Below are 117,394 nucleotides of genomic sequence, written 5' to 3' on the forward strand. Positions count from 1 at the left end.
TTAAAAGCAGCATAGCATTATAAATGTAGAAAAAAAGGGCATATTTTGGTGGCCAAATTTGAAGTCAAGATAGGGGCCACTAGGGGGCGCTATGTGTTGGGGTCCATTTCAATTTTTGATCACTAGAGGTAGTACTATAATTGTACCAAGTTTCGTGCTTTCTGCAAAAACTGAACGATTCCGGTAAAAATCTGGCCTTAGCCGCTGTACTAACTTTCTTTTGTGCAAATAGGTGCAAGCTGAAGTCCCTCTGATAGCCACCAGAGGCTATCATCCACAACTTTGAAAACAAGTCACCCCTCCAAGTATCCACCCCTCCCCCAATGTTGAGAGGGGCGGGGTGACGAATGAGGCACGCGCTTGGGTTTTCTGGGAGAAGTCATGGACGCGCAATCACAACTGGGCTCACAACTCTGGAGCTGCGGCTGATGTTCGTAGACGCGAGTACTACACTCACGGGGACCTCCGTTGGAATTTGTGTTATGGATACTACTGGTCTCCATAGGAGTCATAGGCTTACGTTTTCAGACTGGGAATACAATCAACGTCAGTTTTTTTGTATTTAAACGTTATCAGATTTTCGGGGGCTGTGCATCCTACAGTCATGGAATGCGTACCATTGTGGGGAAGAAGTGGGGTTTTAAATCTCGCCGTCCACTCTTTGCATCCCCCAATGTTTGTTCGTTAGTTCTCATTAGCTGGCTAAAGTCAGGGCTCTACGGTGACAGAAAAATAATTGTAGGCTACTCTCATTATTTCGAATAGAAGCATAAAAAACATATCAGTTTTGTCGAAGGACTTCTGAAGTGGGCAATTTCTTTTGATCTGAGCGACACCTAATAATACAAGCCTCTTTGCGTGCTAACCAACCAAGCGAAAAAGTCGTCGGCTAGCCAGTGAGAAAGGCATACCTGACCAGGTTGTTTGTAAAAATGGAGGCTGTTATTGAAAAAGAATGCAGTGCACTTGGAGGCCTTTTTCAAACTATTATCGGTGACATGAAGGTAAGGGAACTTCTGTATTGTTTTGTTGTTTTCATTTATTCAACAGGGCTGACATAATAACGTTACCTTGTTTAGTCGTCTGGGTGGATTTTTTGTGGGAGCTCTTAGAGTTAAATTAGCGTTTGTATTGTGTTAACCAGCGAATCTAGAAGGATGTAAGAACCTTTGAAATATGCATAACGTTATCATCATCGTCTAACGTTAAGTCGCGCCTTTCCTGACCTTTTCCTAATGTTGACCTTTAGCTAGATATTGAAGCAAAATCATAACGTTGGTCATCAATTACGCCAAATGAGTTTGTGCCAACGCTAAAACGTGCTGCAAGGTTGTTTGGGTAGCTTGTCAATGGTGTGATTTACCTTAAGTTGCTCAGGTCAAGGCAATGGCATAAGTTACAAAAACCTTCTGGACTTTGTTGCTATTCGATTCGTTTCTGAGAACCAAAAGGTGAACAGTAACAAACAGCTTCCTGCAGTGGTTTACTGTATGTTCCTCTTTCCTTTAGCACACCTGCACTTGCTCTATGTGATGTTGATTTGACCACTAATGTCATGTAGGCCTCTAGGCCTATGCTGAGGGTGATAACATCCATTGCAAACTTCCACTGAGTGTCAGATGTTGGCTGGGTGATGAACATGGGGAACATTGTCTGACCATATCAACTCCAATCTTGAACGCCCTGTATCTAATTGAGTTTGTGTTATAATTGCCCTACAATTACAGGTCCCATGAGTTCGATACATTTTGCCATTTACAGAGATGTGGTGATACGTAGCATTGTATCTTTACCACTACTCTCTTTCAGTGGGGGGAATCACACAATACATCTGTAGAGCTGGCAGAACTAAGCTAGTAGAGATTACTGTACAGTGTACACCATTAAGGAGCCCGGCCCTCTAGGGGTCTGGAACACTGAGGAGCAGACACTATGCAGTAGTCTTGAATGCTGTACAGGGAAAGATAACTCTGTGTAGTGCACACAATGCTTAATTTGTTATTGTATTTTGTAGAGTTCAGCATTTATGGCTGTCCCACTCCAGCAGGAATTATGTTTAATGTCATCTGGAATAACATGGGGGTTACGTGCTGCCCTAGTGTCTCTCTCTCTCTCTCTCTCTCTCTCTCTCTCTCTCTCTCTCTCTCTCTCTCTCTCTACACACACACAGAGACGTCCTTACACATACTCACATTTTCAGTCAGAATACCAACCCCTCTTCTTGACATAGGTATAGAATTGCATGGAGTGACATTCTGAGGACAGTGATGGCAACAAATCAATGCCAGACATCTCAAATGCATTCCTGCACCCCACTTTTATAATGGCTCACTATAGGAGCAGGGTTTTTGGAATGTGAAGTATCTCATTAGCACTAGTTATGAGCCCTCAGGGCAACCCGCAAGGGTCAAAATTTGTTGTTGATAGAAGGAGTGGAACCCCATCCCACCCAGACTCTTACCCTGACCCATATAGGCTAGTGAGACCGTGCGGTATGCCCATTTCCTCTGAAATGTTGAGTGACTGTCTATCTTTCTACAGTCTTAACCGAAAGACAGGTACCTGACATACATTTCGGTGCCCTCTGAGCTTAGCCTAGTTTTATTAAGGCCTATGTGTGTGAGCTAAAGTTAAGGTCAAAGTTGAATGTAGAGCTATTTAGCAGAGCTTCTGAACTTTCAAGATGCTTTGCACACAATATTTTGACATGGCTTTTTTGTTTTGTTTTCTTTTTTTTACAGAGCAGTTATCCAGTCTGGGAGGATTTCATAAGCAAAGCTTCAAAGCTGCAATCCCAGCTAAGGTGAGTCATAATTGCGGAGCCTTTCCGGAGTTGTGATGCAAATAATTATAACTAATGGGACAGACCATAATTCATACAAAATTAGTTCCAAGAATGTTGCAGAAGACAATGAACAGGTCTTGCATGAGTGGTTGTGGTTGTTTTCTCTTTGCTGTAGTGTATCAGTGAATGACACACAGAGACCATTGGTCTGTCTGAAGTTATGGAAGTACTCAGCATAATACAGCAGAAGTGGCTGGATGGTCACCATGGTTCTGTTGATGTGTTAGTTCTGCCCCCATCATCTTAAAACCCATAAATATGTTGCTTAATCCAATCAGAAGTCCAACACTTGAAAATTGTTTCAGTTCGGTGACGCTGTCTGAAAACGTGTAAAGCATTTCCTCGAGTGTCCCCATGTTAGTGTGCTGAAAGGTATGATTACAGAGTGATGAAATGTTTTTTAAACACCACATACAATCCAAGACGTCCTGTCTGGGGGGTTGAAAGCATATTGGTGTCTGATACTCCACTTCTGGAACATTCATTGAGGGTGGAACGGTTACAGGACTGGAAATGGCCGCTCCTAGGCCTCCAAATGAAGCCCCGAAGGCAAAAGCTCTGTAATTTAGTCTGTGCACTCGAACTACAAAGCTCTATAATTACTGTTTTTTAGTCAGCTCTGCTTCTTTTCCTGTGGTGTAACCTCAGCGCTCTGCTCCGACTCTGATCTCTCTGCTTGACATGAGTCAAATCAGGAGATTTGTAAACAAAATATTTTTTTAGGCAGAGGCCTGATGTTCTTTTCCCTCCAACGCAGTGTGACCCCTCCACAAGACTGCGTCCCATGCTGGAGTTCGACACATACCCAATGCCATAGACAAGAATAGAGCCTGACCCTGTTTATGTTCATCCTATGTCAACACTGTGTGTGTGTGTGTGTGTGTGTGTGTGTGTGTGTGTGTGTGTGTGTGTGTGTGTGTGTTTAAAGGGGGGGCGGTGGTGAAAGTTGTTTGAGTAGTTTTAGATCACACATGCTTCTCAGTTCTCACTGGTGTTTTTAAAGCCATTCTATGACCTGATTAGGGATCTTGCAGCTGAAGCCAGGAGCTCTGTCTCCTCCCAAAATAGAAAAGAATTAGGAGATCCTCATTTCCTTTGTCCCAGGGAGGAGAAGGCCTTTTTTTAGAGCGAGGGAGTATTTTTATCACCCTGTGAAGAAAAGGCCCCTCCTGCACTGCGTCCTCTGCCGTGTCGTCCTGCTGCCTCTCTCAGCAGCTGGGCTTGACTGAGGCTCGCATATCCCCAGTCAGATACGTTTACGCTGGACGTTTATACGTTACAAAATATATTTTGTAAGATGAGTGCACCAATGCACCAGCATCTCTGGCTGTAACATCTTTGTAGTCATGGTTAGAGTCCAAGTTTGTGGACGGTGTTGAGCTGTGAAATAGTCAGGGAGGTTTACAACCAGCTCATCTTAATTGTGCCACATCGTGTGGTGGGTAGACTGAAACTGGGCTGCGCTAAATAACTTTTACACTGTCTGGCTCACAACTCGCCCAACGAGAGGCACATGTTGTCCAGTTGTGCGGTTGTCCACATGACGTTAGTGTTTTGATGAGACGGTGGTTGAGTCTGCGCCAGGCCAGCGCTCACGGTCTTGCTCGTGCCCCCCTAAGCGGCAGCCTCTCCCCCCCAACTCGCTCACCCAATCGCTTGCCTCACTCGTGGCAGCCAGTGGAAACACTGAAACACATGATCAGATTTCACAATTGTCTGCCCCCGTCAGACATTCCAAACATTGAGGAGAAATCGCTGTGCTGAGCGAGTGCACTTTTTTCCCCTCTTCTTTTCCTTTTTTTTCCATCAAGGTGTAAGGGTGGGGGAAGGATTTGTCTTGTGATGGAAAGTGAGTTACTTATCAGTTACTGTACACCTTAAAGCCATTATATCAAGTGTTATAGAGGGTATGATTCATCAAAGACAGATAACCTAAGGCAACCAATACTCCAGCACCTGTTTGCCCTGATGCATATTCACCTGTGTTTTTGTTTCTCCCACTATTTTTTGCTGGCGGCTCTGCACCAAAGAACTCCTAAGAAGCAGCCTACCATTAATAAGCCTTCTACTTGAACCTTCACACGGCCTTAGAAGTATTCATCTCGGCTGACAAGTCCTCAAAACATTGTGAACATGCTCTTGGAGGAAAGCTTTTTATTGCCAGTGCTATTAAAGATGGCTGTGGATTTAAACAATGTTCTGGCCATTAAATAGCCTTAGTTGGTGAAATGGCTTTAAATTAAACAAACAAACAAACAAAAGATGGCTGTGGTGAGAGGTAGGTGAACCTAACAGTGACCCCTGTGCTGTTCCTCTGTCTGTCCAGAACCACAGTGGTGGCCACGGCAGCCTTCCTCGATGCCTTCCAGAAGGTTGCTGACCTGGCGACCAGCTCTCGAGGTAAGCAGCATATTTATTGCTTTTTGGTTCTGTGATGATTGTCACCCAATCTCTAAACTGTACTGGGAATGAAGGGGGGCAGCCAATAAAATTCCTCTGAAGGAGTTGTAGTGCTCTCCATCCCCCTGCGTGTGTGTAAATCATTCAACTATGACGTGCACATTTAAGATTGGACATTTTCAAACGTGAAGTATCACACACACACACACGCACGTGCACGTACACACCCTCCCTCCCTCCCTCCCTCCCTTCCTTCCAGGCAGCCTGCCTCATGAGTACCTAAAAATAGGCCAGGCTCAGAAAGACATGGGCATTCATCAAGCACGCCAGCGGAGGAAATGGGAAGGGTAGAGGGTCCTTTAGTGCTCACATCCTGTGTGTGTGTGTGTGTGTGTGTGTGTGTGTGTGTGTGTGTGTGTGTGAGAGAGAGAGAGAGACTGTGAGAGAGAGAGACACACACACATAGCGTCACTCACAAGTGTGTGTGTGCGCCTGTTTATTTGTGATTGACTCTACAGTGCTGGAATATTTTGCTGACTCACTTGCAGGGTCTCATGCAAGTAGCTGGCAGTGATGGTGCAGATGGCTGTGACTGTCTCTCTCTGTCTGTCTCTCTCTCTCGCACACACACACACACACACACACACACACACACACACACACACACACACATAAACAGTGTCCCCACTGAGCCAGAGTTTCACTAGAACCTTTCTACTAGAATTCTATATGTTGTTTTTCACATAGCCTCATAGTGCTACTTCATTGCACACACTGTGGCCATGAAACCCCACTGAAACACAAGATCACCTTTAGGAGCACCATAATCAAATAATATGGCCAAAAAACAGTACATCAGTTGACTAGCGAGCTTCCATCAGTCCCTGTCGGCATCCATGGTCCTGAGAGTACTTTGGGTGGAGTTTGACCGGCCAGAACCCTTTGGCAAGTCATCTGTCTAGTTTTAGACTTTCTGTCTCCTAAAATAGCACTGAAACGGAGCTTAACTGAGCTTTGGGTTTAATCACGCACATTTATACATTACAAAATATATTTCGTAAGATGACTACACCAACGCTCCAGCATCTGTGGCGTAATGTCATAGTTCTAGTTTGTTGGGGCCCCTCACCGATGGCTTGTGTGTTTGACGTGTTTTAACATGTTTATCTGGTTTAGCAGAAAACAGGGCAGTGACTGTACTCCCAGAGTTTCTTTCTCTTTTTTTTGCGCAGTCCTTCTGTCAGCGTTTGTTTTTCATTGAGCTCGTGGTGAAGGGTGGTGTCTATATTTGTGTGGTTTTGTTTTGTTTTTATGCTGCTGTTATGCATCAGCAGGTCAGGTACACGTACCTGTCAAAAGATGATGAGTGACGTTGTCAACGGCAAGTGGTAAACAATGAAATGGCTTCTCAAATAAATCAAAATAATAGCAGCACCAACAGCTACATACTATTAGACTGTTTTCTAAAACTGATAGTTCCGGTCCTTGATGTGATTGGCTGAATCGTGTTCGATGCCGTTGTAAAATGCAGCATAAACATACACCTTGACCGCGTTTCGTTGTATATTACTGCGCTACCATAACTTGATACAAAAATTAAAGTAGCTACGTTTCAACGTTGCTTGGCAACCATTCAGATAGAGGAAATATATTTCTTGGCGGAAGAGGGAATCGGTTCTATTTCTAGTTGCTGTGCCTTTACTTTATGAAACTGCCAGGTATTTATGGTAACAGTTTTAGAAAAGCAATAAGCCACTCTCTGGGCTTATTGCTTAATTCTTCCCTAGTCTTCTTTTCATTGTTGTTTTTTGATTCCAGAGTAGTGTTTTGTGTTAAAAGAAGTTTTTAAGCCTCTTGCAATACTTGAACATTGGCCTACTGCACAGATCATTGTTGCTTAAGAAATGTTTACTTCCATTTTTAATATGAACACAAATGAAAATGATATGTGTTTGTTGCCCGGCTCTGGTGTTCGTGACTCACAGGCCCAGGGACTTCTAGCCTCCTTTTTCCTCTAACAACGGTCTGTTATCTTTCCTCTTTTTGACTTTATGAGAATCTTTTCCGTGTGCTCTCATGTGAACTGTGTGATGGGAGAGTGAGGAGGACAACATACATCATTGCCTTGTGTCTGGAGATGCAGGCTCACCCTTCAGTTAGGGTCTTCCTCACAGCTGGGCCGAAAGCCTAGATCTTTGCAACGAGTTTGAGTTTGTTTGGTGGAATTGAATAAGCGTTATTGCTTCTACCCAAGAATGGGAGCCAAGGGAATATGTCATAAATTCTAAAGCACCTCAAATTTGTGTTAACAACTGACAGAAATGTAAGGCTATCCAATCAAATTCAGTTGAGTGCCAAGACCTCTTTGTTTGTGCAGCTTAACATTGCCTGTTGATAGCTGCCAAAAGTGCTCTCTAATCAGGAAAAAAGACTCTCCAGTCTCCATAGCTATCCCCTACAGGCCACACAACATACAGTATACAACAGCATAACAATGTAACACACTCGTGCCATATGGTAGTAACCAGTGGCTGTCTTCCTGTGTAGTTCATGATTTTCCATCGAGATAGAAGTCTTAATCTGATGACTCCCTGTTTGCCAACAAGGGGTCTGATAGCTGTAATGGTAAACATGTGTTTGTGATTTTGAGGAGAAGTGTGCGTGTGTGCGTGTGTGCGTGTGTGCGTGCGTGCGTGCGTGCGTGCGTGCGTGTGTGTGCAGTTTGTGTATCATTGACTGCCTACTCTGCTGAGTTGAGCTGAAAGGTGCCTGTTTACTGCTTAGAGTTAGCTCATTCTGGCTTAGTGTCAATTCCTATCAAGTAGGTTGTTTATCCGTCTCCTCAAATGGCCAAACCTCATTTGTGTGTTTACATGATGTGTACACCCAAAGGTTTGTGGCCCGTCAGATTAATATTTAATGTCTGTAGCTATTTGAAATGTGGCAGTGCAATTAGGAAGCGGTGGCTCTTTGATGGGGCCATATTTCTTGGGAGTAAGGTCCAACCCAGAAATTCAAGTATTGCACTAGCCTATTTGAATATAAACTTTTTTGACCAATCAAGGTCACTTTTACAACCCAGACTATACCCCACCCTTTGCTTATTGTGTGTGTGTGCGTGTGTTTGTGTGTATGTAGGCACGAGCCCTTATGGAGGTTACCCTTTGGTCTTAATCATGTAGCACAGCTGCAAAGCTCCTCAGGCTGGTCTGGTGGCCTCTCGTGTGTGTGTGTGTGTGTGTGTGTGTGGTGTGTGTGTGTGTGTCCGCCTCCCCCCATGCAGCAGTGTGATGGAGCAGAGGGATCACAGGGTAGCAGACCCCTGCAGAGTGGTGTGGAGGAGATGGCTTCAACAGCAGACAAGACACACACACACACACACACACACACACACACACACACACACACACACAGGCCCACATGCAGACGCAAGCACTCCCAGGCAAAGCTAAATCACTGTACTCTACAGCGTTTAGCCCTCCTCATAACTTTTCCTCCCGCTCCTGTCAACCGTTTGGGGGTCGTGTACACGTCACACGTTTGGAGCTGGCGCTGACGTCGGCGATGACGCCACAGCGGTGTCCACCCTGCACTCACTCATCTGCTCGCGGCGGTCTGTCTTGTCAACTTCTGGGGCGTTGACAGTCGCCATAGAAACTGCCCGTCTCGTATGAGGCAACTGCAGACAGGAAGCGGAGCTCGTTCTGCAGGTTTTGACTGATTACCCCCACGGTACAGCTGTGCCGCGCCATCTCCGCCACGAGCGCCAGAGTTAGGAGGTTATTAGAGCAGGATTATAATAAGCCCTACAGCTGTGGCATCCGTTGGCATGTGCCGACGGCACCCTGCTGTCTGCCCGAGGGGCGGGAGGAGGAGGAGGAGGAAGAGGAGGAGGAAGAGGGGTGGGAGAGGGCAGAATTGCAGCCGACATGCCCACCCACTGGCCTGATTATAGTAGTAGTAGTAAATGTAACGACTCATTTGTGTACACACATATAAAAAAGGTGCCACTTAGAATACATAAAGGATTTTTAAAGCTTAGGGCGCCTATGGTGCTGTTAGTCATAAGTGCTTCACTTCTTTTAACTGCAAAGCATAAGGTACTGTAGAGTTGGTGTGGATGATGAAATGGAAAGAAGGCGAACATATGCTGGATTTGCATGTGACGCAACGTCCTAGTGTTTGCGCACACAAGTCGATATGTAAATATTGAGTGAAGTGTACAAACAACAGCTGTGTACTTTTCCACTTTTTGACCATTGACGTTGCAGAAGGGGAAGTAAAACATACTTTCCACTTGGATTTTTAGAAAGAAAAAAGAAATCCAAATGTCTGCTAGAGTGGCAACACTGAACTTTTCTGCTATTAATGAGAAAATGAAAAAATAAACAAACTATGAAAAGCCCTACCCTGTCCAGTAATTTAAACAGCCCCTGATGCACAAATAAAAGTTATAACAAACATGTTCCTTATCTTTCCCAGGTTACTTTTATAACCTGCCATAGTAGCAGTAATCATACTGCTCTCCGAATCAGGTGTCAATGGCCTCTTTTCAGGATCCGCTTTCTATTGGAAGGAATTTCCCTCGCCACAGGAGTGTGTCTTGTCACCGATCAGACGTCTTGTCACCTACTGAAACCAGACAGTTGTCTAAGATTTGATGATTGAAATGATTGATATAGTTTTTCACCCAGTCACGTGGACTGAGTTCATGCGGACTCAGACGTGCAAACTGTGTCGTGCGTGTAATGGCTGAGTGGACGCGAGACATGAGTGTGACTTTCCATCTCGTGTTCTCTAGACAGTGGTTTCCCCACAGCTTGGGTAGAGTCAGAGTGTAGCCCGAGTCTTTGATTTTGTTATTCAAATGAGATGCTGGACGTGCAAATTGACTGGAATCTTTGCACTTAAGGCCTAGTCCACACGTACCAAACCGATCTTTTTTTCCTCCGTCTTCCCTGGAACCGTATCAAGAATATTTGCGTCCAAACGGATCCATCTCAACACGACTCAACACGTTACTTCATACCCCAGGCCTATAGGTGGCACTGTGTCTTTACAGAAATTCACCAAAACTTGCGCTTTAAAACAGACAGAATAGGGTAACGCTAAAATGGCTAGTGCAAGGAAACCAGAATTGTTTGTGTGGACTGATGGTGAACTGTCAACTGTAAAACTAATAAACTTTATTTTACGGTTTGTGAAGGGTGCAGTCCCGTCTTTTATTTGGCTAACGCAGGTAGGCCTACTAATCACCTTTACTTCCTTTGGTTGTAGGACAGTGATTCTCATTAGTTTTGGCTATCACCGCAACTACCTCTTTTTTTTTTTATATATATGTCCTATATTTCTATTTTGATACATACATGTTCTATATTTCAGTCTTGCACTTTAATTTAATGTTTATTGTCTATGGCTATGTCTATAGTATGTCTATGTCTGTATTTAAAGCATGTCTATGTCTGCATGGGAAAGTAAGAAACGAAATTTCAATTCTTTGTATGACCAGTGCATGTAAAGAAATTGACAATAAAAGCCGACTTGACTTGAATTAGGCTACTAAACGCAAGGCTTACCCAAGTTCTAGGCTATTCTGTCGCCACATTTATAATATTGCTATAAACTTTGGTCAATTTCTGTAAAGAAACAGTGCCACCTATAGGCCTGGCGTATGAAGTAACGTGTTGAGTCGTGTTGAGATGGATCCGTTTGGACGAAAATATTCTTGATGCGGTTTCAGGGAAGACGGAGGAAAAAAAGATCGGTTTCGTACGTGTGGACTAACCCTCAAACAGGCTACGGTTTCAGATTTCTCCACTCTGGGACCAGGTTTCAGAAAAGTGCGGTTTCGGGCAGTGCGTTTACAGGATTCGTTTGGACGCTCGGCCAAGACGAAGCAAAACCTCTGCGTTTAACCTAAAAAGCGTCTCCGTGTGGACAGGCCCTAAGATGACCTCTCCTGCATGTCAAACTCCTGCTGTGCAAACTTTGCACCCTGTAAGTGAATACCCTTGACACCTTGAATTAACAACAAACACACTCTAAGCGTCCTATAGTTGGAATGCTGTATACATTTTTTGCGGGGTTTTTTGTGTGTTGAGATTCCAAGTAAAAAGAAAATACACTGGAAAGGTTATTTTTTGTCCACATTAAACATCTGTGAAGTGTGTCTGTTTTCAAGTTCAATATGGGGATAAGAGATTGTGAAAGATAATGTGTCGTAATGTTTACTCTGTCTGACTAAGGGTTGTGTTTGTTTATCTTAGCCTGAGGCTCGGAATACACTTCTCATGTCTGGCTCATCAGAGTAGTGAGTCTAATGCTGTTGTTATAATGGCATGTTGTTATGCTCAACCTATCATGACAGGATACAATTTGCTCTTTGAATCTGTTATCATAGTTCCACTGGTTTTCAATCATGCTAAAAAAAATGTTCCAACTTTATCAGAGTTTGTTGAGACATGTTACTTCTATCAGTTTGATCTTGAAGGTGGGTGTTTTCAATGAGATTCTTTCCAATAACTGACTGGTGAGCATTGTAGTCCACTCATTTGTTGAGGGTGCCTGTGTTATGTGTCTACGTGTGTGCAGGTTTGTTTAGGTACACTGTGTTGTGCAAATCAGGCCTACACGCCTTTATGCAGATCTACCCTTTTTATGTAGCAGCGCAAGACTACCATCTTATTTTGTTTACTTCCCCTTTATCAGTGTTTGTCCAGAGTCTCTGGGCAAGTCTTTTCCCATCGCTCTCCCATGTCTCTGACTGGTCCTTTTATCAGAGTGCTTTTCAGGTCTCTTCACTGGAAACCCCATGACTTGTTTACCGCAAGGCCATTAATTATTAAATCAGATTTGGCTGATTTGATCACAGAGTTAGGGCTTGTCTCAGGCATCGCTCTTTTCTAAATCCCAGTCTGAATCACGCTGTGTGTGTGTGTGTGTGTGTGTGTGTGTGAGCGAGAGAGACCTGCTCCATACTATGCTTCTCAAGTGGTCACTTCGCATGTGATGTGACATGTACACAAATGTGCTCTCTCATGAAAGCAACACGCAACAGACAAATGCTTAATTTGGTCGTGCAACTCTCTTAGCAGAAGCAGTCATGTGCTGGTAAAGAAGCCCTCATGCTTTTTTTTTGTTTTGTTTTAGAAGCCTGGTTCATTTTTCCCATAGATACCAATGGTGCTCAGATCATATTTTCCTTGAATGGATAATGGTTCCCTGTGGCTTGCTGAATGGGCCTGTGTGCATGTCTGTCTAAATGCTCTGACTTTATTATGGGTCTTTTGTGAGCCAGGCGAGGGGGCCTTCTTAGGGTCCTGCATAGGCTACTACTGTAGAACCCCCAACAGTGGAGGCCTTTGTGAAGGTCCCTTGACTTTCTCCAACACGAGGCCATGCACCCCTGTTTCAGGCCAGCGGATGGTGTCCATCTGCCCTGCTGGTTAATGAGCGAAGATGAAGTCATGCAGCGCTCTCTGAGAGGAAGCTCAGTCGTGGGATCCTACGGTCGGTCTCCGGGCTCAAACTGGCGCGATCGCCTGGACGAGGCGCGGCCTCTGCCCACTCTGGCTCCAGCTTCGGCTCCAGATCTCTCTGGAATCTTGGCACTGAGCAGTGCGGGCTCATTTTAGGAATGGAGTAGCCTGACATACCAGTGTCAGCCATTAGCAGTGATGAAGCGTGCGTGTGTGTGTGTGTGTGTGTGTGACTGAATTTAAAGCACTAAAAGGCATCAACTGATCACAGCAATGCTTGAAAGGGATTAACTTCACATCCTTTCATTTGGCCCATTTAGCTATTGGTTTCCTTCTTTTTGCCCTCTTTGATTTATGCCCTTGAAATCCGGAACCATGTCCACTTCTGTGAGTAATCTGAATGAGTCTCTTGAGACTGAGGGAGTAGAGGGCCTGAGGTTTCCCTCTGATTATCTAGGGTCAAGACTAATCCACATGTTGGGGAAAAGCTATTGCATCCCAATTCTGTCTAGCTGTCATCCTGTGTGAGGATATGGGCCAGATTTAAGATTTGGGTCAAGTCGACTTTATACTAATCAGCCGACTACATCTTGAGTGAAACAACACAAAAATTAGTTAGTAGAGGTGGTGTATGGCCTTGAGGCTGGTTTATATGCTAAATCAGATTGCTCATTTTTATGATGTGTGATTTTATTTTATTTTTTATATATATATGGTTTCTCACCAAAGGTTTCGACAAGGGATTTTTTTTCTTTTCACACACATGACATGAACATGAACTGGAGTGACACTTTTAAAGGTTAAAGGTCACCAGACAGAAGTGCTTAGTCTCACCCCAGTACTTAAAAGAAGACCGCAACCCAATTAAGACTGTCAAGTCTCTATAGTCAAACATTTGAGTTCATCAAGGACACTACAAGCTAACTGAAACATTTCCACTCCCCTTATAAAATCAGCCCTGGTCGTACAAACTCATTCATTTGTGAGATTAGAGATGTAGAATTATAAGATTTATGTCTTATTGCAGATTTGTTGGATTTAAGGTCTTGTTGACATCTCCGGATGCCAGTTTGTCATTGAGTGCCGGTAATTCGGCATAATCCAGATGTGTTATGTTTCTCCCTAAAACAGAATTATCACATAGTCTACTGACATGCCTCTGGTGTGTTATATCCCTGGGTTCACTGGCTCTAAACAAGAAACGGGTTCTAACTGAATAAATGCCAGAGGTTCGCTGACTGATATCATCAGGTCAGGTTCATCTAATAAAGATGGCTGAAATCAGTGTGGCTTTTCAGTCAAGGTCTACTCATCTTCCTAGTTCATTGCACTGAAAGGACCTATCCCTTGGCTCTGTGTCTTGGCCCCTTTAATGTATGACCAGTTTAGGAGGAGGCCCAGAAATACATCTCCAAAATTAAACATAATGCCAGAGTGTCATTTTTAGTAGTTGAACAAAAATATTCCTCAGAGTTTGACCATTCCCAAGGTTTTAGGTACTTGTGGCAGCATGTTATTTCAAACACTTTTGTCTCAAAGCTGCTACTAGGTTCCATGTTTCTGTTGGCGTTGAGTGTATGGGTGTATATCTGCAGTAGTACGCCCTAGTTGCATGGAGTGGAGCGTAAAAAGCCATGCTGGCCCTGGCCTTAGTTTGGACTCTTGTGCTCCTCCTCCTGTTACTCTGGCATCATTTATTCATGTTTTTAATGAGCTGAAGTTGTGGGAGCTGAAAACAATGTCATAACGAGAGGCTAACGAATGGGAGCTGTGACACATTTGTGGCAAATTGTCCACTGAGGGAAGTTTGTCACACACACACTGTCCACTGGGGTGACGGTGGATGATGCGTGCTGTTCTCACTCTGTGGGTGACCGTGGGTGGCCTAAAGGCACTCTGCCCCTACTGACACAAGGACCCCCCCCCCCTTCCCTAATTGGGCTGGGGAACAGTGGAGCTGGCATGTTGGAGAGTGTTTCTCACTGGCTTTAATTAATGGTAATGAATCATTAGAGAATGGCTTGGGTGGCCTTGTCTTGCCAGGCAGGCCAAAACGTGTAGCTGACTACGTAGCTGAGCCCTATTGAAAAGTGCCATTCAGAGTTTTCTGTGAATCAGCCACCTTGTTTTGGCCCCAGCAGAACTGGCCTCACACCGATGTGTCAAATACACTGCATGAGAAGGCATGTGCCCAAGTTGTTTTTTAGGGTCAACATGATTGATAACCGAAACCATCTGTCATGGCCTGACTCTTAGTGTTTTAGTGTTGTTTTATGGTTTTATTGGAGTAGAAGCACACACACACACACACACACACAAGTTTCATGATTACTTTCATCTAGCAATCATCATCCTCTGGTTTTAACGAAGCTGTGCCTACATAAAAGCACTGAATTTATGTGGCTTTTACTTATTCAACCCTGTATTATTGTGAACTGGTCGATATTTTTGGGTGCTAAAATGCAACAAACAAATGAGAAAGTAGCTTTAATGGTGTTTTGCTGTGGGACCAATCTGTATGTGTCCGTATGGTATGTGTACAGATCTCTATCTTGTTAACGCTTGAAGGGGTTTGCATTGTCTCTCTTTGTGACTTGACCATTCAAGCGAAAAGGAAGACGTGCTCATTGGCTGTGTATATCACAGCAGTGGACATTTGAAACCTCTTCATTCAGATAACAAAAGGCAGGAAGCAAGAGTTAGATAGCACGCTGGCCAGAGACTCCTGGCCCTCTGAACTATGACCAGCTTGTTATGATCTCGACTTTATATAAATTCTGCAAAAAGTCCCTATGTGTCTGAATGACCCTAATGTGGCCGTGCCAAGGACCAGTACAGGGAACACTAAAAATCCAATCTCTCATTTAAAAACTAGAAGCTTTGCATTTGTTGCACTTTGCTCACAAAATGGGCAAAAACAGACAGACAAGTATTTTGCAGGTGAAGAAGCTCAAAAGACATCTTGTCTAAAGACTGAAGCTTGGACTAAAGACGAACCTTAAAGTTTAAAGGTCAACAAGCGAGAGAAAAGAAGCGTCCTCTTGGGGGGACTTAAGTCTTGAGCAGACCCGTATGAAGTCCATCTGCTCTGAGTTTGTTGTGCTCGTGTCCTGGACTACAGGGGCAGCGAGCGTCACGGTGTTTTCAGGCACGAAACAAATGCAGCTCAGGTGCGGAGAGGCCAGCCGTGGTCAACCAGAGCCAGCAGGCCCTGCCTACGCTGCTGAGGGCTTTTAAAGGGAGTGTGTGTGTGGAAGCGGTAGCTGCTCTCTGAAGCACTGAAGGGGGTTCAGGGTCTCAAGGCCCAGGGGCATTAGCTCCTGGCTAAAGATCTGCTGCTGAGTTGTGTGTGCGTGCGTGCGTGAGTGTGTGTGTGTGCGAACTGCCCAGCAGCCTCTGGCTCTGTTCCTGTAATTAGCAACAAAATGGGCGGCTGGCTGCTGTTGCGCACAAGGGCCTTCTCTGGGGGTAGAGCCTGTGGAGATGGAGAACATCTGTGCTGAGGGGGGGGGGGGGTTGTGATCTGCAGAACTGAACTCAGCCCATCTGAAATGACACGGCCAGGTGCTCTTTCAAGTTGGGCTTATCTGGCTCCGAAACCCGGCAGATTTGTTCAATTGGGCGTCCAGCGGTCTCATTAAGGAAGAATTCCAGTAGATGGTTTTTGTGTTGCAGTCACTGTGCTGTTATCGTAAAAGATAAGTTGTTGTGACATTGTTGGGTCTACTGTTTTGGAATACTGATGTACCATAATAGAAGCAGTGATTGCCAACTGAAATTTCAGGAAAACCGTAATTGTGATCAGTTGAAGTAAATTTTCCTTTGCGTACCTACCTTAAGATCACTAGACTTTGATGGTATCCTGAAGGTATGGAAAAAGGATTGCGGTATAATAAAGTTTGCTACATTTGTTTTCTTTCTTAACGGCATTATGTAGTGCAATGTTGTTCAACAATACTGAGGAGCTTTCCAATATGGGAATTTGAGTAGTGGTTATTAGAATATTACTAGTCACTGTGACATGTACAAGTTCGCTTTGGACAAAAGCGTCTGCCAAATCCCATACCATAACCAAACCACTGTACTCTGTGTGTGTGTGTGTGTGTGTGTGTGTGTGTGTGTGTGTGTGTGTGCGCGTGTGTGGGCGTGTGTGTACTCTTTGTTTCTGCCGCCATCAGAAGCTCTGAGATAAGAACAAGTCTGTCCCTTGGTAAGAGACACTGGCCCACGCCTCATTGCTTCCATGTGCGCAAGTCATTTTCAGTTTGCACTCTGAAACGGCATTTGTGATGGTAGCTGATAGACGTGACCAGAGATCGTTATCCGTCCCGAGACAGAACGCTCTCCTGATGAATGGCATTAGTGTGGATTTGACACACGGGCGTTTGCCTAAACCCGCCGTAATCCTCCACGCAATTAAAACAGGAAAGCTGCTTTATTTATAGGGAGCTCCCCCCCCCCCCCCCTCCCAGAGCGGTCAGCCATTGAGGGAAGTGCGGAGACAGGAGTGTAAGTGTGAGCGTGCAGTGTAGTGTTTCTGCCACTGTGCACTCACACATGACAGGCCAGCGGCGGCAGTGGTGGTGGTAGCGGGCGGCTCCTGAAAAGCAGTATTTATCTCTGAGGACCGGCGCGCCCAGAAGTCACAAACAACAAGTGAAATGTCAGGAGAGCAGCAGCGGCAGCGCTCCACTCCGCTCCTCTCCGGCTGGAACAGTCCCGGGTCTGTGTGTATTGTGCTGGCCGGCCGAGGAGCGGAAACAAAAGTAAGACTATCTGAGGCCCTCTGTGGGAGGGAGGGAGACTGTATGAAGGGAGCCGGCCTGAATAGACGGACTGTGGGCTCGTGTAGAAAGAATACAACGCACTGATTGACCCAAGACGGAAAGCATTCATGAGGTTTGCCCCCCCCCCCCTTTCTTTTTTACATCATTTAATATTTTAGGTTTTTAGTTTGGGGAAAAGCATAAAAGAGAAACTCTTTTGAATCTTTGAATCTTCTTTGGAAGTGAAATCATGTTAACTTGTTTTTCCACAACCAAGTTGTCGGCTAATTGGGGCCAAACCTTCGTGTGTGTGTGTGTGTGTGTGTGTGTGTGTGTGTGTGTGTGTGTGTGTGTGAGAGAGATGTTAAGCACTTCTCCAGTCACGTGAAGGTGTCTGCTGTAGGTCAGCGGCATGCCATGCAGAGTGAAGTCGCTTTTCCAGACGTGTTGACTCCAACATGTTTGTCCATCTCACACACACACACACTCCTGGCCTGTCTGGAAACTTGGGCTGGAGCGCAGTGGAACATCCAACAGACACAGCTGCTCTCCCGTCTCTTCTCCTCCTCTCTCCAGCCAGTGTGAACTCAAACTCAGGCCTCTCTCCATCTCCCTCTGTCTGACAGGCATCACTCACGTGTGTTCATTATGTCCAGCTTCTGTGCCTCATCTGTGTAAGATGAGCCTCAGCTGCCTTAAGAGCCGTTTAAGCAGCGGAAGTGATTTTGAATAGGCGCTGTTCATCTGCATCTGCTGCTTATTCTGCACGTCTGAGGCAGAAAACAGTCTTAAGAAATATGCCATCAGAGCAAAGAGAAGAGAGGATGTTTTATGTGGGGCAGACTTAAGAGACTGCCCTTATTGAAAGAAAAAAAGGATTCACTGCAGACATTTTTTGTGTTTAATGATGTGTTGTGTCTATATTTTAGTTTTCTACACCTTTTTGAATGTAATTAAATATCACCTTATTGCTCTGTGTGGTATTAATACTGTCTGGTTGTGTTTGGTGTTGCAGGGAGCATCAGAGACATTGGCCCTGTGTGGTATTAATACTGTCTGGCTGTGTTTGTGTGTGTGTGTGTTTCAGGGAGCACCAGGGACATCGGCTCGGCCCTGACCAGGATGTGTATGAGGCACAGAAGCATCGAGGCCAGACTGCGGCAGTTGTCAATGTAACATATTCACATCCCACCAACACCTCTCTTAATACTCTGTCGCCTCAATACCAATGTGTAAATGGATAATGTTCCTGATAAACAAGAGCCTGGAGGTCTACAAATCCCCCTCCCCTTCAAAATGCAGCAGTGAGCACAGAGGACGAAGCTGAATTTTTTTTTTTTTTTTTTGGGGCAACTGGTCGCAGCACCCGTACCACACTTGAGTCCAGGTCATTTTCTGATCCCACCCCATCGCTTCCTGTCACTCTCCACTGTCCTGTCACATTAAAGGCATAAAAAGACCCCCCTAAAAAACTGTACCCCGCTCTGATATCTGACTTAGGGCTCGATGGGAGTGGAACTTAAAGCAAGGACTCAGGTCTCAGACGGTCAGGAGGCCCTGCTGGTTTTTCCGCCTCTTCTCGGCGGCCTTCGAGCCACCCTTACACACACAGCTCACAGGCGTGTAATTTGAGAACGGTACTTTGGAGGGAGCTCACCCTGCGTCTCCGCTGCCGTTACTGTAAATCAGAGACTTGTGGTCGAGCTGTTGGAGAATGGAGAGAGAGAGGGAGTGGGAGACAGAGGGAGGGAGGGAGGGATGGAGGGAGAGAGAGCAGGAAAATCAGAGACTAAAATAAAAGTCTGCAGACGGAGTTGCTATTTTCGCTTCATTCCTGCATTGGAGTCACACAGTGCCATGGGACAGACAGATAGGCTGACGGGTAGGCAGACGGGCAGACGGGTGGGCAGGCAGGTGGGCAGGCAGGCGGGCAGACAGACTGGTGGACAGACAGACAGGCGGGCGGGCAGACAGACTGGTGGACAGACAGACAGGCGGGCGGGCGGGCAGACAGGCGGGCGGGCAGACAGACTGGCAGACAGGCAGGCGGGCAGACAGGCAGGCAGGCAGACTGGTGGACAGGCAGGCGGGCAGGCGGGCACAGGCTTGCGCACTGGTAACATCACTACAGTGATGCAGTGGCCAATCAGTCAGACATTCAACTGCTCCATCTCAGGATACATTTGAGCTCCAATGCATCTTCTGTTTTCTACCACTTCCTTGTGACCTTGTGAGGTCATATTTGTGGTGGGTTAGAAGTCGTATAGCATGTAGCTCCATTGGTAGAGCAGGGCTGTACACAACATAACTCAGGCTGTGAGTTCTTTTCTCAGGGAGTGCCCTTGGATGAAGGCATGTGGTATAGGTATGGGCTGGTGGCATAGGCTAAAAAGTCTTCTATGTGTGTTCCCTCACAGGGCTCTCATAGACTGCCTCATCAACCCATTGCAGGATCACATAGAGGACTGGAAGAAAGGGGCCAACACTCTTGACAAAGACCATGCCAAAGGTGAGCTGTCCAGTCTCTTGTGCCGGCCATTCCTTAGCTCTCCTCTTGGCTGCTTAAATGTGACCGATTGACAATTTAAAAAATATGTAATTGTGAGAGGTTTTTTGCCTTCTAATAATCTATGTCTATAATGCTCCTTTGGGGTTTCTGGATTGAACAGTGTAGTACAGAAAAAGACAAATAAGGCCACTCAAAATGGTAATAACTGCCATCCATTAAGGGCCATTCACACCAAGAATGAGAACTATAAAAAAATGTTGTTCTTGTTAATATGAATGACGACGTTCACACAAACTATAACGACATGAAGAACGATATTGTTGGGGATCACTTTCAGAGCGATTTTGAGAAAAAACTAACTGCCATTCCATACCCATCACATTTTAGCCATCACATTCATTAACACAAGGAGAGACTTTGCTTATCGTTGGTCAGTGTGGACAGTGTTTATCGTTATGGTTATAGTTATCGTTGTGGTTATCGTTCCTGGTGTGAACGCCCCTTTACTATTATATTTCAAGCTAAAACATGAAATGATCCCCAAATGCCAGAGCACATATGTCAGGGCGAGGATTACATATGACCTATATTTAGTGTGAGGCCCCATGGAATCGTCTTAGTTTAAAAGACCATCCCCCATCGTTGGCAATATTGCTTAAATGTTGCGTTTAACAGCTGTTTAATCACATGAACGATTTCCTACATATTTGTGTTGTTGTTGTTGTTGAGTGTACTTCTGCTTTCCATAATCTGGTGAAACTGTTGTGTCTGCATCTCACAGAGTATAAGAAGGCCAGACAAGAGATCAAGAAGAAGTCTTCCGACACCCTGAAGCTGCAGAAGAAGGCAAAAAAAGGTAGAGGAAGTAAGAAGGTCACCCCCTGCACACACCCCCAGTCATTTCAGCTATCTTCATCCTAAGCAAACAGATGGCTGCAAACAAACGCCCCCAGCTGTTTGCCCAATAGAGAGACACAGTGACCGTGAAACACTGAAAACAGATGTGTTCTAGGTCAGCCAGTTTGTTCAGTGGGAAGGGCCAGACACTAAAGTGTGATGAATTAGCCCATAACAATACTTGAAAGAACTTTTGACCATTTGCTAACTTATTTGAGTTTTTTTGTGTGTGTGTGTTTTTGAGTAATTAAAATGAAAATATGTGACCGCATCATCCCACAAATGTTCTTGCAGTAGTTCTCAGTAGTTGCAAAAAGTTCTGAAAATCTCTTGCTACAGAGGAATCTTGGTAATCTATTTGCTATTTAATCTATTTTTGTTTGTTCGACAATATTTATAATAATAATCCCCCTGGCACAAAATGGACACAACTTTAGAGAAAGACACTTTCTATATTTAAGGCGCACAAGCTGAACTTTCTGCCACAGATAGGCGTTTCATTGAACACATCTGCCTGTTTAGAAAAAAAAATCTGCAAAGCCTCAAAAGCATTTGCATATACATCGCCATGGGGTTTTTGATCTGGGTGGACTGAATATAGTGGAACCAGGGCAGTGAGCGAGCGAGCGGTCTGTTGTGGGCAGCACAGGGCAGGTAGAAGCACGAGGAAACAGGTGAAAGAGGAAATGACAGGTGATTGAGGGTCCAGGTGGTGTCTGAACTTGCCAGAACAGGTGCAGCAAAAGAGTCTCAGAGCAACCTGCAGAATGCCTAGTTTTAATGCAGTAGGCCAACACCTTACAGGGGACAGTTGTGACCATGACCTCACTATCAAACACACTAATCACTTCATCTCTTAACATCCACACTCACCACCACAGTATGTATTGGTAGGAAGTCACACCTTCAGGTGTTAATCAATTAAGCATGTTGTTCAGTTTTATAGGTCTATATCTCACACAAGGTCTATTGTAATAACGTTTAGGCTTGGCTCCTGCCAGGGAAACTCACCTAGTTAGAGGATGGTGACTCAGACATCTGATCTCATTTGTTTTGCTCTTTTACACTCATACTCTCCCTTCTCCCGGCCAGTGCTGTTTCCAGCTGATGCCATGGGTAAGTCCCTCAGCCCCCACCCCCCCCCACTGTCCCTAACCCCCGTCACCGCTCCTCACCCCCCCCCCCCTCCTCACTCCCCCATCTCCTCCCTCTGTGGAGCTGAGGGGGTTTCGCACCAAGCAGCTGATCAGATTTAACATGGCAGCAATCCAAGTCTGTTCTCCACATGGATCCCACTCAGGCCAAGATACGTGTACACTACTCATGACACAAAGCTGAAATCAAATCATGTACAATTCCAGCTCTTGGAGGAGTGAGTAAATGTTTGAATTAGTCTCTGCAGGGCTGGTTTTCCTCCTCAAGTGAATGGACAAGGGGCAATTAAGAACACCAGGGCATGTTGTTCCACTCTAAAATGTCCTGCAAAATGTATGTCTCATTTTGTCATTGTGGTTAAATAGCCTCCAGTTTGTCCACTCTAACAGAGGGATGACAATTTATGTAGGATGTTACTTGTAGGTGCACAAACACAAAACTTCTTTAAAACTAAGATTAAAGTTATTTTTAAACAGGCATACCCAGCCTAATATACCTTTTAAAAGGCTTAATCCCTTTGTGTCGACATGTGCCACAAGAGAGTGCTATATTTAGACTTTAGGATGCTTTTGTCACATCACAGCAATCTTGTGAACCACAACAAGACAGTGTAAAGCAGTCTAAGTAAGGCTTTAGTGGCAATGCAGGCTGTCGCCTGACACCTCTCTTTGGTGGCAGCTCTCCACACGGAGGCTTCCTCATCTGAATGTTGCCTGGCGAGCACAGAGCGTAGAGCTCCGTTCGCCGGAGTTAACGCGGGTTCACGTTTGGTCTTCCGCTGCCCTCCCCCCTGCAGTGCCCGTCTTATCAGATGTGTGTACACAAACCCTCGCAGTCCTGTTTGTGTTGTGCTGTTCTGCATGTCTGCAAACGAACGCTCTGTCTCCCCCGCGGTCATGAACACCCAGCCAGTCTGTGTTACGTCTTGTCAACAAGCATGCCCCAGTACTGCACCAGCTGTGACGCATGCATGCTGGTTCCCGTGTCGTGGAGTCATTTTCAGTGTTTTGGTTTGTGTCTGAACTTAAGAGTCACATCTTGTTATAATGCCCCTCTGCTTAGATGATGATGGGGAATTATGTGTAACCATAATATATCTGTTAATCATTATGTCGTTAGGACAATTCAGCTTGAGTCATTCATTCCTCGTCAATGATCAGCCAATTTTTAAAAAAGCTAACATTGTTGGCATATTATGGGCAATCATCTTTTTCTGCATCCTCTCACCAAAAACGTTGTGGTGGACCGATGGCTATTTGGAATTCTGCCACAGTTAAGAAAATGGCCACAATAAATGATAAAAGCCACAAACTGGACGGCTGCTGACCCATACAGCACACTTCTTCTTCCCGTGGTTTCAAACAAGGAAACTCCAATCTAGATGCATTTAATAAAAAGGACACAGACATAATAAGAGCAGCTCTGCCTTGGTTTAGCAGTAACCCAAACTGTCGTTTCATGTGGGGAACTCTAAGTGCTTGGTATGACCAGAGCAATTGAGAACATGTGCTGAATGTCATTTTCCCTCCAGACTCTCGGCTATTGTAGACGGAAGACTGTGCATTCCTTGGCCAGAGAGGAATACCGCATCATGTGTTTCTCACTGACAAAAAAAAAAAAATGTGTCTGAGTCCGTGCCACCTACCGAGCCGCCTTCCTGGGAATGACAACTTTTAATGGCATATTTGGGAACTTCAAAGCCGTGTTTGCCCTCAGAGGACAGCTCTGAGGTCCAGGGGTCAGGAGCTGCTTGGCGGTTTTTTGCTCTCGTTGGCCCTTGTCATGCTCCATCTCCTCGCACGCCCTTTCCAAAGAGAAGGGGGTAAACCGGTTTAAAACGTGATTATTTACCCTTCTCTGACCTGGCCAGCGCGCTTTATTAAGCCCTGGGTGGATTTATGAGAACTCTTGATTTCGAGATGTGGGTCAGCATTCGTGTAAACGAGCTAATCCTACAAAACACACTCGTACCGTTAGCCACTTTTCCTCCGTCTCTCTGCCATACGCCTCAGCCCCAACATCAGGCTTAACTTATCACTACATGTGCAGATTTGTACATAAACTTTAGACCTATTCAGAGTTTGAAAAGCATGCACGAACCGAGCTTTACCAGTTCATCCAAACATGGGCCTGTTGAAGGCCGACTGAGAGAGTGTTTATATTTTGACCGTGCCCTTGAGAGGAGCAGTGGGCACTTGGGTGCGTGCCAATAACCTTGGCAACAGTAAGCCCAGGGTGAGGTAATGAACCAGGCACTTGGAAAGTACACTCTTGTAAATTAGGCTTTGCAACTTTTAGGTTGTTGATCATTATTTTGAAATTGGGATGCCATTTCTGCTGTGCCGATTCTCTCACCTAAAATGTTGTCTTCCCTGAAGATAAATAGTGATTATGCATGTTTTGATTAGTGTTGTCTGATTTGCATTTGTTTGCCTTACAAATTTAAAAGTGAGCAGAATGCACCCATCATTGCTTTTATTTCTATTGCCACACTTGTCATGCCATTATATGAAGCACATCTATCATAAGATTAAAATGTGTGACCATGGTTTATTTCTCTCTCTCTCTCTTTCTTTTCTCGCCCTCTCTTTCTCTCTCTCGCTTTCTCTCTCGCTGTCTCTTGCTCACTCACTCTCTCTCTTGTTCTCTCTTTCTTTTTCTCTTTCTTTCTCTCTCTCTTTCTCTCTCGCTCTCTCTCTCTCAGGCCGCGGTGACGTCCAGCCCCAGCTGGACTGTGCCATGCAGGACGTGAGTGATAAGTACCTGCTGCTGGAGGAGACGGAGAAGCAGGCGGTGAGGAGGGCCCTGATAGAGGAGCGCGCACGCTTCTGCTCCTTTGTGTCCATGCTGAGGCCTGTGCTGGTGAGATACGCAGCCGAGTGCACTCACACACACACACGCACGCACACATGCACACACATGCACACACATGCACACACACACATACACACGCACACATAAGCACTCACCCCCACACACACACACATGCACACACACACACACACACACACACACACACACACACACACACACACACACACACGCGCAACTTGCTGAAATGCAGAATGTCCAGAAAAGACCATATAGCTTTCTGGGTCGTTCTGGTCTGCGCCCACAGTGGCACTCCTATCCCCCACAGGCCAGTGCCTGTGCAGGGATTCTAGGCCATAATGAACATTGTGAAGATTGTGGGTTGAAAATGTCAAGACTGCCAGTGTAATAATCATTGTTCATACATTTAAGAACTTTGAACGTTTTTCTTGCCCTTTGCAGACGGATTGTGAAGAATTGTGTTTGTGTGTTCCAGGATGAGGAGGTGTCCATGCTGGGAGAGATCACCCACCTGCAGACTATTGCAGATGATCTGAAGTCCTTGACTATTGACCCACATAAGTTGCCCGCTGCGAGTGAGCAGGTGGGTGAACTCCAGACCTATCGGCCGTATTGGCTGCACTGAAAACAGGCAGCTCTCCAAGGCTTTGACCCATCATGAGAGCTTAGTCCATTACAAAAAAGTGATTTTACACAATACATGTCAGACTAGTTTACATACCGAAATTAAACAAATATTATGGATAAACTAAATGTAGTGTTTATTTGATTTTGAACCATTTTGATGTGAACTTTCACATTATCAGTTGTTGTTATCATATTCTGTTGAGCCAGGTTTCCTACACATTCATAATAATAATACAAAATCCCCCTAAACTGATTGCACACTAGACGAAACAAAATGACTAATCACTAACCATAGTTGAGCATGTAGCATTCTTTATGTTTTCAGTGAGTGCTTTAAAGTATGCAAGAACCAGTTTTGACATGACTGACACATGCTCTCTGTCCCCACCTCTAGGTCATCCATGACTTAAAAGGCTCCGACTACAACTGGACCTACCAGACCCCTCCGTCCTCACCTAGCAACGCTGTCTCCAGGAAGTCCAGCATGTGCAGGTACTCACACACAAAGTGACAGTCACAGCTCCACATACGAATACCTTTTGTATATATGGTGACCAAGAAGCAGTGGAGTGGAACAGGACAGTTTCCCCTTCATTAGTCCTCCAGGTCTAAAACGGTTTGTGTGTGTTTGTGTGGCTGTGTGTTTGTGTTTGTTTGTGTTTGTTTGTTTGTGTGTGTGTGTGTGTGTGTGTGTGTGTGTGTGTGTGTGTGTGTGTGTGTGTGTGTGTGTGTGTGTGTGTGTGTGTGTGTGTGTGTGTGTGTGTGTGCGCGATTGCTATTCCTACAGCGGCAGTCTGACCAGTGTGACCAGTAGCGATTCGCGGTCCAGTGGCTCCTACTCGCACTCGCCCACCAGTACCCCGCACTATCGGTACCGCAGCTGCACTCTGCCACCCCACTCCTCCAACCGCCTGGCTTCCATCTCCTCCCACGACTCCGGCTTCATCTCGCAGGACGCCGGACAGTCCAAGTCCCCCCTCGCCCATGCCCGCGGACACCGGCACACAGGTGAGACGTCACAACACAAGCACGGGACGTAACGCTAGCACAGCTGTTACAAACTCTCCCCTGCTCCGGGAAAGTGCTGTATGAAGGGAAGAAAGTACAGCTTGAAAAGCAAAGATCGGTCATTTTGAAGTGTGTTTTCACTAATACAAATTAGCTGCGAGGCTAACTGTTTAAAGGAAGCTCTGTGGAGAGCTTTATACTCACTAGTCACTACTGTGGCAAAATCCTCACTTCCAAAATAAAAGTGAACTAAATCCCTCATGTCTTCATATTCCTATTTTGGAGTGTGTTCCTCTGAAAGAGTTCTCTTATCTGACATGGAACAGTAAACCAGTTCCCCCTGGTCTCGTGTTGTCTCGTCCCCTCTCTGGGGGTGGATGTGTCTGATAAACAGAGCCTGGGGAGTCCTCCCACATTCCCACTGCACTCTAAACGCATTACCATACTTCATATCAGCGTTCCATCACAGGGCAATATATGGAAACTACTAGGGAGCCTATAGGGTTCAAGATAATGTCAGTGACATTGGCTTATGTTAAGCATGGAGCTCCCTTTTCCCACACAGATAGAGCAAGGCCATGAACTTCCTGTGTCTCCTCCTCTCTCTCCTCTCCTCTCCTCCTCCTCTCTCCTGCTCTCCTCTGCTGGGTCTTGAATGGGGAAACTTCATCACCCTGAAGCCGTGAGCCCTATTTGGCCTTCTTATTTCCCCTCCCATGAGCCTCAGTGGCCTTCTCTCTCTCCCCCAATCCAACATTCTAGAATCTAGTGGCGCTCCCACCTCGTCACGTCCCTCCTCTGGCTCCGACATTTCACCTCACTGCCCCCATGACCTCATGTCTGGTGACAGGATCGTCCTCTATGCTCCTCACAGCCTGGAGGCAAATGAAAGCTCAGGAGGTTGAGGTTTTGGGAGCAGAACATCCGGCCTTTTTCCTCAACCATGTGAAGAGCTGAGTTTTTTTGGATAGGTGACCACGGCTTGGCGTACTAGCCACTTCCTCCCCACTGGCAGTCGGGCTGCACCTGCGGTCGCTTGTGCTGGTGCTGCCGCGCTTGCCTCGAGGTTTCCACGGCAACTGCCAATAAGGATATCACGGAGTGCACCAGCACCCAATCCGCCATCCCCACTCCCCCTGGCCCAGTCCAGATCCCAGTGCTTCTGCCTAGAGCCTCTCTGTCTGATCTGGGACCTGTGCATCGGGCCACCGCTGCTGCTGTTTCCACAGCTCCACTGGAGCCCAGGAGACTGACTCACTCACTCCATGACTGACTGACTGAAAATCCTTTGGCTCTGGCCAAGCCCCCAGCTGTCTGTCTGTCTGTGTGCGTATGGAGCGGTCTCCAGACCTGCATCCTGTCAGCTGGCTAGTGTAACCTCCCGCTCTGCTGGTCGAACTAGAACTCTGACTCTTAACTCCTGCCCACTGCCCGCTGGCCTTTTCTCTCAGCATCCGTGTGTGGCTTTGAGCTTTCTTGCTGTGTCTGCTGTACTGACGTTTTTCCTTCTCTTTCTAACACTGTGTGTGTGTGTGTGTGTGTGTGTGTGTGTGTGTCCTGTGTTCCGCTCCCCTCTGAATGGCTGCCTCAGCACCGCAGCTCTGGAGTTTCTGACACGCCTGACGCCACCAATGGCAGCTCTGGAAGCCCAGCAAAAAAGGTGACCCCAACCCCTCCCCATAACTACAGAAAAGGCTATGTGGCCAGTGTCCCGCTCACGTCACAACCTAAGCATGTCGCTAGCTCTCCTTCACTCATCACAAACCTCTTATTTTCATTTTATGACCTTTGAGTTGGACATGACCACAGTTGAACTCATGTTTGTTTGTTTAATTGGTTGTTTGTTTGGAAGTGTCTTCATCTTTACTTTCAGTATTGTGTTTTGTTGTTTTTTTTTTCATGACATTATTTGAACCATCATTGACATTGCCAGCTCATTTTTGTTTTAGTTCATTCTTCATTTTTTGTGTCTTTTTTGTTCTTGTTTTTTGTTTCTGTCATTGGGTGCCATGCTCCATGCACGCTCCATGTTCAGTTGACCAACGGCTTTGAGCACTACGGGCTGCCGGACTCCCTCTACCTGGCCGGGGTGGGTGGAGGTGGCAGTGGCGGCGGCAGCAGCCTCTACCCCTCCTTCCCTCCCCGCCTCCCCTCATCCTCCTCCTGCTCGTCCTCGTCCACCCTGCGCTCCTGGTCCCGGCCCCTGTCCGCCCTCATCCCAGACTACCCCCACTACTGCACCCTGGGCCCCGGCATCATCCCCTCCTCCAAGGTCCCCAGCTGGAAGGTTTGTTCTCCGCTCCTCCATCGCACTCCTCCATTCTCCTCCCCCGCTTCTCCTCCTCATCTCATCGAGCTGGGAGGTTCCAGGTGCCTCTCAATGTGCAATTTAGAGCATGAATAGCCAGACTTTATGGAGTTAAAGGAGAACTCTGGTGATTTTTCACATAGATGTTTCTCTAGGTCACTGAGTACTGTCGGTACAGAAAAAAAACGGTGCTACCGGGCTCAAGTTGCTGCAGCCAACAGCTAAAGCAGCCAGGCAGTTACAGAGCTACTCTCTGGGGGGATGATTTTAAAGATGCCCCAAAAGTGTAGCACTGTAGCTGCCTGGCTTTTCGTTTTTTTTCCGTACCGACAGTACTCGGTGACCTAGAGAAACAGAGATCTGTGTGAAAAATTGCCGGAGTTGTCCTTTAAGTGTGAGATATGATAGTGTTTTTATGTTAATCACGAAGTTTCACACCATAGAATATTCTGGAGGCACATTGCCAGTAGTTTGTGTAGATGAGGCACATGGAAACCCAAAACATATCATTTAGGTCAGAAGCTTATTACCTTCACTGAGCTCTGAGATTCTCCTTTTACCCACAATGTGATGGTGTACTCAGAATGACTACTATGGTATTCACCTTTTATAGGCTATTTATAGGTTAACTATAGGCCTATTGTGTGGTGGAAACTACAGAATGCTGTTGAAATGTGTGTCATAAGGATGATGACATTGTGTGTGTGTGTTTCTCTGTAGGACTGGGCCAAGCCTGGGCCCTATGACCAGCCCATGGTGAACACGCTGCGTAAGAAGAAGGAGAGCGGGAGTGTGAGTATGAGCATGGAGCCCCCTCCGGCCCCCGCTCAGCCAGCGCTCCCCAGCAGCCACTCCACTGACCAGCCCCCCAGAGTGTGCCGTATGCTCGCCATGCCCAAGGTAAAGCCCACGCATGTCCACAAACACCCGGACTCATGCAGCCACATGCATCCGTCCATACCAATAACCCTAGCCATGCAGTAGAGAGAGCAGGGTGTGTCTGTGCAGGAATGCATGTATGTATTGGCTATGTGGGGTGGGGGGCATTGGGCTTTTCTGTGTATGTATATGTATGTGTGCCTAAGGTTAGATGAATTTGAGACTTCTTACTGGCCGGTACATGTAGGTTTGTGGAAGTTTGTTTGTCGTGTGTTTTATGTGTGCGTATGTAGCTTAAATGTTATTCTTTTGCTGTTTGCCTTTGATTAAAGTGTCTGTCAAATGAATAAATGTAAAATGTAATGTAAATGTATGTAAGTATATAAATATATGCTTGCATGTAATTAATGGTAGGGGCCAAACAGTTTGTATGGGGATTCAGCAGTCTGGCTAATTGACATGTGTCTGTGTGTGTCCCTCCTCCAGCCTGCGGAGGACCCAGACCCCCATGCAGAGCTGGCGCTGGCCCTCTCCTGTGGCCTGCAGCTGGACGCACACGCCCAGGGCTCCAGCCGAGACTCCCTGCAGTGCTCCAGCGGCTACAGCACCCAGACCAACACACCCTGCTGCTCCGAGGACACCATCCCTTCACAGAGTACGACCAGCACACGCACACACTCTCACCCACACACACAATGATGCACACGTACACACACACACACACACTCTCATGCACACGTACACACACACACACACACACACACCCACATGCAACCATGGACACAAGGATACAAGGAAGTTTATTGTCACATGCATATAGTTACTGGAAGTAAGAAATGCAGTGAAATTATGTGTGGTGGGGGGGGGTTTAGTAGATTAAGTGGCAAGGGCTGCATAAAAAAAAAAAAAAAACACACTTGCATGCACACACTCAACCACATGCACACTGTCACGTGACACATGCAACAACATGTGTTCAAACAGTAGCACATAGGCAGCCATTTCTCTATCAGAAACAGCAAAATATGTCTAATCCAATGTAAAAACAGACAAGCACAAACAAGCATTCTGCTGGCCTAGCAGTATAGTGATATGCAATTGCTTTCCTCACACACCGTCTCTCGGCTATCTGTTTTAGTGTCCGACTATGACTATTTCTCCATGGGTGGGGAGCCGGAGGTGGACCAGCAGGACTTTGACAAGTCTTCGACCATCCCCCGCAACAGCGACATCACCCAGTCCTACCGGCGCATGTTCCAAACCAAGCGGCCAGCCTCCACGGCCGGCGTCCCCTCTGGTCCCGTTCCGGTCATAGTCACGCCCGGCACGGCCACCATCCGCCGCACGCCCTCCACCAAGCCGTCGGGCCGGCGCGCCACCATCTCGGGAGGGGGGCCCATCCCCATCAAGACCCCCGTCATCCCGCTGAGGACCCCCGCGGCACCGGACGCTCTGCCCAGCCTCTGCTTCGGTCAGGGCGGCTGCGTGGCCAGCGAGGAGGAGGAGGAGGATGAGGACCCCCCCAGCCCGGAGTCGCCGGCCTCGGGGGAAGGAGAGCAGCTGGGCCTCCTGCCGGTGTCCTCCTGGAGTGGACAGGCCTCCACCAACCCCCCTGTTCCCGTCGCTCAGACGGGGAAGGGCTCCGACGGGCTGCTGGACGGGATGGACCCCGCAGACCCTCAGGGCGACACGATGCTGCTGGCTATTCAGCGCGGCGTCAAACTGAAAAAGACTCCAATGACCAGTGACCGCTCTGCTCCACGCATTGCCTGAGTGCGCATCAGAAGGCCTCTCTGCTTATAACAGTACAACAGGAGGCACCAGAAACAAGACTCTAATTTACTGAGACAGGGGTCCAGCTGATAAGTCAGTAAGACTTGTGTGTAGATTACATGTGTAACCATCACAATATTATAGCCCACCTTTTTTGGTTGTTTTTTTCTGTGGTCAACCAGTGGCTATAGTATGTATGATAGTGATCTATCCTAGAAGAGCACAAAAGACCTGGTTAGGAACAGGGACAGGAAGAACTTCTTGGGACCCTAATGATTTGAGCGTGGGCAATGACGCCTTATTGGAATTGTGTATATCAGTCCATCACTTTTCTCTTTCTGTCGTCTTAAGCAGCTGAGGCCAACACCTGAGGTGCTGTATCATGAGGCGTTTTCCAGTGGTGTCTTGAACAAGTCTGGTTGTGCAGGTGGCAGGTACCATCCTCATCCTAGATGCTTAAATGGATCCTGATCCTCTCTGCTGATTCCTAGCTAGAATTGCAGCAATTCAATGGTGCAGCAGTTCAATCAGTTAGTTTTTACTCAGAGATCATTAATGACCTCTTTCAAAGCAATATGCTGGCTCATAATTTTACATGTTATGGTAGAAAATATCTGTACAGGTTGTGTCACAATGGTACAAAGAAGCAACAGAAATGAAAAAAAAAACTATGGATATCTGTATAAAGATGAAAAAGATTTCAGATGGTGACACTAAAGATTTTACTCACTGCTTCTGCTTATCGGTTTTGAGCAATTTTTTGTTCAATATTAGGAATGCATGACGCCTTACCTCTGTAAACTGCGCATTACATATTATAATGTTGTTTATCTCAAAATAAGCTATGGTTTACTACACAAACCTTTTGTGATGTACATGAACTGGTTTGTAATGACCCCCCCCCATCAGTTTTGGTTCAGTTTTAGAGTAGAGTTGTGCTGGTAAGGGTGTGATTTAGCCAAACGTGAAACGCTAAAAAGACTCATTGTGTTTTTAAATGACCTACTGTCTCTCATACCTCCGTACCTTTTTTGTGATTTAATTTTGTACATAGTGTAGATAGGTTTTTTTGTAATTTTATAGGTTGATAAATAAAATGATCTCTCCTCCCCTGGAAGAGATTATCCACAGTTTAAATTCATAGGCGGCAGAGTATTAAAGCATTCAAATTTAGGTAAAAAGAATTCAAATGTGATATTAAAGCACACATTAATAAAAATAAACTATCCAAAATGGTATTAAGAACATATTAATTACGTAGCTGACTTCTTTGATGTACTGGTTAGTAGATTTCTGAAGTTGGCCAAGTTGAATTTACGCATCAATGTTGGTATTGGTCTGCAATAACAAAGCTATTAATATTTTCCTTAGCTCCCAATGGAAATGCTGTGTGCGAGCTATAGATATATATAGAGAATATAGCATACCCTTTATCAAATGCATCATATTGAAGAAAATATGTAGTTTCAAAGTTTCCACAGACTGTTTATGTAAGCCAACATCAGTGATTATAAGAATCTGCATTTTTGACCTGTTCATTTCGTGCTCTGACCTTTGTGTGAGTCTCCTGTTGCTTTTAAAATGTTCCATTCTACCAGATTCAATGGTTTATTTATTTTCACGTTTAATCACAGCTTTGGCACCAAATAAAAAAAAATGTGTTTAAAGAGTTTTGTGTGGGTGTGATTTTTCATTTCCTCGCCAGAGTCGCCACCCATCACAAAGATGTAGCTTGTCCTGTTATTCCATTTAAATGAAATATTTTTAGACATCCCAGTGTAATACAGCCGTTATCTTTTCACTACTCCTGTCAATTATACTCTGAGATTCAGAAACCTATATTCTTGACTTTAAATACTTTACTAACTTTAAATACTTTACTAACTTAACTAAGTATTCTGACAGTGTTCTAAAAATACTTTTTACTTCCTTAAAAACTAAAAGGTCATTTTACGATGTCACTATTTAGATTACAAGAAGATGTTGATTATCGAACTGCCTATTAATCACACTGAAAGTGCCAGTACCTCATAGGATAAAGATAAAGAGCGGTCCTTTGTTCTCAGGTCTAACAGGAACATGAAGGCTTTGCTGTTGGTTCTTTTGTTGTTTATAATGGTTATAACACAATACCTAAATAAATATGACTCAAAGGTACCTATTCTTAAATACTGGTGGAAGTTCTATCATGCATTAAATGGTATGCATTAAAAATGAACATGTCTAAGGTCCGCAATGAGCTGTGATGTCTTTGGAACTGTCCTAGTGGCCAGATGCTGATTCCAACTGCAGTGTAAACTTTTTCTTTCACAGTGTGCCCCCTGGTGGCAATGTTGTGAAATTGGTGACTGACTTTCTACACAAGCACGCCCAAGTGTCCCAGTCATTCCAGATTTGCAATGTGGATCATTAGTTGTTTCCTTTTTTTTCTTTTCTTTTTATATAGACATCTTGTTCAACTTGACACATACAGCAATCGGTTCTTCACACATAAGTATTGGACAGTTTAAATGTGGATCTGTCGTCTTGTACCTCTAACTGACTGAAGAAGTTAAAAAGGATTTCTGACTCAAGTTGACCACATTTTCTGCTCAAATTATACTACCAGGTACCTTCTGTGAATTTTTGAGTGGTTGTGGAATATTTCCCAGACAGACCCAGCCATTTCAGCAAACAGGATCATCCCTATATTTTCCCAGGGTTCTTTTGCCCAATGCAGTCCTGGCCAAACAAAGTGTTTCAGGCTGATGCATACCATTCCAACCAATCAACATGTTGCTTCAGGAAAATGCCAAGGTGGGGTTTAATTTGATTGGTTATTGGGTTCAAATGTCAACACAATGTCAAATGTCAGAATTACATACTGTACCTTTAAGTGTCCTCTTGAACCTACATGTAATGTTGTCCCTTTACATTTAATCCTGCATTTTTTTATATAAATAATGGTAATCTGTGCAGATGAAGATTATAATATAACCTAGAGAGTGATGGAGGTGATATGCAAATAATCTTTTAATCAAACATGTTCCTTACAAAACAATACAGTAGTGCATGGTAAGAAATGTCAGAATAATGTATAACTGGATGACAACATAAGGTCACCATTATTAATGCACCATATAATTATTCTTGATGCCTTATGTTTCCTACATGTCAGCCTAACAAAAGAAAGAAAAAAGATTATACAAACCCAGAAATATATCATAGCAAACTATGATTTTCCCCAGATCATGTCCTGGGCTATTCCACGGAAAATGTACTTTTTGTCACATCCATAACGCCAGTGGAATGCCTTGGCATTTGTATGATGTGAATGATAACATTCATTTTTTGTGCATTTTTTCTCATTTACATTTTTCAGCCAAAAATAGCAAATGCTCAAATTTCATGTAATCATTCACATCATACCATACCATCATATATTGGCGTTATGGATGTTACAAAAAAAAATATTTTCCATGGAATTGCCCTCCTATATTTATATATGCTCAAGTGTCAAGGGCAGTCAGTGAAAATCGATTGAAATAAGGTCATGTCTCCTGATAAATGTGTTGTAGTTAGTCCAAAATCGCTAGGTCTGCATCATGTTGTTGGTGTTGGTAAAATATCTATCCCAGCCTATTCCTCTGAAAAGGAGAACATTGTCGCAATTACTTTTTCTGTCTGTGATGTGTTTGTGATTTTTCTGAGTTTTACCTTGATTTTCAGAAATAAATGTATCTATCCCGAGTAGTTTTATTATTCATCAGTGGTTGGGGTCACAGACAGTAAAAGAAAGGATGGGGTGGGGGTTACCCCTAACACTGCTCTCCATGTTTTCCTGGACGACCTTCCTCTTTTCATGGCCTTGCCTTTCTAACCACGCCTACCCGTGATGACATCACAGTCCAAACAGATCTCGGATAGAGGGACCTTCCTGCTCGCCGGGTGACAATCTTGGAATTGCGTTAATTTTAGTTGTTCCTTTTTTTTTTTGTGCAACCGGCACGATACCAATGGGTTAACAATCTACAGTTGTTAAATGAGGACAACGTAAGAGACCGACGTCTGTGAAATCGTCAGAGGCTACGTAAGGATCTTTTTACCCAGTGGAAAATGAGAGGCCAGTGAAACAGCCTCCACCATCATCAGGGTGACGGACTCCGGGGATGGGACCTATCGCTAAAGCTATGTGGAAAAAGATAATGCATTCAGTGTACAGTAACTAACGATGTTCAATTCACTCCAGCCTGGTTCGGAAGAATAGGCCTATTGGATGTTCTGACTGAACACGTAGCCTATAGCATCTCTTTGCAGGTAGGCTACACCATGGACAAGCTACTGTTGTGATGATGTACATGATTCAAAAAAGCAGAGAAGTGAGAAAGATGTAGATGGCGAACACATTCTAATATGTTCACATTGTTCACATTCTAATATACCTATACTATTGTTACGAAATGATAGACGTGAATAGCTAACATTTATTTTACGGTTTCCCCCGTAGGTTTCCTTGATGCTATTGGCTCCATCCGCAAGATGCTGCCTTGTTTGTGGAGAGCCGTGCGTCCTGCCTTAACCCTGCGGACGGGAATATTTCCTGGTCCCGTGCGAGGAAACAGTTCACCTATCTACCGCAATACTACGTCCGTTATCCAAGCCTCTCACTTTGGCACCCATCCTCTTAAAGAGCCTATGGAGCCTATGACCTCTCCGCAAGGAGCCCGGGAGTTTATTTATAGCCTCCATCCCACGGAGCGAACTTGCCTTTTGCGAGAACTCCACCGCTTTGAGTCTATTGCAATGGTTCAAGGTAGGATATGAGTCTTAACAAGGCTAAATAAACCAATGTCCAATAGTTGCGTGTTTACACATGCATACATATTATGTTTACAATGAGTGAAACTGCTGTAGGCCTGTAGTGCACTGCAATTTACACGAATGCAAAGAAGAATGCAATTTACTTTGTTGAGCAAAATAGATGATTAATTTATGATGTGTGAAACATAAAGGCAATTTGAAGTAAGCAGATTGCCTATTTAAGAATGACAGACTGTCATTTGACCAAAATGACAGTTGACCAAAATGTTTTCTTTGAAATGAACAATGTGACTGTAAAGCCAGTCACAACTGGGCTCTGCCATGCACAGTGGGCACATTTTTTGTACTGTACCAGCATGTGATTACTAGAGATTGGATACTGCCCCTGTCATCAGAATCACCAGTTGTGTTCGCCAGAGGTGTCATGCAAAAGACACAAAGGAGATTTCAGGTCACAATAATGATGTCCTGATATTGACTTAGGTTATGCTGTCGGTAATGCAGTACAAACTACAGCTATTTCTTTATCTCTCAACTAGACCTCACCTGATGACATGCAATTATTATTTCTCTTCCTGACAGAGCAATTGGAGATGGCACCTCCAACTTCTGCACAACTTAGATACGGTAGGAGTACGCAGAGGCTAAGTGTTATCTGTATGCTAAGTGTTATGTAGATTACACTGATTCAGTGTACCATGTCTTACTCAGAGCCTGAAGAGCAACATTACTAGTATTTTTCCTGTCAACCTGAAAAAATCTAGCAGTGATCTCGGCTTAGCTACATTTTTACACAGTCCACCTACCGTGACATCTCACATTGTTTCCATGCCTGTAATTGTCAGTGACTTTTCAAGACGACCTCAGTCACTGTTGTAGCACGTGCTGTATTTCAACCGTCCTTCCCGGTTTCCCACTCTCCCATGGTGGGGTTGAATGCTGACTCAGCATATTTGTGTGCATGTTCTATCATCCAGATAAATAAGGGCACGACTCAGCGTCACACCAAATGCAATTAGATGTAATGTGATATAATTTCTTGTTGCCTATGCCTTGTATTCATGGCTTTGTCACGCATATGATTTAGACCTAGAATCACTCCCATGTGAAAATGTCGGCTCCTACTTGTCAGAGTTGATTTAGTGTAAGTTGATTCTGTCCCCTTCATCCTACAGCCTTCGCATGAAAAGGAATCAATGTTATCTCGACTTTATTTTTCCCTTGAGTGCAGTTGTGTGTTTTACCATAGTGTGTACTGTGCAATGAGTTTTATTGTCCTTTGTCCTATGTGCAAGTTGTCTTACAGTTTGTTTTATATCAATTGTTTTTTTTTTTCATATTTGGTAGAAAATAATTGAATTTACTTCGATAACAAGGTAAAAAGAAACTACAATATACTGACACATTTAAATGTCAACTAATAGGTTCAGAAATGCAGTGCTGTTGCCTAACAGGCAGAGTGGAAAGCCATTAAGCCTGAAAAACATTTCACCAAAAACGCAGCTTGTTCTTGCTCTGTATCTAATATTTATTTATCTATTTAAGTACAGTATCATTCATGGCCAATACACACACTGTAGTTTCACTTGGTGGTTGGACATTTACTTTTACTACTCTTTTTTTGTTTTCTGTGTGTCTACACGTGTGTTTGTGTGTGTGTGTGTGTCCTTCAAATAGGAAGGGGATTTCACACAGCGGACAATCTACAACCAAGCCTATTTACCGTTAAAACCAAAATCACTAACAAATCACAAATCATTAACAAAAACAACACCAACAGAACAGCCTTCAGCTAGGGTTATCAAGCAGGCACCTTCCTTCATAGGCATTTCATTGAATCATCATCATAATTGTCTTAATATAACCAAGTTAATTGATTTTCTGGTCTTTCATTTCAGTACTTTTCCACAATGCTCTTCCGTTCATTGGGTTTGGTTTCCTGGATAATGCCATCATGATTGTTGCGGTAAATCAGAATATTACTTGATCTCTTTTAGTCTTGTTATGTTACTTCTCTGTGTTAGTCACACATACTATGTTACTTCGCTGTGTTACGTCACACACACACAGACACACACACACACACACACACACACACACATTAGACACAGTTTAACCCCAGCTGTCATTTCAAAGTCCACATATTCAGTATTTAGATAAAGTTTCACATAAGATACCAAATATTATGTAAAGAATTAAACAAAATCATGTTTTTCAACAACAATCCTTTGATCTACAGGGTACCCAGATTGAACTCTCAATAGGCGTTATCCTTGGGATCTCTACTATGGCAGGTAAAGAATGGCTATGCTGTCTTTGGTAGAGCAAAACTGAAATGCATGAAGCATTATACATAATAATAATAATAATAATAATAATAATAATAATTATACATTTTATTTATAAAGCGCCTTTCAAGACACCCAAGGTCGCTTATAAATAAAATTACATATTACATATTAGGGAGGGGAGGTCAGCAACTACTCACAACGTCTCATTTGTATATGTTTATATTTCAATTTCTTAGTCGACTCTTTTGTCCAAAACAACGTTAGATTTTAATCAAGGACCAAACAAAACACACCAGAAGTATAGTTCACCCCTCCCTTCTGTATTCCCAGAGAAACTCCACACAATGTTTCATTTTTGTTTGTCTAGTCAGTCAAGTCAAGTTTATTTATATAGCGCATTTCATACACAGAGGTCATTCAATGTGCTTTACATTAACAAAACCAAACAATAATAACAAATAAAAGTATAGAAGTACGAAGCCCCTAAGGGGACATGAGCAAAAAAAATCTAAAGTTTAGTTTCATGAGCTCACGTGAAACTTTCATGTGCGCACGTGAAAGAAGCTCCTTTCTTGTAGATATGATTTTAGCCAGCTGATAGCTATGCCTGTAAATCTAACCCAGTGTTCTAGTCTGTGTAGTAAAATTGTGATCAACAGTGTCAAATGCTGCACTAAGATCCAGTAGCACTAGGACTGATGCTTTACCTGAATCTGTGTTGAGACATATGTCATTGAAAACTTTAATGAGAGCTGTTTCAGTGCTGTGATTTGCCCGTAAACCAGACTGAAAGTAATCAAAATACCCATTTGATGTTAGGAAGGTGGTTAATTGATTAAAGACTACTTTTTCAATAATTTTGCCAATAAAAGGTAATTGTTTAGCATGGAGGCATCCAGGTTATTTTTCTTGAGAAGTGGCTTTACAACAGCTGTTTTCATTGACTTAGGAAAAGTGCCAGACAGCAGTGATACATTTACAATTTGAAGGACATCCGCCGCTATGAGGTGAAAAACAGTTTTGAAGAAATTGGTAGGCAGAGTGTCTAAGACACATGTGGAAGAGCTGAGATTCTGTACCGTTTTTCGTAGTCTATCAAGCTGAACTCTGACATCAAGTTAAGTTTCCCTCTGTTTGTTGCTGGAAGTTCAGGTTGTTGAATTAGTAATTGAGCAGATATGTTGATGTTGATGTTGATTTTGTCAATTTTACCTTTAAAAAAAGATGGAAACTCATTGCATTTATTAGTTGAGAGTTCAGGCGCTAATTGTGAGGGGGGATTTGTTAACTTATCAATAGTGCTCCTTTCGATATATTTCTGCACTGAATCGCTCGCATGAAACAGAAAAAAACCCCAAACCTTCTATTCTCTAGCTGGATCACGGTTGCAGGGACATAACATGGGCAAAATGAAAATCTAAGGCAATGGAGCCGTTCCACAGATGCCACACAGGCAGTGTGTTCAAGCCGCTAGTCATATGAGATTATGGACATTGGAAAGGAAAATTGCAAAATGTAAGACAATCACACAAAGTATTGCATTTTTTAATGCTGTTAATGGTACAGCACCATTATAAAGCATGAAGTACATACTATACCTTTAAAGTTATTGTGGCATTGATGTTTATCACAGATAAGAACAAAGACCTGACACTTTTATTCATAATAATTATTTAATTTTTTCCTTTCATTAGGATACCGGATAGTTAGGCCTATTTAAACATTATGTCCCACCTTGATCAGAACTTTTCAATATACCCAGGGGGCAAAACCCCCATTTCTTCGGAAATCAGACATGGGTTGTTGTAAAAGGTTGTTGTACAAAAATGAAATCTAGGATGTCCAAGGATCACAATCTGGGTGCACAACCTGGTCAACGAGTTACTGGAACCCACAGGATATGTTCAACCAATGTGTGTCCCTACTGCAAAAAAAGCACTTTTAACCTGATTACTCAGTCACTATCAAATGCCATCATTCTAATCTGACTGGATATCTCCACAATAGCTCATGATAGAAATTAACTAAACACATCTACAGACACAGAAGAAAACAAGCTTTCCAATGACGCTAATATGCTAAATATTACCGTACAATTTTACATTGTGTTGAATGAATTGGACAATTTATCGTTTTTTAAACCCTCAAATATCGAAATCGGCCTTTAAAATCCCAAATCGGTCGGGCTCTAGGTGAAATTAAAAATCAATCAAGCAGCAAAATTCCATCTGCGTGATACCAGTAAAAAGTCATTCACATAATGCAGTTATTTTCCAGGTACACAGGGAGGCCTAATACTCCTCAGAGACTAATACTCTTCTCTCCCTAACCTAGCTGCAGGCCTTGGAAACCTGGTATCAGATCTGGCTGGTCTGGGGTAAGCATGATTAATAAAGGGTCCTTTTATGAAGATAGTGGTATAATAAAAAAAAAAAAAACTTTTTGGCTTTGTACTTGTACTCTGCACAATAAAGTTGAATCTAATCTAATCTTGATTTTTTTATGATTAACATATAGCAACTTTTTAGAAGACATAAGACAGTAAGGCATTTATATGCATTGGCTGTATATGTAGTACCTGTAGAGTAATGTATATTCAGAGTAGTTGAGAGCTACCCGAGTGAGTCATGTTCAGTCTGTGGGTGACTTTGTTTTTTGTGTGTCTTGTTTTGTGTGAAGTCTTGCAGGTTATGTGGAAGCTTTGGCCTGCAGGATGGGGATGCAGATACCAGACTTAAGCCCCAAACAGGCCGACATGTGGCAGACACGGCTCAGCTCTCATTCCGTAAGAACTCCCTCCCCTTCTCAGTTGCTTTCCCCTTTTATCCTTCACACCGCCCCAGGTTTTGCAGTGGGTTGGCATATTTAGTTCTGCTTCCTCTAATCAGTTCCTTAGTTTTGCTGACGCTTACAGAGAGGAATTTCCTGTAGCACCGGCCATCTCAACTTCTTGCTTTTGTCCTTATATGCTGCCTCAGTGCGATGTGTGATCACACCACCACAGTAATGTGCCCCTGGACAGCTTTATTACTCAAAGCTCTGTTTCACATAGGAATGCGCTAGGATGGAGGACACTTCCCCAGGGCTACATAGAGATCAATAATATTGTGGCTTAGGCAATGGTTGGCACTGGCGCACACACCCTCCATGCATATGCTCTATCTTTTTCATGTCATTGATGCTCTTGTTTTTTAAAGCATCCCCCAATACATAGGATGGGCAATGGATTGTCAATGGATTGTGTCTTTTCTACTCCCATGAAATATTAATTGCAGCTGAATTGTTTTACTGTCTTCCTGTCGAAATGTGTAGTTACTTTGGACATAACTTTCACACTACAGACGCACACTCACTAACTACTAATAACTAATACGCATTATTTGATAAATGGCTGTGTTCATTTTATTTACTGACCTTTACTTTACTTCAAATACTCTACTCCACTCTACTCTACTTCACTTTATTTGGTAAACGCATTTATCCAAGGCGACGTACAAACAGGTTTTGACATCAAGAAATGAAAATGGACAATAATGTCACCATAACACACGTCATAATCATCATTATTATCACGTCATAATCTTCTCATCCTAACAATGGATTATTCCTACCGCTGAAATCAAGAAGACGCCTATGTAGTCACAAAGCCAGAACTGAGAGACTCAGGAGAAGTTTTTATCCCCAGGCCATCCGAACTCTGAACTCACACTATACTGACTTTGCACTCAAAGTCAGTATACACCCCCCCCATGCAATAAATTCCATGCAATAAATGAATGTAAAGATGTAGGCAACCATCTTCAGGGTTGGGGCAGGGTTTCTTCCTTGGTAAGGGAGTTTTTCCTTGCCCCTGTTGCTCTTGGGTGCTCCTTGTTGGTGCCCCCACCCAATCCCAATCCTCCCCCACCTTTTTTATGCAGCCCTTGCCACTTAATCTACTAAACCACTCTTCTACTGCACTTTTTACCCCCCCCCCCCCACTTTGCACAAATAGGCTGACACCAGACATAATTTCACTGCATTTCTTACTTCCAGTAACTATATGCATGTGACAATAAACTTCCTTGTATCCTTGTATCCTTGTATTAAGGTTAATTTAGAAAAAGTAAAAATAACCCATAAAAGACATATGATAATTTGCCAAAAACTGTAAGGACAGCAAACAGAATTGTTAAAAAAAGTAAAAAAGACATCATAATCAGCATTAAGAAAAAAAGCAGGAAAAAGATAACCTATAAAAGACAAACTCTAACTGAGTCTCCTTCCACGTCTCTTAGGGAAAAGCCATAGGAGTGGCCATCGGCTGCATACTGGGGATGTTTCCTCTTTTCTTCATCAGCGACGAGAAGAAGGACGGAAAGGATGGAAAGGACGCTGCCCAGGCCTCTGTGGACCCCAAAGCTGAATAGCCTATCTAATGGCTATCTGTTCAAGGGCTTGCCTGTAAAGAGATAAAGACTACCACACACAGAAAACAAGAGCAGCATAGCTCTCCAACAGCTGACGTAATATCGAGAAATTAAATTAAGACTCCAATATGCATGGTTTTAATGACGCACTCTAAAATCTAAATCTCTTTAACATCTCAGCTATTTTTTTAAATATCAAACGGGAGCACAACCCTCTACAATGTCTCTGCCACCTTTGTCTGTATTTACCTCAACTGTACTGTGCAATCTAGAGATTAGAGCTTTTTTAGCTGTTTTAATTTAGGAGTCACAACATTGTCAGAGCTGTTCCAAGCCAGCATGCCACTGAAATTGTAGGGGAAAAAATGGGATTTTATTGGCTTATTATTAACTTATGTGACTTTACCTCTCTCACCCTAGCTGTTTAAATCAGTCTTTTTTTAGATTAGAGTTGGAACATTTCCATGTGGCTTCCCAATATTTGCTGTATAACGCTTAATTTGATGTGCAAGAATGTTTATAAACATTAAAACACCACCAGACATTGATTCATAATACGTATGATGTGATTCCATTTGAAATTCAAGCCTAAGTTTGTTTTTCACCTTGAAAGTGCTCTGAAATATTTTGTTTAACAGCAGGTCAGCCCAAGGATAGATAAATATACCAGTTGTAGCTCTTTGGCATTTCATTGCTTAAACGACAGGAATGTGCAAATGATTCTGTCAAGATAGTGATGGGAGTGGATAAAAGAAAAGAAAAACAGTACTGGTGAATTGGTCTAAATCATCACTATAAATCATTCCCAATGTCAGCTCATTCCTTCACCGCTTTTCAGTGTCCTGCCGGCAGGACGGTTTACCCTGAACATTCTAAATCAATTGTATGCACCATATTGATATGTAGCATAGTAATGTTATACACCATTTCAAAGCTTTGACTCTTGGGAATCCAAAAATGACAACTTTTTTCATGTACAATCTGTATAGTGCTTTACATTCTCAGATTAATTTTATTATGTGTCAATTAAATTTGATCCAAAATGCCCCCCTCCCCCTCCTCCACTTATGGTGCTACCCTGACTTCTGGCTGCAGTGTAGCTGCAGCACAATAAGTAGATGCAACATATTGGGTACTGAAATATTCACAAGGATCCATAGAAATTGAATCTTCATGTTGTATTATCCAATATCAGTTGTACAGATGTATAGTCTATCTTATACACACTCATTGAACCAACAAAGTAAATGCAAAAATAGAGACTTTTTTGTAATTATTCCATATTTTGTGTAGTCACTCTATATCAGAACACCTGACAATCTAAATAGTCCATAAGAAACCTCAAAGTGTTACCTTTCATTTGAGACCATCGATGATCGCTCTCCGACTGGGAGTTTTTGTAACGTTAGTGTTGGAGACTCAGAGCATATCGTCAAGCTGTCGGTCGGTGCGTAAAGCTTGCCTTGCGCTAAAGCAGTTCCTGCGCAACTTCATTCGTTTTTTTCTGGACACAAACCCACGAGGATCATTAAAGTGTAGTTTCACCAACAACTTTAGTAAGGTATACTTTTAGAGTCTTCTTAACATGCGTAGATACGTTGTTGGGAAACCTGACCCAGCAGATCCTGAAGAGGCACTATGGAAAATGTAATTATGGTTGTAATTGTACAAGAAATCTATGAGATTTGAAGGCGTCACAGGAACCAAAGTACAGACCGTGAACCTGGATTGTTTCAGTAATTATCCCTTAGTGCAAGTATACATGACCCGAATAGGTACAGTACAATTAAAAAGAGACGAAATCACATCATACAGTCAAATGAGTTTAATAAATCTTGTTTGAATGTCACAATTGTGCTTGTAATTATGTTGCATACGTATGTTGCAGAGGAGACAATATTAAAGGAAGGTATACCCTGCATGCTTGGAGGCCATTGTAAACTCTTCCCAAAGCCTCAAGTTCTACTTTATTGCCTAATGTTCCTGTGGTTCCAAAGATCCGGCCACAATATTTCTTGAAGAATTTGACATTTGACAGGAAGTTGGTGATTATGGATATGTTACTGAGCTTTCTCTGATGTTTTATCTCAAGGAATTGCTGTAGGCCATCACCCAACTTTTTATTTCTCTCTACTACACCTGTGTGTTCAAAATCCACTGGGTAGATTGCATCACACTCAACTTTGTATCTCATTTTCTTGCACCTCCAGAGCTCGGAATGCGTTCCAAACCCAGACACCATTTTATGATTCACCAACCCTTCTAGAAAGCTAGGAATTTGGATAGAGTTGTCAGAGTGGATTTTAGATGAAGTTGACATTCCTTTGTTGTAGTTAAGTCTGCTCTTAACTCCATCTTCAACAGCTCCATAGAGTATGCCTTTGACAAAAAACAGTTCGCAACAGTGACCCCCCTGAAGAACTAAGAGGGACACGCCTCCATGCATACTTTTTGGACAAAGTTTAAGATGACCATTATGATCTTGAGTATAAATTGAGAAAACAATCAATAACTCTTTTCCAGCCCTACAAAATAAGTTAATCATGCTATCCTCATCGATATTCTTCAGGTTCTCAATCTTACTTAGGCCTGTAATATCAAATGGAATTATTTTTTTCTTGTTCTGCCAGCTTTAGAACACGGGCAACATCCTGTTCACTCCCAAGAATATCAAACATAGCCTTGTAAAATTAGTGGACCTTGAATGACACTGACTCCATCTGAGTTCGGGACAAAATCATAAACACTGACCATGCTCCATATCATTGCCAGGATTATTTCAAGATGTTGCAGAGCTGGCATATTCTGTGAGAGATATGTAGTCTGTATACCTTTGTCTAACAGAAGGGAGTCCACCTCATCAACAATAACACATTAAAAACCCCGATTTGGTCTGATGACTTTCTTTTCAAAGTCCTGGCGGAGACAGTCTGCTGCAAAGCATTCCACTGTGCCATACACCACTTTTGACTCGTAGCATTTCTCACGGGTGTCATCACTGGATTTGTCTGCATTACAGTCCACTGTAATCTGAAGATATTTATAAAAAGGGCACCATAATTCTGTGTCTCGTTTGGCTAGGACTGGGGAGCTGGACAGAATGTCTACATTGTCGTTGCAAGCTTTGGCCCGATATGCCGACATCTGAGTGAGACGAGGCTTCAGGCCCATTGTCTTCTCTACTACTGTGCACAGAGACAAGAGAATGCATTTCAGTTTTTCCTGAGTCATCCCTTGCTCCAGTCAAGTCACTGACACTTGACATTATGTCAAACTGATCAGGTGGTGGATTCATGACCACATGTTCCACAATGGATCTCGTCAAGTCACAAATGCTGGCCTCAATGTCTCCACTCTGGTGTATCTCTTCCAGAATTTCTCTGTCCATTTGCATAGTCTTTAGTAGCTCTTTGTACAAGTCTTCACTGTGGCTATCGGATGTAAGAATTTCTTTAACTGACCTTCCATTTTGGTCCTTAAAAGATGAAGACACGGAGTTAACTGCCATCAGGTTAAGGATCTTGACCACAGAGGAAAGGGTTAGAGGGGATGTACTCTCTCTTTGGTGTTTCAGTGTATTGATCTGTCTGAGGGCAGAGATGACTGTCATGTGAAAGTTCCCACATCTTCCCAGCTTCTGTGTTAGGAGACTAAACAAGTCTAGGGCTTCAATGGGATCCCAGAGCTGCCTTTGCACAAGGTTGGACAGAATTTCAAGCGAATCCTGTAAATGTACTTCTTGACAAATCTCTCTGACAGTTTTCATCGCATGAGCACTGACGGGGGCACCTGACCTCACTTTTATAAAGTTATTTTTCCAAAATTGCCAAATAATAAAGAGCATGCTTCGAGCCATTTGGATAACTGAAACAATATGATCATGGGGGAAAATAGTGCAAGAACATAGGGTCATAGCCTAGTGTTTAATAATAGACTAGCACATAGCGTTGCATAGGCTACAATACAAGTAAATAGGCTAGACTCACCACTAGCAGGCCGAGGCTACAGCTGAGTGCAAAATCTCATCATCACTGTGTCTTTCCATTCATTTCAAAATGTTCTTGTAAGGTCCTGCTTAAAAGCAAATTGCACATACTGATAATATCACAACATTTCATGTAGGCTATGTGATTGCTCAAAATGTTTTTTAAAGTACAGAACGAATTCTAACACATTTACGAAGTGGCTAGGTATATGCACCAAATGTGATGGAAAGTTGACTGTTAGTCTACTGTTTTTGAGTTTGGAGATGTACTGTTTTGCAACGACAGGGTACGACTGCCGACTCCACTGTCGCATTTCCCAGCCAGGTCCATGATAGGCTTTTTGTCACTGCATCCAAAAATGTCTCCCTCTGGATAAAGCAGGTTAAGACCCGTGCTGTGTTGCACTCAGTAAAGGGCGATTCCATCACCCCTCTTAAAGTAGCCTCATGATCCAAAGAACAATACGTCTCCGTTGCCCAACTTTATCATTAGCACTGGACAATATTGGAAAATATAGGAAATGCGACGTGTCAGTTTGGCCCTTTATTTACGGGTTCTGCTATTTTGATCAACAGCTCATGCATTCAGCTTGGGTCATCCTGTGGTCAGAAATGCGAAGAACCTTGTATTTTTCATTACCTTCCCAGATCTATCTTGAGACCTGTTACTGAAGTTCTTATGCAGCAGTGTCTAAAAACCCTACTGGTCGAGATGTATGCTCATTTGGTGTTGCAGGAGTGGTGGTAAATGTATCGGTGACACTCTGTGCAACGGTGTCCGAGAGTGGAGAATCCCTCTTCAGCGCCCAGTTTGCACACACAATCAACAGTAGCATAGTTGACATACGTGTCAGTCCGTATCATGTTTCATTTTTAGTAGGTTAAGCGTTCAACATCAGAATTCAATATGGATTGAATTTCAATCATAGCCGTTATAATATTTCGATTTTTTTTTTTGTCAGCGAGAGAACTCAGTTGGGGGGGGGCACACTGGCCTGTTAGCCCGCCCTTGATGCCGATGCTGAGTTCAGATGAAAAAGACCACAGGGTTGTGTTTTTAGTGCATTATTCATTGTATGCCACATTAAATATCAAAACCATCTGATTAGGGTACTTCTGGTTTATTAAAAGGCTGAACATGGAGAATTACAAATGAATTGGTTTCTATTTTAGGAAATTAATTTAATTTTTCCAACAGACTATAGATAATCAGTTAAGTAGATACTGTACCTTCAATTCAATTCAATTTCAAATATACTTTCAATTAAAATTGAATTGAATGATACCTAGATCTGTACCATTTAAGAAAATACCATGTAATAAATAAATAAACAACACATATTTCTATTTATTTTGCCATCTAAAGTAACCGATAACATCAACAAACAAGTATCAAACAAAGAGCAAAGAGCCCTCTGTCCACTGTAATGCCACAATAGAATAATAGATCCCTCAAAGTACATGTGCAAAGTTCCACCCCAGCCTTCATGAGGCATTCCAGTACATGGCAATCTATGGTTCCTCTGTTTTATTCAGTGTCTGTAGAAATAAGACGATAGAAGATGCTTTATGTGGGGAAGATTTAAGGCGTGTAAATTCAAATCGGAGTCAGAAGTAGATGTCACCCAAGTAAGGTTGCAAAACTGGTCTGGGAAAATGTAAGTTACCTGTTTGAAGAGTTGAAGGCCCAGATAATTTGTGGCCATAGTCCTCAGATTGGTGCCCCCACCCACTTTACAACGCACATAGCCATATAAGTTGGCCCATTGTAAAGTTACACCCATGATGACTACTCCCTGAAAACAAAAATAATTAAGATGAGAGTTGCTGAAATAAAACACTCTAAACCAATGTTAAACATTTAGTTTAAGTAAGTGAAACTGTATTTTGTTTCAGACTGTCCTCTGGTTTGTCAAAAATAACTATTAATAGATAATAGGAAAGCTTACCAACCACTTAATCCTGAACGAGAAGACAGTGCTGAACACAAAAATTACCCAGAAGATTGGACACACAATTAGACCCAACCAGAATATCCTTGATTCAGAATTTGAAACAGTTTTTCTGCTGGTTTCCTATAAGAGAAGTTTTGTAGCTTCATTAAGATGCAAGGACCATGTCTGAACAAATTCTTGTAAATGTACTGTTTATGGTCCTCTTCTTCAATTTAAAACTCTCAATCTCTGGCCCCAATAAACTAATTATATCACACACTTCAAATTGCACATGCTAAGAGGACACTATACAAAACAGTTTTGCTCTACCTTTCTGACAAAAAGAGGAAGAATACATTGTTTTACTGCCTGTCCGTCTGACTTCGAACACCTTGAGCAAAAGTTAAAGTAGCTGCGTCTCGACGTTGCTTGGCAACCATTCAGATAGAGGAAATATATTTCTTGGCGGAAGAATGATTATCTAGGAATAACTCGTTATATTTCTAGTTGCTGTACCTTTACTTTATGAAACTTTGCCAGGTATTTATAGTAGCAGTATAGTAGTAGCAGTAGCAGCAATAAGCCACTCAAGTCCCTAGGTTACACTGATTCTACAACAGCTAAGGGGCATTGTTAGGCACAACGCGCTAGCGGAGTTGTAGAATCAGTGTAACCTACGGCCTCTCGGGGCTTATTGCTTAAATACCTTTCTGGCTTCAAACACCCAGTGGCTCTGGCCGTCTTCGTCTACCTGGTTCCACCATCTCAGGCCCACCAACAACCGGCCCGTCACATTCTGACCAGGGAAGAGAAGGAAAGGATGGTAAAGAGAATCAGGGAGACACTGTGCCATTCTGATAAACAAAATGCACAAAATGAGATATGCCATAAGAACATTTCAATATAGACTGAATGTTATCCCTTTCCACACTAACAATTAATTTAACCTCCCACTGTAAATAATGAACAAATACATAAAACAATTACATAATTGTGTGGACCACATTTGTTTTGCTATGCCTCTGCAGGTATGTGTAGGGGGTGGGCACAGAGGGTAAACACACCTTGACGGTCCAGAAGTCGCATGACAGCAATAGGATGATGGCTACCATGCTCACTATGAAGCTGCCACTGAAGAGCTCACAAAGGAGGTAACTCAAGATGGCCATAGTTCGGAAGAAAAGGTGAAAAAAGGATGCCAGGGGGTGCCTAAATTAGAAGAATTTTGCAACCATACAAATGCACATATATCAGTTTTGTAACATCCTAAATTTCCCTCCTGAAATAACACTCTCAGACTAAATCCGGTTACTGTGCAAGTGATGGAAAGACAAAAGAATAAGATCTTGTTGTATGGACTTCTACAGTACATCATAAAAGTGATAATGAGGACATTGGAAGATTTGAATGCGATTATAATTTTATTCCAGTTGATGATTTAGTGCCAAAACCCTGAATGGCTGTCAATTACAATTTTTCACAACTGCGTAAACTCATTGTCTTAAACTAGGTCTCATTATTTCAGACCTCTACACACAAATCACACTGAAAATGCAGAATATCTATCTTCTGCAGAATGAAACACTGCAATAAAATTCTACCCCATTTCCTGTAAACCTAATGTTTCATGAAGTGGCAAACAGAACTATTCTTATGGTTAGACATGGACTAGAGATAAATTGAAAACACTGCTATCTGCCTTTTGCAGTTAGTATTACACTACATTTCTTAGACAATTTTTGACAAAAGCCATTACAGTACAGCAATATATAAAGACAACAGGCCTACAGTAGGTAGCCTAGGCTACGTTTGCACGTTTTTGGTCAATTTTACAAAGTCACTTTTCTCCCTTTACACTTGCCAACACTGTATTTAAAATGTTCTATACATAATCATATCATACACAATTCTTTTTAGAAAGTTTTGCTATTTTGAAGTAGCCTTTAAAGGGATGTTCAGTTTCTGATTTCTGTGTCTCGGAAAGTGAACCATGAGTAGGCTTGCAATAATTTCTAGATTTGCATGGTACACCAAAGTGTTCAAGAGTGAGTGTAAGGGTGTGTGACAGGATAAAACATGAGAAAACATGTTTAATTAAATAATAAATACTCACTTTATTTTCGATTTCCTCTCCCTGACTTCGTGTTCATCCTCGTGAAAAAGGGGCACGTCGCCCTCTACAGAATCCTGCGAATACAAACACTTTATCCGTAAATCGAGCACAGCGTGCAGGTGGGTGCCTTCTTCGCCCATGCGCCTGCGGTACACACTGCACCAAATTGTAACTAAAGAGTCCATGAAAACTAATAAAACCTAGCAAAGCTTTTCCATTAGTAATTGGTGAGCCTACAGCAATAGCATGTCAGACAAAATATTGTGAACATTTGTGAAATGCCAGCGCAAGGTTAAAGTTATGGTAGGCTGGCTGGCTACCTTGGATTATATTCTAAATTGAACAATATATTTTAGGTTGTTTAGCCTACAGTCACGACTATTCTTTTTGGACCCCACCACAGACAAAAATCGTTGCATAAAAAGTTAACGATTTAATCTTACTGTATTCACATGACGGAGGAACTCTCGTGCTTACCTGTCTCAACATTTCTCTCAGTAGTAGGCCTACAAGAAACTTCCTGGTGACGTGTATGCAAACAGAGTGGAATCCTAGCGTTCCTTTCGGATAAGGTCCTGAAGACCTCGTTCTTTAGCCTTACTGCCACCTGCTGTCGAAACTGTGGTCAATTTACATTATTTCACGTAGCCTAGTCATATTTTCATGCTATGCTCATTGTCCATTAATCAAGCATTATTTTTTCGTACGTAAAAGCCCTGAATTGGTTGCATGTCATATATTAAATGTCTTTAGTGCACATCTCTTGGTTTAATCATTAAGGATAGATGTCAGTTACCCTTGTAGCCTACTAGTATAATTCAGTGCTGACTGTCTGCCAGTCTTTTGTGAAGTTTTCCTTATTTTTGTTTTCTTTTTTTTTCTTCTCCCATTAGCCATCAGCCATATGATGTATTAACTTTGTATGTGTTAACTTTACACAGCTATCCCTTTACGGGTTTCCCTTATAACTTCAGGGGTAATCAGGGTAATATCATTCTTACATGCACAGTGCACACCCTTACAAAAAATAACTGCAGTTACAGTATACTGCAGTTTTTTCAAAGTACAGTGCAGTTATACACAGTGCAGTAGTATTTTCATGTCCAAAATACTGCTTTTCTGCAGTAAAGTACAGTACTATGCAGTGAATGCAGTACAATGCAGTTTTTTGTGTCCAAAATACTGCATTTCCTGCATATGAACTGCAAATATTTCCTCCAAACACTCCTTTGACACTTGAAGTACAGTAATGCAGTTATTTTTTGTAAGGGCAGTAGCTCAGATGGCAACCATACAATTTCATCCATTTGCTGCTGGGATTGTCAGTCAATATTTTACTAATTTTAGGGCTGACAATGTACAACTTCTATGACCTTAACCAGCCCTCTCATGTGACAGTCATGCCACAGCTTCCAGCCAAAGTTCACTTTTGCTCTGTCATCTCACTCACAACCGGTGAAGATGTCCCTCCAGGCAGTCACACTCATCTGGCTCGCCCTTTTCAGTCCTGCATCTGCCCTCTACAAGCAGTGGATCCCAGACACCAACTACGAAAATGCCACAAACTGGGATAAGGGCTCCGTTCCATGTGGGACCGACAGGGTGTACTTTGCGGCTGAGAGAAAGGTGTCGGTGTACGTGGAGACGGTACACTCTGTGCTGGAGATGAGGCTGCCGGTGGATGGGGAGCTGGTCCTGGCCCCAGGGGCCGCCTTCTTGTCGTCGTCCGGCGGCAGTGACCCATCATGCGGGGGCGGAGTGACGGCCAGGTTCAAGGACTCGGAGGGCCTGAAGTGGTTCGACCCCGGGCTCTGGAGGGCAGCGGCGTCCTGGGACGATCTCCAGGCTGGCCGCTACGTGTTCTCCGTGCATGAGGAGAGCATGCCGTGTCAGCAGGACGACGTGGTCTTCCGTCCGGCCTCGTCGTTCCGCGTGGACGTCTCCTCCAGTCAGCTGACGGTTCCTGTGCAGAGCGTCACCATCCAGGATCAGAAGTTCAGCTCCGGTTCCTCCTTCTCCCAGTACCTGGCCTCTCGCTCCGGCAAGTTGCAGTTCCACGGCTCCTCCTCGCTAGCCGTTGTGCCCTCTGGCTGCAGTGACCCATCGGGGTGTGAGTGTGGGAACGCGGCTAATCGTGAGCGGATCTGTGCCAGTGTCGCATGCCCCGAGCTGGCCTGCCCGGAGCCTCTTCGCCCGGTGGGCCACTGCTGTGACATCTGCGGTGCCATCGTTTCTCTTCAGTTCTCCGAGGCTTTTAATCTGGAGTCGTACCGCCAGCGCCTGCAGCACCTCGTCCTGAACAAGCCCGACTATCAGTCCGTCAGGCTCGGCCTCTCCAAGGTGCGGGAGGAGCAGAGGCTGCTGGCTTTCATTCCCCGCACGGCACAGCCAAAGATCCAAGTGCTGCTGTTGGAGAACAACGGGGAGTCCACCAGCCAGCTGGCGGAGGCGGCAGCGAAAGACATCGCCTCAGATGCCCGCGCCAACGGTGCCAATCTGGGCATCGAAGAGGCAGAAATAGGGCTGTCGTCTGGCGATGCAGGTGGTGCGGGGGCAGGTGCTGTGGTGGGGGTGGTGTTTGCCATTCTGCTGGTTGTGGCACTCGTGCTGGGCGTGGGGGTCTATCTACACCGCCGCGGGACCATTACTCTGCCCAGTTTGCCCTCCATGCCCTCCATAAAGTCCTGGAGGAAGAGCAGTGAGGTGGGCGAACTGGGCGGGCCGATGGACCACGGCTTCGACAACCCCATGTTCGACAAGCCCACACTCATGCCCTCTGAGCCGGACCTGTACGTGGACAGTGGAAAATCCATCTCAATCACTCAGTCGGGAGTGCACTTTGTCAACCCTGCTTATGATGAGACGGACTTTAATGCCTAAATGACCAGACCCCTGCTGAATTTTCACTCACCTATCTCACAAATAAATCTAAGAATCGGAGAGTACATTTTTGATACAATAATTGTTTGAAGCAAGAAAATGTAATGGTCTTTTGTGAAAGAAAATGCATAATACACTGATTCGTATGTAAAATGTCCTTTATTGCGGACATAAAATAATTTCAAGTATTTGCTGAAAACAAAGAAGATAGAAACAGGCAATGTGTGATTTGTGATTTCTTTCATTTGTGATTTTGTCAAACATGCCTTGCTTACTGCCTCTAAACTTTTGATCAGTTCTCAACTAGGCTCGGGAGACAAATGACATCATCCTTCTTTGAGAGCCAGAAGGCTGGATACAGCGGCTCCAAGAACCGTGCGCTGTATTTATGCAACTGTATCATAGACCCTGCCGCATCGTAGAAGGCTACAACACCGGCCTGATAATCAACATACACCCCGACTTGGCTCAAGGGCTCCCCCTGCAGGCAGATCTCCTCGCCTGCATGCCAGCAGGAGAGCCCGCGGCTGCGTCGGCCCAGGCTCCAGGAGAAGGTGTTGCCGGTGATGCAGCCACTGTGGTCAGCGCTCTTCCGCTTGATGCTTTTGTAGGTGAGACCCACGTACGCTCCCTCGCCACTCAGCTCCACCTCGAAGTAGTGGCGGCCCAGGAAGAGGCTGTCGCATGCCAGGACCTGACGCCAGTGCTCGAAACGCTCGGGGTGCTCCGGGTAGCAGTGCTGCCAGGGGGTGGTGTTGGTCACCCGCGTATTCCCGTCAGTCAGCCGCAGGAACTGGTGCGCTGAGTTGATGTTGAACGTTAGACTGGTCGCATCTGTGTGAAGCATACAGTACACAGCATTGGTCAGTTGGTGAATCTAGATGAATATGTTCTAAAATCTTATTTTCTAATTATTTTATAACTCATTACTTATTGTCTGTCTATAAAACAATAATTCATAAACCCTAAATCTACATATTTCAGTATTTATAAGATTCAAAAGAGTTCCTCACATCTCAGGAAGTCACTGTGAGTCACTGGCTCAGGTTCTTGGGCACTGAGGTCTGATGACTGGATAGCAGTGTTAAAACCCAATCCCTCTGTAACAGTGATTCAAAGACTGTGATTGTACTGCAAAGGCACAGCTTGACATGGAAATAAAACATGTCACTACTGGATTGTTGACTGCAACAATTATCACACACTGTATAATAATTGATCAAATAATGCTTTGGAGATATGTGATGAATCTTGTAATGTGTTTTTTTTTTTTTAATGTATGATTTTGTTTCTGTATGGCTGACCAGATGCTGCCCACTAGTGGCCACACTCAGGTCAACATTGATGAATCTGGTCATGTATTTTCTACAATGTGCAATTTGTTCTGAATGGCTGACCAGATGCCGTGCCACGCTCACCTCTTTGGCACAGGTGAGTGAGCTGGTGTCTGTAGGTGGCCAGCAGCTGTTCACACAGCTCCTGTGTGGTGTCCAGGATGGTCTGTCTGAAGGGGCTGAGCCGGTCGGGCAGACTGATATAAACTTCAGGTAAATCAGTGTCCACCGGGTCCTTTAGCCACTCACAGTACTCCTGTAGGGATAGGACAGAATACAAGCCCAGCTCACAACCCAAGAGAATATAAATCCCACTGTGTGTATGGCTGTATTCTGTATGTATGCAAACTCACAGGTTGAATAACAAGGTCATGTCTCTCTGGTACAAGAGATAAATAGTTGTCTATAGTAAATGCTGGCTATGTTGTTCTCATAACAATATTAGAAGACTGAGCTTCAGATAGCTGACAGCAGAGTAACTGGCAGGTACAAAGATAAGATGAGCTCTGTCTAGTCACGCACTGCATTGATCTCCCATGTTTGCCTGACTCTAAGGTGTAGGCAGGAGTGGTTCCTGCCACAGGAACTGATAATTTGACATAATAATAGTGAATAGCAAATAGTGAAAGAAACTAAATTAAATACATAAAAAAAAAACATAATATTTGCTGTAATTACTATTTGTGTCATAACAAATAACCACATTGACCTGCATGAAGTCCACATCATTTTTGCTGTTGCTGAACTTCTCCCCCAAGACGAGGGTCCTCTTCAGCTGGCATATCTTCAGGTGCAGGTGTGCCTGTATGCCGTCCGCCTGGCACGCCACCTGCTTCAGCTCCCCATTCAGCACCTCCCGCACCTCCTCCCTGACCTTCTCCACCGCCCCATGCAGACGGGAGAACTGCTGCTCCAATATCATCTGCAGGCCCATCACTGAGCTCTGTAAGGACAGGTTCCACAACATGACCAGTGAAGATACTTTATACATAAAAAAGAAATGAATGAATGAACTAGCAATAAAATGTAGACTTCCTACATATTCATGTACATGTCTGGGCCACACAAATAACACATTGCAGACAGATAGGCCATAAAGTGTTTGCAGCAAAGATTCTAGAACAGAGTGCTCTAGAATCTTTGGTTTGCTATGTGTCCCTGTATGTAAAGGACACTGCATGGTGCTACATTAGTAAGATGCAGGTTATGTTGGCCTAGTCTATGTTCTTGGTGTATGCTAATGTTAGGACCGCCATATACCTCTGCTGAGGCGGTGTTGTGTTGTAGACTGGTGATGGCGTCCTCTGCTGTGGAGACTGCTTTCAAAATTTCTCTCCTCTTACTCTGCAGCTCTGCCTTTAGATGAAAACACACACACGCACGCACGCACACACAAATATATTCTTTTAAACAGCCCCATATGTGGGGCTCACATTGAAAAAAAACTCCCAACAAATGCCTTTGTTGCTTCCCTCCATTCCAAATAGGCTATGTTCCCACCATCTATCCTGCTTGTGTGATCACTTATCTTTCCCGACACAGGGGATTACTTCAGTACCACAACTGAGAAAAAATAAACAACTGCCAGCAATCATTTGTTTAACTGAACCAAGCCTGCATTTGATTCCCAACAGGTTGGATACAGAATGCAAGAGTCTGAGATAAACACATTCACACACACATATCATACACTGGGTTCACTTCCCACTGTGTGTGTGTGTGTGTGTGTGTGTGTGTGTGTGTTCCCTAACAATAGATGGGTAAAATGCAGGGAAAGAATTTCCCATGGGATCAATGATCAAGTCAGTTTATTTATATAGCACATTTCATACACAGGGGTGTTTTGATGTTCTTTACATAAACAAAAACAAAGAATAATAAGTGAATAAAAACCATTAAAGGCCAATAGTTGGAAAAATAATTTAAAAGTAGCCTAAAGTACACCATATATGTGTATATATATATATACATAAGAAAACATAAAATATGCAAAGTAGAATAATTAAAAGATAGACTACATCTGATTAACAGGAAGTGCATTTGATCAGTTAGCAATCTAGACCACCCCTGGCAAACTGTCCACCGCTGCATAGTACAATAGTCAGTTCAATAGTCAGTCAGTTCTATATCTTGCCACTTCCAACTGATTTAGCTTCTACGGAGGCGATAACTAATCCTAGGCAATGCCATTCATTATGCTAACACCGTTACCTAGACTGCTACACTGGTCAATAAACATAGAAACGCTATGCGGATCAGAGCATAACAATTTATTTGTGAGGTATAAGTTATTCATCCAAACATAAGAGTCCATCTAGAATGAATAATGTGAAGTTACAAATAGGCTAAAAGAATACTTTGAGAGATCATACAAAACAATCAAAGAATGAACAAGTCCAGTATACCCAGCTCAGAGGATGATGTCTACACACCTGGGGTGTGGGCGTTCAGTTTGTGATTGGTTACATTGATAGGGATCACATGATGAGTTGTTGATGAAACTGAGACCATTGTTGTAGTGATAGTGAATCAATCGACAAGGTATACATTTGATTACATTTCCTGTTCCTACTGTAGTTAACTGCTACTGTGGACATGTGACAAGCAGTAGGCCCACAATAGGCCCACACTTAGTAGCTGATCAAAAGTCCACATATGATTGAAAGGATCATCAGCCTGGGATTTAGGAACCTTACATGTTGGATCCTAAAGGTAAAAGCATTTATATTAAAATATGGTTACAGTCTATGTAGGTACAAACTTTGGTAAGGTCCTGTGTGTATTTCCATTTATGGATCTATGGACATACAAGGTATTCCAAGTTATCCAAGAATGAAAAAACACCATGCAAATCACTAAACCAACACTGAAGCTCACACTTGAAAGGTAAAAAATACTGAAGAGGCCAAGTAATGCCTATTTAATTATTTAATGGCTTAACAAATTACATGCTGTTATTTACAGTGTTTTTACCTTTTGAGTGTGAGCTCCTGTGTTGGCTTTGTGATGTACGGTATATTCCCTCATGTGTAGGCGGTATGGGGTGAGGTGCGTGGTACCTGGGTCAGTCTGCGGGCCTCCCCCACAGGCAGGGTGTGGTGTTCTCGGTGGCCCTGCTCCCTGCAGGCGTGGCATAGGCAGCGGGCATCGGTGCAACAGTACAGCTCCAAAGGCAGCCCGTGCTCAGGGCAGCCGCGCAGCTCCAGGTCCTTCTGCGGCGGCACCAGCCGGTGACTCTGGAAGCGCCGGCTCTCCAGGTGAGGCCGCAGGTGCGCCTTGCAGTACGACACCAGACAGGTGAGGCACGACTTCACTGCCCGCCGGGGGCTCTCGATGCAGGAGTCACACGGCACGTCCTCTGCGCTCTGCTCTTGTGCACCATGGTTCAGAGTCTTGTAAGGGTCATTACAGTCTCCACCGTTACAGTCTAACTGGTCACCACTGTTAGCGTTAGCTCTTTTACAGTTGCAAGTGTTACCAAACTCCTCATCTGTCTTCAACTGGTCTCCTTCACTCACACTGCCATTCATCTGAGCTAGACAGTCCTTGTTAACACGGTTTAAATTCTCTCCCATTTCTTCTTTCTTTAGGCTGTTTTGTTGGTCCATTGTTGTCGAACTCTCTCCATCATCCATGCTGTGACGGATATGGTCCCTCTCTTGCCTACAGCTGCAGTTCCACTCTATGTGGCACAATGTAAGAAACTCTGCTGGGAATGCAGCTCTCACACGCACAGCAAAGCAACATGAAGAGCCCTGGCCCAGGCCAGCCCTTCCTGGGGAGACTGAGGGTGACCGGTCCCTCTCTGCTAGACTCCTCCCCATCCCTACTGTCTAGGAGAGCTTGTGAAGATGAAAGAAAGCGTCTTGTGAAAGTTTTCCAAAATGATTTTCTATCCCCCTAACCAATTGAAGCTTTAGCTGTTGTTGTTTTTCTTTCAGGCAAGGCTGTTCAACTACAGTCTTCTATTGGACACTTGTGATAATTGGCCCAATGCTAAAGATACTGACTAACATACCCATGATCCTGATAGTGCTACAAGATTAATTTCAGATGGCTTAACCTGTGCCTTATTAGAGTAGTATGAGCTGTTGTCCATCTAGACATAGGGCTTGGCTCATACATATGGAGTGGGCTTCATGTTCTCTCTATCTCTCTCTCTCTCTCTCTCTCATAGCGTAAGATCCAGTATAACACATAAACAAATAAATGATTGATGGTCATATCAATGACAGTGATGGTGTTTGTATACAGTGAGACAGGTATTACTACTTGGGATATGATTCTATTGTAAAGATGAGAAAATATGTTTCTTTTTTACGCTGGAGATATGGGGACCTCAGTCTTGATAGTGCTGGTGGTGAAATTATGTTTGACAGGATAGACCCTGTTTCCTTTAGATTACATGTGGCAAAATGCACATAGTTAAACACCCCACCAAAACACACACACACACACACACACACACAACAACTTTTGAATGTGTGGGTTTTTATTTGTGCAATTAATTGGTCATGTTACAATATCTCTTAGTATTGGAATACAAAAATACATATATCATAAATACAACTATTTACAGAGAATCTCATTTACATAAACCATCTTTAGCAAGTTGTTTGTTTGTTTACAAATGCTTCTAAAGCAACAGGCCATTACGATGTGTTACATTTCGCGGTAAAATGCTACATTACACTCAAATAACTGCACATAGCAGAGACCATGACAGACACCATGTAAATATAGAAGGCTTGTAGGCTGTTAATGAACTACAGAAAACAAACAAACACCAAGACTGGCGGGTCAACTGTGTCTGATGTTCGCATGCAAACTGGGTGGACTTCCTTCTCAGTGGAATGAAAAGGGCTTATTTCTGGCTTAGTACAAAAAAGCAAGGCCTGAGTACAATGAGTATTGTGTATTGAGTAGTGGGCACTTGAGAGAGTACTACTACGCCCTAACTAAAACTGACACTTTAGAAGCTTTCTCCTTTACGTGATTCGCCAAAGGTCTGGGAATGAAAAGTTATCCTGAAAAGGATGACGAATCCATTTCAAAGAGAGTTGCAGTAGATAATTTATTCCCCTGCTTCGCATTGGTGCCTAAAACTGTGGCACTGCTAGCTCATTCCACCTACAATGATTTTGGCATATTATTACAGTGTAATGATTGTGATCAGCCTATTAGCTTTTAGTCAAAGTCACTATAATTCCACCCAGATATGACACCATTACAAAACCACCATTACAACCAAAGTGATCACGAATAAAGAGGAAATTAAAGTAACAAAACTTTGTTAATTCTAGGTAACATTGTTGTGCTGACAATCTACTTTAGTAACCTTTTATGTCTACAGAAAGTGTTTCAGTGAGTGGGCTATCATTGAACATTACCGCCATACTGTCACCCTCACACCAGATAATGGTGCAAAGTAATGAAATATGGTTTGTAAATATTAACAGGCTATATACCGGTATTACTAACAGTTGTTAGTGATCGCAAGTTCAAATGAAAACCTTTGAATTCAGGTACACTGGTCATGCTCTTCACTAATCCACATAATAAAACATCTTGATGATGAACACCTTATTCTGTTTTCTACACATGGCATGGCAAGTTGTTTATAATGGTTTATAATTCATAGTAGATTGACATGTAGTGTCTCCTTTCAACTGTTATGTGTATGGGAATCACAGCACTCTAGAGAGGCTTGGTGCTAAGCACTATATCAGTTGAGTTGTACACTGCACAATGTCCAGAAGGGGGAGCCACAGGTCATTGAAAAGGCAGAGAGAAAGAGAGAGAGAGATAGATGACCACATACTTTCCTCTCCTCCCATATCACTCCTTCTCAGTTACTGCATGGATGTACAGGTTCCTGTCTTCAAAAAGGCTAAAGACTGAAGTTCAATGTCATAATACAGGAACTGGTGTGTCACAAAGGATTTTCTGTTAGTCTATGTACTTGGCAGATTGTGAGATACTTGTGAGATAGACCATGCTTATTCCCCCTACCAAAAAATCCTCCACAAACTGACACTACTACAGGGACAGAGACACTAGCATGTACACTAGGCTTAGGCGACGACTATGGCATGCTCAAGTAAAGGAGACACCAGTCACAATCCCACCTGCACTCATGCCATGTCAAGTAATTGTAAGGTTCCAGTGGAGGTAGAAATAACTGCACTAGGTGACACAAATGCAGACACTGCTGAATAGTTCATTGAATCAATCTGGATACGCTAATTATCCTAACTCTTATAGTACAAGCAAGTCTGGTCCCAAAAATAAAAGTCAATTCATGTTCAAATGGGTTGGCATTAACACCTGCACATAAGTCAGCCTGTCAGAAGTATCACATTGACTTTCACAGCTGACTCCAAGCTTGCCATATGAAAGCAACTTTTCATTAAAACACTGAAGCTCCTCAGTGGGGCCAAATCTGTACAACCCTCCAAATCACTTCAGAGAGTTATTGGTTACACTTTACTCGCTTTACTTTAAACGCTTCTGTCACTCGCTTCTGTCAAGTGTCATTCGGTTTTTGTCATGACAGGTTAGGGTCAGGGTTATGACAGTGTCATGTCACTCTTATGTAGAAACCTAAAGTAAAGTGTTACCGAGTTATTTTCACTCTTTTACCCAGGGTGTCTATTTGGCCTTCATTGACTGGCAGCCTCATCAGTATTCTTCAACATTCGTCTGCCACCATGCTTTTTGGGGATGCACCATGTGTTAGCTGACAGAAATGTATACAGTGTGACATAAAGTAAGCACATGCATGCTCACAAGATAAAACATATAAATAGAAGCCATTATGTCAAAGGTGAATGTCCTAAATGATTTATGAATCATATGTGCAATACCAGTCAAAAGTTTGGACACACCAACTCTCAAATTTATGTTTTTCTTTCTTTATCTTTATTGATCTGAGCAGGTGGTTTTTATTGTAAATAAAGCTACATTTTCAATATTTTCAATTCTTCAAGGTACAGATCTTTTGCTCAATCTCTCAACCAACTTCATATAGTCAGCTGGAATGGATTTCCAACAGCCTTGATGGATTTCCCATACATTGTGAGCATTTGTTAGCTGCTTGTCTTTCACTGATTTTAATTGAAAAGAAATAATATATTTTTAGAGACCTTTGTCTTCTGTCATACTTTGGATGTTGTAGTTATTGTTGTAACAATGTAGGAATCAAATAAAAAACTACATATAAGTGTGTGTGTGTCCAAACTTTTTGACTAGTAGTGTATGTCTCTATATACGGCTCTGGGCCTACCTAATACATGATTCCACCACTTACAATACAAAGTAGCTTTCTGGATATTGCACATTGGACTAATCATCTTTCATTAAGCATTTCTTGTATTATGTTAACTTACACCACCTTATTTTCCTAATAATGGCTGACAGTACGCAACAGGCCATGAGGAAAATTACAGAGAAAATTGTAGTCCAATAATGATGAATGTGATCAAAGATAACTAGTCAATGAGGACAGTTAGTTTAATAATTCACATATTTTGAAGTTAAATAATGTTAATAAAGTTTCACATATAACTGTGATAAAACTACATGCAGATGCATGTACTGAAAGCCTTTTATATAATGTACTGCAAGGTTGAATTTGACAAAGCAGCTACTGGCTCTTTGTGAGACATCGTGTCTTAACTCACAGTGCTGTGTCCACCATAGCCTCCGGGTCCTCGATGGTCTCCACGTGTCTCTTGCAGGCGTCCATCATCTTCTTGCGGGGCCCCAGCGGGATGTGGATGCCCTTCAGGTCAGCGTCGGAGCAGAGCAGCAGGGCCTGCAGATCGATCTTCTCCCTCCGCAGGATGGGCATGAACTCGTTCATGAACTGGGCGGCCAGGAAGACCTCCAGTGGGTTGCTCTCGGGCTCGTCGTCGTCGTCCAGTCCCAGCTCCTGCTCGTCCCAGGGCAGGTCGTCGGCGTTGCGCTGCTGCAGGCTGCGGGCGCTGCCGATGCTGTCCTCGCCCACGCTGGGCGGGCGCTGCAACCGGCTGCGCAGGCGCAGGTTGGCGGGGGGGAACGCCGCCGTGGCCTCCTCCAGGTCCACCAGGCTGCTTTCGTCGCGCACGCCGATGTCGAACAGGCCGCCGCTGACGTAGTTGCGGCGGAATACCATGGTGCCGAGGCCTGGCCGGTTGAAGAGCGAGTCGTGGCCAGAGTCGGTGCTGACCTCTGAGTGGTCGATGTCGGGGCCGTGCAGGTCCGGCTCACTGATGGCACGGGAGATGGCGTCCTCGTTGTCGGAGGGGAACATGTGGCGGATATTGCGGCGCGTGCGGTCACGCGGGTTCACATACGTGCCCTGCTTCAGGAACATGACGTCGTTGCCCAGCTGGAGGCCGGACAGAGAGCGGACGCTCTTGCGGCTGTCCTCGTAGATCTTGAAAGTCCCGTCACCCTGCTTCTTTTTCTCAAGCTTCTTCTGGATCTTGGTTTTACCTCTGGTTGTGGCGTGAAGAGTAGCCTGAGAGGAGAGTGAAGATCAGACATCAGACATTAGGCAGATATGACAGCTTAGAATGTACGGTGTGCTAAATATAGACCCTTTCAATCTGTTTCTAGAGGATTTCCGATTGAAACATTCAAAACCAACAAAGATACTTTGAAATGAATGCCTACTTTGAAACTTTACATTTTTGTTTGTCCCCAAGGTACCATAAGCTCAACGTTGTTTTCTGTGCCACCAGAAATGCCTTAGGAACGCACATGTTTCTTATTGCAATTGAAAAGGTCTATATAATCTATTAACAGTAACACTATGCATACGGCATGATCATTCAGTCTATCCACTAGGAATTTAAAATATTTTTTGGTCCCTCCAGACGTATGCAGTGCAGTCTATATCTAAAAAGTTCCTGATGGTAACACCTCAACACCAGTCAGAAGCAAGCCAATTTGCACCACAAATACCTCTAGGTGTCTTACTGCACTGTCTAACTCTCTACTTCTACACTAGTGTATGGAGGAGCTTGTGTGTGTGTTGAGATGGGTGTGCATGGTCATTTGTGTTTGTTGTGTGGGTGTAGTAGACCTGCAGTGCCGTCAGACCTGGGAGTATGGCACGCTAATGGTGGCAGTGTTGAGGAGTTTCCGGCTGATGCTGCTGCCCGTGTAGCTGGAGAAGCTCATGGCGTCGGACACCGAGGCCTCCGGCGCCTCCCTCTGGAACTTGCGCTCCATGCGCCGGTGGTGCTTCCTCTGCATCTTGACGCAGTCCTTGATACGGCGCTCGGCGTCGTGGAACGCCCGGTTCTTCAGCTTGCCCACCAGCTTGGGGTTGAGGGCCGTCTGCTTGGCAGCGATGGAGTCCAGGTAGCGCACGCAGTCCATGTGGTTCTTGGTGGCAGCCATGTCCAGTGGGGTGTGGTAGTCGTTGTCCAGGCACCAGATGTTTGCACCAAATGACACCAGGAAGGACAGGGAGTTCTGGTGGCCGTTGGCAGCTGCCAGGTGGAGTGGGGTATTTCCCCATATGTCACACTTATCAGGGTTCCCTCTGGCAACAATAAGGAAGAAAGGCAAAGAGCCATTAGTGAATTGACATATTTTACTCTTGGAATCTAAAGACATGATATCTAGGTTGTCTGTATTGCTGTTTTTCCAAGGTTTTCTTCTGGCAATTTGTGTGACTGTCTTGGGTGCCATACCAGTTAAAGCAGCACTATGCAAGTTGCAAAACTAGCTAATAAAACATTTTCCTTTTATTATCTTATCCGTTGTTTGCATGTTTTGTCTGATATTCTTTTAATTTTTTTTTTTTTTCTGCCATTTGGGTACACCTTATTACCACCAGACAGAACAATAGTCTTCTTGTTCAGTTGGTCATTCATCTCGATTAAGCGTTTAATTGTGATGTAATTATGCACACATGTATAGACATACAGCCAGACAAGTGTAAATAATTAATCCCAACCATGCACAAGCCATGCATGAGGACACAGTGATAAATGGAGAATGACGAGGTTTTTTGGGTGTCTCTGTGCCAAAGGTACTGTAAAATATGTTTTACAACAGTTTTACTACAGTCCCAAACAAGCATTGTACCTAAATGATTCAAAAACCCTTTATGCTCTGACTAAAATCGTTCTTCCTCACGCGTGACAACTCCCAACACAGACACACACACGCGCGCACGCACACATGCACACACACACGCACACACACACACACACACACACACACACACACACTTTCCTCTTACTTTTCCCTATATCTGAACAGGTCTGCCCTGAGGGTCACCTCTGCCCCTGTTCAGTTGGTGCAGGTGCATAACCTGATCCCCTGCTCACAAGTGTCGTCGGTGTAGAGTTGCAGGGAGTACCACATGAGCTGCACCAGTGAACAGCACAATAATGTCACTGAATTTCTGGGTTCATAGGACCATAGCTTGACTTGACACCTAACCTTTAATTCTGACATCACCTCACCGGCACATGTGCATATCCACAAACACATACGCCATCACACCTTAGATCTAACTAATACATACACATACATATACATATACACATACAAACACACCTACTTCAACATCTACCATTTCCTGCTTACGTAAGACCCAGGCCCAAAGGCCTATAAATAGGCTCAAGTGAAGCCTTAGAATGCTGCTGGAGCCTGACTCCTCCAGCAGGACTCATCAATATTTCATGTGCCGCAGGTGAAGCTTTAGAGGCCACTGGTGCATTATTTATGGGGAGCCCTGAGCGCGTCACCATTGGAAGAGAGACAGAGAGCTGTCTGCGGTGGTGCCACAGGCTCCAGCATCTGCAGGTGAACCCAACACCTGCTCGGCAGAGATCAACACCTGGTCCAGGGTAACATCTGCACACAGATGCCAACCTTCCCTGGGGAAATATTGTAACAACGACCGTAACATCCCCAGACAGCTTCCACTATAAACATCAATGAATAAGCCCTGCAATAAATATGTCCTGAGTTGCTGGTTCCAGGGATTCTCACGCTCTACAAAGAAAGGGTTTCACATCAAAATAAGATAAGATAAGAAAAAATAATCTCACAGTGGGGAAATTTACTTGTTACAACAGCCAGGGAAGATGGATCCAATAAGAATAAATAGCAGAAATATTAAACAATATAACAATTCAAATAAATTGCTGAAAGAGCCTAATTAATAGCAGTGCAGTGCTTCATGACAGTGGTATTACAGAAAATGAAAGACCTGCAGGAACGTTCCTTCTTATAAGATGGGTGCAGCAGTCTGTTGCTAAAAGAGCTGCTGAGTGTGCTCCCACTGATGCTAATACTGTGTTAATACTTCACTGTTAATGAAGTACTTAATACAATGTGTTTGGGATGTGTGGCTGTGCATGTGCACGCCACATCCTAACTGCAAAGCGTCATTGCAAGCCTAACTGTACAGCTTGATTCATTTTAGAATTCTCTCATGTATAGAACAAGGGGTATATTTATCATTGCATTGTGTTTGTGTGTGTGTGTGTGTGTGTGTATTCCTGGTAGTTAGGGCCCACACCATTTAGTCTGAATCTTCAACTTATTTCCTTTGTATGGACTGGCATGACTTTCATAAAAACAGTTAACTGGTGCTTGCACTTCAGCGATGTTAGACTGTAGCTAATTGCAAAGGGTTCAACGTACTTTACAGCGCAGAACGAGATAGATTTAGCTTAAACATGGAGGAGACCAATTTAACTGTCTGGCTGTTCTAAACCAATCTGACACCTATTGCAAAACACAGCTCTAAGCAGGGGTTGATTCAAATTTCTCTTTGTGCAATATGCATGGTTTTTCCTATCCAGTTCAGGTTTTACAAAGAACACTTGTAGGCGTAACTTTTGCAGACATCTGCTAACAAAATTAAAAGTAGTTCGCAGATGTCCTTTACACCTGTTTTATAAGTCTGATGGTTATAGCCCAAGCTGGCATACAGATGAGTAAAATATTTATTATGTGTTTGTAGGACAGTTAGACGTAAGTTAAAGACATTTAAGATGAGGCCATGGGTGAACTGAGGACATTATATAATCATAACTAAGTTGTGACAGTCTATGATAACCAAAATGCAGAGCCACTGGTTATATATTTTAACTTTATGAGTGTCCTTGTCACTTGTGGCTTCGGTGACATCGGGGGCTGGTTTAGATTTCTAAACAATATGAACAAGGTTCAGACATGCATGGTGTCTTTCTTCCATGGTGTCTTTCTGCTTTCTGATTTGTTTTTAGCCAAAATTGCTGCAAGCTAAAGTACTTTGGATTACTTACTTGTCAATGTTTATAAAGTATTCATGTACCATAGTGACAGTGGCATATGTCTAACTGGAGAGGACTGTGCACATAAAACATGAATCATGTTGTATTATAATCCCCACAAACTATTATTCAGAGAGTTTGTAAGGCATCACAATTGGCTCCATAAAGACTATTACTGTAGGTAAATTAACAACATTTAAAGACCCTGTTACCAAAGCCTGAGATTTGTTTGAAAGCAGTTTGTATATATTGGACAACTATTTTTGAAAACATGTGAAAACACTGTGGTGCTGCATTGTGGAGTCAGATCATAAGAACATAATCTTTTTTAGTGTTCTGTTTTTATTGGCTGTTCTAAAAAGAGGTATTGATGATTCAATGAGTTCCATAACCCCTCCCTTTAAGAATTGAGTGAGCAGGTGGACAAGCCCCAGAAAGTATTCCTTCCTTGCCTGTGCACTTGACACAGGTAATACCAATTACCGGTAGAGTTGTGCTAATTAAGATCAGCTAGTTAAGTGAATACTTGGAACAAAATAACCAATGTGGTAGGAGTTTTCCACCTCCGTGAGAAAGGTTGTATCAGCGATTTCAGGCCTAAAAAAGGCCCAAACATAAATGATTACATTCATCTAATCTTTCCTAATGATCCGTTAGCTGTCTGGCCCATAAGCAGGCCGTCAAAAACCGTGTCTCTGTAGATAGACAGATAGATAGATAGATAGATAGATAGATACTTTATTGATCCCCAGGGGAAATTCAAGGTCTCAGTAGCATGCAGACAAGCACCGCTGTTGTTGCAGGCAGCTCACTGCGCCGGGATTAGTGTGTGCTTCACTTCACTGTGTGTTTATACTTATACATCATAGCACTTTAAGTATGCCTAAACAGCCTAGTTGATAGAATTCTGTCCACCATTAAGAGTAATTATGAATAATCCTTTATAAACCTCTAGAAGCATGTTTATGATGCTTTATGGATGCCAGGTTTAAGTAGCCAGGAAAAATCCAAACTCATTCACAAAGTGAATAGTCTGTTGACTCTCGATTGGGTTTCCAACACTTGCATTGTGACGGGCATTAACTTTGAAATCATTGGTCCAGCCTTACCAATCACATTGATCAGAGATTCCTAATGTTATTTCCTACTTCGCCTAAACGTTACAAACTGACAATAAACAGCATCACCAGACAGGAAACAATGTGGGTCAACCTTTGCTGTAAATAAGTTTCTGCATTTTTCCAACTGTATTTTTTGACGTTTGCAGGTGTTGCTGCTTCTGTTTATCACAATAAGTTTTGTTTTCGTCTTCCCCTCTCGTAGCTGATTGGCCCAACATTTTTTTTGTCAGGGGGAAATTATTATGAAAGTGTTCCAGACTTCCTGAAAGAAAATCTAGGTGGGCGGGACCAGGCTAAGGTTTTAGTAAAGTGGTACTGAAATTGCTTTCTTGCATAAAAACTGGGCCAGGTGAGCATTATCCCACTCATGTTTGTCATCACACAAGACACATGGCTTCAGTTAGAACACTGAAAGACTCAATCTTTTATCTTAACTTGTTACTAACTGGAACCTGTACAGCATCATTGGTTTAAAAGTGTTGAGCATGGCGCACTGACAAAAGTGATGTTACATGCCTCTCCGAGACTTACTGTACCAGCCGACCTGTCAACCAATTTGCCTGCCAAAGCAAAGTGGGAACTGTTAATTGACCACTGTCATAATGAGCATGGGAGGAAAACCAGGTCAGTTGGAAAGCTTTTGAACAATGCCTTTGTGTCCACATTATTGCAAGTCCTCAGAATCCCTTGGAAACACTCAAAACTTTAGAGTAGGAAAACCAACACACCAAATGAACAAAGAATGTAGGCTACCCAACTCTTTAAAAAATGAAAAGGTAGCTGTCTTACAAAGTGTAGGCTACAGAAATAAACAAAAGATAGGCCTAACATGTTCACTTGAAGATGTAGGCAAATATTTACAACCTCACATTCATTATTAGTTTATTTAAGAATACATTTCCGAGGTTTCTGACAAAGTCTGACTTTGATCAAGTGAGCTTCCGAGCGGTTTCGCATTATCTCTCTGCATAAACCACATAACAGTTAATATTGACATTTGTGTATTTTTCTAACCTCACTCCTTTGAATTGAGTGTTTAAAATAAATAGCGGTACAATAAGTATAAAAAGCACTCACGAGCAAAACGTGATCAGATGGCATCTGATCTGACCTAAATCTGGGTAACAGGATGCACACGTCCTACCACTCATGCAACCTCATTACGTAATCTTAGCTTTAACATTCGATAGCCTACTATGCATAGTGACCGGGCGTTCTCTAAGCGGCTGGCATGCTAGGCGGTGTCTTTGCGGTCTTGCAAGTTACTGCTACAAACAACAATGCATGCTGAACACTTATAGAACTAAAACTTTCACTTCCAGTGCAACGTGGCACTGTTGAATAACTCACCCTCTTCCAACAATTAATCGTAGGGCTTCCAAATTGCCATGATAAGCTGCCCATAATGTCGGTGTCATTCCATCTTCATCAGGTGCATTGAGGTCCTTCCGTGTAGCCTCTTTGAGCAGGTCGAGGTAGCCATCCCGAGCCGCCTTATGGTACTTGTCATTCATGGTGTAATCGCTCCCTCACCTCCATAATGCTGCTGTCCGTTATCGCATTCATTTACCCAAAGAGACCTTCAAGGGCTAGGGCAGAAGCCCCGCACCTCTGCTCGCGAGCGGCATGCCCGAGATCGCGCCTGCCGAGCAAACTAGGAAGCACGCCCGTGGTTACCATGGACACCCTGGATGTTCACTGATGAAGGCGTGGTTTCAGCATGATCAGCACCTTGCCAGTAGCCCTATACACCAAGAAGAATGAAGATTCACTGTCTGAACTGAAATCAGATGTCATAGGCTATTTGGGATAGGCCTAAACAGTGGAGAATTCCATATTTAGCCTAGTGTAAATTTAAGCAATACGTCCCAAGAGACTGTAGGACATAGCCTAGGCCAGTGGTTTTCAAAGTGGGGGCCGGGGCCCCCTGGGGGGCCGCGAGGGGGTACCAGGGGGGCCTCAGCAAGTTGGAAGGAAAAATAAAAGCAACAAATAAATACATTTAAAAAATGTAAAATATACCTATTACTATGAGGGTTGTTATACAATGCCATTATAATAATGTGACGCATATCTGAACATTATATTTCCCATGATAATGACTGGGAATAATAGTAGAGTGATAGCTCTCATATAACAGAAAGCCCCAAATACAATTTTTACACACTGTATGCTCCATTGCGAAGTGCTTGTGGCTAAAATAATTATTAGGATTAGCTATGTATTTTTACATTTGCTGTAGTATTGTCGATGGGTTTAATAACACATCAAGAGGGTCCTTAGCCAGAACCTAGTGGTATTTGGGGGGCCTTGTCGTGGAAAAGTTTGGGAACCCCTGGCCTAGGCTACGTGTAAAATGTGGTATTTTATTTCAGTAGAAGATATTCATGGATACAAGGATACAAGGAAGTTTATTGTCACATGCATATAGTTACTGGAAGTAAGAAATGCAGTGAAATTATGTCTGGTGTCAGCCTATTTGTGCATTAATGGGGGTAAAAAGTGCAGTAGAAGAGGGGTTTAGTAGATTAAGTGGCAAGGGCTGCATAAAAAAAGGTGGGGGAGGATTGGGATTGGGTGGGGGGCACCAACAAGGAGCACCCAAGAGCAACAGGGGCAAGGAAAAACTCCCTTACCAAGGAAGAAACCCTGCCCCAACCCTGAAGATGGTTGCCTACATCTTTACATTCATTTATTGCATGGAAATGCCAAATTCAAGATTAAAGAGATTCATTTAATTGGAGACAGCCATTATTATGAGACATCACTAGGTTGTTACTGTTTTTTTCTGTAGCCTATGATTTAGGCCTATTTCTTTTTTTTTAATCAAGCAAACTGACTTACAAATCTCACCTTCCAAACATCATTCAAAAGAATCTAATATGAGGTCATAATTGTTCTAATTTGTGGGATCAATCTACATTCCATTCTGTTTGTTGTCTGCCTCCAGCTCAACCTAAGACTGGGAGAGTGCTTCTCATTGTGCACTGCCTTTTTCTCAAAGCTGAGGGGGATTCAAACAACTTAGATAACTCTACATAAATTAATACAATGTGTACTGGATGATGGGAACGTGTGATCTGGAGATTTCAAGTTCTATAAGATATATGTACAAATACATAGATAGTGTTTATTGATTTTATGACAGTCTAGTTTTATGTAGCTGTCGTAAATTTTTGCGGACACCTCTGTGGGTATAAATGCCATGGAGGGTCCGATGACCTCTTCCACACACATCAGCCAACACACGTCTGCACAGGTAAGAGACACCAGCATCTGAATACAAACCTGTTTTTGTTACATGTTCTTTAGCTTAGCAAGTCTGTCTGACCAATACCTTTTGTGCCAATCTTGGAGAGGTTTATGAAGCTTTAATCACGTTTGTGCATTGTGCTTGTGCCGTGGTGAGGGAAGAGCGTGTACTCCTGAGGGTAGGGTGGCCTGGGTGAGCCCACAGAAACACACTCATATGATTAATGGTTTCGTCATTCCAAATTTACACAGAGAATATTAAAAACGATAGGATGTGTATACGCAAAGAGACCGAAACCCAGGGCTGCACCTGAGACAGGTGAATAAAAGGCCAGCATTTATTGGTAGATGAAATCTGCTCTTATCAGCGACTATTTGCTCCTCATATCTCATCACAAGAGCTGTTCTCATTGCTGATTGCTTCCAATGAATAAACACCGTTATCTGTGCGTTTTAACAGTGCTGTATGGGTAGAGTGTCCGTTTGTGGCGAGAACAGGTAGAGAACTGTACAAGTTGGGTTGCTTCTGACTGACAATGTGTCTGGCTACAGAACTCCCTCCTGACTCCAGCAGGATGACTACCAAAGATGAAGAGGAGCCCAGGATCTCCTCGTTGCCGCCCGTCTCTCGCCCGTCCATGGTGGCGGGGCATCGCCGCCTGTCCATCTGGTCGAGCATGACGGGCGGGCCGGCCTCCCTGGACCCTGCCTGCAACTGGAGCTCCCTGGTGTCGGCACTGGTGGCCCTCAACACGCTGCTGCTGGGCTGCGCCATGGTCAGTGCCAGCGTCTTCAACACGGTGAGCATCACCTCCACGCACCTGCAGCTGTACCTCATCACCATTATGATCCTCAGCACCTGCTGGATGCTCTACTACACCCTCTACACCGTCCGCGAACACTGCGCTGTGCTCTACAAGGACGGCCATGCTGGTCCCATCTGGCTCAGGGGTAAGATGGATGGATGGGGAGATAGAATGAGAGAGAGAGAGAGATACTTTTGAGTACTGTAGCTTGATTTTAGATTTACTTTCAACTGTAACTTTGTGGCTTATGGAACTCAAATCCTTCACATTGTTGATTCTAAAGTTGAAAAAGGAAAACTAATTTCATCAAATGTACACTAACAGTGACAACATGACAGTCGCAAACGTACATACATTCATGAGGTCCTCTAGATCAGAGATGAGACATGACACCTCTAACCCCATCTGGCATTTTGTGTTTTGCAGGGGGGCTAATTCTTTTTGGCTTATGTAGTATAATCATGGACATCTTTAAGATTGCCAATTATGTGGGCTACCTTCATTGCGACTCACCTGTTAAGATTGTCTTCCCAATTGTTCAGGCTGTGTTCATTTTAGTACAGGTACGTCTCTTAGTGTTTTTGCTTAAAGTAAAACATAAAGCAGCAATTGGTTTAACACTTCAGAATCTCTGGTGGCTACACCAGCTGTATGAGAACACATGATCAGGTTTCTGTATATATATATATATATATATATATATATATTATATATATTGTATTTATTTGATGAGTTACATTTAGATATACTATTTTGACAACTTATCACCCTTCTTTCAGTCATACTTCCTTTGGCTCCATGCAAAGGATTGTGTTCAGCTTCAGAGAAACGTAACACGGTAGGTTTGCTATCATCACTGCACACTGCGGTGATACAAAGCATTTCAGGAACTTCCAGTTGGGAAAAAAACATAGATTACAGAGGTGTATGACCTTTAAGATTTCATTTAGAATTATGGGAAGGATTGCTTCCTTTTCTCTGTCTGACATTGAACTCTCCTTCATGGGGTAGGATGGGCCTACGTGTGTGCCTACTTTGATAAAAGTGCCATGGGCACACATTGCAGTGAAATTGTACACAAAGCACACATTCTGTTTATGGCAACTAGCAAAAAACTCAATAGTGCTGTAAAGGCTATTCTTCTGTGGAGTGCACATGCCTGTGACAAAACTACAGTCAGAAACCTTGCTGGCTGATAGACAGGGCACACGTTTTTTTATCTAAGTTGATTGTGCATCAAAATACATGCGTCTGTCTGTTTGTCTGTCTGTCTATTTGTCTGTCTACCTCAATGTAGTGGTGGCCTGATGTTGACTTTGTCCACAAATCTGATGCTGTGGATGACAGCGGTGACTGAAGAGTCTCTGCATCAGACAGTGCTTCCTCAATCCAATGGCAGCAAAGCCTCTCACAGAACGGCAATGCGAGGTGAGCACACATGGAACAAGGGTTCATCCGGCATGACACAGTTCACATTTCTGTAGGTTTCTGTTTTCACACAGTCCTGATTTAACATGCATCAATGATCAGTCAATCAGCTAATGTGCATTGCTAAGGCAAGGGAGAGGCTTTATGCCTCTGTCTAAGAGACCATTCCTTCAGTATGAAGGAATTATACATTTATAAATCAATAATAATTATCATCAATTAGCCTGCCATCTAAAAAAACCCATCATATTTCAGCAGTATACATGTATCAGTGGTATTATGATTTTTGATGTGATTAACATTTGAAGATTCATTGAATTTGCACACACATTTGGAGAAGTCCTTGGCTCACATCGGTTTCATTTGGTTTCCCCTGCAGTGGGTCCAATGGATGACTGTGAGTGCAGCCACTCCGCGTGCAGCATCTTCGAGCAGGCCTCTAACTACCTGTACCCCTTCAACATCGAGTACAGCCTGTTCGCTTCGGCCATGACCTACGTGATGTGGAAGAACGTGGGGCGCCTGGTGGATGGGTGCCACCACCACCGACTGCGCTTCCACCTGCGAGACGTGCTCCTAGGCCCCATCAGCGGGCTTCTGGTGCTGGTGGCTGGCCTGGTCACCTTCATCATGTACAAGGTGGATGTGCAGGACAAGGACCCGGCCAAGCGTGACCTGGCGCTGCGCATGCATTACATCATGAACTCGCTGGCCTACGTGCTCATGTCAGCCGCCACGGTGGCCGGCTGGGTGCTCTTCGGTCTGGACCGGCGCGAGTACGTGTCCGGCAAGAACCCCACGCGTAGCCTGGATGTGGGCCTGCTGCTGGGGGCCTCCATGGGCCAGTTCGCCATCTGCTACTTCACCATCGTGGCGGTGGTGGCCACGGGCGTGCAGAGCGAGGTGGACGCGCTCAACTTGGCCAGCGCCCTGCTGGCCATCGTGCAGCTGTGCCTGCAGAACGGCTTCATCGTGGAGGGCCTCCACCGGCTGCCGCACGAGCCCACGCCCGCGCAGACCAACGCCGCCCCGGAGGTGTACGCCAACGTACACGCCACACGCTCGCACAGTGACTCCGAGCTTGATATCAAGCCAGACCCCATTAGGATCAGTACGGTTTCACAGTCACACCACTGCCCCACGCGTCTTTGCTGGAAAAGACGGGCACTGAAGGAGGTCTGCGCCTATCTGATGCTCTGCAACATTACTGTGAGTTCCTATACTATGTGCATCCTCCCCCCACACAAACAGCTGTTATTGTACCCATAAATAATTTAGCATAATTTAATACTGGTTATTGCTTCTTGTCTACAGTTATGGATCATGCCGGCGTTTGGTGCCCGGCCACAGTTTGAGAACCCCCATGGGCTCAATTTCTACCAGGTGTACATGTGGGTTGCCGTGATGAATATTGGCCTGCCGTTTAGCATCTTCTACCGTATGCATTCTGTGGCTGGCCTGTTTGAGGTCTACGTGACATCCTGATCTCTACCCCTTCTCCAGGGGTCACCTCTCCAGCATTACAATAAATATGGGACAGGGCATCACCTCAGTATGACATTGGGATGTTTTATTCCAATCAGGCTGTTTTTATCTTACCAAAAATGTTTCAAGCTGTGGAACTTAGTGTGCTATTACTCTCATATTCCTAGTCTGCAAAGAGTGGGTGTGGCAACAGTTGGATAATGGCCTTGTACAGTTGTCGTTTTGTTTTTGTACATGGACATATGTAAATAGGTGACTTGCAAAACCAGATTCACATATTTTTGTCACATATGTTTTGCCTGGAATATGTGTTAATGAGTAACTGTTGTTTTTCCTTCTAATTCCCATTGTAGCTCAAACAATGTCATTGTATTCCTCAGACAAGCATTGGCCAACCAATTGAAAGCACTTGAAAGCAAGTAAACCACTGATCCTTTGGTACAGAGATATTATACTGTATGAATATACAGTATTATGCGTAGTAGCCTATGTAATCAGATGTTTGGTTTCTTCAGGCAAAATGGGGTTCCCCACTGTTACAGTGTATACGGAAAGTATTCACAGCGCTTCAGTTTTTCCACATTTTGTTGAGAGAATTGTCCGTAGACCTGCGAGACAGAGTTGTGTGAAGACACAGATCTTGGGAAGGATACAAGAACATTTCTGCAGCATTGAAAGTGCCCAAGAGCACAGTAGCCTCCATCATTCTCAAATGGAAAGGTTTGGAACAACCAACAGTCTTCCTAGATCTGGCCGCTTAGCCAAACTGACTAATCTGGGATGAAGCCAAGGACCCAATGGTCACTATGACTGGCATTCAGAGTTCCTTTGAGAGGATGAGAGAAGTGTAATCTTCACACAACCCTGTCTTGCAGGTCTACAGACAATTCTCTCGACCTCGTGGCTTGGTTTTCACTCTGACATACATCATCATCTGTGAGACCTTATATAAAGAGGTGTGTGCCTTTCCTAATAATGTCCAGTGAATTACATAATTTAGGCACAGGTGGACTCCAGTCAAGTTGTAGAAGCGTCTCAAGGACCATTGATAGAAGTAGGATGCTCAATAACAAGCATCATAAAGGGTGTGAATACTTGTGTATTGTGTAAATAGAATATTTCAATCTTTTATTTTTTATAAATTTACAAATTTACAAATTAATTGAGTCCATTTTAAGATAAGTCTGAAATATAACAAAATGTGGAAAAGAAAAGCGCTGTGAATACTTTCCGTATGCACTGTAAGTATTTAACTTTCACCTCACAGTCTTTCCCCATTCTCATGGTGAGTGTACGTGACTGTACAAGCTGAGGACACCCCTCATCAATCACCATGTTCCATTTTCAGGCAGCCTCCTTCCTCTTTTTCTTCTCAACTACTAATCAAACTGCCATTTAAGTTCCGATTTGTGTGTGTGTATGTTATGTTTATATTATTATAAAGGGGGAAAAAAAACACAAAATAAAAACACAGTGACATCTCCCACATCGTTAAGGAATAATTTATGATATATTTGTATTCAGACAAAAATACTACTTTAAACTTTAAGCACAGTATGTACAGTAGGTCATATCAAGTCAAATCATAAAGCAGACAAAATGGGGCTCGAGAGTGCAATTAACAGTATTTTCACATTTCAATATCAGGTTCTTTAATTAAAAAGAGAGCTCAAACTGTGTGTTTGCACTTAGTAAGATCACAAGCGCATGGTCTTCATTGGTTTAGATCTGCTGAATACACACTATACATAGAGAGCTACGTATCTCAGGCTGAACAGCCTTTATCGATGTTGAACTTCATGTCAGAAAATAATTAGCTTTCTGTAAAGAAGGCCTGTTCAGATGTACTATCGTCCAAAACATTCAACATTCAAAAGTTGCCAGAGGGATCTCAAGTTGACATAGACAATTCCTTCCTGCATTTGACAATTTGTCCGTATATAAACGACCGACGGAACATGAATCCACGTAGTGTACACTCAGTATTAGTGTGTGTTAGTGTTAGCTGTAGGTAAATGTGGAAAGCCTGTAAGCCTACTGAAGCACATGACACATCCTCACAGACCTACTGCAGCATTGGGTTGTACTACTGACACTAACAAGAGCAAGCTCACAGCCCATAATAGTCACAAAAAATGTTGAGACACTGCCAAGCTGCCAGCCTCATGGCAAAACTCAGACACATACACACACACACGCATACAAAGACATGCACACACACACACACACACACACACACACACACACACAAATGCAAGCATACAGACAATATATATTTTATCTTAAAAAGTCTTAGCTGATAAACCATACAAACAATTAATTAGAGTTACATAGAAAGTGTGTGATGCTCTGAATTCAGGAAAGGGAGATATAACTCCTGTAACACAACTCCCCCTGCTGGCCAATAGTGAGTTGTGACTGATGTCCCAAAGGCCAAAAGAGGACAGAGAGCTATAGACAGGAGAAAGGAAACTGAGATGGGTAAAAACATGGAGGTACATATATAATTGGAGTCAGGGAGGAGTTCTCTACCCCATTCCTTTTTAATGGCTAGGTACTTCAGCTAAAAACATACTTAATTGGGCGGCCACCATCTTTAAAAATGGCACAAGCCAATTAGGTGCCAGATTACTGGTGGGCAAAAAAGTATGTTGTCTGTGGATTGGTGAATTATCTGGCCGTTTATAATCTGGGAGGATCAGACAATCCACATGGATGACATCATTTGTGGCCATCTGGATTGAGGCACCAAACTGGCTTGTTTGTGAAAATGTTTCCAGAGGAGAATACCTGTCAGTTGGCATTTGTAAAGATGGTAGCGGCCATAGATGCTAACTAGCTGAAGCTAACCCTCATTTTGACCCCCTGCGTGAAAAGCTATCACAAAGCACCAGGAGTAGGCCACAATGGATGACTTACTGTAACATGAGATTAGACTGAGATAGAGAAACGATTAGATCAATACAAAACAGGCAGGGAGAGAGAGAGAAAGAGAGAGAGAGAGAGAGAGAGAGAGAGAGAGAGAGAGAGAGAGAGAGAGAGAAAGAAGAGTGCAAGATGCAACACACTGAGGTTCAGGCGTTAAGAGGGAGGGTCATGCTAGGGTGGCCATTCCTCTAGTCATGGACAGACAGGTCTTCTCCCACTCTACATCCTCTGGATCTCAAAGAGACGCACATCCGTGTCATACCAGATTGGAGGATCCACGTTGCTTAAAGGGGAAAAAAGAGGAGAGTCATTAGTCATTAGGTTATGGACAAAACAAGACCCACACCCAGTCATCTACTGTTGACTACTGTGGAGGTCGTCACCCCCAACCTCTCACACACACACACACACACACACACACACACAACGTTCAATTCCGCCTGATTACGTAATACAGGACCAGGCCACAGACCTACCGGAGGTACACAATGCCCCACATGTAGGTGCGGAACCACATGGCCGTGCCGGCGTTGGCCTGGTACTTGCGGATGAGGATGGGGTGTGGCACCGGCAGCAGGCCCACCAAAGTGCCATGCTGCAAGAACTTGAGGATCTCCGACTCATCCGTCAAACCCCTGTAGAGGTCAGGTCAAAACCAAACAGTTTTGAATCTACAACACTCACACTTATCCACTTCAACAGACCAAAATTAAAAAAATCCAACTGAACACGTTCCTGTAGCTCAAAGTAATGTACTAACAACACCAATTCTATGGATTTGATGCTTAGGGATAGAAACGAACAAATGTAAATAACATCAAATTCCCAGATAAACAAATACAAAGGTTCTCCAGTCTGTAGGTTTAAACCTCAATCTTAATCTGATTTACAGTAAGATGCATACAGTACAGCATACACTGACAAGCATAGGGTGGGCACATTGTGGATATCACTGATACAGTCAAGAAGTGTTCCTCACTTATCAATGCAGATCTTCTCCACCTGAGGGACCAGCACCTGCAACAGGCGCATGATGGTCTGAAGGGGCAGCTTCGACTTCCAGGACAGAACCTGAGAGCCAATGTACACAGGAAAGGTCTGAGCAAACTCACGAGTAGACAGGACAACCCCTCTATCTCTTACTTATGCCCCCTGTATTTTAAGGAAGAACATTTATTTATTCACGATTCATTCACAAAGAAAATTGGTGTCCTTAAAGGTTGGATTTTTTCCTCATTTTCTTACTGTAATAAAGGCATTACTGTAAGATCAATCAAAAGACGATTTTTTAATCCTCTTTTTAGTCAACTTTAGCATGGGTGTATTGACTTATGCTTAGCACTCTATCTCTATGTACACCAGAGACTTCACACAGGGCTTTCCACAACTGTCATATGCATGCGTACCCATTCGGGCGTAGGGTTCCAGTAAGAGACGGAGGAGGCGCTGGACAGCCGACGCCTCTCCATCTCCGCCTCCGTGTAAAAAACATCCTGCCAGGAGAGCAAATGTCACAGCGAAGTTCAACAAATGCCTGACCATCAAATATTGTATATTTGTTGTCCAAGGGCTCCCACGTAAAAGAGATGTAAGATCTCAATGAGATTCACCAGGTAAAATAAAATGTAGATACATAGATAGATAGACAGATAGATAGATAGATGGATAGATAGATAGATAGATAGATAGATAGATAGCGAGACAGAGAGATAGATATATACGTAAATAGATAGACAGCTAGATAGATAGATAGATAGATTGAGAGCTAGATAGATAGATAGATAGATAGATTGAGAGCTAGATAGATAGATAGATACTGTATGTCTACTACTGACAATACACACTCCTACACAGTCAATACATTCACACTCCTACACAGTCAGTGCATTCACACTCCTACACAGTCAGTGCATTCACACTCCTACACAGTCCTTTCTTACCTCATTGTCTCTTCCTGAGTTGGACTCTGTGTCGCTGGCACCTGCGCTGGCGCTGGGTTCGACCTCCCTTGTCTTGGGAGAGTCCATGCGTGGCAGTGCCACCATGGTGCCGTCCTCCGACACCTGTGACTTCTCTGTGAGTTTATCAATGGCTGCAGGAGAAGCACACAAATAGCAGTGCTTTAGGAGCAGATATCAGGGACGATGAACTGATGTAAAACACATTTTTCAAGAGTTTTTTTAATGGTGGCTGTGTGTGGATACTGTAGGAAAATGTTGCTCATATGTACATAAGTGAACAATAAGTAAACAAAACTGGAATAGGTAGAAGCTTTCATGTGTAGGTAGTAGGCTGGAAAGCTTAGAATCGACGGGCCAGATGGGTCGTGATCATCGTGTGCTGGTGATGTGTTGGGGGTTTGGGTGAGTAGAGAACCTGGCATGGCCACCAGGCTGGCGTTCAGTGTGCCCGGCTCAGCGGGGATGGCCGGGCGGGAGCCCTCCATGGACACGGTCTCCTGCGAGCTGGTCCGGGAGATGGTGTCCGGCGTCTTCTTCTTCTTCTGGAGGGCCCTGTGGATGGAAGCGGTGTCTGTGGGCAGGTTGGCCAGCTGGTGGAACACACTGCGCTTGCGGATAATGGCGTAGACTAGGTTACAGTTCCCTGGAAGACAAAACAATGGTAGATCAAGAAAATGTTTGCAGGGCAGACTGTGGAGCAAGAATAGGATGATTTTACAGGACCGTCACAAAAAACACAAGGATTTTGTATACTGTTTATTTCACTAAACTTCATGTGTGCACTTCAGCTAAATATATCACCCAATAATACACAATCCAACATAGAGAAATATACATGGGTGTGGCTCTGAGTTGTTAAAAATAACTTGTATATATCTTAAAAATTGACCTGGACACATGTATTGTCAAACAAACTAAAATATGAACATAACACCCTCTAAACAGACCAAGGAAGTGTGTAACAGGAGGATTTGGTTATTCTGCTACGGAAGTGGTCATATTGCTACTGTGTGTATGTGTATGTGTGTGTGTGTGTGTGTGTGTGTGTGTGTGTGTGTGTGTGTGTGTGTGTGTGTGTGTGTGTGTGTGTGTGTGTGTGTGTGTGAGAGAGAGAGAGAGAGAGAGAAAGAGAGAGAAGAGAGAGAGAGAGAGAGAGAGAGAGAGAAAGAGAGGGTTAGATTGATGACAGAGCTTCACTTTAATTCAATATGCAGGTGTTTGTTCATAGTGAATGCTGGCCAGTGGATAAGGATAATCCCCTTGACATCACCTGCACCCATATTAGAAATTCTCATTCATTCACTACAATGACCCTGATGAGAGTGATGCCTTACCATCAAACTGGTACTGAATTATATTGTTGAAGGCTTCAAGCAGGAAGAAGACCAGGTGGTGGTTCTGGGAGGCTGAGAACAAGTACCACTGGGTGGAGAAGGCCTCAAGCAGGTGGAGAAGCTTATTGGCTGCCACCATGGACAGGCTCTTCAGATAGGGCGAGACTACAGGAGACAAGCACATTACACAAAAAACTAGGACTGCTTATTCAACCAACACACTCAAGTTAGTGGCCCTTAGTGTTCCTTGGCAAGTCTCAATAGATAGGTGCATGTTGAAATAAAACTCATAATGTATTCAATTTGAATGTATTGAAACACACACTGCCAAACCAATGAGAACACACTAAACATGTAGAGAGAAAACAGTAGAGAGAGTCGGTATTAATACCCCCAAAAAAAAAACAAAACAAAAAAAACAATCGGTTCTACATCAGGGTGCCGCTGGGGGGGTTGGGTTAGGAAGATTCTAAGGGCCTAGCACTGACAGGGGGCCCCCAGAGAGCCTATAGAATATAGTATTATAGGGGGGGATTATTTTCTGTCATAGGGCCTAAATTTTCTAGCAGCGCCCCTGGTTCTACATAGCTGGAATTACTGCCAGGCAGCTACAGTGCTACACTCTGGGGGCATGAACATGGGCGCTCATGAATGCTTCTTTCCGTACACACAGTACTCTGTAACGTTGAGAAACAGAGATCTATGTGAAAAATCGCTGAAACTCTCCTTTATTGTCCTGTAAACAGTCTTGAATGTGTATCGCTAATTCTACCCTGGTCAGTGGCCACTCACCATTCACTACAATCGTGAGCAGGCAGTCAAAGAGTGGCTGCAAGCGTTGGTGGCCACTAGTGACGATCTTGTGAAAAACCTAAAAATACATAGAATAACAAACAATAAGAAAAGTGAATGCAGTTCTGTGGAATGTAGGGGTGAGAGCTATAGACAGAGGACACAGAAATAAACATGTAAACATGAAATAAAGATGCAGGTGTTTTCATTCACTGAACTCTATGTCTGTGTTACATGGAAGTGGTGCTGTAGGGTGCTGCTTTGCTAATTAGATTAGATGGTAGATTCAACTGTATTGTCATTGTGCAGAGTACAAGTACAGAGACAACGAAATGCAGTTTGCGTCTAACCAGAAGTGCAAAAAAGCAGAAAAGTGCAATGTGATATACACAGTATAGACAGGTGATGCATAAACAGTATAAGATATATAGTGCCGTGTAGATGGTATAATGCCTTACAATTATGAGCAGGTCTGCATGTGTCCCTGTGAAAACAGGGATGTCCATGGTGACAGACAGAGAGTAGGGCTTGTTCAGCCGCACGCCAAAGTTCCTCTCCCCACTCAGCAACAGCAGGATGAACACCCCAATGTGCATCAGCCCCACTCGAGCTGCAGCACGACACACACACAATCACCGTTAGTCAGATTAAAGTAAAACTATCATTACATTATCTCTCTGTCACTCTGTCATTCAGACACACACACACACACACACACACACACACACACACACACACACACACACACACAGAGGAGAGAGAGAGAGAGAAACTCACACTGGTCTGCCCTAGCATCGTTTAAGTAGAACAGGATAGGCACCAGGATGTCCAGAACATCACTGCTCTTCAGGACAAAGTACAGGAATTTCTGAGGGTACAAAATGAGATGGATATTAGGACACATTCAGAGACATTAGTGTGTAGTATGTGTGTGTGTGTGTGTGTGTGTGTGTGTGTGTGTGTGTGTGTGTGTGTGTGTGTGTGTGTGTGTGTGTTTCATAGATGTTTACCTTGTTGAAGTCACAGAGTTTCCAGAAGAGCACCAGCATCTCCTGGTGGAACTGGATCTTTTTGGTGGAGTTGGGCAGGTAGGTCTGAGTCAGGGGGTTGGACAGCAGACGGGCTAGACCCTTCAGAACAAAGTCATAGTCCTGTAGATGAGAACACACACACGCACACACACGCACACATACACACACACACACACACACACACACACAGACAAACAAACAAATGCAGATGCAAATCAGACTTGGAAGACAAGCTAAGAGCTTAAGGGGTGACGTTGTCTTCAATAAGCATCAAATGAATAAACAACAATACCTCCTCACGGTGGATTCTGGACAGGTAGTTTACAAACAGGTTATCTGGACCTGCGGACTGAAGAAACAATAAATAAAAGACATTAAGTTAACTCAATATATTGTAGAGTAGATATTATTCAGCAGAATATGTATTTGTGAGTGTGTGTGCTTATAGAAGCATCCACATACATGTCTGCATGTGTCTGTATGTTTGTAAGGGTCAAATTCAAATATTTTAATGTCAAGCAACAGCAATGGCTAGTAAGTAAATAAGTAGTTTTATTGAGTATAAACTCACCTTTAATTGTGAGTTTGTGAGTGTGAATTGAGTGAGAATTAATCCTTGCATGTGTCTCTAGGTGACGTGTGTGAGCGCATTGTAGCGGGTGTGTGGAGCTGACCTCCTGCTCGTCCAGGCTGCTGGGGGAGGGGGCCTGGTGGGGGGCGCTGCCCCCCTCGTGCTCCAGGGTGGTGATGAGGATCTGCAGGGCCTGCTCCACCAGGGCCTCGCGGTAGTCCGCAAACAGCAGGTGGTTGTAGGGGATGCCGTAGCCCACGGGGTCATAAGCGCACACCACGTTTAACAGAGACGTGAAGAGTGGCAAAGCATGTCTGGAAGACACACACACACACACACACACACACACACACACACACACACACACACACACACACACACACACACACACACACACACACACACACACACACACACATAGGGAGAGAGACAGAGACAAAGACAAACATCCATTTAGGGTTCTGTATATTGAATGAGTGGGCGACAGGGTGTTGACTCAAATGAAAGCAGGCAATTTGTCACAGATGAAGAGAAACACATAGACACACACAGTTGTGTGCTCAATGCACACACACACACACACACACACACACACACAGTGCAAGGATTTGTCAGAATGTGTGCATATGTATGGGGGGTTACGCTATCAGATATCCCTGCGTGTGCTTTGCAAATGGACAGGCTGTGGCCATTGGCCAATAAGGGACTATGTACACAGCACATTAAACAGCCTGTGTGTGTGTGTGTGTGTGTGTGTGTGTGTGTGTGTGTGTGTGTGTGTGTGTGTGTGTGTCTGTGGTCTCACCTGTTCTCTGTGGAGCAGAAAAAGGTGACCCAGGGGTTGAGAATGTTGTTGTTGTCAGAAGATGGAGGCAGGTACATGGCCTCTGAGAAACACGTCAGCAGTAACCTCAGCAGCTCAGTCCTACACACACACACACACACACACACGCACGCACGCACACACACACACACACATGCACACACACACACACACACACACGCACACACACACACACACACACACACACACACACAGAGAAAGAGAGAGAGAGAGAGAGAGAGAGAGAGAACCTTGGTCATATACACAGGAGAGAATAAATAATACTTAGCTTAGAATACCTGGAATTGTCTCTCAAAAACAATTCTTGATTTGAACACCTGGGGTGACCACCTGTGTGCGGGAGTAAATGTCGCCGGCACATTAAGAGACGTTCTAGCAACAGACATTAGCACCCATGGGTTTCAGTCACCCATTTCCGTCCCAAGGTTGCCAGATTCTGAGTCTGGTGCAGGACTGGGTTGGGTTTGTCTACACAAAGCAGGTTACACTTCAAACAAGCACCTAATTTTCATCTGGTTGTATTTTTATGTACTGTTTTTTTGCAAACACCGCACTCTCCCGTTTGTTTTCTTGTGGGTGCGTGATCCAGGAAACTTATAGAAAATCAAAAATTGGTCGCACTCCAAAAAATTATTTTTTTTGCGTGATTTATTTTACTAGCAACAGGGGTAAGTGAACAAACGTTTCGGCCTTATGGCCTTCGTCAGTGTGTATTTTATGTACCCTCATACAACTATATCCCATTTATACACTCCACACCATAAATACTATAAATGCAACCATATCTAAAATATGCATAAAGACTCAAAGAGCTTGTATAAAACAAGAGAACACTCTTGCCCCTGAGTGAGGGTAATGAAGAAATATAAAAAATGGCTTAAATAAATCTCACAACAGTCTAATAGGCTAAAAACGGTTTCCATTGTTGTAAATAAAAGTATATGGATAGGCTAAGCATTTAGCATCGCTTAGTTTCTCTGCATTGTGTAATATTTTTCATGTGGCTATATCTGACATGAACTCACCTGTTTAAGTCATGGATGTAGTTAAGTGGTGGGGACTGAGCAAAGCCAACTCCTGCCTCCCAGATGTACTCACAGCTATCCAGAGAGTGCATGTCCTCCACAGAGTCCTGTGAGAGCAAGGCACACACACACACGCACGCACGCATGCACGCACGCACGCACGCACGCACACACACAACACAGGCATATGCACACACATTCATACAGAGAGAGAGAGAGAGAGATTTGGAATGACTGTGACACAGCAAATCTATATTCTATATGTATCTATATCTACTTATTTACATTGTTTAGCATTAGTGTAATCATATAGAGCTTATAGTTAACATGTGACATGGAAAAGCACAAGCACACATCACCATCTCATAGTGGAGCATTTCCTCATAGAATATTTTTTTCCGCTCCAACAAACACACAATGGTGTTGTCATGGACAATTGGTTGGCCTCTTTTTCAAAAAGAATGCAGGAAGTTTTTACTGAATTCTTATTGCCAACTGGCTGAGCAAGAAATGTCACAAGATGGAAGGAGAAAATGGGCTGTGTATTTCTGCTACACTCAGAGCAGGATTGACAACATTAATGTCGATATGTACTTCATATGGGAATTACTGTAGGCTTGGGTGACCAAGTTTTATGTTGAGGAGGTTGTAATGTTGCTGTATGTACTTCATATGGGAATAAGGCTTGGGTGATAGTGCTTTAAGTTGAGGAGGTTATAATGTTGCTATGTACATCATATGGGAACAGGCTTGAGTGATAGTGCTTTAGGTTGAGGAGGTTGGTCTGAAGTGCTCACCGGCCCGTTCCTCTTGTGGCTCTGCACAGTAAAGTCCGGGCAGAACAGAAGGTCAGCGATGGCCAACAGCAGGGACTCTGCCAGGGGTCGAGCACCTTCATCATCATCATCGTCATCAGCTTCCTCCAACTGTGAGGACACCACCAACCACATGTCATGTAATACAATAGTAATAATGTGATGCTATGCCATGACACGCGGTATAAGATCTTTTAAAATAGTGTGTGTGAGTGTGTTGGTACCCCGGCTCGCCCAGCTCCCGGGACTGTGGACCAGAAGAAACCCCTCCAGTCCTGATCCTCAAAGATGTAGGGCAGGATGCGCGTCAGCATGCGGCAGCAGTTCAACACCACCGTCTTCTCCCGCTCGCTCGGACACCCCGACTCTGCCCCCTGGACCAGCTTCTCTACCGCCTGAGGAGCACACACACACATACACACACACACACACACACACACACACACACACACACACACACACACACAGAACACCACAGTCATTTATTTATAACATATATTTAATGCAAGCTTGGCAAACCAAACCAAGTGTCTGTCGCAAAACAAAACATGGCACAAGCATTTCTTATCAGTTTTTGTCATCAGCCTATTTGTAGTCGAGGCTCAGACTGGCATCTTTATGGTGTCATCAGCCCCCCCCCCCCAAACTGGTTCAGATCTAATCTTCCTCTGGACCTTCCTCTTCCTCAGGTCTAATCTTAAATGCCCCTGTATCCATCAGTAGTCTCCCTATCTCCATATGAGAAGTGAGTCGGAGCTCAATGAAATAGGCTTTGGCCTCAGAGTTATACTGAATACTAAATAAAGTAAGTATATCCTTGACATGTACACTGATGTCATTCTGTTTATGCAAATATGTGCACATAATAAAAAACTAAAAAGAGCAATTCAAATAGCCAGTGAGATATGGTTTCCATGGTACTACTCAGTAAAAGAGAGAGAGGGTAGGCTAAGACACAATCTCTTTTGTCCTTGATTAGCTACATTAGCAGGAAATGGTCAGTATGACTCAGGAAGGGACTGGTTCTGATCTGCTTCCTTCCCACTGGGCAGCAGATTGCCAGGGATTCCGTTCACCTCCTCCAGACTCTGTGTCTTTCACAAGAGAGTGTGTCTGCACGAGCAGTCGTTGATGACACCAGCCAGGTTAAATTGTTGTATTGTCTGAGAAAAAGACCCTTTGCTCCAATACATACACATATTTTGATGATTTATATGAACTAACCTAGCTTAACATTCATTAGCATATATTTCACCAACATCTGCCAAAGTAACAACTGTTGACATTCATGGCAACCTGGTGATTACAGATGACAGTCAACACAAAATCAGTATTTAATGCAAAGAGAACTTGCTGGCTGGGATTACCTTGTAGCACAGGGTTGCCAGATTGGAGGGAGACTCCTCCCTAACAGCCCGGATCTCAGCAGCAGGAACCAGGGCAAACACATCCTGTACCGTCGTGGTGCTGTCTGCCCAGAACTGATCCCAAAATGCATCATCTGTGGCCTCCACTGGCTGTAGACAATCATAATAACTGAGTTGGTGAATGTGCACAAAATCAAAGCATCATCAGCACAAATGCATTCACTAAATCACACACACACACACACACACACACACACACACACACACACACACATGTGCTCGCGCGTGCACAGCACACACACGCATACACACACACACACACACACACACACACACACACAGACACACACACACACACACACACACACAAACACACACACACACACACACACACACAGAGAGAGAGAGACTTCAGTAAACAAAAGCAAACAAGTTTTAAAAGACAGGTGTCATTAATATGCAGTTTCCAGATATAATAACAGCAGTTCAGAGCAATAATCAAGTATAAACAAAAAAAACAAACGCATTCGGTGGTGACGTCCAAGGTCTTTTTTTGGACCATATCAATAACAATGTCTGGTCTGCACACGTCCTACTTTGTTTAACACTGGAGAATAGGAATACACAAAGCATACATCTTCTACAGAATGTAAACCAAAATAAAATGTTGGCAGAAACAGTTTTGACTCCGTGGTTATTTGCTCATTGTGAGACATTTACTGAGCCACCTGCAGCATCTGGCCATTGACATATGAGACTCCTTACGTCATCATACAACAATAAATGGCACATGTTGCCCCTCTATAATAATGATCATAACAGTCTTGTGCAGGTACTCAATTATACATCATTCAGTGTAGATTTACACGAACAGAAACGATAATACTCGTATGGCAGGGGTAGAATCATACAGTTTGATCATGTCAGTCTCTCAGATTATTCATCTGAATCAAGGCCATTATCATCATCACACGGACTGACTCGTTAGTATTCAAAATCAACGACATCACTGATTTTTCAAATCTGGTACTATCTTATGCTGTAGACTTGTGAGAAAATGGCGTGAAATGAAAGACAATGGGCTTTATTCATTGCTTTTAAATGTCGAATGACCAAAGCCCATTCTAAATCGCACGTTAAAACGAACAACCAAACTATATACAGACGGGAATTGTATCATAAACTAAATATGTCATACAGCTAAGACTGTCAAGCATCAAAACATTGATCATACAATTGGCTACAACAGCGCATTACATTATATCAGATCATTGATGGTGCAGTACCCTCTGACGCGCACGGTGCCATCTGACACGCACTGATACTCCCCGTCTGGCTCTTTGTTATTATGAGTCATTGAGATTGAAATGTATATTTAACGTTACAAACCTGAGTTTTGGTTGTGAGTTGAATGACAGCTTTCCTGAAATTCAGTTTAGAATCCGTGTTTCCCATTTTGGATGACCTGTCTGTGGTACGGCTTCGCTGCCGTCAATCCTGTTAATCCTTCATACACAGGCTCCACCGCCTTGCTCTAAGGCTTGAAGAGCTTGAAGCTCGTGCGGAGGCGGTGGATGGTGCACTGAGAGCGACACTTCCGGGTTCCAATCAAAACAAACGCAATCAGCTGAAACAAAGCCTATTGCAGATCAAAAATTACATTATATCAAACCTATCCTATTTTAATGCAACGAAGGCTAAACTAATATACTTGTCCAAATCAATTATTACTATTATTATTATTATTATTATTATTGTTATTATTATTATTATCTTCTTTACTGTTTGATAACATTCATTGATTGTGGCAGTCAGCCCACTATTTAGAAAAATGTGGTGGCTACATCAGAAGTGGTTTTCTTCATCAGAAGCCAAAGGTGGAATAAGCACAGTGGCCTAGCTGTGGGCTGATCATTGTTAAACTATGATTCAAACGTACTGAGAGGTTGTTTGACCATAGTCTATCAAAAGTTACAGATTTAGGTTGTCCTAAAATTTTTACTAAATTAAATAAAATTCAACTTGATAGCATACATAAGAATAATAGGCTGTTAGGCCACTAAGCCAGTTGTTGGTCATATCCATTGGCCTAAGGAACCTTTAGGCTACTAAAAGGCTATCTTTTTTTAAGATACAATTTCAAAGTACCTTGCCTGAGTGTCATTAGCACTACAATCAATTTATCCTTATTACATAATTTCATATTTGCTATGGAAGAACCTGTACTGGGTGCGGTTGGCAGAAAATATGTTTTTCCTTTTAATACTCCATTCCTGTAGATGGCAGCAAATGTTCTATAATTCAGCATAATGTAGGCAAAGGGATTTGAAACTGTATCTGTGCTATTCGGTCTGAATTGCTCCTTGAAAATGACATTCATTGAAACAAAAAGAAAACTGTGTGTAGACCTATATTCTTTCGTTAAAATTTAAAATGTTTATCAGAGTATTTTTCCTTTCCAAGCAGTGGTGCAAATCACTGGAGACATCACTGAACTACATTTACAGTGCTTACTGTATGCAGTATGTCTTACACCTGTCCCTGGCCTGCTCACATGGCCTGTGTGTGTCCTATAGGTCTGCTTTTGAGACACAGGGCACCATAAAAGTGGGTGTGTTAGGAGCGGGGGCGATTCCAAGGGCCCTTGCACTGACAAGGGCCTCCCATAAAATATTACCAACATTGTTTGCAGTTGAGTGTTGTGATACAAATGCTGTCCAACATTTCTTATATAGTGACCTTGTGATAGTTACAGCTTTGTAAAGCACCTCACTTAATTTCTTAAAGGTAGGGTTAGCGACACAGAAGAAAGATTATTTGAATTTAATTATTTGAAATCAACAGCCAAACTACAGTAATAGATTACTCCCTTCACTGCTCCATAGGTGTAACGCTAATGCCACCTGTATTATGTGTGCAGTGTGTGTGTGTGTGCAGAGGGGTATACTATGAAGCAAAGTTATTCGCTTCAGTATAAACTTCTGGGGTTACTGCTGATGTTTCTTTAAACATAACCGACAATGGAACACATCTGGGCCTGATCTAGTTTGGCCTCCAGAGTCAAACGCTATTCCTGACATTAAGTGGCCATTGAAAGAAACAAAATAATGATGAAGAATTTCCAATTAGAATAGATTAATTTTCCATTGTCCAAAGTAGTCTGTCTTATATGTGGTTGTAGTTTTTAGTTTGTGGTATGATAAGACAAAACCGACTTTTTCCTGTGTGTTATGTGCAGTCCTGTGTGTGCTGGAGCTGCAGACTTGGTGAGATGACTCTCTAAACAAATCAAATGAATGAGAGTCAGCTCTGTGGGATTCAGGGTTGCTTTGAAGTGCCTCAAAGACAACATCAAAAACCAGACATTCAAATAAAATTGCATTTTCTTAACCTGATAGCAGTGCGTTGCCTGTCTGTTGCTATTATGTTATTTTTAACATAATCTTAACCTGACATTTTGTCACATTAAACACAATTTGAACAGTTAATGTCTCTGTCTAAATGTGTAGATGAATACTGGTAAAAGTATTCATCATCTATAGTAAGGCATGCAAGGTGTGCTTGTGTTTGTACTTGTGTAAAAGAATAGACACACAAATAGGGTGATCTGAACAGGACGCTTCAGACAGGGTTGAAAATGGTGATTTGGTGCTATACTTCCTTTTGGTATTTTTGACAGTGTGACACAGATGTTTTATTAAGACCTCGAGAAACCATCTAAAATTGTGGGTAAAGGGTAAAATAGGACTGTTCACATACATACATTCAAATAAAAGAAAGATTGTTTTTCTGTGTGTTGTTCTACACACATGGTGTGTGTGTGTGATTGTGTGAGTGTGTGTCAGGGGTGCATGTGTGTGGTCCATATCAATCTCATCAGAGGGTTAGAGAGAGTTAATAGAGTTGTCCTTGTTCTGGTGGCTAAGTCTGTGCATATATTGTTTTATTTTTACCATCCCAATCTGGGTTACACCAAAAGCCCCCTAGTCCACGTCCTTTCTCTAGTAGTGGAGGACAAGTTCTTGTGAGGGCTGGTTTTGTGGTCAGTTTGCGCTTATAGTTTTCTGCAGTTATAACATTAATGGATATCTTGAGGGGCTTTTTCTAAGGTACCAAAGAAACTATAATTGAATGTAAGAATATACCAAACACCAACATACCCTGCAGATTTCTTACGTTCTAAAGGTGCAGAAGAGAACTGCATGGAGAAATGCACTACAATCGACTCAACATTTGATCAAATTACTACTCACATGGAACTACAGGAACCTTTCTGTCAGCACCTGACACATGTTCTGACTAGCTGCTTTGTTTGTGCAAGGCTTGTGACCTGTGATGGTAATTTTGATACCACAGATGAATGAAGACCCAGCCAGACCAAAATCAGTTTTATTTACAATGATGTGCATCAAGGGAGAGACAGAATGACTTCACCTAAAGATCCACCAGCTGCTCTAACTAGACAAGGAAATAGTTAGGGTTTAGGTATCCTTTCAGGCTGACGGAAGATGGCGTTGGTCATCCCATCTTACATGGACTACACTGAATCAGACTCTGATTAGTGGAAACCTTGCAATCCGTAGCAGATAGCTACTGACGCAGCCATGCAGAACAGTGCAACACTGCAAAGTCATAATATTCCCGCTTATCTCTAAATACATAGGCACACACAAATATACACAGGGACAGTAAAGGAACAGAATGAAATAATAACAGTCATATCATACAGTATGTGGATGAACACATTACAGAACGACCAGGACATAAACCACTGATGAATATAAAAACAATAAGTTCGGAATCCAATACTCTCACCTGTGCCAAGAAATAATTGGTATTTATTTTTCTCTTCAGCAGTAACCTCATCAAAGATGAGTTTATACATATGTTTTTTTTTTCTTAACACTTTGGGCTATTGACACGCCCTGCCAATGTTTATTGAGTTGCCAACGGTTATAGCCGTACACTTAAAAAGAAGCACAAAAAGGGCCCCAGTTTTTAAGTTTTCTCAGCTTTGCCCCAGTCTACCTCCACAAAAGGAGACAGGTATATTGAGTATTTGTGTGTGTGTGTGCATTTGTGTGCATTTGAGTTGAACCTGTGTGTATCTCTCACAACCAAAAGACAGCACAGAGGACCTATAGAATGTGGGCCTGAGGACTACAGTGAAACATTTCACATTTCAGAGTGAAACCAGAGCCCGGGCCGCGCTCTTTAAAAAGGAACCCATTCAGGAGGGAAATTAAACGTCTCAGGCCAAAGACTGTAACGCAGAAAAGGAATCAAATGTGCACCGCCAGACGCACAGCACAACAAAAGCCCTGTAGGCAAGACCTCATGTTACCGTGTCACTGCCTGCTGAGATTTGCAGCTGCTCTCTCTCTCTCTCTCTCTCTGCAGCGTTGGCCCTTGTTCTCCACCCAGTGGGAGAAGGAGAGCAGTGCTCCATTCAGGACGGCAGGCAACCAGGCCACTGATGAGAGAGGGATTGTTCAGGGACTTGGGACTGAGAGCTGAGAGAGATGGGAGATGGAAAGAGGCCTCATACAACGGTAACACCCACGTGACGAGAACAAGTACTCTGCTCAGAGACTGAAGCAGAGAACTGTGGAGCCCCCGGCTGAGATGCCTGTCATGGGGTTAATGTGCAGCATGTCAACTCCAATTTGTTTGTGTTTTTTTTCTTTGTCCAGTTTATCCAAAGTATAGGTGATTCACACCACTCTAAGCCACAAATACAGAGAGGTTTATATATATATATATATATAACTTCAACTTATTTGAAAAATGTGCAGTGGTCTCTTCATTTTTTCCAGAGCTGTATATATATATATATATATATATATATTCATCCAACTGCATCCTACACCATGAAAATCCTACAGTTGTGAACCATTTGACCAAAATGAGACATTACCTGATTTCCAAGACTACTTTGTCATTTCCTCTTCAAGGCCCTGATGAAGAGGACATGATGAGCTGAGCTCATCTTCAGATGAATCAGTCATGCTGTCATTCCAGTCTTTATCCAGCACATGTGATCTCCATCTGAGGTGTGAACCTCTCATTGGCCCTAGTCTGTTTCTTGTCTTGTTGACCAACAGAATGGACTGTGCTCTCCTTGTACTTGTTCCACAGCAACACTATTTCAATTTAGGGAATCCTATGTTCACCATTAACTATAAAGCTAGTAGCTATACAATCACACAAAAATGGTTAAAATGGTCAGCTTTCTAGGAATACCAGTTTTTCCCGTTTTACATTGAACGCCAGTCAAACATTCCCTCTCATGGAAACTGTCAGAGACACTGCTATTGTGCTTGGAAGAACATGTGCATATGTCAGCTTGGCAAGCCCAGAGAGTGGTCAGCTTACTTGACAGACGCTTCCCTCCTGTTTTGAAGCTGCGCTCTGATCTGAGTAAGAATGAACAGCGCTGGATCTGGATGAGCAGTTTAACCAGTTTAGTTTTTAAGTCTGTTTTGGCGACAGTGATACAATAATAATAAGAATGGTAATAATTATACATTTAATTTATATAGTGCTTTTCAAGACACTCAAAGACGCTATGCACAATATCCAATGACAAACAATAAGTGGATAAAACGATATCCTATGACAAACAGGATATGGTGCTCATACTGTACACACATGGCACAGTCAAAAACAAGAGAGAAGGGTAGCATACCCAGGTACTCATGAACATCCTAAACATCACCGAAAGAGACAAAGTATGAATTATATGTTGAGAGTTGCAGTAAAAGGCTAAGCCATCGGGGAAAGGACAAGCGTACAATTACAAGTTGTCAGCCAAAACGAAAAGGGTGACATCTGAGCTCAACTCAACCTGGAAGAAAAATAGTCAGCCACTGACAACTTTCATGGCAACTGACAAAACAGTCAGTTGTTACAGTACCTTTTATAAAAGTTCAATAGTCAACACAGATGGAAATAGTGTATGTGCTTTTTACTTATATGACTAATTCATATCTGTCTGGTCAAAATGCCATCCGTCATGCATGTTACTGACAGTGACGGTATATAAATACATATTCGAGTTTCATTTCAGATTCTTTGAGTGTGTTGAATAAGTGAATGGTATATTTGTGCTCTTACGGGCTTCAAGGTAAAAGGTGTTTGGGCCACGGTAGACCACTGCTGCCGGAGCAGCCAGTCTCTGCATGGCAGCTGTTTCTAATGGAATCCATCTATATTCTCTCATTACCAAAAACATATGGACACCCCACCCACCTGTTTTTCATCAGCTACTGTGAGTGACAGACAAGAGTAGGAATGCAATAGTCAAGGAAGAGAAAGAGTGTATGTGTATGTGTATGTGTATGTGTATGTGTGTGTGTGTGTGTGTGTGTGTGTGTGTGTGTGTGTGTGTGTGTGTGTGTGTGTGTGAGAGATAGACAGAGATAGAGAGAGAGAGAGAGAGAGAGAGAGAGAGACAGAGACTATAAATGAAATGCATGGAGGAAATTATAAGGGGATCCAGACAATTTAAAGACAAATGTCTTTATGCCTTTGGACAGGAGGCCATTCCTCTCTGAGCCATAAGAATCCAACAACATCGATTTGAGAACACTCTAAGGGTGAGGACCTATCATTTGGTGTGGTTAGGCAGAAGGGAGTGGTGAGAGTTTATACCAAGTTTAATTTACCCGCTGGTTATGCCCCTATAGGAAATTTACAATTAATTGATAGGATCCAGGCCTACTCTCAGTTGAAAATGGGTCTGATCTTAGAAAGGATAGTTATCTTTAATAGTTACAAATGTTTTCAATATTACACATTATGCATTAGGGGTGAGTACACTCTGGTACAATATCACTTAAAAGTCAAATTAATCGAAAATGTCATTGCCTTTCTATTGTTTTTAATTTAACAAGTAGAGTATTTCCTCTTATTATCCTCATAACTATAAACATATATATATATTGCATGAGCCATAGGATCAGAGTCAGCGGTCATTCTCCTAAAATGTCGGCTGCTTACCTACTTTTAAAGACCTGAAAACATACCTGTATAAGAAAGCCTTTAGTTAACTCATCTTATCTTGTAGACTACTTTTTCAGATTATTCTACATCTGCTGCCATTGGAGGGCGCAGCCAGCCAGAAGCAGGTGGGCTCCACCTATTAAGTCAGGTTCTGCTCAAGGTTTCTTCCTGGAATATGGGAGTTTTTCCTTGCCAAAAGTTGCCACAGTTGCCATATGGCATGCTTGTGGAGGGTAAAGGGTTAAGGCTGCCAGTCTTAAACGTCTGCGTATAAAGTCAAATAATTACGACATATGCTAAGAACATGCTAAAGCTGGCTGCTTAGAGTCCGCATTAACGATGCCTAAGCATTTGTTAGCCTAAGCATTTGTTAGCAAAGTCTTTATATATCTATAGTAGTATAATAGTATTTCTGATTTGTTGCTGATTGGATCATAAACGGCCACAGCAACGAAGGGGAATGACTGACTCTTCTCTATAATTGTGTTACATGTTATTTTCTATATTTCTGATATATTGCTGATTGGATCATAAACGGCCACAGCAATGAAGAAAAGTGAAAGTGATTGATAATGACTGACTGACTCTATTATTGTGTTATATGCTCCAAATGTAAAGCACTTTGAGCTAATTTCAAGTAATATTGCATAGTGTACTCAGTTCTGTTACTGTATCAGTGTGTATTAACTCATTATTTTCTTTGAGGGAATAATTTTCTCTTTAACCACTCAAACCATCACCATAAGTCATTTAATCCTGCTTTACAAAGCCAACCATTACTTATATCTGCACTGACAAATATCCATTTGTACCTTTATTTGTAATTTCATTTATATCTCATTGGGTCCTTTATAGTGGGTATATCAGTGAATAATATCCCCTATAGCATGCTTGTGGAAATATGGAGAATTATTTTTTCAATAGCAGGGAACCTCGAGCAGAGTTCAACTCTGAAGACTGGGGTCGGGTTCGGAGGCATTAGACTAAGGCTGCCCTGGAGAAATGCCAACAAGACAGCCATGTAAAGAATTCCGCTCTGGGTAGACAGGTGTGCTTCCAGTGGCAAGCTGAGAAAGTGTGCCCACAATCTGTCCTAATTCATCATCTACTTGTCTGTGTAGTGGTCTTGCTAAGCTAAGTTGGATGTTCAAATGTTGTTTGTGTTGATGAACCTACTTCCTTGAAGGGTCGATCAATACATACTGTATACCCCCATACCAGATCATCAATCCATTGTGTCATTCTCCCTGTTTCCCTTTGTTCTAACTCTCCTCCTCCATCTTCAGTCTGTCTAATAACTGAAGCAGGGCAAGCAAGGAAAACAAGAAAAGATAGTTTACTTCCTCTCCTCTAGGGGCACCGTTAACACACCCTATATCTCTCTCTCTCTGACGCTCCCGTTCACATGTGTCTTAGAAGTACAAATTGAAGAAACAGAAGCATCTGAATGAGACAGAAATAACATTTTTAAAATGTAAAGTAAACTATTGTCCACTGCCTGCCGTTTTGATTACTTATTTGATTATTTATCTGCTGTTGCATTATTTGATTGCCATCTGTCATATGCCTCATTAAACTGCTTTCCAATTGGCTCCTTTTCTGAGTATTTGAAAAATAAACATTGCTGTGTATCTGAGTTTATGCTGATATACAATGAGATGCACAATAGACTTTCCTATCATGTGTCCAATGTGCACCTTCAGTTGAATGTTTCAGAGCAACAATATAATAAGACACTTATCAGACTGAGTCATTTTCTGCACACTTACAGTACTCTGAACTGAACATGAATATCATTATCAGAGAGTCTCTTTTGTTTTACATATCAAATAGCTGCTGCTGACTATGAATCAACTATTTCCTGTTTGTGTGAGATTGGCCTTTGTTCATTTACATCTTGAATACTTTGGGTGAAATTCTTCAATTTTAATAAATGATTATTCGCTGTGTGAAGTCACTTCATAGGGCCTCAAGTCCTGACCCTCCTAGAGCACGCATTATATGCAAAGAAAGAATCTTTTTACAGGAAAAAAAAAACATTTAGATTATCTCAGCTCAAATGGGGGGCAACAGAACAAATGTGTAACTTCACCCATATTTTGATGAGTCACTTATGGTGGCATACCAGGTTGAAGATTTGGTACTATATGAGCCTGATAATGCACAACTCTCATCAGAGAAATATGGCATCCAGTGTCAGTGCAAGCAATACCCTCCCTTAACCTTCTGTGACTTCAGTCAGACAGCATACTTTTATATAATGCCACTCTCAACTGAGGTCAAATGCAAGCAAACATCAGTTGAAAGGGAAAAGAAAACATTGAACGCAAAGTTCAAAATAGGTTTTGTTTCAGGATGTCAGTGTGCCAGATAGGGATAGTGAATAGAGGAGAGGGTTTTTTTGTTGTTGTTAGTGAATGCTGTATTATGTTAGGAGGACACTTATTCCACCATAACAATGCCACAACAACGATATAGAGATTTGCTTGGGACAGGATGTGGGTGCCATCAAACGCCTCTTGCTGGCAGGCAATAGTGAACCAGATGGATTGTATAGGCCTACTTGGATGAGGGAGTTTAAGAAGGGGTGTGCTGTTTAAGTTAAGTTGAACTACCTACACATAGATTCAATTCTGAGTGAATGTTGAAAATAAAACATTCCCCAGGCAACAGATGTGTCGTGCTTGCCACACTGTGTAGTGTATTGTTAGAGAGCCCAGAAGGCTTGTGTGTGTGTGGACAGAATCCTTTCGAGGGCTTTGGTGCTGCAAGGCTGAAACACCTAGGGTCACAAAGGAGCTTACTTACACAGACTCCTTCCTTTTCTAGGCAGAACGGTAACAAATGTGTGTTTAGATAGCATACTAGAAAGAGAAAGAAAGAATCTTCAGGCCAACTAAAAGTATCAAAAAGGATTATTCTGTCTGTCTTACTATGACTGTCCCCAATTTACCCTCCTTCAATATCCACACAGCCCTCATTCATAATGTGTGGCATAGCATTGGAAGGTCCCTGACAGCAAAAAGCTTTTTTTTACTGTGTATTGTGTGTTTTACTTAATAACATCATGTTTACCTTAGCACAAGGCAAGCAAAAGGCTTAAATCTGGCGGCATACGTGGACTTCTCTTTGTCTTCTGATACACCATTGGCCTGTAAAATTGACCAATCGGAGTCTTGTGTGTCCCCTGGCGAGCAGCACGAGCTCATTAACATGTAGTTAGCCGACCAATGGGTGACTGTGTTTACCCTCTCCGACATGAGAAGCACGAGCTGATGGGTGCATTGAAAGAGGCTCACTTGTCAGAGGCTCGAGCCTCGTTTCTCTGGTCCTGGGGCTCGAGCCCAGCGTTGCCAGATGAGCGAGAGCCATTGCACCTCGAATGGAAAACTTGGAATGAACCATTGCTGCATGATGTATAAAATGAACGTCATACTTGATCTGTCTCCTCGATTTATTTATTTTAACGAGCATTTGAACATAATTTATTGTTATGCAAGGATTTAACGTACCAGTAAGTAATTCATTTATTACGCATTATATCCATCTTGATTTTTTATTTAGATTTCCATACTATGTTTAATATTTGTTTAGATCGATTTTTGGCCGTTAATTTGTTTCTTCTTAAGTAAAACATCTATATATTCTATATTCAGCATTGTCTCTAAATCACTCTGTTGTTAAGGCATGCATAATAAACTGAATTAATTTCAATGGCCTGTGGCTAATTTCATTCCATATTTCATCGCTTGCTTTGTGCAAAGACACGTCCTTTTTATGTCACATGTGGATTCCTTTGGCGTATATATTTTTTCATTATATAGCCTACATGTGCTTTATTTGGAAATATGAAATGAGTTGTCCATTAGGCCTGTAGGTTAATCATTAAGTGATGGCTATTATAACTCCATTAATTGGATATTCTCACTTCTTATTATTACAGTTTCCTTGTGAAATAGATTAAATAAAAATATGTTTATCAGTACTATAATTGTGGTATTTTAAAATGTATTAATATTGTAAGCATCAGTTTCATAGCTTTGAAAAGACAATGTATTTTAAACTCATGGTTTAAAACAATCACCTTTTGCCTCGTTCTTTAATTTAAAAGTGACAGGAAAGATTATATTAAAAAGTAGACAATTCAAATAGTTGTGGCATTTCTTCATATCCTGTAAAAATGCCATTATTTAGGGAAAGGATGAGAAGTGTAGCCTATATTATAAATGTGCATTTGTTTGAGGGCTACACAATATTTATTGGTTACTTTCCATACATACATTTATTTTTATTTCATGGCATATTTATTTGTAGATAAACATTGAATTGTTTTGAGGAGCTTTGCACTGGGGTGCGGCCGGTAGGGAGAGAGGGAGGCCTGGTCAAAAGAGAAGCCGCTAGAGGTGGATTCCCACCCGGGCGGATTGGCTCGGTGCGGCCGCTACAGTCCAGCCTCGAGCGACCTGGCAGGAATTAGGCTCCTAGAACATGATTTATCATCTGATTTGCGCTTGCGATTGGATTTTCAGGACGCCACAACAAAAAGTTACGAATGGCTACATTTGTTGCTACATATTGTTTGAAGAATTGGTTACATTGTTTCAATTCTGTCATTGCCACGCTTGACAAATCTTTGTTTTTATTCATGCGTAGTCGCTGAGGTTTTATGCTTTGATGTAAAATTACCTTCAACATTTAATGTATTGTCAAGTGAGATGACTAGCCTAGTTGTCTGTTCGCTCTAAGAAACATTGCGGTCTTTTGTCATGAGAAAAGGAGAGGAAGGGGACGGGCAGTAATGGCTGACATGAAGCACTCCTATGGGGAGACAAAGAGAAGCTGTACGGCCAGTCGCCGTATTCATGGTTGCTTATACTGCTAGCAGTCTACCCGAATTGTGTTGCATTAATCAATACGATTTGTAATGTTGAATTGAAACGATGCATATGCTCATAAATAGCCGAAATGGTTCTGTGCCTATATAAATAATCGCTTAATTTCGTCCGCTAATCCTCCAAAAATGATTAAAGGTTTAAAAAAAACAACAGAGGTTCATCGCCTCCGGACAAGCAGCTCTTTAAATCGCTCGAGAAATCACGCATGCACTTCCGATTGCGGCACGTTTTGAAATCTGATTAATTGTGGTGCCATGATAGGCCTTTGATGTCCTGAAATAAATGCCAGAAATAGGTCATGAAAGATGAAAGGGAAGAGATGCAGATGCAGTGTACACACACACACACACACACACACACACATATCACACAAAGAAATGTCAGCAATAGAAATCAATCTTGCTACGGTATGTTGCATTTTCATCATTAATCTGCAATAATAGGCATCTATTTAGGCACGTAGACTAAGGTAGCCTATGCTCTGAAGTGGGAGGAGATAGGCTATAACAGCACCTGTAGAGGCCTAATCTGATTTATGATGATAGCATGTCTAAGGTCTAGGTAAACTATAATTCACAATTTTACTTGGATCATCAAAAATGCGACTTTCTCCACTGCCATAATACTGAAAAAAAAAACAATAATGCTAGCCTATAGCAATTGTTACACGGAGACAAGACAGCCACAGATGTAACAATCACTTCCAACGCCATGAATGACATATTGTGTTAAATCAGCAAATTGAGTTTATCTTGCCTGCATAAGCCCACTTACACTTGTCCTGTCAAATATATTTTTTATCTTACAGAAAAGATGAGTGGATGCTACTGTTATCACAGCATAACTCAGCAATTGAACGGCCACCATACTTTCAGCATGCGAAGATTCCCTGCACGTGTGGTCTGATGCCCCTCTCTTGCTTCCTGAATTTTGGATTACCGAGACTACACAAGGATGGAGGGTCGAGATTTTGCGGCCCCCGCACACCTTCTATCAGAGCGGAGTGCACTAGTACATCGTGCCGCGACTCGGATCTCCTCTGCAGGCCACAGCTCTGTCCAACACGCCAGTCATTTTCCAGCAGGAAAATACTACCCCTCTCACATACAGATGCCCTCACATTCAGGTATGAGTCTTCTCCCCTTTTCTCTCCATTGAGATCTAATCCGATATATTTGACTGGTCGTGAAATCTAGCCTGGTATCAAAGCCTCACTATGTTAAAATTATTTGATATGCTACCACTACAATTTGGTAATAGTCAATTAATCAGGTCCTATAATATAGTGTTATTGTTTTCATGAGCCCTATTTCATTTTTGTGACGGAGTCGAAGACCTTTAGCCTATTGATATAAGAAATTATTTTATTGTATGCCTACATATATTTTTCATTGTTTAATAATATTCTGGGATCAAATCAATTAGACGATTTATAACGTCCTCAGAGATAGCCTATAGGCCTGTCCAAATGTGGGCTTGAACAGCATCGTCCTGATGTTTCGAAGATATTCTACTGGTATCAGGCTACTCGGCCGGATTCAAAATTGTCATTAATGTTATATCCTCCAAACAGAGACAACAGACATGTGATAGGCTAATGAATGCGTCTGAAGAATTTTGTGCACGATGTCGTCAGTTGGCCACTTAGGCCACCAAGTGTCAGAATGAGCAGTCAGCACACATTCTGTAGAAGTGCGCATGTCTGGTTGGCCTAGATGAGATGGTTGGGTGCAGGTCAAATTCAGTGTTGGCTTGAAGGTGGCTTGAAATCGAAGCAGTGAGGTGTCGATGTGCGAATGTGTTGTCAGTATACACGATCGGTTTAACAGCTGATTTTGGTATGCATGGATGCATCTAGGTAAGCATGATTACACTAGATTGGGTGACACCCAATTTAGAAAGCATAAATTGAAGACCTTATTGTTTATCACTGTAATATTTCAGCATAAAATGGAAAGTGACGGACATTTCCTCAATTTAAGGACAGACTACCATAACCATACCTTTGTCTGAATCCACAAGCCCCCCTTCAGAGAATAGTAGAGAGTGATATTCATAATTAGTTTTAATCAATTAATAAAAAAACTGAAAAAACTGGACTTGAAAATCAGTAGGCCTGATAGTTGTAGTGGACTGTAGAAAAGGTTACTGCAGACTGGCTACTGTGCACTGGAAATGTGGTCACTGCAATGCTGAGCACTCACACCCACACACGTGCCATAACATGCAAAGGGAAAACTGGCAGAATTTCTGAGGTTTGGGGTTTCATTTGACTAGATTCCATCAGTAATCAGGGCTGTGTGACAGAGTATTCAACAGCTTCCAATGAAAACTGCCATGGAACATTAGATAATTTCGAAAGAGAAAATACAATACAGCCAAGGCAATGTGTGTGCATGCATGCATGTGTGTAGCCTATTATTGCTCATATGAGTGTGTGTTTGTGCGTGCTCACGCGTGTGTGAGAGAGAGAGAGTGAGAGAGAGAGAGAGTGAGAGAGATAGAGAGAGAAAGAGAGAGTGAGTTGTGGATTCTGAAAATAATACTAGCTTCAGCTTGACACAAACATTATTTTTGATAAAGGTCATTTGAAGATTAATGAGTTTAGCCAAAAGACAGGTCAGCTTTAGAGGCCATCTTAAAAAAATAAAAACCTACAGCTTTCTGCAGTGATTTAGGTTTGCAGTAGGCAGATGGTTTGTGGTGAAGTGGGAAGGCACAAACACAGCTGTTTGCAACCTGCTGAGTGGCTGCTTGTGTGATTGCTGTGGTTGTGGGATTGCTGTCCCTCAGAGGAAGTGGAGATGCCACTGTGTTTCTAAAGAAACTCATGTCTTATGGTAAGGCCACATGTGAGCCTCATGAATGTCCGCAAACAGTCGAATAGAGTTCCTGTGAAGCCACCGTGAAGACACCACCTCTTGTTGCTTCTACCTGCTCCTACCTTTAAAAGACAGACACTTTTTTATGAGCAAAACTAAATCTAAAAAAAAGTCAGGAAGTATTGTTCTGTATGACATATGCAAACAACTTGCACAGTCTACAAAAATAGACCCTTTTTGCTGTATATGCTGTGAATATGAATATGAATATATTCATTCATTCATTCATTCACACACACACACACACACACACACACACACACACACACACACACACACACACACACACACACACACACACACACACACACATATATATATATATACCAAAGTGTTGGGATATTAATTCAGCTGTCTGAATCTATGATCTGAATGCTCAAGATGACTTTGTCATCATATCCCCTCTCATCATGCTGGTCATAAATTAATGAGAAGGCATTCACACACGCCTTAATCTCACATCACAACTGTTACCAGTGACAGAGAGGCCTACAGTGCTTAGCTTGGTGGATGTTAGCAGGAGATGCTAACACTGGTTACAGTGTCTTTGTCTTTGTCCTGCTTTACTCACTCTGTCTAACCTCAAACCTATAATACACATAGGATATGACAATGGCACTTCTGCACTCTGAAGCCCATTATTTTCAATGTCTTCCGTGGCACAAGAACGGTTTTCTGCTACGCCAGGCAAAGTGCAGAGAAAGCGCCAGCTTGCCGCTCAGCTTGCCCTCGCACACACCGCGTTCAACAATGAACTTTGACCGCAGTGTGTGGTGCCGACTACTATTTTGCTCTGAACCCAGTAGCAAGCGCAGCACATACCGCTTCCTATCTGAAAGCCCCAGAACTCTCCAACCCAGTTAAGGCCTCGTCCTTAACTTCATCCCATACTCAAGATGAAGGCACTGGGTTTACCATTCCATGCCTATCAGGACTTGGGGTCTGGTCTATATTCTGTGGGCTCGGGGGGTAATGGCGTTATTTCATGGTTGTGTTGTGAGTGGCTCATTACAGACGTGCCTCAGAAGATTGCATTAAGATTGCATTCTCAGATAACAGACAACCCTGGACTGAACATGGTGCTGGTCTCTTCTAGGCTGAGCTACTCTCTGGTTTTGGATGCTGTGACATGGATCACTGTGAGGTGGCTCCAGTGTGTGTGTGTGTGTGTGTGTGTGTGTGTGTGTGTGTGTATGTGTGTGTGTGTGTTTGTGTGTGTGTGTGTGTGTTTGATGCCTGCTGGGTTGGCTTTTTTCATGTGATAACTGCTGCATTGCCTTTAGTGGGAATTGTAATGTTCTTTATTTCTCTATCTATTCTCATCAGTGATACTTGCCTCTCTAGCATATTAAGTTACCTTATCTTGAAGAAGGGTCTTTTATCACTTTCAAAAAATGTTGACAGTAGTGTTAATTTTGTCACCTATTTTTAATTTAGTCTTAGTCTTAGTCTTGTGACGAAATGTCCTTTTTAGTCTTTGTCATATTTAGTCATTCAAATATAATTTTTGTTAGTCAAGTTTTAGTCGACTAAAAGTCTCGTCATTTTAGTCTAGTTTTAGTCAAAAGAAAACTAAAGGTATCTTAGTCTTAGTCAGATTTAGTCAACACATTTTAGTCTTTTTTTTTTGTAACAAATTATTACCATTTGAGTCAAATAGTGTTTCACACATCTCAATTTTCCAACAATATTGTGTCCACAGGGCTACTCGTCTGTTATAATTAATTACTCATTCTGATTTTTTGTCAGTTAGTATGTTTACATGCACAGGTAAGTCGACCTAGTTATAGCTCAGCTGGGATTTGACCATAGACAGTAAAAGATTCGACTGGACCATGGTCATATTCGTAGACCAGTGTTTCTCAAAGTGTGGTCCGGGGATCACTGGTGGTCCGCAAGCTATCCCAAGTGGTCCGCGAGTAGACGTGGTAAAATAAAATATAGAGGAGTTGTTTGCAATATTGAACCAACTTGTATGTAAATCCAAACAGTTCTGCAACACTGTCTATGTAAGATATACCAGTTTAAATCATACAGTATGAATCCTCTGACACAATAAGCAAAGTGCAAAGACAATAAGCAAGGTGGTTCAGTGAGTAGGCTTATTGTGTAGACTAATTATAGGCTACTGTTGAAGTAGGTCTAATCTTTTTTTTTTTTTAGCTAGGGTTAGTTAAGTGGTCCTGAAACTGAAAAAGTTTGAGAAACACTGTCGTAGGCCAAAGTATTAATGTTTTACTCCGCCTCGCTAGATGGCGATAGGCACCCAAACACAGCACATTCCCCAAACAGACTCTCCATCTTAGCCATAGCTAACTTGCTAGCGAACTTTCCATATTAGCTTACTTGCTAGCAAACTTTGCATCATCAGTCTAACTAGTTAAATAGTTGACATTACATGATGAACATTTTCGAATGGACATTCTGGGGGATGTTAATATGTACGAGTGAAGCTTCAACTTCTGTAGCTTCAACTTCAACTTCTTAGGTAGTTAGCTTGAAATCTCCAGTGTTCTTGTTCCATGTAGTTTCGTGTTGCAGCCACAGTATGTAGACTAGCCTACAGGAAAGCCATTTCCCTCATTCGAATATTTTGAAAACAACAGCTAGATATTCTGTCTTCTCATTTTGTAGACCTAAAATGGAGAGATTTTATCTTAGTTTTTATTTCATGCAAAACATTTTAGTCTCTGTTTTTTTCATCAACAATAATGCATCTTAAGATAGTCTTAGTCAGTGTTTCAGGACATTACTGCCGTCTCTTCATCGTCTCGTCTTAGTCATGAAAAAAAAGGTCGTTGACGAACATATTTCCTCTCGTCTCGTCTGACGAAATTAACACTAGTTGACAGTTGCTTTGTTGCGGTGCACAAACATGCACACACACACACACACACACACACACACACACACACACACACACACACACACACACACACACACACACACATAGTTCAATAGTAGAATGACCAAATCTTCCTGTTACACCCTTCCTTGGTCTATTTAGAAGGAATGTTGTGGTTTGGTTGACTATATATGTGTCCAGTTTTATTTTTAACCTACATATATCTGTATAGTAGAATATCACCTGGGTCCTTTATCCCATCTGTTTTGAGAAATTGACAAGACTATGACCTGTATATAATTTGTGACTCACAAATGATAATTAACTCACTCACAGATGGTTCCATGTTGGCTCTTTACACATTTCATTAGAGTGTTTCAGACTATGAATGATAAGGATCAGTTCCAGATGTGTCACAGAGATTAGATACACCTGTTAGTCCAAATAGCTCTGGTAGGCTGTTGTTATTACTGAGAGAGAGAGAGAGAGAGAGAGAGAGCAGTGTGTGTGTGTGTGTGTGTGTGTGTGTGTGTGTGTGTGTGTGTGTGTGTGTGTGTTTGTGTGTGTGTGTGTGTGGGGCACCTCCATGTGCACGCTTACAATTACAAGTTGATTACCTGTAGAGGAGAGGAGCTGTCAGACCTGAGGTAAGACAGGGACACTTTCTCATTACAGATGAGACAACATGTATTTCCATTATCTGACGGTGTGTGTGTGTGTGTGTGTGTGTGTGTGTGTGTGTGTGTGTGTGTGTGTGTGTGTGTGCATGCTTGCACAATTGTTATATGTCCCTGTTTGACAGTGAGAGAGAGAGAATATGAGAGACATACATAGATGGATAGATAGAATAATCATCTCCTCTCCATGCTAATATTGACCCTAACTCAATATTTTCATTATTCAGGAAACAAACTTTTCCTTAGTGATTAGTTTCAGAAAAACAGGATGTTATATAGCTACAGGTGGGGTCAAGATAACTCCGTAATAACAGTCCATAGGGGCTACTCACTTCAATGAAATATTAGCTTTCACTTGAATTAAACTTAATAACTTCATTGACCATGTACATTTAGTCAGAAAAGTCCTTTGAGCAGAAAAGTGTCTTAACGAGGGAAATAATGTGAATAAAAAACAAAAAAACATAAGTGTGTGTGTGGGGGGGGAGCTGTGGTGCAAGGGGCTGCAGCACTCATACCACATTCAGTACCCACGCGTGCCCGCGCCGACCCATGTTTGAATCCGACCCGTGGTCGTTTCCCGATCCTACCCATCTCTCTCTCCCACTCACTTCCTGTTTCCCTTCACTGACCTATCTGAATAAAGGCAAAAAGCCTATATATATAGGCCTATAAAAAACAATAAATATGGTCTGGAGCATAATTGAATAACCTCAATGAATAAATGATGGAGTGGTTAGTCCACTGGCTGGACAACACCATTTGCCAGACAAAACAGCCTTATGCATGATATACTGAAAATATAGGCACAAAATCAAATGACAAATTGTAAATTGTACTATTCTATTTGTTTCACATTTATACAAATGAGAAGTTGAATAGTATGATAATGTATGGCATGAGAAGAAAGTATGTAAATAAGGAATATATGGAGTGATAAAAAAAACTGTAATACCAATATGTAGTCAAAGGATTCCACAGTCAACAACATCTTTTGAATTTAGTGCATACACCATCAGAAATCTAATGAAAGTGGTGGTAGTGCAGTGTAGCTAAGGAGCTGGGCTAGCATGCAGTTGTAGGTTCAATTCCCCGCTTCCACAGTTGTGCCCTTGAACAAGGCACTTAACCCTGAGAATAGCCCTTGTAATATAATTGACATATGCAAGTTGCTTTGGATAAAAGCGTCTACTAAATGAATAAATGTGAATGTATAAATGTAAACCCACTTGACATCACTGTTAAGAACAATTGGTGCAAAAAACAAAAGTCCCAAAACAGTTCCAATATAAAGGCTTGTGCCTGTATCAGAAAGGAAGATAAAACACAGCACCCCATAGCTGAAGAAGGGTATTGTACAGTTTTGTACCCGCTGTTTTCCCAACATGTGAAATGAAGGGCTTATTAACCCAATTCATACAAGTGGAAACAATGTGCAGCCATTTAATTAGATAGGCAATTTTCAAGCAGCAATCTGGAGAGGACATTTAGTAGCTCTCTACTTCACTAAATTAAACTCTTCCTTAAAGTGGACAATGTTAGGTTTGACAAAAATGTAAAATATTAATGCATATTTCATTTACATTTCTAAAATCTATTTGTATAGCGATTTTATTTTTGAAGGCCATGCCGAAAAAGAAGAATTAAGCACATCTGCAGTCTGTTCTGAACATTGTTCAGTATTTACAACAACGAATAAGTCATTTAGTTACAAAGACCTGGAGCCATTGAGCTCCCCCTTTAAGCCCAAGCCATCATTTGTGTGCTTTATAACAACGACCTGCTGCTCTCTTCATCTCCTGAGGAGGGACCGCTGTAGCCTCTTGATCTGCTGGAGCAGGACTACCAGACCCAGGCCCTGGCAATAAAAGGAGATCTACTCAGAAAATTACATCCCCTAAAAAATCAGACATTGGAATCATGACTCAAGAAGATTCTCTCTGGGTAACTCTTCTTGAGAATACGATGCAGTAGGCCTGTTCTGGTCTGTTTAGAGCCTGTACGGCTCTGGGTCTGTTCATTACATCATTCATCATCTGGAAGTTTTGCTTGACAGCCAGTGCATTGAAAAGCACTACTAGCAGAGTACTAAACTGTATTAAAGATTGACTAGAGAGATACCAATCTTGTGCAAACACTTCTTAACTTGTTTAGACACACCACCTCTCACTGTAGTTAGTGTTGACAAATCCAGTCAAACCAGCAAAAGAGGAATATTTGTGAACCCTGGAAAACTGAACAGGATGAGTCTCCATCTCGAGATATGAAGGACATGTGGCGGTTTCTGTGGTAGATGGCAAAGCAGAGGCACATGTCTGGTGACCAGAGACGGACAACCCACTGAGCCGCAGATGAGGCTCAGACAGACAGCATGCTTTTTCTTCCTTCCTGGACCAAAAATAGAAACTTGCATACCTGTCTGCCCACTTCCAAAATTACAACCAAAAATATTACTGGCATTGACAAAGCATAAAACCATATGCTATTAAGAGATGGTCAGTCACTACAACATTTACATATAAAAGCCCATTATCCATATATTATTAGATAAACATTAATGCGGCCCTTTTTAACTCAACAAGATGCAGAAAAACTAATTCATGCCTTTATGCACTTTTCACTGGTCTTCCCAAAAAACATCTAAAGAAATTGGCACTCATACAGAACTCTGCGGCTAGACTTTTAACTAAGACCAAGAAGAGAGAACACATCACCCCTGTGTTGGCTGAACTGCACTGGCTCCCTATTTCCTATAGAAGAATTTCCCTATTTCCTTTAGAATTTTAAGGTTATGTTAATTACTTACAAAGCTCTGAATGGCATAGCACCTTCATATATCTCTGAGCTTTTAATATCTTATCAACCACAAAGGAAACTTAGATCATCCAATTCTAATCTTTTAATCGTACCCAAAGTGCTCCACAAACAAAGTGGAGAAGCTGCTTTTATCCATTATGCCCCAAAACTATGGAACACCCTGCCTCTGTACATCAAGCAGGCGAGTTCAGTAAATATTTTTAAAAAAGATCTGAAAACATACCTGTACAGGAAAGCTTTTAGTTAACTCATCTTATCCTGTAGACTACTTTTTCAGATTATTCTACATCTGCTGCCATTGGAGGGCGCAGCCAGCCAGAAGCAGATGGGCTCCCCCTATTAAGTCAGGTTCTGCTCAAGGTTTCTTCCTGGAATATGGGAGTTTTTCCTTGCCACAGTTGCCATATATGGCGTGCTTGTGGGGGTAAAGGGTTAAGGCTGCCAGTCTTATGACATGTTATTTTCTATATTTTGATATGTTGCTGAGTGGATCATAAACGGCCCCAGCAATGAAGAAAAGTGATTGATAATGACTGACTGACTATTATTGTGTTACATGCTTCAAATGTAAAGCACTTTGAGCTGCATTCTGTGTATGAAAGGTGCTATACAAATAAATCTTATTATTATTATTATATTATAATTCAAACTACTGTATATTCAGAAACATGACACATCCACACACTTGGGCTTGTATTTGTATGTCTGTTCACATGCCTGTGTCTGTAGGCATGGCCTCAGTCTTTGTGTTGGTCTACCTGTTTCCATGGAGACAAATGATGACTCAGATCCTGGGCCTTTGTTTAATGGAATCAGCCTGGGCCTGAGATGTTAGCATGTTAGCTCAGTGTGTGAAGGCTAATGAAGATACTTACTGACTTAATAGTTCAGTGCAGGGAGACTGATAACTCTGTTGTGCACTGTTGAAAGGCTGATTGCTACTGTTTTTTTTTTTTTTTTTTTTCAAAAAGCAGTTAATTAATCAAAGCCTCTAGACTCCATAGTATGGAACTGAATACTTAATATCACAACTAATGATGCTGTTAGTCCATTAGCTCAGAGAATGAATTAAGGACTATCATGCCATACATTATCAAATAGACTAATGACATTATTTACGTAAGCTTAGTATGCAATTAGGTGAAGAATATTCTATTATGTGTCTGTCTTAGTGGATTAAGTTATGTGGTTACAACATATTAGTGACCGGTATACAGGTTAAATGTCATTCATTGTAAATGTTTTACTGTATAATGCTTTTTTTTATGCGAAGTGATTATTATTTTACTTTTTTTTTTAGTTGATTTATTCGGTTGATGTATCATCAGACCTTTTGTTTTTGTGGAGTCATCTCTCTCCCCCTGTATATCTGTCTCTGTGGGTGTCTGTCTATCTCTCTCTCTCTCTCTCTCTCTCTCTTTCTCTCTCTCTCTTTCACACACACACATACACTGAGAGAGAGAGAGAGAGAGAGAGAGAGATCCATTAAACATCTAAGCACACTAAAGTCTAACCAACTCACTTCTCTCACATGTAGCCTGCAAGGGGAATAGTTTCCGTAATGAATATTCAACCACTTTTCTTCCTGTTCTTCATCTTTTCCACACCTCCACACTCACCACATCCATCAGACTCACTGATCAAGCATGTGCTGTGTGCGTGTGCGTGTGCGCATAGATGGAGTTATCCATATCTATCCTCCCTCTCCGCCCCCTACTTTCTCGCAGTCCTGGAGGTTCCCAGAACACAACAGGAAAAAGCAGACACCTCCAGAGTATGCGCGATGGTCCCAGTTGTCGACAGACCAACAGGAATTTGGCTACTACTTCTTCTAATGTTTTCAAGATGCCGTTCGCCCGTTATAAGGAAATCCCCCTCTCCAGTAGCCATGTGAGACTGCCGCTTACCACTTGGTGCTGAGAGGAAACGGTCGCTGAGTCACTTAACGGTACCCAGTTGTCCGCTTGCTCCACGTCAGAGAGCTTTACAGACACAGTCTGCTCCAGCTGCTCACTGCCGGACGGTACCGACGTGTGTTTTTCCGCGCTTTTACACTCTGGTGGGGTGTACCCGCGAAGTGACGTGCGTTTGTGTGTAACCTGTGTCTTGACATAGAGACATCTGTTGAGGATCATTGTCGTGTTGATCACTGTCACAATGTTCTTAGTGGGTGAGTGAGATGGGGTTTTTTTTAATCCTTTGATGTGTTGCAAAAGAAATGCCTCTCAAAAGTGTATCGCAGTGTCTGTATGAGTGAGGATATGAGTTGTTGGGCTATGGTTTGGCAGTTTACAGAGGGACTGATTATATTCTGAACGGATTCCGGATTTGGTCTAGGGAAAGTGGCCTGTCTTTTGAGTTTTGTCTACAAACTTGTATTATCAGTAGGGCCATGGGCAGCCAGGTCTTGTGACTGAAGAGACTGTTTGTACGTATGAGGAGAAGGAGACTGTATGTGTCTTGCCCATGTGTGCACAAAGGCACTCTCTGGATTTCATTGTGGTTTTTAAAGGGGCCCATTTATTAGAAATGCTATCTTTGAAGTCTTGCTTTTGGCAATTAAGTAATTATCTGATCAAAAGAAGTAAAGACATGAAAGTTGAACATGAGAAAAGAAACCAAGGCTTGGAATTTGGGGGCAATGTTTGTGGTGTGGTGATACATGTGTGAGGGGTGATAGGTGGGGGTGCTCACTGACATCTTTGTAGTTTTATTGTTGTGTTGTTGAAGCAGTTTAACAAATGATCTAACACAATTCCCATTTGCAGTTATTACCGTAGATTGTGTGTGTGTGTGTGGGGGGGGGGGTTGTATGTGTATGTATGTGTGTGTGTGTATGTGTGTGTGTGTGAGTGAGTATGTGTAGGGGTTTCGTCTGTTACCCTAAGATGTGTGTAAAATAGATGAGGCATCAGGGAGGATTACCCAGTCCTATCTGGAATAGATTAGCACCCCCACAATTCCCAAGAAGAGAACTCAAAGTGTGTCTAACAGGAGCTGAGCTCAGGGAGTGTGTGAGCAGAAACAAGAGTGTACTTAGTGGGTTTACTGTTGTGGTGTGAATGGGAGGGAGTCTGATGGACGTCTATATGGATATTATGTATGGATTCTTCCTTTATGAACCAGTCAGTACACCATTTAGCAAACATGAACCAGTACCTTGGCCACCCATTTGCTCGGGAAGAAGTTACTTTATTATTATTTACTATGGCAACCATCATATTGTTCACAATGCTCAAGAGTTTGCACAAAATGTGAATTAAAATATAAGAATTCCTGAATTAAAAGATACATATATAAATCAACACTACGACATTTTCGGTATTTTCCAGAAAAACAACATACGTATTGCCATTGTTATGCTCAATTTACCTTCTGATGATGAAATATGGAGTGGGCTTCATGTTCTCTCTCTCCTCTCTCTCTCTCCCTCTCCCCTCTCTCTCTCCCTCTCTTGTTCACAGGCAGTGGACTGGTGGGAAACTCGTCCTCCTCCTTCATGGGCTCCTTCCTGGCCAGTGGCTTGGGCTCGGCCCCGTCTCACCCTCCCCATCCCTCCAGGCCTCCATCCTCCCCCTCCTCCCACTCCAGCACCTCGCAGATCTGGTTCCCCCACTCACATGAAGGTGAGGACCTGATGGCACCATCTTGTCCACTGACCTTTTGAAATGGCCCGCCCTTATGGTTGCCTAAGGTGGACTTCTTTTGTCTTTTTGTCTTACCTGGCTGCCTTTGTATTTCTGTCGGCTTGAATGTCTCTTTGATGTTCTCAGATGTTTCATCTCAGTCTGTCCTGAGACATTTGTTCCTCCTTATTCCTCTCTGTTGGTGTAATTGATTAAATGATGTAAGAACTGGTCAGTTGTTCAGTTACGTTGAATGATAAAACTGTAAAATGAGCTAGACCACTGGTGGACACATGTTGGGGAGATGTTGTGCTTTCAGCCTCAGTCCATGTTTTCTTTAAAACCCACCCAGAGAGGATCCAGTCCTCAGTCTTTAGATGAGCCTCATATACTGTAGGTGTAGACTTGGTTGTCCTCAGTCCTCTCGCTTCCTCTCAGTCGATCCGGCTGCCTGTCTGACACCTTGTCTTTGTGCTGCGGATTTACAAATTTGCTGAGCAGTAATCAGGAGAAAAGCTTCCTGAGGAAAACATCTTACTCAGCTTCTGTTGCTTTGTCATTCAGGGGCCTGTGTGTGTGTGACTGTGTGTGTGTGTGTGTGTGTGTGTGTGTGTGTGTGTGTGCGTGTGGCACATGTGTGTCTGAGTTTCTGCTTTTCAGTCTATTTCTATTCTTTGTGTGGAGCTGTTTAGGCTATACAGAGTGTTTTATGGTTTTGTTCTCTTTGTATGTAAAGATAAGCTTTCTACTTGCACACAGATTTCATTAAAAACAATACAAATCTGTGCATACAGATACACACAGACAAACTCACCCAGCGTGAAATACTGATGGGTGCTAGAGATAGACTCTGACATCTCAGTAGTCACACCTGTAAAAGACAACACCATCTACAGTGGCTAGTGGTCAGTTATCTTTTTCTGCTGTGCTCATGTCAGTGATCCCTTCTGCATCCCTGTCCTGTCCCTTACCTCAGCGGCTACAGGGTATCCTCGTTTCTCAGGGACACTCACCCACACCTTCCTTCCCATGGGCCCTTTGGATCACCATGCCAACAGTGGCGTCCTCTATGGCCAACACCGTTTCTATGACACCCAAAAAGGTAAATGTTTGCACATGTCATACATCAAAGCCTCATCCCCGAATGTTAATTATTCATTAGCTGTTGATGTCAGGTAATAAAAATTGATGTCATCATATTGACGTTATTATGAGCATCTTTATCATTAAAATGTACTTTTGTTTGACAGAGAATTTCTACTTGAGAGGGCTACCCTCTCAACCTCTCCTATCGGCCAATCATAGCATGCCACCAATCTCCAGGGTGGGGCAAGGGGGAGGTTCTAGTGCAAAAACCCCTGAGCGAGGCATGTCCGTGTCTAGCCGGCAAAAGGAGCCAATGAGCAGCAAGCAGGAAGCCAAGCAGAGACAGCAGCACCAATCCCATCAGCTCCAGCAGACGCAGACTCCGCAGAGCGGCCCAGGCCAACACCAACACCCCCAGCAACCCACCCACCCGCAGGCCCAGCGGCTGCACCAGCACACCCCGCAGCCCCCGCATCAGCACCCGCACCACGGCCACCACCACCACCACCACCACCACCACCACCACCACCAGCACCCCGCCACGCACCCCGCACTCAGCATGGAGGACGGCAGCATGCACCCGGGAGCCCCGCACCCTCAGGCAGTGGCCACGCCGCTCAGTGCCTGCCTGCTCAACAGCAAATCTCCCAGCAGCCACTGCGGCGGTGGAGGCAGCGGAGGTGGCAGCGGAGGTGGCGGCGGTAGCGGCAGCGGTGGTGGAGGCGGCGGCGGCGGCTCCAAGAGCTCCAGCTGTGGCGAGGGCGTCGGGGGCCCGTTCCCGGACCGTGTGCGGGGCGAGATGCGGATCAGCGAGCAGCCGAGCGTGGCAGACTGCGTCCAGCGCAAGCAGGGCCTGCAGCACTCGCTGCCGTACGCCGCCCTTCCGCCGCACACACTGCCCCCTGCTGGCAGCGCCGGGCACCCGCGGGGCTTCCATTGCTTGCAGTTCCACCCGCACCACCCTCACGCACACGGACACTACAACCCCCCTCACCCGGAGCTCCTCTACCCCCACCCGCCCGCACCCTTACCCAATCCCCCCATGCCCCACAGGACTGGCCCTGCACTGGTTGAGCAGAAGGCCGCCGTGCCAACATTCGGGCCAACTGTCAGGCAGCCCGGTGAAAAGGCCAATGGGTCTTTTCAACTGGGCAGCCCGGAGTGCCATGTTATTGGCAGTGGGGGTGGCAGTGCCAAAGAGAAGGCTTTGCAGAAGAGTGGTGGCAGCGATGGGCATGCTCAGGCGTGGCACAGAAAGCAGATGTCCTACAGGAAGGCAGAGAAAGGCCCCGACTGGGCTCTCAGCCATCAACAGCTCCAACAGCAACAACAACAACAACAGCAACAGCAACAACAGCAACAGCAACAGCAACAGCAGCAACAACAGCAACAACAGCAACAGCAGCAACAGCAGCAGCAACAGCAGCAGCAGCAGCAGGCGGCTCAGCTTCAGAGCAGGACCCCACAGGCGTCCCCCGCACGCTCCCGCAGCGTAGATCCAGACCCCTCTAGAGCCCCTCCAGCTCAGCAGCCCAAAGCCAGCCACCAGCAGCAGCAGCAGCAGCAGCAGCAGCAGCTCTACGTCACCGCTCAGGCCTACAGGGACTGCTCGCACCCGGGGCCCCCTCCAAACCACTCGCCCCTGACGGCTAAACCTCTGGATGGACGCAGCGGTGGCGGGAGCGGCAGCTGTTCCATGCAGAGGGACGGGCAGAAGGTCGCCCGAATCCGGCACCAGCAGCACGGCCGAACAGGCTCCGGCACACCTGGTCTGGAACCAGCGCCGACTAATGGAGGTCACGACCCCAAGAGAAAGATAGACCTGACCCACAATCCGGCCCACAGCCTCAATCCCAGCACCAACCAGAACCAAACTCACCACAACCACAACCCTAACCACAGCCACAACACCAACCATAACCCCAATCATAGTCACAATACCAACCATAACCATAACACTAGCCATAACCCAAACCCAAACCTGCAGTACAGCTACTCTCGGCAAGGGCATCCGCCTCCAGAGGTGCAGCCATGGCCCACTACTCCCCAGCGGCCAGACACCCAGCGGCAGCAGCAGCAGTCGGCGGTCTACATGAGTTCCATCAGTGCTAATGGAGCCAGACAGCACCCTGCCATGGCCCCCCCTGTTCCTGTTCCAGTCCCTCTAGCCCCTGGGCCCGGTCCCCCAGCCATTCCTCCTGCCCCAGCCCTGGCACACAGGCCTCCCCAAGGCCCCCCCCAAGGGACTCCCCAAGGCCCCGCCCAAGGGCCCCCCCAAGGGCCTCCAGCGACAGATACAGGGGCCATGAA

At 43.3% G+C, this 117,394-nt stretch overlaps 9 protein-coding genes across 10 annotated transcripts in view; 5 read left to right on the forward strand and 4 right to left on the reverse strand.

Moving 5' to 3' along the window:
* Positions 1-394: 394 nt before the first annotated feature.
* LOC125295841 (protein MTSS 1-like) lies at positions 395-33,146 on the forward strand. The gene is given in 14 exon segments (XM_048245368.1): positions 395-1,004; positions 2,742-2,803; positions 5,172-5,245; positions 18,577-18,661; positions 19,907-19,998; positions 20,780-20,854; positions 24,755-24,912; positions 25,358-25,465; positions 25,904-26,001; positions 26,297-26,483; positions 26,485-26,517; positions 29,546-29,725; positions 30,191-30,359; positions 30,843-33,146. Coding segments are annotated over 14 exon segments (2,028 nt in total). The 5' UTR covers positions 395-932; the 3' UTR covers positions 31,478-33,146.
* A 2,216-nt stretch (positions 33,147-35,362) lies between these two features.
* On the forward strand, positions 35,363-43,532 carry LOC125296911 (transmembrane protein 65-like). Its single transcript, XM_048247064.1, has 8 exons — positions 35,363-35,773; positions 35,964-36,269; positions 36,860-36,904; positions 38,176-38,243; positions 38,517-38,571; positions 40,903-40,945; positions 41,248-41,353; positions 42,846-43,532. The coding sequence occupies exons 2-8, from the start codon at positions 35,996-35,998 to the stop codon at positions 42,975-42,977; spliced, it is 723 nt and encodes a 240-aa protein (XP_048103021.1). The 5' UTR covers positions 35,363-35,773; positions 35,964-35,995; the 3' UTR covers positions 42,978-43,532.
* A 4,764-nt stretch (positions 43,533-48,296) lies between these two features.
* Positions 48,297-51,591, reverse strand: zgc:112148 (uncharacterized protein LOC550424 homolog). Its single transcript, XM_048246242.1, has 7 exons — positions 51,487-51,591; positions 51,010-51,083; positions 49,961-50,105; positions 49,603-49,692; positions 48,912-49,037; positions 48,630-48,758; positions 48,297-48,501 (listed from the first exon to the last, which is right to left on the reverse strand). Exons 1-7 carry the CDS (start codon positions 51,496-51,498, stop codon positions 48,475-48,477), a joined length of 603 nt encoding a protein of 200 aa, XP_048102199.1. The 5' UTR covers positions 51,499-51,591; the 3' UTR covers positions 48,297-48,474.
* An 870-nt stretch (positions 51,592-52,461) lies between these two features.
* amn (amnion associated transmembrane protein) lies at positions 52,462-54,106 on the forward strand. Its single transcript, XM_048245881.1, has one exon. It carries the CDS (start codon positions 52,471-52,473, stop codon positions 53,887-53,889), a length of 1,419 nt encoding a protein of 472 aa, XP_048101838.1. The 5' UTR covers positions 52,462-52,470; the 3' UTR covers positions 53,890-54,106.
* Positions 54,107-54,181: 75 nt separating this feature from the next.
* Positions 54,182-58,753, reverse strand: LOC125295593 (tripartite motif-containing protein 16-like protein). The gene is made up of 6 exons (XM_048244934.1): positions 58,283-58,753; positions 56,484-56,579; positions 55,933-56,166; positions 55,259-55,479; positions 54,903-54,946; positions 54,182-54,723 (listed from the first exon to the last, which is right to left on the reverse strand). Exons 1-6 carry the CDS (start codon positions 58,751-58,753, stop codon positions 54,182-54,184), a joined length of 1,608 nt encoding a protein of 535 aa, XP_048100891.1.
* A 964-nt stretch (positions 58,754-59,717) lies between these two features.
* On the reverse strand, positions 59,718-70,248 carry ush1ga (Usher syndrome 1Ga (autosomal recessive)). The gene is made up of 3 exons (XM_048244755.1): positions 69,964-70,248; positions 64,311-64,758; positions 59,718-63,726 (listed from the first exon to the last, which is right to left on the reverse strand). The coding sequence occupies exons 1-3, from the start codon at positions 70,125-70,127 to the stop codon at positions 62,902-62,904; spliced, it is 1,437 nt and encodes a 478-aa protein (XP_048100712.1). The 5' UTR covers positions 70,128-70,248; the 3' UTR covers positions 59,718-62,901.
* Positions 70,249-72,508: 2,260 nt separating this feature from the next.
* otop2 (otopetrin 2) lies at positions 72,509-75,661 on the forward strand. Its single transcript, XM_048246349.1, has 6 exons — positions 72,509-72,816; positions 73,098-73,234; positions 73,451-73,509; positions 73,969-74,099; positions 74,479-75,308; positions 75,414-75,661. Exons 1-6 carry the CDS (start codon positions 72,543-72,545, stop codon positions 75,582-75,584), a joined length of 1,602 nt encoding a protein of 533 aa, XP_048102306.1. The 5' UTR covers positions 72,509-72,542; the 3' UTR covers positions 75,585-75,661.
* A 1,409-nt stretch (positions 75,662-77,070) lies between these two features.
* Positions 77,071-89,805, reverse strand: hid1a (HID1 domain containing a). 2 transcript variants are annotated; one of them, XM_048246934.1, is made up of 19 exons: positions 89,642-89,805; positions 88,253-88,402; positions 87,110-87,280; positions 86,868-86,996; positions 86,071-86,177; positions 85,007-85,126; positions 84,305-84,515; positions 83,923-83,979; positions 83,610-83,750; positions 83,377-83,467; positions 83,058-83,209; positions 82,600-82,678; positions 81,808-81,972; positions 80,889-81,116; positions 80,453-80,604; positions 79,919-80,005; positions 79,492-79,583; positions 78,989-79,147; positions 77,071-78,795 (listed from the first exon to the last, which is right to left on the reverse strand). In XM_048246934.1, the coding sequence occupies exons 1-19, from the start codon at positions 89,705-89,707 to the stop codon at positions 78,732-78,734; spliced, it is 2,421 nt and encodes an 806-aa protein (XP_048102891.1). In that variant the 5' UTR covers positions 89,708-89,805; the 3' UTR covers positions 77,071-78,731. The 2 variants fall into 2 exon arrangements, with proteins under 2 accessions (XP_048102891.1, XP_048102889.1); XM_048246932.1 differs by having other exon boundaries at positions 80,769-81,116.
* A 9,758-nt stretch (positions 89,806-99,563) lies between these two features.
* The window catches only part of LOC125296106 (BAH and coiled-coil domain-containing protein 1), a 34,424-nt gene continuing 16,593 nt past the window's right edge, over positions 99,564-117,394 (forward strand). Inside the window, exons 1-5 of the mRNA XM_048245788.1 lie at positions 99,564-99,770; positions 101,960-102,277; positions 113,837-113,998; positions 114,975-115,100; positions 115,249-117,394. The exon at positions 115,249-117,394 is cut by the window's right edge and continues 323 nt beyond it. Coding sequence (XP_048101745.1) covers positions 102,106-102,277; positions 113,837-113,998; positions 114,975-115,100; positions 115,249-117,394 — 2,606 coding nt within the window. The 5' untranslated portion in view covers positions 99,564-99,770; positions 101,960-102,105. The remainder of the gene's footprint in view (positions 99,771-101,959; positions 102,278-113,836; positions 113,999-114,974; positions 115,101-115,248) is intronic.

The sequence above is a fragment of the Alosa alosa genome, chromosome 6, assembly GCF_017589495.1.
Source record: "Alosa alosa isolate M-15738 ecotype Scorff River chromosome 6, AALO_Geno_1.1, whole genome shotgun sequence".
NCBI lineage: Eukaryota > Metazoa > Chordata > Actinopteri > Clupeiformes > Clupeidae > Alosa > Alosa alosa.

Excerpts from the sequence above, each read along its gene's own strand:
- LOC125296911 (XM_048247064.1), top strand. The coding sequence starts at position 35,996 with ATGCTGCCTTGTTTGTGGAGAGCCGTGCGTCCTGCCTTAACCCTGCGG. Across the intron at positions 38,572-40,902 it reads TGGGATCTCTACTATGGCAG|CTGCAGGCCTTGGAAACCTG; the intron begins GTAAAGAATGGC and ends TCCCTAACCTAG. Across the intron at positions 40,946-41,247 it reads TCAGATCTGGCTGGTCTGGG|TCTTGCAGGTTATGTGGAAG; the intron begins GTAAGCATGATT and ends TTTTGTGTGAAG.
- zgc:112148 (XM_048246242.1), bottom strand. Across the intron at positions 50,106-51,009 it reads GAGAGGAAATCGAAAATAAA|GCACCCCCTGGCATCCTTTT; the intron begins GTGAGTATTTAT and ends CTTCTAATTTAG. Across the intron at positions 48,502-48,629 it reads GCCTTCAACTCTTCAAACAG|ACACTGAATAAAACAGAGGA; the intron begins GTAACTTACATT and ends TTATTTCTACAG.
- amn (XM_048245881.1), top strand. The coding sequence starts at position 52,471 with ATGTCCCTCCAGGCAGTCACACTCATCTGGCTCGCCCTTTTCAGTCCT.
- LOC125295593 (XM_048244934.1), bottom strand. The coding sequence starts at position 58,753 with ATGAATGGCAGTGTGAGTGAAGGAGACCAGTTGAAGACAGATGAGGAG. Across the intron at positions 56,167-56,483 it reads ACAACACCGCCTCAGCAGAG|AGCTCAGTGATGGGCCTGCA; the intron begins GTATATGGCGGT and ends CTGTCCTTACAG. Across the intron at positions 54,724-54,902 it reads TCACAGTGACTTCCTGAGAT|ATGCGACCAGTCTAACGTTC; the intron begins GTGAGGAACTCT and ends TGCTTCACACAG.
- ush1ga (XM_048244755.1), bottom strand. The coding sequence starts at position 70,127 with ATGAATGACAAGTACCATAAGGCGGCTCGGGATGGCTACCTCGACCTG. Across the intron at positions 64,759-69,963 it reads CGATTAATTGTTGGAAGAGG|AGGGAACCCTGATAAGTGTG; the intron begins GTGAGTTATTCA and ends TATTGTTGCCAG. Across the intron at positions 63,727-64,310 it reads TTAGCGTGCCATACTCCCAG|GCTACTCTTCACGCCACAAC; the intron begins GTCTGACGGCAC and ends CTCTCCTCTCAG.
- otop2 (XM_048246349.1), top strand. The coding sequence starts at position 72,543 with ATGACGGGCGGGCCGGCCTCCCTGGACCCTGCCTGCAACTGGAGCTCC. Across the intron at positions 72,817-73,097 it reads TGGTCCCATCTGGCTCAGGG|GGGGGCTAATTCTTTTTGGC; the intron begins GTAAGATGGATG and ends TGTGTTTTGCAG. Across the intron at positions 73,235-73,450 it reads CTGTGTTCATTTTAGTACAG|TCATACTTCCTTTGGCTCCA; the intron begins GTACGTCTCTTA and ends CCCTTCTTTCAG.
- hid1a (XM_048246932.1), bottom strand. The coding sequence starts at position 89,707 with ATGGGAAACACGGATTCTAAACTGAATTTCAGGAAAGCTGTCATTCAA. Across the intron at positions 83,980-84,304 it reads GCAGCCTGGACGAGCAGGAG|TCCGCAGGTCCAGATAACCT; the intron begins GTCAGCTCCACA and ends TTGTTTCTTCAG. Across the intron at positions 78,796-78,988 it reads TGGGGCATTGTGTACCTCCG|CAACGTGGATCCTCCAATCT; the intron begins GTAGGTCTGTGG and ends TTCCCCTTTAAG.